Source organism: Megalopta genalis, chromosome 10 (genome assembly GCF_051020955.1).
Source record: "Megalopta genalis isolate 19385.01 chromosome 10, iyMegGena1_principal, whole genome shotgun sequence".
Classification (NCBI taxonomy): Eukaryota; Metazoa; Arthropoda; class Insecta; order Hymenoptera; family Halictidae; genus Megalopta; species Megalopta genalis.
This window is the reverse complement of record NC_135022.1, coordinates 7,358,734-7,502,912: the sequence shown is the minus strand read 5'-3', so window position 1 is coordinate 7,502,912 and position 144,179 is coordinate 7,358,734. Positions and strand designations below refer to the sequence as shown.

Below are 144,179 nucleotides of genomic sequence, written 5' to 3'. Positions count from 1 at the left end.
CCATGTAATTCCAAATAAAAAAAAAACATGAAAAAAGTGTAAAATAATATTTTTTTGTTTAGGATTTAGTTTTCGAGAAAATCGAGATTGAAAATTTGCTAAGCGCTGTACATCGCTTATAGCCGGAAAAGCGTATGTACAAAGCAAGGTTTAAAACCTGGTTTTCTCAAAAACGAAATCCTAAAAAAAAAAGAAGTCACTCTATATCTTTTTCATTTCTTTTTTATGAAGAATAACCCGGTGACCGCTTGTATATAGTTTCAGGAATACCCTGTACATATTTTTCAACAGGGTGATGCCGCGAATTTTTTTCTCGAGGATTAATCAGCAAGATCATATCGTTGAAAATTGTTGCGAAAATCATAACCATGCATTATGCAAATGGCAGATAATTTCAAAAGATTGCCGAATGATAAAAATGTGTTTAAGATGATAAGAAACAATTAGAACAAAAAACTAATAAAGAAACTTCGTAGATAATGACGACTGTTAATAAGTGGAAAGATGAAGCCACAAAACATTAGGCATTCAATATTATTGCTTGATTTATTGACATACATAATTTTTAGTTAAGTGTGCTAACATTTTTTCCGACTGTATTTCCATAAAAATTCTCTTTTTTTAAATAAAATTGTTTATACTTGCGAAATGCAATTTTATTTCATTTGTGTATGTTTATAGTGGTATTTTGCAAATTTATATAGAAACAGTATTTTAGTTGTAATGTTACATAAATAAAAATTACATTAGTTTTAAAGTATGTTATCTTTTTGTTAGATACTGTATTACCCCGAAATGAAAACTAGAGAGCATAATCGGAAACTTGAGACCAAGCATCCACATATTCGACACTTTCCTATCTTTATTTGAAAAACGATTCTATGAATATTGATTTGTTTTTGTTCTGGAACAATGTAGTTACGTGTTGATAATTAAGTGGTATTTTTATTTGTCGGACAAATTCTTGACTAATAAAATTATTTATTTCAAACACATCGAATAAAGATACTTATTTTATTAGGACCCTCCACAATATTGCATAAAGATGAAGAAATATCTTTTCTTCGTAACGTTTCTATAATTTATTATCTAAATAATGTACAACTCTGCTAGGTTGTCATTTGTTTCGCAATTACAAGATGCAAATGAATTTCAGCATAAATTATACTGCAAAAATATCGTACAGTATTTATGATGAAATAGTTGAAAATGTTAAATGCTAGATGTTTTTAATCGAGTAGTACATATATTTAATCGATCCAAAAGTTTCAGTCATATTACTACGAGATCGATTAATATTGTATTAAAAAATAATGCACCGTCAGACATAATAAAATTCGTTTATTAGAAGTAAGTTAAAAAGATTAAATATTTAAATTATGGAAAAAATTATAACTTAAGTTACATTGCACACACACACACACACACACACACACACACACACACACACAGCTACTGCAGTAACTCGAAATTTTATATTATTTTCACGATTCCCTTAGTTTCGTTAATATCATTTAGTCCAAGTAGACTAATAAATATACGATCAAACCCTACCAGAAAATCTGAAAAATTTAAAACACTGATTGCAATAGATTATGTATTGAGGAACAGTCTTTTCTCTATTCCTGCAAAAAAGAAACATATCAATTATTTTTCTTCCTCATTATTTTGAACCACAATTTTCAACAAAGAAGAAGCTGACAAAATTCTTTAATATATTAGGAAAGGTCTATGGTTTATTTAGAAATGGTTTCATAAAAAAGAAACGAAATACGTCGAGATACACCATATGCTGTGCAATGCTTCGAAATTCTCGTTTACGGTAAGCATAGTTTCAGGACAGTCCTGCCGTCCTTGACAGCAATTGCAGGGAATACTATTTTATGGCACCTTCAAGTGGCTTTCTCATTTAGGGTCTCCGACGAGAAGAATCAAGCCGTCAGAGGAATGACTTACAGACGACTCGAGACAATAGATACGAACATGTGTACGCTAGAGGCGAGCAGGACAAGGATGGCTCGCAACATCGAGATCCCATTGAATTAGGAAAGGACGATAGAAATAGTATAAGCTTCTGATAGAATTGTTCGGTACCTACGAATGCATAGAAACATACGCCGCTTAAGTTATATAATCACTTTTAATGAAAAACAGCGATGTATCATTGACTGTAGTTTTCATAACAGTCTAATAAGATGTTGGATAACCCTTGGATTTGAGGACTGCATTGCATCTGTGTGGCATAAATTCAATTAATCGAACACAAAACTCAGTCGGAATTTCTGACCATATTTTCGTGATTGTTTCCATTAATTTTGCTTTATTGTTAAAAGATCCCATTCCCTTGTGATAAATAACCAATTGTCGGATTTCAAAAGACGTATTTCTTCCTTTTCATCCCATTTTCACAAGTAAAGCGTCTGATATCACCAATAATTTCTGTGGTACCGAGTTCTTACAACGAATTTTTATTTATTTATATACAATATGTGTTAGCGGCGTCGTCAATGTAATACAATATTTTACTCTGGCATCTAAAATATTGTGTCCGAATATTTTTGCGACGTTAAATTTTGTCACAATCTTGTTTATCGCTTATCGTGACTCTAGACTGTCTTGACTATTGCGGAAGTAACCAACAAGAAAAGTAAGACTACATTGATCTGAATTTCGACGTACTTTTGAAGCAAGGCTTTGCGAATTGCTTTTGGATCTTCCATACCAAACTTTCCTGAATTTGGTTAACAGTCTGAAATATTTACTTCTCGGGGTGGACAGGACCGGAAGTGTTTCTGCGAAGCCGTGTATATTATCTATGAATCAAATTGTGCAGTAATGGTACCAAGAGTCATTGAAATCTGGATCGGTAATTTTTATTTACTCGTCATTATATGCTGTTGCCTTCCATTAATTAAAAACTTGCATCCATATTTGGATAACAAGCAATACAGCTTCAGAGGATTGATTTCTACATTGAAATCCTACTGCCACTAGAGATATTGCTTTCTTGAGTTCGTTGATCAATTTACTGGCTGCTACCTATTCTGACACGATTAAATCAAATACTCTAGATTTATAAAAATCCATGTTTAAAATGATCAAGTTGGAACATTCATTCGATGAAATTGATAATGCAGATTGTCTAGTTGTAGCAACTTTTGCGAGGACAAAACCTTGTTGTTGTCTATTAAGTAAGCTGCAAAGTTAAAAAGTAGGTGCGTCGAATCTTTTCGAGCAAACTCAAGCATTTATAGCATTGCAGAGTTAATGCAATTAATAAACTTCTTTCTGAGGTTTTTCATAGTAGCGTTATTGGTTTAAATAAGTCTATGATTTATATTGGACAGTATTTATCGCAGTTCTTCTTGTGAAATGGAATCGCATTGTATATTATGTGCTTGAGTACGAACGCTGTGTATTTCGAACCTACACTGATTGTGATACACTGCATTGGTTTAGGTTGAAGTACAGAAAAGACTCGGTCAGGAAAGAAATTTTTCATTCTTATTGGAGGTTTTGTAAACGTTTTTAAAAAAGACAGAAATGGTAAATGTTTATATTGTTTATATAACAGTGCAATACATTCCTCGCAATATTTTGGGTCGTAACATTCCAATTTCAAAAAATCCTTCTCGGTAACATTGTTTTTATGTGAAATGAAGTCATTTGCATAATTTGGGCTTGATCGAGTTTCGGAGATGCGTTCGAGACTAGTTTCGGAATGACAATATCTTTTTCAGTAAACTTGACAATTTCGAATTTGACGAACGTCATCAATTATTAAAAACATATTTTCTTTGGGACAGTAATTTAAATTGTTAGAATATTCAAAAATCTTATTTCTCTATAATCAGAAATAAATTATTTTTGATGATATAATTAAATAAGTCAATGCGGGTGAACTCCTGGGGCGAATTTTACTTCTGTATTCTATCGTATTCTGGAGAGGCTATTTTTATCGCTGCTATACAGGGTTTCTCAAAATAATGTTACTTGAATTGACCTCAGGAACCCTCCATTTCCGCAAGTAACATAATTTTGGTACACCCTCTATATGGTGTCAGAATGTTCACTTTACTGTACACTAGAGGTAAGCAGGGATCTGAGATTTCAGGTTAGAGTCGGGTCGAAAATTTTCTTTGAGTTTGGGTCAGAACCCGAAACTTTGGGTCCCGAAATGTTCAGAAATATAGTGTATATTACATATTACATGTTACTTGTGAACTCGCCACGAAATCTATATAGCGGGGCAGTGTCATTTGGGAGCCGATTTTGCAAGTAGCACCTTGCTTCTAGGCTCCTGGTGAAACGCTGACGAGTGGTTTTTTTTTGTTTATGCTGTGATGTTGGATCCGTTGCTGCCTGTAATCCAGACTTATCAAGTGAATTACGTGATTGTGGTTACCTGCAGGATGTAAAAAATTCATTTTAATGAGTGACTGAAGGAGAAAAATTTGCAAAAAAACTCGGGCTTGAGAGGATGCCGTTTAATAATATGGTAAATAATATGATTATATTGTTACGGTGACTTGTCCAAATCAAGTCGCTGTAATGTGAAACTGCCCTGTTGTGAACAACTCCTTAAAAAATAATAGAAGATAGGGGTTGCCACGGAAGAGTGTTACCAACGGACAATCGGAGAGTCTATATTCTTTATTGTAAATATATAAAATGCCGCGACGCGAGAGAAACGGAGTGATTCGCAACAATATGATAAGTAGAGGATAGGTGTGGAGAGGAAAGGAAGGTAGGGTGAGTCAGCGATGAGGAAGTGCGGGTGTTGGATTGAGTGAGTAGTGGTGTATTACCATTTATTGTTTTGGGTGTGATGGGGTCAAGTCAAGTTGAATTAAGATTGTACGTGGAAAAGTGCTGAGAGTTGGAGTTAACTATTTGTTAAGGCTCGAGAATTAGTAGGTTTCAAGATTATTGGAGTTGGGAGGAAGGGAGGGAAAGAGGAGTTCGTTGTTATGATTGTTGTACTTTGTTGAGCTTGTAGCTCCTGTAGTGGTTGTTGCTCTAGATGACGTGGAGAACTTCAACGTTGAGTGTTCTGTTGAGCAGAGGGAGTGTACAAGATCTGTGTGTATGGGCTATAATTGCCGCAGTTTGTTGGTTAAAGTTGCTTGAGATGCGTCAGGGACGGGGGTAAATGAAATGTAATTATTGGACGTGCGAATTGTAAAAAGAGATAATAGGAGTGCAATGCATGCAACCGCGCAGGAACATTTGCTATGTTACGAGCCGAGGGCCAGGCAGCTTTGCGTGGTCAGAGGTGCGATGCGATTGGGATTTTTTATAAGGGAGATTGTGTGGACCAGCCGATGCTTCTTTCAGCACGGATGGCTACCTAGTAATCAGGATAGGATTTGGATAAATTGGATAGGATGAATAGAATAGATGATAGAATAGAATAGAATAGAATAGGATGCCTCGTAACTTTTGCAAGAAAAATTGAAGATACACCTCGAGTAGTTGTTTATTGGTTAAATATTTCTATATTATTAAATAATTAATAATATATCATAAGTTAATTAAATTTAAGAATAATGTTAAGATGTAAAGATTTATAAATTTAGATTACTTCTTTTGAAGTAGAATTGTTAATTAATCTATGAATATATAAAGATATTTATTAAATATTAATTATTTGTTTAATGGATCCATTTCAATATATCTATGAGGACAGATGATATTTCTAAATTTATAGTTGATCTATTAAAAATATATATTAATAAATTTAATAATCCTGTGATTTTTATATTTTATAAATTTATAATATATATTATATAATTCTCTAATTATAGTTAATTAATAAAATATTTGAATAAAATATAGATAATAATATGTATTATAATAAAACGTAAATATATATTTAAATATGTATTTATTATACAGGGTGTCCCAAAAATGTCTCGTAATATGGAAATGTGGGGTAGCTGAGATCATTCTAAGTAACTTTTTCCTTCGCGAAAATGCAATCTGCAGCTTTGTTTACGAGTTATTAACGAAAAACACTGACCAATGGGAGGTGACGGCGCGAAGTTCGAGAGCCCGCAGCACGAGACTTTGACAGAAGGTCCGGACGGACTCGAGCCGCGTTCGAAGTACTGAACAAGTCACAAAGCGTGAACTTTCCGGATCTTTTTTTACTATGTAAAAGTGATATTTTTAAACAAAGAGCTGTTCATCTTTATTTTAGAACGTCTGAATAATATTTACTAATTTTTCGGACCCGAAATAATATGTAGTTTAACCGTCACAGCCGTTTTAATTTTCTAGTGTGCATGACACCTCATGTGTACCATATGGAATTTGTATGCAAGGTGTACAGTGAAGATTAACAAAGTTCGTAAATGATATTTTAATTTAAATAATTCCGTGTCCGAACAGAATTCAACGAATGATTTGCAAAGCTGATTTAATAATAAATAATCGCATTAAGAGACGTAAAGGATTTGTTTATTAGATCGATTTATTATCGATTTATTATTGATTATCGTGAGAATGTATCGATGTCCTCTATTGTCTCTAGCATATCGTTGAACCTCGACGATGTCGGCTTGTCAGAGATTGTTACGTAAAACAATACCAAGAAGTATAAAAAAAGAAGGAGTTGAGCCGTTGCCCAACTCTCTAACTCTTTATTACAAATAATACAAGTTTCATACGATTTACAATAGTTTATACCGAGTACAAAAGTTCCGTAGCTGGTGGAGGATTCGTCAAGGCTGAGGTTTGGGGCGTTGGAGACTGGTATTTATATCGGTCTTTGTCAGGGGTTGATGCTTCCAGAACATTCGGCGACGGGGCCATGTGCAGGATCTTGAGTGGGTTATCTTCCGGATGACGTAGTGTCTGTGTGTAACATGAGAATGTATTGAGGCCCTTACAAGATCGTCGAGTCCTCGCACGATCACTCGCCTGCGCGGGAAGAAACGCCTCGCCAGAGCATGCAGTTCGTTCACCAACTTTACTTTCTCATCGCTCATGATTACCACTGACACCTCTCTCTCTCTCTCTCTCTTGCTTTATCGGGTTCGCGGTCGCTTCAAAACGAAAGATGAACGAATTCTTCGTTTAACTTTATGCTACCGAGGTTTCTTCGGTTGCTGACGCTGCCACTACCGCAACATTTTTCTCATTTCTCGGTTCAATCATTATCTTCTTCATCTAGGTTTCGAGCAGCTCTTGTTGTTGTTGTTGTTTAATCTGATGTATTTGTTGACAAACGTGGTCGAGTCTCAACTCAATATTTGTAAATCTATCGTTCCAATTTTCGTCCACAGATATCGCTTGATTGGTTTCGCAGCAATTCCAACGAATACTCGTTCTATCGAACCACCTGTTAAATTTATCAACAGGCATTTCATTCATTACTGCAGTAACGATTATCGAACGATTTAATTTATAATCAATCCGACTTTTTCGAAGTTCTTCGATTGCAGATATTATTTCGTTGTCGTGACCAGTGGGCCCGGCATTATTCGATGCCATCAGCAATTTCAAACGATCTACCAGCTCGTTCGGATCGTCCCAATGCACGTAATCGATTGGATTGTTGGTTACGCGCATCATCGTTGGAATTTGTATACCCTTTCCACGCAACGTCGAAAACATCGGTCCTATGATAGTTTTGTACTTGTAACCCTTATTCCCCATCATTTGGTTACCTCGCTGATGCGCGCGCGTAGCGATGAGAATGTTTCTGTAAATATCCTTATCGACCTCGATGTACAGGTTCTCGTCGGGTATTCTTTTGAATATCAATTCGTAGAGACCTGATAACGATATCGTCGTTGCTTTCAACATCAAACGTGGTGTTTCCAAGTATCAGTTTGTCATTATAAAAATACACTCCATACACGTTGTCCAAATTTTTCGGTGGTCCGCTAAAGGAATTGCGCAAGTATTTGCTGGCTAAAGGTCCAAGATTGTTGAACAAATGTTCGTATTCGTCGCGGTGCGATTCAGGACTTTTCAAAATGTTTCGCACCGATGATTCCAACGATGCTGAGGCCGTTGGAGACGATTCGAAAGCTTTCTCTTGTTGCTCCGAAAGTATCGTAGGTATCGTTTCGTGCGCCTTATTGCCACCCGCCTCGTTAAGGTCACTGTTGCCACTGTCGTCGTCGTTATCGTCGTCGTCGTACAACACATAGCCGATGTCATCGTTGGTAAGGACAGGGGATTATATTTTCTTTTTCTTCTTCAAATGCATCCGTGGCGTTAAAGCTGCTTCGTCATGCTTCCTCTTCTTCTTCTTGTTCCATTTTCTCTCTACTTTCTTCATAGAGAATAGCGACTGCGTTTACGGATCCAACGGCCGATCCGCTATCAGCATATTATCGTTCGCTTCCGTAGCTGTATTTTGAACCAGCTGTTTCAACGGCTCCTCGATCGGGCGTAAATTCGTCTCAATGTTCGACTCCGTATTCATTTTCCCAACCTTCAGAGCTAAACTATTTTTACGTATGACATCACTGGTCTTGGCTATTTCTTTGGCGATCGCGGCTCGCCGGTTTTCCTTAGACCGACGCATATCGGGCGGTACGATGCGACTTCAACGACTCTTGCAGTCCAAATGAGTCCCGATCACAGCTCGACAAATTCGTTAAACCGCGCCTGTAACGACCACGATTCGCAGGGCTGTCTTTGTCGATTACAAGGAATCCGTACTTGTTTCGCCAATACCTCGTACAAAGTGCGTTGAACGTTTCGAACGACATATCTGTATTCATATGATTCGTGACATCTTGATTGCATAGAATCACTAGATTTGCATTGTCGCGAATCAAATGTTTGGGTATTCTCGCGTACGATTGCGACAGATAGAAACAACCGATGTGCGAATGTCTGCCTATCGCGAAATATTCTCTCATGACATCCTGTTCGTCGCAAGCAACGTCGTCAAAGATAAATATCGAATTCGGCCGAGCATCTGCCTGAGGAATCACGTCCGCGTTGTCCGAGTAGGCAAAATAACCTACATCCCCCACGGATGAGAACAAGTTGCTCAAGTATTGATACTGTGGTTGACGCAGCGATTTCGAATACACGTACAAGTTTGCGAATCGCAGCCAATTCGGACTCTCCAACAGACTAATCATAACATTCGTTTTACCCGCTTTGGGAGCTTTGGAAGCGTTGACAGATGGCGCTGCTGGGGTGATCAAAACAATAAACGATGCGAAAGCTGCGAAGAAACAATTGGAAGAAGCGCGACGACACAATCGCGCTATGGAGGGCCGCGGAGTGTATCTCGCGCCGTACAAACGTGGAAAAGGAATGAAGAAGAAAAAGAAGTCAAAAGAAAGGAAAAAAGATAACTCGACGACGGACGTAGAATTGAAAATCGTCTGTAAAAAATTACCGCATTTTCGCGGAGTTTTCATGCGCGATGAATTGCCGAAACAAATATGGGTAAACGAACGAGGAATAGTGAATCTGGATAGTGGTCATGGTTCAGGAACGCACTGGGTCGCGTATATAAAACATGATTCGCGAGTCAGTTACTTCGATAGTTTTGGAGATTTTCGTCCACCGATCGAATTGATTCGTTATTTCCGACCATCACGTAAAATCACAAGATTTATCAAAGTTACGACGAAAGCGTGTGCGGACAATTGTGTGTGAAATTTCTGCGAGGAACCCTGATATAGTTCGTCGCAAGGATGTCATACGCGTTCACGTTATCGGGAAGAAGTAGCGTGTTAGCATCCAAGTACTTCCCGCCTATAGATCTCAACAATGCCGATTACGAACTGGGCCTGCTCGATTTGCAAACTTATTACACGATACCAAACATCAGTTCAAATATTGGTATTGGGATTTTGGCTTGGATTATTACTCAAATAAATATGATATTAATTCCATTTCTTAAACAGCTTTATTTTTACTTTCATTTGAGAGAAGGTATATGTACGAACTGACGCCTGCTTATATACCTTTTTTGGTGTGGTCTTCTCCACCAATCAGAGGCGGTCATTCATCGCGTGTTACATTGTATTCTCGGTACTGGGATCACTAACGGTCAGAGCACGATGTGTTCTAACGACACCGGCGATGGTATATGGCGGCATCTTTTGATATACAGTTTACATCACCGTCGGTGCGCGTTGACGAAACCGGCGAAAAACGTAATCTGATATTTTCGAATATCAGTCCCCAGAAAAACCTGACCAGGCCATTTATTTCTTATATTAATTGAACAATGAGAAAAAAAATTCTGTTATTGTACGCCTATTCCAACTCTCATTTGGATGAACTTCTGTCCTGGAAGTGGCTTGGTCAGCATATCTGCCAATTGATGACCTGTTGGAATATATTTTAATATTACCACTTTATTCTCTACCTTTTTTTTTTTTTTTTTTTTTATTAACGTGGGGGAAATCTGCTGGTCAGACACTCCCGACCCGCCCGAAGGACTGGACGGGGGTAGTGCGGGGTTTGACCCGCTAAAACCCCCACGGCGGCCTAGGGCGCTGGCGATTAGCGGGGGTGCCACGGGAACTCTCAAAGAACACAACCGCGGCTCCCCCTCGCCTGGCCGGCCACCAGGATGGAATGGCGGTGGCCGGCCGCGTCCCGGGGGGGAGATTATCCACCCCCCCATGAATCATCTTGATTCGGCGGTGCGGGGGACCGCACCCCACGCCGCCTCGCCACTCCCAATATGGGGAGGACATCTTCAGTTGGCAGGCGGCGGGCAATTAAACCAGCATAATGTGGTACACCCGCCGCCCGCCTATTCTCAGCTGCTCGGGGGGGGGGGGGGGCTCTAGGCGTGGGCGCACACGCCGCACCCCCCGCTCACGGCGACCCTGCTCGGCAGCCACCTTCTGCAACATTACCTGTTCGCAGAAGGCGATGGCTGCCGCCCATTTTCTCGGGCTCTCCAGCATGGCCCCAACTAAGCTGGAGAGATCGAGGTCGCGACCAACTTCCCTTCTTAGGACTCGGCGCAGCACTGAAAAGGCGGGGCATACCTCCAGTGTACTTTATTCTCTACCTGCTCTCTGGCAAAGTGATATTTAATATCGATATGTTTTGATCTTTTGTGACTAGTTGGGTTGTTTGCAATACTAATACAACCATTATTGTCTTCATAGATTACAATGGATTCTGATATATTTACTTTGATACTGGTTGCTAAAGATTTTAACCATAATGCTTCTTTAACTGCTTTAAATAAAGCCATGTATTCAGCCTCAGTCGAAGAGACCGCGACTGATGATTGCTTTTTCGTATTCCAACTAATTGTATATTTTTCGAACAATTTAAATATATAACCAGTTGTGTCGTTTCCATCCCAATCTGAATCAGCATACCCTGCTGTCTATCAAGATGTTATCATGTGTACCTCTTGTGTACGTTAGTTTGATATCTGTCGTGCCTTTCAAATATCTTAAAACTCTTTTAAGACAAATCCATAATTCCTTATTTCTTTTATTTGTGTATCTGCTCAAAATGCTCACAGCTACACATAGATCAGGTCGCGTACAGATCATAATATTGTATACGTGCCGAGGGCCAGGCAGTTTGGGTGGCCGGAGGTTGCATGCAATTGGAATCTTTTTGGATGAGGTGCGTAGACCAGCCAATGTTTATTTCGACACGGATGGCTACCTTCAAAGGGGTTTGGATAAGGTGGTTGGAGGAATTGGTGTTAGGGTGCCTCGTAACTTTGTTAAAAAGAAATAAGGATATACCTCGAGCGGCTGAGGTATACCTTGGTGGGTTCTTACCTATTACTGGTTCGAAGCAGGAGATGGTAATAATTGAAGTGGAAACCAAAAAACTGGTAGAAACTAATTTATTGCGCGCTGGGTTTAAGGGCGCGGGTCGCCGCACACTATGACGAGCCACACATACAAGAAAACCATATACGTATATTAGTTTTAGGGGTTTCTATCGACCAAAACTGACGCTTTAATATCGAAGTATGCAGTTCACAAGTGGAAAATTTAGATTCCGGAAAGACTAAACGACTGGGCTTCGGTTGTAGAAATATCCGTTTTGCAGTTATTGCGGAGATATTTGCAATATTCGGCCAGAGTGGTGTCAATCTCACGAGCATGACGTCACAAGATGGCCGCCGCTAACAGTTTTTCGTAAATATCGAGAGATATAGAGCTCGAATCGAAAATTCACAACCGAAGCCCAGTAGATAAGACACGTACAAAGACGGTTATGTCAAGATTATGTCAAGGTTATGTTATATACCTGACGGTTGAGCTCGCTGTGGTGCAGCTTGTTGGTTGGAAGAGAACTGTGACGCTAGTAGTGAAAAATGTCGGAAGCTCGGGGTTGGTGCTTCGGTCTATCAACTACTCCTGTGTCTTAATTAACTAAGAAATCAACTGAAAATACACTCCATTGCCTTTGTACGTGCCTTATCTACTGGACTTCGGTTGTGAATTTTCGATTCGAGCTCTATATCTCTCGATATTTACGAAAAACTGTTAGCGGCGGCCATCTTGTGACGTCATGCTCGTGAGATTGACACCACTCTGGCCGAATATTGCAAATATCTCCGCAATAACTGCAAAACGGATATTTCTACAACCGAAGCCCAGTCGTTTAGTCTTTCCGGAATCTAAATTTTCCACTTGTGAACTGCATACTTCGATATTAAAGCGTCAGTTTTGGTCGATAGAAACCCCTAAAACTAATATACGTATATGGTTTTCTTGTATGTGTGGCTCGTCATAGTGTGCGGCGACCCGCTCCCTTAACAAGTGTGAGTGTGTGTTTGTGGACTCTAAACGCGCTCTCAGTTTTTCGCACTGAGCCGGCGGGGGCTTTCGATTCTAGGCTGTTACCTCTGAGATTTGGTTGAAAGAGAATTTAACTCGATCTTGCTAATGTTTCCGTCTCAACGAATGTCACGAAACTAGCCCGCTTCCCGGTCGCGTTAGAGCCCTTTATATACTAAAATTTTATGGGAAAAATGGTAGTGGCGGTGTTGCTACGTGGTCCGGTTCCAGAACGTTCGTCGTCGTACCCCCTCGGAGGCATTCGACTCACGATATACAAATCCACCCCCGACTGGCTGCCGCCAGCCTGGCGTATGCCTTCAGGAAGGAATATAAAAAATACGTGGGAAGATTCCTCGTATGTTACAATATACATCAAACAACCAATAACATTTCGACAAGGTGCCTCATATTGTTCGTCTGAATTCAGGGCTTCATAATTAAGCTTACTTTCAAGTGGAGTATTTATGGGTTTACAATTATCCATATTAAATTTCTTCAATACTTTTCTAATATAAGTACTTTGGTCTAGAGTTATATTTTCTCCAGTCCTTTCAATTCTAATGAAACTGTTCATTACCTGTTCATTAAGTAGTCTTTGAAATTATTCATCGTTACGATATTAGCTGTCGCAACTACCAAATGATCGACGTACAAAACTACATAGATATTTTTAGAAATATCTCCTTTATCTAAAATATAAGTACAACGGTCAACTGGGGAATTCTGAAAATCTTTTTAAGAGCCTTTTCGAATTCTTCAAACCAGCATCTTGCTGCTTGTTTTAATCCATACAAAGCTTTATTTAATTTACAAACTTGATTCTGTTTGTTTTCAATTCCCTCAGGTACTCTCATATAAATTTCCTCCTTTAATATACCGTTTAAAAATGCGGTTTCTACATCCATATGATGGATTAATAAATTAAATTGATTAGCATAAGCAATTATAAATCTGAAACTTGAAATCCTTGCAATCGGAGCAAAGGTTTCATTATAATCTACTAAATACTTTTGGCTAAACGCTTTTGCAACCAGCCGAGCTTTATATCTTAATGGGTTTACAAATTTATCATCTTTTATCGTAAATACCCATTTACAATTTATTATATTTCTATTGCTAAGACTTGGTACTAATGTCCAAGTTTTATTCACCCTAAGAGAATTAATTTCTTCTCTAATAGCTTGTTCCCATTGTTCACTATCATTTCTGTTATTTGTTTCCTGATATGATGCAGGAGTTTCACAAACTACCGATTGTGCACACATCATATAATCAATCGGCATGTCCTCTTCATCATATGAAATGTGCGGTTTCCTTTTAATCCTATCACTCCTTCTTGGTTCTGATAACATTCTTTTACTGCTATTTGTACTATCTGTATTTGTACTATTCTGAGAAGAAGACCCATCTACTGTTATTTCAATATTATCATTATGGAATTTTTCATTGATTCTGTTTGGATTTATACTCTCTAGTTTATCTATTTTTTCATCAACAGACTTACTAGGATCACCCACTGATTTTGACTTTACGTCAGAAACATCAGTTTTATTTCCGATATTTTCCGAACTTAAACTATCTGGTTTGCCATTATAAGATTTCTTTAATTCCTTTATTGAGTTTGACATTACGTCAGAAATTTCAATTTTATTTTGAGATTTTTTACAACTAATCTCTTTAACATTTGCTACCGGCCTTGACTTTAGGAAATTAACTTCGTCAAATATTGTATCTCTGACAACGAAATACTTTTCCTTTTCACGTCCCACACTCTATACCCGTTTGTTTCATAGCCTGCTAATATTCCTTTCCATGACTTTTCGTTACATTTGGTTTTACTAGTTTTATCATGCACATATACCGTAGAATCAAATATTCTTAAATATTTTATTTGTGGAAGGAGTGATTGGACCGCATACGTCCGAATGTACTATAAACAAAGGTCTTTTTACATGATCTTTATCTTTTTCCTTTTCAAACGGCAATCGTGCTCGTTTTCCATTAACGCAAGCTTCGCATAAGTTATTATTTGGTATTATTTTATTTACCAATTCGACATCGCTAATCATTCCTTTATTTCTTAACTCTAAGAATTTACTTTTTTCAATATGTCCCGAGCGTTCATGCCATAGTTCAAAATTACCTTTGATAATACTGTACATTTGGACTGAGTTTACTTGTTCATGCTTTATTTTAAAATCTATTGTAACAAGATTGTTCGAGGACTTACCCCTGATGATAACCTTACCGGATTTAAAAATCTGCACACCTTGTTTATCAAATACAATCGTATTACCCATACTTTGCATCTTTGATACAGAGAGCAAGTTATATGGTACTTCCGGCGAATATAGGACGTCCTTCAATTCTCCTGCGACTCCTATGTCACTGACTACGTCCAGTGTATCCCTTTTTGTTGTCATGATGTATTCTCCAGATTTTGTCACTGATATCCTGATCGGTGTCTTCAGCTCCTCGTTTTGCTAAGTCCTCCCTATTGATGATATGGTCGGACGCTCCTGACCAACCCGTTCTCATCTATCTTCAGTGCATTGCACATATCCTGCCATGAATGCAAATCCATCTGTATTTGCAGCATTTGTATTTTGCTGCACACACTGCACTGTTTGTAATGTTCTCCTGTTTTCGCTATTTTTATAGTCCATGGTTCTCTTGTGGTAGTAACAATCCTTCTTTATATGTCCATTTCTTCCATACTGGTAACATTTTGTCACATGTGTTGCTTTTGTCTTCATGTTCGTAGACGTTTTATTTCGTATTTAAAAATTTCCACGTTTTTTTGTTTTTATAGGAAAGTCGATTAGTGAATCTCCTTTTATTATTATTTTGTTTAATTGCCTGGAGTATCTTTATACTTGAATCGGCATTCTCATTTAACAATTTCACCTCATGATCCAATAGCCTGGTTTTTACGAATGCAATACTTAAGTTGTCTGCAGCTAAAGTTTCAATAGCTGTTATCATTCCATCATAAGATGATGGAAGTGTTAATAACAAATGAGAAATTACATCTATCTCTTCTAATTTTCCTCCAGCTGCTTTCAATTCAGTGATTAGGCCATCAAATGTCGTGAAGTGTCTCATCAATGGGGTATCACTTTGCAATTTTATACTCAGTAATTTCTTTTGCAGAGCCAGTTGAGTGGTACACACGAGGTGTCATGCACACCAGAAAATTAAAACGGCTGCCACGGTTAAACTTCATATTATTTCGGGTCCGAAAAATTAGTAAATATTCTTCAGACGTTCTAAAGTAAAGGTGAACAGCGTTTTTCTTAAAAATATCACTGTTATGTAGTAAAAAAATCCGGTAAGTTCTCGCCTTGTGACTTGTTCAATACTTCGAACGCGGCTCGAGTCCGTCCCGACCTTCTGTTAAAGCCTCGTGCTGCGGACTCTCTCGCGGACCCTCTCCCTCGCACCGTCACCTCTCATTGGCCAGTGTTTTTCGTTAATAACTCGTAAACAAAGCCCCAGATTGCATTTTCGCAAAGGAAAAAGTTACTTCAAATGACCTCAGCTACCCCTCATTTTTGGCTGTTAAAATAATCGTCGAACACCCTGTATAGCGGTATTTTTGATATACAGTTTACATCACCGTCGGTGCGTGTTGACGAAACCGGCGGAAACGTAATCTGATATTTTCGAATCTCAGTCCTAAGTAAACTATAAATTAATTTTTGTCCGAGGCTAAAGTTTCTTTTTCGACAATCGGAGACAATAAATTCTATTTCGGCGACGAGGGTGAGGAGATAAACATCCCGGACGGCTCGTACGAACTGGGGGCGATCAACGCTTACTTGAGGCGTGAGATAAGCGCGCGGTATCCTTCTCCAGCCAAAGATAACAACGATGTAGAATATCCGCTGACCCTACGAGCGATCAACAATACTATGAAAAGCGAAATTAAAAGCGCATATAAGATAGATTTTACAAAACCCGACACCGTGGGTCCAATCCTAGGATTCTCTAGGAATCGCATTCTATCACCGAACACGTGGCATGTATCGCACACTTCCGTGAATATCATTAACACGAATATTATTCGAATAGAATGCAACGTAACCACCGGTTCGTACGATAACGGGAAACTGATTCACACGATACACGAATTCGCGCCTAACATGTCGCCGGAGTATAAAATATCGGAAACACCGGCACGAGTCATTTACCTCCTGATCGTTACACGATCAATGGAAGATTTAACGATTCGCATCGTGGACCAGTCTGCACGTTTGATTGATTTTCGAAACGAAGAAATCACGGTTCGGCTGCACGTTCGTCGAATCGTCTCATAACCTTGACATAGCCGTTATGTTAATTCATAATATTAATAATAGGATATCGAATACGTCGAACATAAAAAACGGCGCGCCATTTCGACAATAAGGAGAAGAAGAAGACGAGGAAACTAACCGAAACGTGGAATATTTGCGATCTTTGGGATTCATCGTTACCAAGTAATCGAACTCGCTTCACCGCCATGTCCGACGACATTCTGAACATCTCTGAGGCACCAATCTTCGACAATCGAATAACTACGATCGACATGCACACCTACAATACGTACGCCAACACAACGTTTGGAAACAGTGATGAGATAAGAATACCCATTCAACATCAAGACTTGTACACTCTTCCGTGTAAAAGCTTCCTATACGTGGAGGGAAGACTCAGCCTACCAGGAGGATCGACCAACGACACGGTGGCTCTAGAGAACAATGCGGTAGCGTTTATGTTCGACGAGATACGTTATGAACTGAACGGATTGGAAATCGATCGGTCCAGAAATCCCGGTACAACGACGATCTTGAAGAATTACATCAGTCTGAACATTACGAAGAGCAACGCGCTTGTGATGTAAATTTTCTCAACTTAGATATAAAAAAACTTTATTTCATTCAAGCGGGTTACGCCTGAATGTACAATACAATAAATGAACACAGTACAAATTTTAATAGTAACGACGGACAGCAATTTGATGTGTATGGGTCAAAACCCTGATTCCAACTCAATGGTCTGTCTTTGATGTGCGGTGATTTTATACAGGCTCTTATCTCGCTCTACGTGGAGCAGGCTCTTATCTCGCTCCACGTGGATCGTAGTCGGCTGGATCTTAACCGGATGTTGTTATGATGGTGTAACGGGGCGTATAGGCTGTCACACGCTGTCCAACGCGGGCTGGATATACAGAAACGATGATCAACGGAGGGAAACTCTCACCGTAACGCTTACGAATTTGCTACATTTCAACTTTTGCGTGCATATGAACACATTGCTAGACTTCTGCGAAGATTACAAACGCGTTGTAATAAATGCTCGGCACGGATTGATTTTGATTCGCGCGCGCAACGACGCTAACGCTTTACGAAGCTGGTCCGACAATGCGAAACCTGTCCTGGATTTGTATCAAATTCAATGGAGAATGTCGCACGTCGCTTTGAATGAAATACACAAGTTGTCGATGCTGCGTATTCTTGAGAGCGAAAGAACGATCAGCATGGGTTTCCGTTCGTGGTAACTGTACAAGTATCCGATGCTGCAAACAACCACGAAGCACACGTGGGCGATAAAAACAGCTCCGCAAATGAAAAAACCGTGGTACGTGACAATCGCGTTACAAACCGAAAGGAAAAACGATTTAAAGATAAACCCTACCCAATTCGATTCGTGCTTATTATCCAATATTCGACTTTTTCTGAACTCGGAAATGTATCCCTATTTTCGATTGATGCATATGCTTTTACACAGCAAATTTACAAATTAAAAAATATTTTAAACTTTGTATTACATTTTTTTTACATTGCGCGCTAAACATATACATAACGTTGTTCGAGGATCGTACGGACAATTCCTGGACCAAAAGCGATGCTCCAACATGGGTTTGTCCCCGGCTTCCCACCAATAGAGTCCTATGCCGCACGCGAAGCATTCCACGAAATCATCCTCCGTCAGATAATAAAATCCAGCGATCGCGAGCTCCTCCGGCTTAATAAACGGGATCGGCCAATTTTCAAAGCTGCTAAGCCTGTCCTCTTCGCACCGATAATCCATACGTTCCTACGTTCTCTCTCTCTCTCTCTCTCTCTCTCTCTCTCTCTACAAAAAGGCGCCATAGAAATAAAAAATAATTCTAACTAAAAAGAAAAGAAAAAAAAATGTGTTACCTTTCGATTTCATTAGCCACATCTAAAATACACGTACTTCGCTCAAACAACAATGATATTGAATCTTTTCTTTCGAAGTTCGCGTCCAGCAATGAAGCCTGCATGGTACGTGGTATTCTTGATACTTCGGTTCCGCGATCAATGAATTGAATTTCGGACAGCCGAGATATTCCAAATTGAAACTGCCAACTCCTATTTTATTTAAAATATCCTTTTCAATATGCCCCCCTTTGTACGCGACGACGGGATCTTTGTAGTCTCGAACGAAATTTTTTATAATAATGCCAATGTCCTCTTGTTGATAATTCTTTTTCCCCTGGTAATTTTAAATGAAATCCCGTGCACGAAATTCGAGACATGCCATGCAGACTTCTGATCGCTTCTGGATAAATCCATGTAGCGAACGCGCAATTCGAATTCAAATAATTCATATTCAGCGGTATGAGCATTTACGATGGCTAATTCTTTACAATTAAATTTGTTGGCTACGAAGAAACCGTCCATATCGACAATAAAATCTATTGCGGGCATCTTAAACGTAAACCTACTTTTTGCAAAATATATGTCTATAGCAACACGCACCTTTCCACTGTACGACAACGATTTAATTTGCTCCGCGTTATGGTTCATCTATTTATTAACATGCACGCACGCGCACTTCACTATCCACAACGTCGTAAAAATGCAAGCGCAGCCTCTCTAATCTACCCCTCTCTCTCTCGCTCTCACACTCCAAAACATTTCCTACAATGTAAAAATGCAAGCGCGATAAAAAAACGCCACATGATTAAATTCAATAAGACAAAAAGACCGCTTAGAAATCGTCTCCAGACTCGTTACAAATGCGACGCATTCGTCGTGCGCGACGGTAACCGTTGCGACGCATCTATCCTCCATCTCTCACTCACTCCTAAAAACCGCGCTTCCTTCATAGCGGACCAAGCGGAAGAGAGAGAGAGAGAGAGAGATAGAAACGGTATCGATGCATCTATCCCCCTTTCTCACTCCACAAACCGCGCAACGTATATTATTTTTCTAACGTTGACGTAGGCTATAGATTCTGCAATCCTGGTCTTGCAACCTCCTCTTCTGTCCAACCTTTTGTCCCAACACAAATCATCATATTTGGAAATCTTTTTGATTAATTTCTTAAGCTTATTATGCAAAAACTTCATTGTTACAGCAATCAGGTTCGTTTCGTTCTTCTCTTTGAGCATTTGCTAGACTTTCAGATCCAAATCTACTTCAAAGAGATTAAAAAGAATTTCAAAGAAATTTCTCAGTACTCTTTCTCCCTCGCCGTTGGAATAATATTTATCGTCTCCTTTAGTATGTAGTTCTGCTTCAGATAATATTTGTCTCTGGCAAGCTCCTCTAATCATCGAAAGAGAGAGAGAGAGAGAGAGAGAGAGAGCAACGGAGGCAGAATAATACAAATAGTTAAAACCTTTCTAAATCTTGATCTAGAAACAGTTCTCACGGTAGTTGTTTTGATTTAAACAAAAGTAACCATATTCTTAATTTAATGATAAAATATATGAAAGTATATACTAATTAAAGTGATATTATCCGACATAAAATAATGTCTTTAATTATAATCTTTAATCATTTTTGCTGCTGGTTAATATATTAGATTTGATATGTTTGGATTAAATGGATTACCAGATCTATCATCTGATGCTGCTGCTCTAAAATGATTTGTTATTAAAGAAAAGATTTTCATTTTTAGTTAGATAAAAAATGTAAAGGAAAAAACAGAAAAAAGAGAAGCTTAATCAACCTTTGGAAACATTAAGAAAGAAATTGCCTGAAGACTTTAGATAGGAGCTGCTGCGGGTAAAGTAGATTGTTTCCTTTTTCTTTTTTTCTTTTTTTCTTTTTTTTTGACGATCTGATTACAGGCAGTAGAGGATTCAGTATAAATTCTTTGCAGAAAAGTTGCAAGCAATATGCGCAACAAGTTAATCAGTCGAAGAAAGGCTCATGTTTGGGTAATGCTGTAAAAGAAGGATATGAAAACTTTGTGAATATATTCCACACATTGAATTTACTGCAGAAGACATTGGAAATATGGGTTCCGGTCCAGAAGTAAGAAATCTAAAGTTGAAAAATGTTCTATGCGGAAGTCCTGAAATTGAAGGAAAAATGGTGGTAATATTATTTATATGATGAATTACAGGAATCACATTTTGTACCACTTCTTAGTAATATTGAAAAAGATATAAAGAGAAGCATGAAAGTTTCTAGAGAGGAAGCTAGTGTTAATGTGATAGATTCAAACTCGAACAATATTTCCAAATCTTACATTTCTATGCAACTACGAGATATTAAAAATAACTCGCACAAACAAAGTGGTCATTCAAGGAGTACAAGTAAGGAAAATCGTGAAATTGGTGCAAGCTCTAGAAAACGTAAACATACTGTTACGGACAAAGATAGTAAGGTACCAAAAAGTGGGCACATTGATATAAATGATACTAGCAATGAGGATTCGGAATTTCTTAATGATTTACAAGATGGATCTAGACGGGATGGATTGAGTAATGCTTATCAACGTATTCCTCATCAATTGATTGGACTTATGTATCAATTAGACTTGTCGATTCTTTGCTTACTAAGGAAGTCCATATATAAACATAAATATCCTTCATTATCGTTAGCGTTTGAAAAGTCTGATATTGATAAGTTTAGTAACATTGTTCTTTGCTACGAGAAGAAGTCTATCCATCTAGAAATTGAAAATGTATAGACAAATATTATACAGATAATAATATTAGTTATGCCAGATTATTTACTAAAGAAAATCGAAGTTTCTCCATGAATAATTACCTTAATAGTTTTGTTAAACATCTAATCTCTAAGACAGATGATTTATCAAATGATATAGAATACCTTGTTATCTATACTAATTCAAGCTTGAATCTTGCGAAAGGAAACAGATTAAAAAGGGGACGATTTAAAAACTTTTATCCGTTTAAATTTGATAGCATGGAAGAACGTGATATCATATTAAGAGACTTTTTCTTTACAAATGATAATATACAAGGGCGTGGTTTTTATCAATTCGCGCGAGATAAAATAATAAGAGATGAACTTTTAAAGCGATTAGAATTTTCGTCTGCTATGCAGACAGTAGTAAAAGATAGGAAATATTCCCGGAAAGAAATAAAAGAAGCATTTTTGGATAAATTAGTATTTGCAGTTAATCAACCTAATAGAGAAGAATTGAACAGCATTATCAAAAGTGAAATGGGAAAAAATAGTAAAGTTCACGACGGTTATGTAGCATTACAAAAAATTGTGTTACGTGATTTAATAGCTTCAGAAAAAGATGGAAAACTTGGAAGTTATATATCTGAAATTACATATGGATCCAATTTATTAATGTCCTTCTTACACAATATGTTCTTGCGTAAAAACATGTTTCTCATCAATTTTGAGGAAAGAAACTATGGCATATCTGTTGACGTCACTATCAATTATAAAGATAGCATTACTTGTATAAAGCCTCACAATGCAAATAATAGTATTGGTTATTATTAGTTATTTCCTTCTAAACGGCAGGAGAAAAAGAATACATTTTCTGTGAATAAGTGCTTCGCTCTTTTCATTGAAAAATTAGAAAAGGATGAAAATATAAAATATTTTGTCATCTATACTAATGCAGACCTAAATCTTACAGAAGAAAAGAAATTCAAATATGAACGATCTAAAAATTTCTATCCTTTACAATTTAATAACATAAATATTAAAAAAAAGGATATAAGATTTTAAACGATTGTTTTTGTATAAATGAGAATGGTCTTTATCAATTTTCGCAAAAAGAAATGACAAGGCTTTTAAATTTGTTAAAGCTGCCACCTTTTTGGCAGAAAGAAAAAGAAGAAGGAAGACTTTCTGGCGAGGGTGAAAAAGAAATAAAAGAGAAATTTTTAGATAGACTAATATTTGCAGTTAATCAGTGTGACAAGTAAGCATTGAACAGTGTTATTAGAAATGGGATAGATGAGGGTAATGTTCCATATAATTGCGAAGAATTACATGAAATAGCGTTACGTTGGTTAGAATCTCATGAATTTGGCCCTATTACTAAGGGAATAATGGAAAATTTGTTGGGAGATATAAAATATAATAGGTCTAGTTATCAGGAAATTGTAGAAAATATTGATGAAGAAATCAAATTTGCCAGAAGTGTAGTTGGCAGAGAAGGAATATCTGCATTTTATCAATTTTTAAGTTTCTTAATTAAGGGAGAAGGGAAAATATGTCTGGAGGTACTAAAGAAGGAAAGAATAAATTTAGCTACTATGTCGAGTATTTTGCATGTGACAGGAGCTAACGCTGCAAAAGCCTTTAAAGACCTATATGACCTATGGTTTGATGAAGAAGGAAGTAAAACACAATATCTAAAAACTCTAGACAAAGAAGAGATAAATCAAAGTAATATTTCCAGTATTTTGAGTGGAGCAGGAGCTAACGCTGCAAAAGCCTTTAAAGACCTATATGACCTTTTGTTCGATGAAGAAGGAAGTAAAACACAATATCTAGAAACTTTAGAGAGAGAGGAGATAAATCTAAGTAATATTTCTAGTATTTTAAGTGGAGCAGGAGCTAACGCTGCAAAAGCCTTTAAAGACTTACATATCCTTTGGTTTGATGAAGAAGGAAGTAAAACACAATGTTTAAAAACTCTGGAGAAAGAAGGAATAAATCTAACTAATATTTCCAGTATTTTGAATGTAGCAGGAGCTAATGCTGCAAAAGCTTTTAAAGGCTTATATGATCTTTGGTTTAATGAAGAAGGAGGTAAAACACAATATTTCAAAACGTTAGAAAAGGAAGGGATACGTCTATCTAATATTTCCAGTATTTTACATGGAGCAAGAGCTAAAGCTCCTGAAACTTTTACAAATTTATATGATCTTTGGTTTGATAAGGAAGGAAACAAAAGACTATATATAAAAACTTTAGAAAACGAGAAGATAAATCTGTCTAATATGTCCAGTATTTTGAATGGTGCAGGAGCTAACGCTGCAGAAGCTTTTAAAGATTTATATGACTCTTGGTTTGATGCAAGAGGAAATCAAACACAGCGTTTAAATCATTTTATTGAAGGCGAAGTTGAGGGAAGTAACTTTACGTTGCATAACTTGTCTAGCATATTAAGTAGAGCAGGAGGCAAGGCTAAAGGTGCTTTTCAAGAGTTGCACAGCGTTTGTTTTAATAGCAAAGGACAAAGAACAGAGCTTTTAGAGGACTTCTACAACGCAGGTTTTAGACCAAGTAACTTATCCTCTATACTATGTGGAACAGGAGCTCATGCTTCTTTTACTTTGAAACAACTGCATAATATTTCTTTTAATAAGAAAAGAAAGGAAACACAGCTTTTAAAGGATTTTTACAATGTGGGTTTTAGGCCGTGCGATTTATGTGGTATATTGAGTGCAGCAGCGAATAGTTTAAAAGAATTTCATGATTTTTGTTTTATAAACGAAACAAAAAAGTATTTGAATCGTTTCTTAATTGAGAAGAAAGGTTTTACTCCAAAAAATTTATCTAAAATATTGCATGGAGCAGCAACTAAGATTTGATCTGCTTTAAAAGATTTTCATGATATCTGTTTTGATGAGATTGGAAACAAAACACAACTTTTAAATGATTTCCATAAAGCAGGCTCTATGCTATGCAATTTATCTAACATATTATCCATGACAGGAGATAATGCTACTTCCATTTTAAGAAATTTCCATAAATCTTGTTTTAATAAAGAATCATTTTTAAATCATTTCTTAGCTGAGAAAGAGCTTTTTATGCCAAAGTATTTATCTAAGATTTTATATGGAGGAGGACTTGGTACTCGCCATACTTTTGAAAAGTTGCATGATCTTTGCTTTGATAAGGCAGGAAATAAAACAGATTATTTAAATAATCTTATAAAAAATAGCTCGCCGAATGCGATACTTAATATACTATATAAAAAAGTAAAAAAAAATTAAAAAAGCTCCTTTGCTTTCTTAGTAGAAACGGGCCAAAGACAAGATTGGGGTAGTTCACAACAAAATGATCCTAAGAGAAAAACCCGTAAGTGTACTAGTAATCAGAGTAAGAGCAAAGGAGGTAGTAAAAATAGCAACAAGCTCTCTGGGATCTTCTAGATAAAAGAGGAGTTAGCTAGAGAATATCTTGATAGCCCGAGAAATAGCAAGAACATAGAAGAAGTGGTACAAGTAACCAATGTAATTCCTTTTGTAGTTCGAAAACGTGAAATTGAAGAAGCACAGCAAACATGCAGGCCGTAGCAATCTTTGCTAAAACAATTGGTTAAAGGAGCAATTAATTTTATAATCCACGAGCTCGCTCTTGATTTTTCTGCTTGTGAAAACACCTGAAATTCATCTAAATCATTTAATAGTGGAAACAGTTATTTTTTCCTTGAGCCTTTTTGACCTTATAAAAACATAAAGTTAATTATTGTCGATGAAGAGCATGATTCGTCTTTCAAAAATAAGAACAGGAAATTATATACATACAATGCTCGAGATATGGCGATAATTTTAGCCAAATTTGAAAATATTCCGATCATTTTATCATCGACTTCTCCACTGTTTGAAAGGATCCATCATGTTAATAACGGGAATTGCAATCACGTGATGTTAACTAAGCGATTTGATGATGCAAATGGAACAGGCTATTAACGATACCTACAAGGAAGGGCTTTCTCCCACAATAATATGTTAATTTTGTTATATAGAAGAGGATAATTTATTTTTGTTAATTTTTTAAAGATTATTTGAGTAGTCTCACCGAAATATTTGTTTATAATAATAGATTTTAATTGTTAATTCGTCCACCGATAAGTTAAGATAGAGTTTGAATAAAGTTTATATATTGGGAGAAATAACGCTTTTTTTCCACCTTCACCGATGCGAGCCCCAGTGTTACATTTTTCTAAACTGCAGAGGAAAGACGCAACTAGCAAGCAATTCGTAAAATTGTAGATATGAAATTCGGCAGGGAGCGAACAGCTCGCTTTGCCAGTCCAGTTCTCTATAAGATTAACACTAGCTTCCTCTCTAGAAACTTTCATGCTTCTCTTTATAACTTTTTCAATATTACTAAGAAGTGGTACAAAATGATTCCTGTAATTCATCATGTAAATAATATTACCACCATTTTTCCTTCAATTTCAGGACTTCCGCATAGAACATTTTTCAACTTTAGATTTCTTATTTCTGGACCGGAACCCATATTTCCAATGTCTTCTGCAGTAAATTCAATGTGTGGAATATATCCACAAAGTTTTCATATTCTTCTTTTACAGCATTTCCCAAACATGAGCCTTTCTTCGACTGATTAACTTGTTGCGCATATTGCTTGCAACTTTCCTGCAAAGACTTTATACTGAATCCTCTACTGCCTGTAATCAGATCCTCAAAAAAAAAGAAAAAAAGAAAAAAAGAAAAAAAGAAAAAGAAAACAATCTACTTTACCCGCAGCAGCTCCTATCTAAAGTCTTCAGGCAATTTCTTTCTTAATGTTTCCAAAGGTTGATTAAGCTTCTCTTGTTTCTGTTTATCCTTTACATTTTTTATCTAACTAAAAATGAAAATCTTTTCTTTAATAACAAATCATTTTAGAGCAGCAGCATCAGATGATAGATCTGGTAATCCATTTAATCCAAACATATCAAATCTACTATATTAACCAGCAGCAAAAATGATTAAAGATTATAATTAAAGACATTATTTTATGTCGGATAATATCACTTTAATTAGTATATACTTTCATATATTTTATCATTAAATTAAGAATATGGTTACTTTTGTTTAAATCAAAATAACTACCGTGAGAACTGTTTCTAGATCAAGATTTTTGTATTATTCTGCCTCCGTTGCTCTCTCTCTCTCTCTCTCTCTTTCGATGATTAGAGGAGCTTGCCAGAGACAAATATTATCTGAAGCAGAACTACATACTAAAGGAGACGATAAAGATTATTCCAACGGCGAGGGAGAAAGAGTACTGAGAAATTTCATTGAAATTCTTCTTAATCTCTTTGAAGTAGATTTGGATCTGAAAGTCTACCAAATGCTCAAAGAGAAGAACGAAACAAACCTGATTGCTGTAACAATGAAGTTTTTGCATAATAAGCTTAAGAAATTAATCAAAAAGATTTCCAAATATGATGATTTGTGTTGGGACAATAGGTTGGACAGAAGAGGAGGTTGCAAGACCAGGATTGCAGAATCTATAGCCTACGTCAACGTTAGAAAAATAATATTCGTTGCGCGGTTTGTGGAGTGAGAAAGGGGGATATACGCATCGATACGGTTTTTTTAATAAAAAAATTGTCCTTTCTACATCCGAAGCCCCCCAGCTTAGACTTTTCTGAATCGATATATCCAACTCTCGAACTGCTTACTCGAATATAGGCACGTCCATCTTGCTTGAAACGAACAGTTGTCACGAAGATATTCTGCCGCGCGCTAGGTTACTAGACCAGGGGAAGGTGGCGTGCGGGGCAGTCGTGAGCGGCGCGGCAGTTGCAGCAAGAACGCTCGTCGAGTAATCGAGTAGGTGATGTAGGAATTTTAATATATAATAATATATATTAAAATAATAATAGATTTTTTTATAATAATAATAATTTAATAAGACATGTATTTATAATTTTTATAGAATGATTCATTATACTATAATAAACTAAGAATAATAAAAACGTAAGGATGAATAATTATAGGAAATCAGAAAAAAAGTTTGATTTTGTCGGACAGTGCTAGTGGGATAGGATGTGATATGTAGATAATGCGAAGTAAACAAATAATTTAAATGTAGTTCGTTTATTTAAAAAACTGATGGTGATGGAGCAATTCGTAAATAAAATGAACAACAGAAATAATAAAAACGATCCTTTTATTAATTAATAAAAATTCAAAACGTATTTACAACTCCTCCCTCCTCCCCCTCCTCGTCCTCCTCTTCCTCCTTTTCCTTTCCGTTCTTTGCCCCTTTTTTGAGGGCCATAAATAGTTGTTTTGAACAGTTTTTTGAGCTCTCTCTGCAACGTATAAGTATATATTATTATTATAATTTGTTACTATACATATTACTATATTATATTATATATAAAAGTATTTTTCATTTACTTACATTGGCCGCCACCAGGTTTGCCAGGTTAGGCCTGGCTACCCCTCTGGCCAATTGGCCCAATATGTTCCTCCACTGGGACTGTAACATAACAGCAGAATTAGAAATATATATATTATAAATATACATTCTGTTGTGCACACTTATATTGCATATACTTACAGCCCTCCCGGACTCGTACGCGGCAGCGATTTCTCGCTGCCGCGCTAGTATTGAGTCCAGCGACTCGTTCGCGGCGGAGGTGTCCGTCGCTGCTGAGGTCGCCGTTGATGCTGCGGCGGTGTTCGCCGCTGCTGAGGTCGCCGTTGATGCTGCGGCGGTGTTCGCCGCTGCTGATCCGGCGGATGCGTTTTCTTCTTCTAGCTGCATTTCCTGCATTTTTTGTTCGACTTCTCGTTCCATATTTCTGCAAAAAAAATAATATTATTAAAATAAATTGCTACACAATTACTAGAACAAATTTCCACAATACTAAATTTTATCGCGTTATAAATTCGAAATAAAATCAATTGAATCGTTTGCATACCAGATGGTTCTAAAAAAACAGGATCGAAAAACGCCAAAGAGCGCGATCGCGCTCCTTCGATTACATAACTAATATTTTAACTTATATTTAACGAAAAATATACTACATGTATATGCCCTGGCTTTTCTCAACCCAAAATCTGAAGAGCGCGAAAGTGGCTCGTGGTACGCAAACGTTTCAAAACTTTGAAATTCTAGTGCCACATACATAGTTTATATATTAGTATATACTTACTTGCAATTTCTTCGTGGTTTCTTACTCCTCCAAGAGTTCAGCGTTGAATGAAACTGCGACCCTTCGCAGCTCGAAGTTAGGCCCAGTGTCGGTCTCGGAGCCGTGTTTGTGGTGGGGGGATTTTCAAAATGGGACTACATGATGCGCCAATGGTTCAAATAGTATGATTGGTTGTCTGCCAATGGTTCAAATAGTATCATTGGTTGTCTGCCAATGGTTCAAATAATATCATTGGTTGTCTGCCAATGGTTCAAATAGTATCATTGGTTGTCTGCCAATGGTTCAAAAAATATCATTGGTTGTCTGCCAATGGCAATGTCCAATGGTAGCATCGCAAGCATACCCTGGTCCAAATCATGATCCCACACAACGGTTGCTTTCCCTATTTCGAATTTCCCGCTACCGCTGTTTGCAATTCGAAAATGATTTGTTTACACTTTCGTAGGCGATAAAGCTACATGTATTAGTAGTATCGTAACGTGACTCGCATTCAGCTGTTCTCTGCGTTTTTACGTCGCGTTCAGTAGTGATTTGTTCTCCAAGTGATACGGTCTAGGAGTGCAAAGCGCGCGATGTTTATTTCTTATAATTTTAGATTTTTTCTATTTCATTCTATTTCATTCTACTTCATTCTATTTTATTTTATTCAATTCTATTCTTTTTGATTCTACTTTTATATTCTACTCTATTTGGCATTATTCTACTACATTTCATTGTAAACAATAGAAACAGATAAATTTAACAATTTCAAAAGTGTAGCGAAACGATGCCAAAGGTTGTGAATTCAATGAATTGGGAGGATGTGGTTTCTTCCCAATTGTTTAGACGTATGAAGGGGGGTGCATCGAAAAAACTGACCTTGACCACACCAAGATACAGCAAAAGAAAAATTATGAAGGAGAGGTAAGTGAGCATTTTGTTTCGTTACTATGATTTCGGTAATATGTTTCGATATAATTTAAATGGTAAGAGCAAAAGTTCTCATTACTGCTGGAAATACATTTTTTCGCTTTCTCGCTTTTGTACTTCCATTTCTCGGATTTTTATGATATTGACATATGCTGTAGTCCATATTCAATCATTAGGATGAAGTTGCAAAACAAAATCGACGGGTCGAAGTAGCTGATTAGTGTCATTTATACGTCATTTATATTTCACGTAAATTTCTGTATCATCGAAAACACTGACATCGAGATATCCCTTCCTTTTTTGGGATCTTCGACACGTACAAATGCTTTCCCGGTTGTATGGACGGATGTTCTTATTGTTTGACGAACAGATGGGGTCGAAAGGAAATTTTAGGATTATTGTCGTAAAGAAAGCTGATTGCCTTCGTGTGTCCCTAAAGATAGAAATTAGAAGGCCGAGGATCTGGAACTCGGCCGCGTACGGCACGCAGATGGGAAGGTTACAATTTCCGCGTCCGACAATTCATTCCCTCCCACGGTGAGGGCCCACTGCAGATATTATTTCAATACGTATTCTGCATTTGTTTGCAACAAACGTTTTCTCTTCAATCTTCTGCAAAGAGCGTAGCCGATTCAAGATGGTCAAAATTGTCCTTACAGGTTTTTCAAATGAGTACTATACCGTTCGATCTAAATAAATTGATATTATTAATTAAATAATGTGAGCCAGTCACTGTGCCGTTGCAACCATTTCGAATCATAACCTGCAGTAAGCCGTTCAATCTTTCCATTTTAATTGAACACTTGCAAATGATAACGATGACAATACAAGTAGCAACGATTTGTTGCATAGCAATACGGCCCACCGGTCATCAAAAACCTAGCTGCGCAAAATTTCAACCCGGTTGCAAGCTGTGGTTATCTCTGACTATCACGAAGTAAAATAATACAAAATTTATTGTATACGTATCTATTATTTAAAAAATATAATATTATATATTAGAGTTTAGACTTATTTAAGATGAATTTTATGTTGATTACTAATGTGGGATTAATTTATAATAGAGTTGAATTTAATTTTTATTTTGATTTCGGTTCGAGAGATATGAAATTATCTCATTGAATAATTGAATTTGATTTCTAATATACAGTTACGGGGTAATTTTCGTAGAAATAAATAATTGAGTTATAGCTAATTAGTACTATGATTGTAATAATATCATTTATTTTATTTAGGTTCATTTGATTGAATTATATTGAACTGTTAATTATGAATTAATTTGCTTTGTTGGAGTGAGAATATATATATTTTAATTGCGGCTAAAAAATTGGCTATAGAATATTTTTCATACATACAATTTATGAATTCATCTAAAAATTTAAATAGTTTTCATACGAGTGAAAAGTAGAGATTAATTTTTAATATTACATGAAAGTTTGAATAAGAAATTTAAATTAAATAATGGTAAATTTAGTGCGCCAGCACCAACGGTTAAACTGCTGTTATTCGTTAATTTTAAGAATTTTTAGGGGCTTCAGTTATCTCGATAGTAAATTTTAATAATTATCTAGGTTGAATAAATTTATGTGAACCGTACAAATTGCCCGCCACTTTCATTATAAATGGAATAAATCGTAACGTTGTAAAAGTATGGGAAAATGTTTTCATTAAAATTTTAGTTTAACAATAATTGTTTCATTTACATTGAAAGGATTCTGAATGAGGAAAATTTTATTATTTGCAAAAATTATAAATATTATTGATTTCTTAATTTAATATATTTGAAAAAAGGAATTACATGATTATAAGTTATAGTATTTATTTACGAATAAATTTAATGATGTTAAAATGTGTGTGCGTGTGTTGTAGAAGAAGAAAGTAATATTAGTATAAGTAAAAGTGATTTTTTCGTACTTTTTGTATCAGGGTTAATTAAAACAAAGTTAGTGTTTTTAATTATCTCGAAAGTAAAAGAGTTAATTTAATATTTCTGTTATGTATCATAATAATTATTAATACTGAATTGATGAGTTTATATTGGAAGAAAATCCTAACTTTGGCATTGTTAGTTGTTACATTTTTTATTGGAATTTTTTTTTTCTTTTCTTTTTTACGGACATTATTATTTCATACTTTTAAATATATTTATTCATTTATCCTACATCAAATTGAATTGGTTAGTTTAGGGTATTCAATAATAAATGAAATAAATAATAGTTCATTGTCATATAAAGTATTAAAGTCGTGTAAAGAATTAAGTTTAGATTTATGATAATTGAAGATTTAAATTTTTATTAAAATTAATCAGTAAAATTAAATGATTTGTATTTCATAACAATTTTATTACTTTGTTGTAATATAATTTAACTTAACTGGATAAATTTATTTTAAAACTAATTTAAAATTGGACTTTTAAAATTAGAATATTTAAATTTTCAGTAGTTTCAATCAATAAAAATAAATATTTTGTATTATGATAATTAGACCGCATTTCCAATATTTTCACGTGGCCCGCGGGTGGTCTGGTCTGCCGATAGGACCCACGGCGGACAGTCGCATGAATTGGGGAAAAACCGTAATTCGTTTTCTATGGCCATAAATCCGGTCGACGGGCTAACGATGCATACTGTCAATGTCGTACTAAGAGAAAGAAACAGTTGTGCGTTTGTCGTAAATTATGTTGAGTGCGAGTGGCGATTGTGTCGCGCCTTCGACTGACGAAATACACACGACCAGGCACTCGAGGCCCCAATAGTGTTTGGTTTCCTGGATCGCAGACAAAATATATATATATTGCCGGGTAAGTGGCCGAGGACTGTCGCGTGGTTTCCCACAGATCAGTTTGTCTTTCCTTTAGAGAATCGCGAGCCCTGGGGCAGACCAGATAACTGTTATTCTTTGAATTTTTAGGGGCTGCAGTTATCTGGTCTGCCCCGAGCGGAGAAGAGCAGAGCAGAGAAGAGCTGAGCTGAGCAGAGAAGAGCGGAGCAGAGCAGAGCAGAGAAGAGCTGAGCAGAGCAGAGCAGAGCAGAGGAGAGCAGAGCAGATCAGAGCAGAGCAGAGCAGAGAAGAGCAGAGATGAGAAGAGAAGTGCAGAGAAGAGCAGAGAAGAGCAGAGCAGAGAAGTGCAGAGAAGAGCAGAGCAGAGCAGAGAAGAGCAGAGCCGGGCAGACCAGAGAAGAGCAGAGCAGAGAAAAGCAGAGAAGAGCAGAGCAGAGCAGACAAGAGCAGAGCAGAGCAGATAAGAGCAGAGCAGAACACAGCAGAGCAGAGCAGAGAAGAGCAGAGAAGAGCAGAGCAGAGGGGAGCAGTGAAGAGCAGAGCAGAGAAGCGCCGAGAAGAGCAGAGGAGAGATGAGCAGAGAAGCGCAGAGCAGAAAAGAGTAGAGCAGAGCAGAGAACAGCTCACCAGATCAGACCAGAGGTCAGCAGACCAGAGCAGACCAGAGAAGTGCAGGGGATAGAAGAGCAGAGAAGACCAGAGCAGAGCATAGCAGAGAAGAGATGAGCAGAGAAGCGCAGGGCAGAGAAGAGCACAGCAGAGCAGAGAAGTGCAGAGAAGAGCAGAGGAGAGCCGGGAAGAGCAGTGCAGAGCGTAGAAGAGCAGGGAAGAGCAGAGCAGAGAATAGCAGAGCAGAGCAGAGCAGGGCAGAGAAGAGCAGAGCACAGCAGAGCAGAGAAGAGCAGAGAAGAGCAGAGCAGAGCAGAGCAGAGCAGGGCAGAGACGAGCAGAGCAGAGCAGAGCAGAGCAGAGAAGAACAGTTGTAAATGCTCAATCCCTATGTAGAAACGTTATCTAAGCAAGAATATCGTACTTTGAAGAAAATCTAATGTTAGGATTTTTCAGAAATTTGAGAAAACCGAAAAATCACTAGAGTAAAGCGCCATCTTCTGACATTACATTTCGTTCTAAATACTTAATGCTAAGGTAAAATCGGTAGTTAAGCAAGATTCCCCCCCCCCGTGTCCGCTACCTTGTCGTGGTGGGGGGGCTTCGTGCCCTAATGATCCTCAAGGCTGTGCCGGCGGGGATTTTATTCCCTGGCAGGTTCTACCTAGCCGGAGTGGCTTGAGGTGAGGGGCCAGCTAAAGTCGGACACATACCGTAAACCTGTGGTCATGTTTTACAGGAACGGGGGTCTTGCCTTAACCGGCCGGACCGCGAGGATGACAACCTCTCTAAAAAATCCCTAGCCCCAAGCAGTGTTGCGCGGTGAAGAGGGCGTAGCTGGAGTAAGCGCCAGCTATGGTTGGTGGGTGCACCAATCGTTAGCGGACAACCCCGGGGTACCTGGCGACCCCCCGGGCGTATTAGCCTTCCCCGGGTATGGCGGCTCTACCCGGGGTGACCTCTTTTCCGACCATTCTCGTGGGATCAACTATGGATTGTTCACAAATAAAAAAAACCGGGGAGGGGGGAAACGAGAGGGAGAAGGAGGCGCGCGTGGCTAGCGTGCGCCTCGAGCGCATGGATGGGTCGGTGTTGCGGGAACTTCCCGCAACACGCGGCAGAGAGAGGTCCGCTGTGGACCTTGGCGAGTGCGATGGGGGAGAGGAGTCCGACCACTCGGTCTCCTCTCACCGCTCTTCGCAGAGCGCCCCTGGCTCCTCAACAGGGAGGAAGAGGGGAAGACCGCCAACTACTGGTCAGTACGTTGGCCTCTATGAGGCGAAACGTAAGCTGACGGAGGCCAACAGGGGCCTCATCGCGGCAATTTTTCACCCGGTGGCCCCGGGGCCGCAGCCCGGGAGATCGGTCGACCCGCTTCCGGACGAGGTGGAAATCGCTGCGAATCTTCGCAGCCGTCCGACGCGGGAGATAGCGGCGTCGATAATGGAGAGCCTGGCTGAAGTGGCCAAGATCTCTAATGCGACAAGGGAGTTGCGGCCAGTCACGGTGCGGATCCTGCAAGCGGCGGCCCTGAACAGCCGGGCGGGCGTTGCGGAGCTGACAATGAGGTCAGCGTCCGACGCCACCCGGCTGTTAGAAGCGGAAAACGCTCTCCTTAGGGAGCAGATGGCGGAGTTGCGGACCGAGGTGGCCCGACTCCGTCAGGCGGTGGAAACGAGGCCGGCAGCAGCTGAGATGCCTTCGCCGCCGGCCCCTGAGGGGGGCACAGGGCCGCTGCTGAGCGCCGGCGCCCGAGGGCCCCAACGCCCTGGGCGAGGGAAGCCCTTGCCGGCGTCCGCAGCGGTGCCAGCAAATTTGCTGGCACAGATCGGCTCCCTGATCGATGCCAAGCTGGCATCGTTCAGGAGGGAGCTGATCCCGCGGGTGCAGGATCCGCGGTCGGTGCCACCCGTGCCATCCACCCCCAGCCTGTCGATAGACAGGAAAGGGGGGAAAAAGGGTGGCAATAGAGGAGGGGCTGCGGCCGCTAAGGCGGCACAGATGCAGCCCCCACAGCAGAGGGCTGCCTCTGCTGTTGCGCCGCCCTCCACCGCACCTCCAACTGAGGTGTGGTCGAAGGTTGTTGGCCGAAAGGCCAAAAAGGCGGCTGCCGCAGTTAAACCTGCGGCGGCTGCCAAGGCCTCTTCGACTGGGAGGGCGGCGAAACGGGTGGCACCGGCTGCCCCCAAGAGGGCTCCCCTGCCGCCGCGTCCGCCCCGCACGGCTGCCGTCACGATAACGGTACCGGCCGGCGGGGCTATGACGTATGCCGAGGCAATGGCCACTGCCAGGTCAAAAGTTGACCTGGCAGAGATTGGCATTGTCTCGATGAAGCCGAGGAGGGCGGTGACGGGGGCTCTAATTTTGGAGATCCCCGGCGCCGACGGGGCTGCCAAAGCCACCGCCCTTGCCACGAAAGTGGCCGAAGCGCTGGCAGGCACCGGCGTGAAGGTCGCGCGCCCGGTAAAGAAGACCGACCTTAGGGTGCGCGGCCTGGTCGATTCGACCACGCCGGCTGAGGTTGCCGCGGCAGTTGCCCGTGTGGGAGGGTGCGACGAGGGGGAGGTGAGGACCGGCGAAATCCGTTCTTCCCCCTCGGGACTTGGCACCCTTTGGGTCCAGTGCCCTACTGCGGCTGCACGCAAAGTTGCGGTTGCGGGAAGGCTTACTGTGGGCTGGACCCAGGCGACGGTCGAGGCACTCAGCGCCCGGCCCCTGCAGTGCTATCGCTGCCTTGGCCTAGGCCACACTAGGCAGCGATGCACTGCGGCCGAGGACCGGTCCGAATGCTGCTTCGGATGCGGCAGTCTGGACCACAAGGTGGCTGGCTGCACGGCGAAGCCTAACTGCCCGCTCTGTGCGGGAGCAGGCAAGCCGTCCGGCCACCGACTCGGTGGCCGGGCGTGCCCTGCCAGCGCGAAACGCGGCAGGGGAAGCAAGGGGAGGAAAACCGCGGTGGCCAAGGCGGCGGCCACCGTGGCAACTAAGCCGAAGGTGGCACCAAAAGGTGTCACCGTCGCGCCCGCGGGGGCGGATGGGGCCAAAGAGGCCCCAGACGCCACCGCTCCCGCGGCGGCGATGGATGTAGAGGCCTGCCCATAATGGGGCCCAAGGGCCCTATAATACAGGCCAACCTGAACCGCTCGGCCAGGGCACAGGTCCTTCTGGTGCAACTCCTGGCCGAGCGGGGTGCCGGGTTGGCCGTAGCGGCGGAGCCGTACAGGATTCCCGACCATCCACATTGGATGGGGGACCTGAGCGGCTCCGCCGTTATAATATGGGCAGGCCGACCGGGGTCCCCGGCGTGCTCCGTTATCGAGCGCGGCCGGGGATACCTGGCCGTTGACTGGGGCGGCACCGCGGTTGTGGCGATCTAAGCACCTCCAAGGTGGTCCCTCGAGGAGTTCGAGCAGTATCTGGACGGGGTGGGGAGATGCGTCTCCCGCTGCCAGCCCCGTCCGGTGCTGGTCCTGGGGGACTTCAACGTCAAGTCGCCGGCTTGGGGTTCCCCCGGGACAAACCCGAGGGGCCGGGAGGTGCTTGATTGGGCGGCGGGACTCGAGCTCCGTCTTTTAAACACGGGCTCGGTCCATACGTGCGTGCGGCACAATGGGGGGTCCATCGTTGATCTTTCATGGGCAACGCCCCCCGCCGCGCGCCGTATTACGGGGTGGAGGGTGGCGGAGGAGGTCGAGACACTATCAGACCACAGGTACATTGTTCTCGGCCTTTCCGCCGCCCCATCGACACCCCGACGTCGCCCCGCTGATGAGGGATCGCCTCAGCCGCGGTGGGCGCTAAAGCGCCTCGACCAGGACGCTCTGATGGCGGCAGCCCACGTCGTGGCCTGGCCGGCAACACCGGCCGGGCCAGTCGACGGGACAAGGGAGGCCCATTGGTTCCGGGGCGCAATGACGTCCATTTGCGACGTCGCCATGCCCCGGGCCAGGGTTTTCCCGAGGAAGGCGGTGTACTGGTGGTCGCGCGCGATAGCGGATTTGCGCACAGAGTGCGTTCGCGCGCGACGCCAGTGCGCCCGCGCCCGTCGACGACGACGTTCCGACGTGGAGCTGGCTATCCAGCTGTATGGGCGATACAGAGAGAGGGTGGTCGCCCTGCAGCTGGCCATCAGGCAGGCAAAGAGCCGGGCCTGGCGCGACCTTCTCGGCACTATTAACCGAGACCCATGGGGGCGGCCATACAAAATGGCGATGGGACGATTGCGTCCCTGGGCGCCCCCTGTGACGGAGAGCCTGGATCCGGGGATGCTCGGACGGGTCGTGGACGCGCTATTCCCCGTCAGCGGGGAGGCGTCCCGGCCCGTCCCTCAGCTAGAGGGACATGAGTGGTCCCCGGATCTGGAGGTCGCGCCGGAGGAAATGGCCGGGGTAGTCAAATGGCTTCGGGGCAAGAATACTGCCCCGGGGCCGGACGGTACCCCGGCCGGGTCTGGCTGCTTGCCATGGGCGTCCTGGGCGAGAGGCTGAGAGGCCTCTACTCCGGGCTCCTGAGGTCCGGGGTGTTCCCGGACCTCTGGAGGGGAAGTCGGATGGTCCTCTTAAGGAAGGATGCGGGGCCTGCGGATTCTCCCTCCGCGTACCGGCCCATTTGCCTCCTGGACGAGGTGGGCAAGATCTTTGAAAAGATCATTGCTGCCCGCCTCGCCAGGCACCTGTCCCGCGTTGGCCCCGATCTGGCGGACTGCCAGTTCGGCTTCCGGGAGGGGCGATCGACGGTCGATGCAATTGGCCGTCTAAAGTCCCTCTCGGACAATGCCGTGGCACGGGGCGGGGTGTGCGTGGCGGTGTCGATCGACATCGTCAATGCATTTAACACCCTGCCCTGGTCCGCCATTAGGGAGGCCCTGGTTGAACACCAGGTGCCTCCCTATCTGAGGCGGGTGATCGGGGCCTACCTGCGGGGCAGGTGGGTGGAATACCCGGGCCGCTATGGGACGATACGGAGGGAAGTGGACTGCGGGGTCCCGCAGGGGTCCGTGTTAGGACCACTCCTGTGGGACCTGGGATATAACGCAGTCCTGAAGGCCCCCCAGCCCGACGGTGCCACTCTCGTCTGCTATGCAGACGACACATTAGTGGTCGCCGTCGGGGACACCTTCGAGAGGACCATCCGACGAGCGGAGGTTGCGGTGGCAGCCGTCGTCGCGAGGATCTGCGATCTGGGGCTGAAGGTGGCCCCGGAGAAGGCCGAGGCCGTCTGGTTTGGACGGCCTTGGTCTCGGCCACGGGCCAGATCGTGGATCTGGGTTGGAGAAGCCTGCGTCGAGGTGAAGTCCGAGATCAAGTATCTCGGACTGATCCTCGACAGCCACTGGAGGTTCGGAGCACATTTCGGCCGTCTCGTCCCCCGAGTTGAGAGGGCGGCGGCCGCGTTAGGCCGCCTGTTGCCCTTTATCGGGGGACCGGGCGATATGGTGCGTCGCCTATACCTAGGCGTGGTGCGGTCCATGGCATTATACGGCGCCCCGATTTGGGCGCCGTCCGTGAGGGCAAACCGGCGCAACACATTGTTGTTGCGCCGGATTCAGAGGCAAATGGCCCTTCGCCTCGTAAGGGGTTACCGCACCACGTCTACCGTGGCGGCGCTTGCTCTGGCGGGAGAAATTCCCTTCGAGCTGCAGGCGGCGATGCGCGCCTATGTCTATAGGCGCATATGCATCGCTGGCCGGGCTCGGGGGCTTCGAGCACCAGGCCCGGGGACTAGCGCTCGCCAGATGGCATGCGGAGCTTTGCTCCCATGCCGCCGAGCGCGTCCCCGGGGCTCTCCTGCCGCACTTCACCTCGCGGCGGGAGAGGCGGTTTGGCAGGCTCTCCTACCGTGCGATGCAGGTATTCACCGGGCATGGCTGCTTCGGTGTCTACCTGTGTCGCATCGGTCGGGAAGCGACGACGGTGTGCCACCACTGTGGCGCGGAGGAGGACTCGGCGCAGCATACACTGGAGGTGTGCCCCGCCTTTTCAGTGCTGCGCCGAGTCCTAAGTAGGGAAGTTGGTCGCGACCTCGCTCTCTCCAGCTTAGTTGGGGCCATGCTGGAGAGCCCGACAAAATGGGCGGCAGCCATAGCCTTTTGCGAACAGGTAATGTTGCAGAAGGAGGCTGCCGAGCGGGGTCGCCGCGAGCGGGGGGTGCGGCGTCTGCGCCCACGCCTAGAGCCCCCCCCCCCCGAGCAGCTGATAATAGGCGGGCGGCGGGTGTACCAGATCATGCTGGTTTAATTACCCGCCGCCCGCCAACCGAGGACGTCCTATCAGGAGTGGGGGCGACGACAACCTGTCGTCGTCCCCGACGGCCGCCGGTGCGGCCGTCGTGACGAGGCGGTGTGGGGTGCGGTCCCCCGCACCGCCGAATCAAGATGATTTATGGGGGAAGGATTGATCTCCCCCCCCCGGACGCGGCCGGCCACCGCTCCATCCTGGTGGCCGGCCAGGCGAGGGGGAGCCGCGGTCGTGTTCTTAAGAGTTCCCGTGGCTCCCCCGTTAATCGCCAGCGCCCTAGGCCGCCGTGGGGGTTTTAGCGGGTCGAACCCCGCACTACCCCCGCCCCGCCATCCGGGCGGGACGGAGGTGTCTGACCAGCAGATTTCCCCCACGATAATAAAAAAAAAAAAAAAAAGTTAAGCAAGATTCTCGTATTTAAAAATCTGATGACAGGTTTTTTCAGAAAATTGGAAAAACCGAAAAATCACAGGAGTAAAGTGCCATTTTCTGACATTAGATTTCGTTCTAAATGCACAATCCCTGTTCCGTCTTGCAACGGAATTTTCCAGCCGTGTCCGCCCGACTTTCTCCGGGACGGACTACCTTTCTTCAATCCCTAAAAAACAGTTTGTTTACCGGGAACCTTCGGTGCAGCGTGGCAAATCGACGGTCCTTCAACGTGCAGTTGACAAAAGTCACGTTCGTTGGGCCTCCAATTTCGTGGAGCCTTCGCCTGCAGTTTTTAAATTTCCAATTCCTTCGACCCGTCTCCTTTCCGGCAATAGAGTAATTTCTGCAATTTCGAATAACGCACACTTCATCGGCAACATTTCCTTAATTTATGACAGGGTCGCCAGCACGCATCTCTTCGGTCGCCTTTTCCGGGATTTCTTACTACCTGACACTGGGTACGTCCGGGACTCCTAAGGTCCCTTTCCACCTCGCGATCAACCAATGATCTTCAAGTTTTCTCTCGGCGAGAAACATATAAAAACGAGAACTCTTGACCACCTCACACAGTCTTTTTTCACTCCTGCGTAACCTCGTTCATATCGTTCAACATCGCTCGTCACTCCAGTCTACGTCTCATTTCACGAACTACTAAGTAAAACAGTTGTTCATTTTTAAGTAAACGGACAACGATATCGTCCTATTCCGTCGCGCAGCGTAGTCGGCCTTACAACCCGATAGATAGTTAATATCGCGGAATAACGATATCAGGTGCTCACACGACGCACCTCAACATTTTGGTCCTTCGAGCCGGATTTCGCGACCTGTGGACGACCTTAGTCGTGAATTCCACGTTAACAACGAAATTATTGTGTTGTGGTGATTCATCGTTCTAAGCCATGGCCACAGAAAGCTCACAGCACGTCAAGATTCTACGTCAAAAGAGAGGCGGCATCAAAACGCAACTGACACTGTTCGAAAAGTACCTACAAACGTATCAGGATGCTCCCAACCACACCGCTTTAACCTGCAGGCTACAGCGCCTAAAGGAGGTCTACGTGGCGTACGACGACATCCAAGCCGAGTTGGAAGTCCTTCAAGAAAGCGTAGACCAAGAGGAAGAACGCAGCACCATGGAAGAACGATACATGGAAGCAGTCATTCAAGCCGAAATACTGCTATCAACAGCCACCAACACTGTTGATCAACGAGACTCCCCAGTCTCCACGCAAGGATCTGGACCATTCGTCAAGCTGCCCAAGGCAGACCTGCCACGCTTCGACGGAAGATTCGAAGAATGGTTGTCATTCAAGGACAAATTCTTCTCCATGATTGACAGTCAGGAGAGCCTGTCGAATGTACAAAAATTGCAATATTTGCAATCAGCAGTATCTGGTGAAGCGGCCAGGGTCATCGGAGCAATGGCAACCACTGGGCCCAACTATACACAAGCATGGCGACTGTTAGAAGAAACGTATGCCAACGAACGACTAATCGTCACGCGGCATGTGGATCTTCTAGTGCAAACAGCGCCTGTAGCCAAGGAAACTGCTGCTACCTTGAGAGAATTCGTGAACCACGTGCAACAACATCTTCGATCCCTCAAAACTCTCGAGGTTCCAGTAGAGCATTGGGACACTCTCCTGCTGTCCATATTGTTGCCCAAGCTCACGCAACAAATCAGGCTAACTTTCGATCACACCCTCAAGGACAACGAGCTGCCGAAAATCGAAGGGTTGATGAAGTTCCTCACACAACGAGCGAGAAGCCTGGAGACGACATCAGTCGCCTCGGATCCAGCGTTGACTGCTTCACCAACGAAGAAGAAGCCAACTTCACCGACATCATCAAGACGACAATTTCCTAAGCCAAGAAATTCTTCGCCAAACAAGCCATCCAAAGTGTTCGCAACAAACACCAAAAGCTTCAAAACCGAGTGTTCCTACTGCAAACGCAGCGGGCACTATATCAGCCGATGCGAAGGTTTCCACGCCCTTCCAGTGAACCAGCGCATCCAGTCGGTGAAGCGGGCATCTTTGTGCTCCAACTGCTTACGCCAGGGGCACACGTCTGAGCAGTGCAACGCGTCAGGCTGCCGAATTTGTGATGAAAATCACAACACGCTACTGCACGTCCCACGAACTCCAAGAGGTTCACCATCTCGAAGGTCGGCGGACAACGCACGTGAAGCCTCGACCAGTCCGGCATGACCAGTGTCCGAAATCCATGGATGCACTGCTCTCTCCGCTCAGTCAGCATCCAACCAGCTGATGACCACCGCAATACTACAAATCTATGACAACCTCAACCAGTTAACAAGATGCAGAACGCTGTTGGACACGTGTTCAACAGCAAACTTCATCACGGAACGGCTGGCGTCAAGGCTCCAGCTACGCAAGAAGAAATGCTCAACGTCCATTACAATATTAAACCAACTAACGACGTCGAGTATTTCCTCACTCACGGCAACGATCCGATCGAAGTCCGGCGGATTCGAGAAAACGCTGGAATTTCTCGTTATCCCCCACATCTCGGAGACGGAGCCACAACAACACATCGACCGGAGCTCTATCCAGATACCAGCAAATCTCCAACTTGCTGATCCAGAATTCCACAAGCCAGCTCCAGTCGACATGCTACTGGGGACTGGCATAACACTTTCGCTGCTCAGCGTCGGGCAAATCGACCTTTCACCTCGCAATGGACCTGAGCTTTTTCTGCAAAAGACCCAATTAGGGTGGGTAATTGGTGGCAGTGTTAGTTCTACAACAAGCCGAGAACAACAACGACCAACGCCTTCCTCCATCAAATCCACGCAGCAGAAAAGGAATACAGATCCACAAGTCACCGACGAGTCAGCATCTCCAACGAGCAGAGAGGCAGACGATTTGCCAAACGATGCCACGCAGCCGACCAAGGGAGTGCAGTCTTCAGCGAACCAAGACAAACCCCCCAAGCGGACTTGTCACGTCACTCAACTTGAGTTCGACGTAAGGAGATTCTGGGAGATCGAAGAAGGACCATCTACGCGTCATCTCTCCTCAGAAGAACTGGCCTGCGAGGAGCATTTTCAGCGCAACGTGCAACGGAATGACACCGGCCGATATATCGTCGCACTACCATTCAAAAGGGATCCAGCTTGTCTCGGACATTCCCATAACAGAGCTCTCAAACGTTTCAACTCACTGCAACGACGATTCAAACGAGATCCAGCCTTCAAAAATCAATATACCACAGTCATGCAAGAGTACCTGGATCTCGGTCACATGTCCGAAGACACTGACCCAAACAAAAACCATGGGTTTTTCCTGCCTCATCATGCAGTCGTGAAGGAAACCAGCATGACTACCAAACTTCGTGTAGTCTTCGACGGTTCGGCAAAAACCGACACAGGGGTTTCTCTCAATGAAACTCTCATGGTCGGACCAACCATTCAGGAGGATCTTTTCTCGCATATTCTTCGGTTTCGACTTCACAATTACGTCCTTACCGGAGATATCGAGAAAATGTATCGGCAGTTCCTTCTACGCGAGGAAGACAGGAAATTTCAACGGGTCATCTGGACCAATCCAAGAGGCGAAGTGAAAACCTTCAAACTCAACACCGTCACCTTCGGTTTATCTCCGGCTCCATTTCTAGCCACACGATGTCTTCAACAACTTGCCGAAGACGAAGGACATCGATTCAAGTATGCGGGACATATCGTGAGACGCGACTTGTACGTTGACGACCTGTTGACCGGAGCAGCCACCGTAGAAGAGACCATCAGCATCCGGGACGAAGTTATCGACTTGTTGCATCACGCAGGTCTTAACATTCGTCAATGGGCATCAAACTGTCCCACCATCCTTCAAGGACTTCCGGAAGGCAGTGTCAACGTCAAGCTCGAAGCCCACGATGACAAAACATTGAAGACTCTCGGCGTGGCATGGAATTCCCTCGAAGATTCCATAGTCTACTCAGTGACACCGATCGCTGTCGATACGAGAGTCACCAAGAGGACGATTCTCTCTAACATTGCCAAAATTTTTGATCCACTGGGATTACTTGGTCCAGTTATCATCACTGCCAAGCTGATCATGCAAAAATTGTGGCAAATCAAATTGGATTGGGATGAATCCGTTCCTCACAACATACATTCCACGTGGGTAAATTATTGCTCACAACTCAACCTATTGAACAACATGGCCTTCCCACGACCAATTCTTCTGTCGGACGTCGCAGCCACTCAACTCCATGGACTTTGCGACGCCAGCGAGATTGGCTATGGAGCGTGCATTTATCTGCGATCCAGCAATGCCAACGGCCAAATTCAATCCAGATTGTTGTGTGCAAAATCTCGTGTAACCCCTCTCAAGTCAGTCACCTTACCACGCCTCGAGCTCTGCGGCGCACAATTATTGGTCAAATTGTATGCCACCGTTCTTAATTCAATTCACGTGAGAATTGACCAAACCATATTCTGGACCGATTCAACGATCACCCTCCATTGGATCAACTCTTCCCCACACTTGCTGAAAGCATTTGTAGCGAATCGAGTTTCCGATATCCAAACGAAGACATCGAGCAATATGTGGAGACACGTGCTGTCTAAGGACAATCCTGCCGATGCTTTATCACGCGGTCAACTGCCCGTTGAGTTTATCCAAAACTCCGTTTGGAAACACGGTCCAAGTTGGCTATCGCAAGACGAATCTTTCTGGCCTCAGCTCAAACTCCCTTCCTTGGACATGCTACCGGAAATCAGAAGCAAAACATGTCTACTCACAAAGACAGCAGCTTCGTGTGAGATACTGCAGCGGTATTCATCGATCACCAAATTGCAACGAATCGTTGCATACTGCCTTCGATTCAAACCGGACAACCGCTTCAAGGGACCTGTGTCAGCCGAGGAATTGAACACTGCCAACAAAACCATACTCCGTTTGACACAACGAGAATGCTTCGCCGAAGAGATGCAAGATTTATCTCAAGGTCGCAGGGTTCACCGCAAGAGCAAACTCAACACGCTCGACCCATTCCTCGATCGAGACGGCGTCATCCGAGTGGGAGGACGTTTGAAGCATGCAGACATCCCATATTCCCAACAACATCCGATCGTGCTTCCCAAATCGCACCATTTGACAACGCTCATTTTGCGAAACGAACATTTACGCAGCATGCACGCTGTTGTCCAAGCCACGCTGTACAGTACCCGACAACGATACTGACCCCTCGATGGCAGAAACCAAACAAGGAAGGTCATCCGCCAGTGTATCAAATGCTTCCGTGCAAATCCACCAAACACAGAATGCATAATGGGAGATCTGCCAAAAGCTCGCGTCAACGAAGATCGACCATTCAACAACGTCGGGGTCGACTACTGCGGTCCTTTCTTCGTCAAGGAGAAGAAGTTCCGTAACAGAAACCGAATCAAGGTCTACGTCGCTGTCTTTGTATGCCTCGCTGTGAAGGCAGTACACCTGGAGCTAGTCAGCGACATGACCACCGATGGCTTCCTGGCAGCCTTACGTCGATTCACTGCTCGACGAGGGAAATGTCACGCCATCTATTCCGATAACGGAACGAATTTCGTTGGAGCAAATAGAGAGCTCAAAGAAATTCATCAACTGCTGAGTTCACAGGATCATCAACGCAAAGTGGATGCCTACTTGACCAACGAAGGGATCAACTGGCATTTCATTCCACCAAGGTCACCAAACTTCGGAGGTTTATGGGAAGCGGCAGTGAAGTCGTTCAAACACCACATGAGACGAGTGATAGCCAACGAATTGCTGACTTTCGAAGAACTCAACACCTTCATCATCGAAATCGAAGCAATTCTCAACTCAAGGCCTCTCACTCCATTGTCTTCGGATCCGAACGATCTTTGTGCTCTAACTCCAGGACATTTCTTAATCGGCAGCGCACTCAACACATTACCGGAGGTCGACTTCACAACCACTCCATCGAACAAACTCTCCATCTGGCAACATCTCCAGAAACTCAAGCGTGATTTTTGGGCGAGATGGTATAAGGAATACCTCAATGAGCTAAACATTCGCCACAAGTGGACCAGCGGCAGCCATAACATCAAGACGGGAACGCTCGTTCTCGTTAAAGAGGACAACCTACCACCCATGCAGTGGGCCCTCGGACGGGTTCTCGAAGTCCACCCTGGTACAGACGGCATCATCCGAGCAGTCACCATCCAAACCGTGCAAGGCAATATTAAACGAAACATCAGACAACTTGCACCGTTACCAACTGATGCAGGCCGCGAATTGTAATTGATCGGTACCCTCTCAACGGGGGGAGCATGTTCCGTCTTGCAACGGAATTTTCCAGCCGTGTCCGCCCGACTTTCTCCGGGACGGACTACCTTTCTTCAATCCCTAAAAAACAGTTTGTTTACCGGGAACCTTCGGTGCAGCGTGGCAAATCGACGGTCCTTCAACGTGCAGTTGACAAAAGTCACGTTCGTTGGGCCTCCAATTTCGTGGAACCTTCGCCTCCCCCCCGTATCCGCTACCTTGTCGTGGTGGGGGGGCTTCGTGCCCTAATGATCCTCAAGGCTGTGCCGGCGGGGATTTTATTCCCTGGCAGGTTCTACCTAGCCGGAGTGGCTTGAGGTGAGGGGCCAACTAAAGTCGGACACATACCGTAAACCTGTGGTCATGTTTTACAGGAACGGGGGTCTTGCCTTAACCGGCCGGACCGCGAGGATGACAACCTCTCTAAAAAATCCCTAGCCCCAAGCAGTGTTGCGCGGTGAAGAGGGCGTAGCTGGAGTAATCGCCAGCTATGGTTGGTGGGTGCACCAATCTTTAGCGGACAACCCCGGGGTACCTGGCGACCCCCCGGGCGTATTAGCCTTCCCCGGGTATGGCGGCTCTACCCGGGGTGACCTCCTTTCCGACCACACTCGTGGGATCAGATATGGATTCTTTTTCAAATACAACCGGGGAGGGGGGAAACGAGCGTGAGGTGGAGGTGCGCGGGCCTATCGTGCGCCTCAAAAGATGTACAGAGCCGGTGTCGCGGAGGCATTCTGCAACACGCGGCGCAAAGAGGCCTGCGGAGGGCCTTGGCGACTGCGACGGGGGGGAGGAGTCGGACTTCTCCGTCTCCTCCCACCACTCGTCGCAGAGCGTCCCGGGCACCTCCACGAGGAAACGGGGCCGGCCACCGACGACCGGGCAATACGTTGGCCTCCAAGAGGCCAAACGCAAACAGGCTGAGGCTGAAAGAAGCCTCATAGCGGGCATTTTCGACCCGGTTGCCCCGGGACCGAGGCCCGCGAGTTCGAGCGACCCGCTTCCGGACGAGGTCGAGGTCGCTGCGGATTTCCGGGGCCGCCCGACGCGGGACGTTGCGGCCGCGGTAATGGAGTGCCTGGGCGATGTGGCCAGGATATCCAATGCCGCGACGGGACTGAAGGCCAGTGCGGTGCGGTCCCTCCGGACGGCGGCCCTGAGCAGCCGGGTGGGCGTTGCGGAGCTGGCAGTTCGGTCGGCTCCCAGCGCCACCCGGCTGTTGGAGGCCGAGAACGCTCAATTGCGAGAGCAATTGGCGGAGTTGCGGGCGGAGGTCGCCCGACTCCGTCAAGCGGTGGAGGCGGGGCCGGCTGTTGCCGGGATGGCTCCGCCGCTGCCCCCTGATGGGGGCAAGGGGTTGCTGCCGGTTATCAGCGCTCGGGGGCCCCAGTCCCCTGGGCGAGGAGGGTCCTCGCCCCCACCCGCGGCTGTGCCAGCCGACTTGCTGGCACAGATCGGCTCCCTTATCGACGCCAAATTGGCATCGTTCAGAAGGGAGCTGGTCCCGCGGGTGCGAGGCCCGCGATCGGCGGCACCCGTGCCGCCCGCCCCACCCCTGCCGATGGACAGGAGGGGGGGAAAGAAAAAGGGTGGCAGTGGGGGAGAGACTGTGGTCGCTAAGGCGACACAAATGCAGCCCGCCCCCACTGTTGCGCCGCCCTCCACCACACCTCCAACTGAGGTGTGGTCAAAGGTAGTTGGCCGGAAGGCCAAAAGGGCGGCTGCCGCAGATAAACCTGCGGCAGCTGCCAAGGCTGCTTTGACCGAGAGGGCGGCGAAGCGGGTGGCACCGGCTGCTCCCAAAAGGGCTCCCCTGCCGCCACGTCCGCCCCGCACGGCTGCCGTTACTCTAACGGTACCGGCCGGCGGGGCGATGAGTTACGCCGAGGCGATGGCCACTGCCAGGTCCAAAATAGACCTGGCAGAACTTGGCATCGCCTCGCTGAAGCCCAGGAGAGCGGTGACGGGGGCAATAATTTTAGAGGTCCCCGGAGCTGATGGAGCAGCCAAGGCCACTGCCCTGGCCTCTAAGATGGCTGACGCGCTGGCAGGGACCGGCGTGAAGGTCGCGCGCCCAATCAAAAAGGCCGACCTTAGGGTGCGCGGCCTGGTCGACTCGACCACGCCGGTGGAGGTCGCCGCAGCTGTCGCCCGTGTGGGAGGGTGCGACCGGGGGGATGTGAAGACCGGCGAAATCCGGTCTACCCCCTCTGGTTTGGGCACCCTCTGGGTCCAGTGCCCTGCTGCGGCCGCGCGCAAAGTTGCGGTCGCTGGCAAATTGACAGTGGGCTGGACCCAGGCGACGGTGGAGGCCCTCAGCGCCCGCCCCTTGCAGTGCTACCGCTGCTTTGGCTTAGGCCACACGAGGCAGCGGTGCACTGCGGCCGAGGATCGGTCCGGCTGCTGTTTTGGGTGCGGCAGTCAGGACCACAGGGTGGCTGGCTGCACTGAACAGCCAAAGTGCCCGCTTTGCGCGGGTGCTGGCAAGCCGGCCGGCCACCGCCTCGGCAGCCGGGCGTGCCCTGCCAGCGCGAGACGCGGCAGAGGGAGCAGGGGGAGGAGAACCACGACGGCCAAGGCGGCAGCCGCCGTGGCAGCTACTAATACAAAAGATCCGGCACCCAAGGATGCCACCGTCACGCCCGCGGGGGCGGTTGGGGCTGATAAAACCCCAGACGCCACCGCTCCCGCGGCGGCGATGGAGATTGAGGCGCCGGAGTAATGGGGCCTACTGGCCCTATTATTCAGGCCAACCTGAACCGCTCGGTCAGGGCACAGGACCTTTTTGTGCAATTCCTGGCCGAGCGGGGTGCCGGGATGGCCGTAGCGGCGGAGCCGTACCGGGTCCCCGACCATCCACATTGGATGGGGGACTTGGACGGCTCCGTCGTTATAATATGGGCAGGCCGGCCGGGGTCCCCGGCGTGCTCCGTTATCGAGCGCGGCCGGGGATACCTGGCCGTTGACTGGGGCGGCACCGTGGTTGTGGCGATCTACGCACCTCCGAGGTGGTCCCTCGTGGAGTATGAACAGTATCTGGACGTGGTGGGGAGATGCGTCTCTCGCTGCCAGCCGCGTCCGGTGCTGGTCCTGGGGGACTTCAACGCCAAGTCTTCAGCTTGGGGTTCCCCCAGGACGGACCCGAGGGGCCGGGAGGTGCTTGATTGGGCGGCGGGACTCGGACTCTGTCTTCTAAACACGGGCTCGGTCCATACGTGCGTGCGGTATAACGGGGGGTCCATCGTTGACCTGTCATGGGCAACGCCCCCGGCCGTGCGCCGTATTACGGGGTGGAGGGTGGCGGAGGAGGTCGAGACGCTGTCCGACCACAGATACATTGTTCTCGGCCTTTCCGCCGCCCCATCGACGCCCCGACGTCGCCCCGCTGATGAGGGATCGCCTCAGCCACGGTGGGCGCTGAAGCGCCTCGACCAGGACGCTCTGATGGCGGCAGCCCACGTCGTGGCCTGGCCGGCAACACCGGCCGGGCCAGTCGACGGGACAAGGGAGGCCCATTGGTTCCGGGGCGCAATGACGTCGATTTGCGACGTCGCCATGCCCCGGGCCAGGGTCTTCCCGAGGAAGGCGGTGTACTGGTGGTCGCGCGCGATAGCGGATTTACGCACAGAGTGCGTCCGCGCGCGGCGCCAGTGCGCCCGCGCCCGTCGACGACGACGTTCCGACGTGGAGCTGGCTATCCAGCTGTATGGGCGATACAGGGAGAAGGTGGTCGCCCTGCAGCTGGCCATCAGGCAGGCGAAGAGCCAGGCCTGGCGCGACTTTCTCGGGTCTCTGAACCGAGATCCGTGGGGGCGCCCATACAAAATGGCGATGGGACGTTTACGTCCCTGGGCCCCCCCTCTGACGGAAAGCCTGGATCCGGGGATGCTCGGACGGGTCGTGGACGCGCTATTCCCCGTCAGCGGGGAGGCGTCCCGGCCCGTCCCTCAGCTAGAGGGACATGAGTGGTCCCCGGATCTGGAGGTCGCGCCGGAGGAAATGGCCGGGGTAGTCAAATGGCTTCGGGGCAAGAATACTGCCCCGGGGCCGGACGGTATCCCCGGCCGGGTCTGGTTGCTTGCCATGAGCGTCCTGGGCGGGAGGCTCAGAAGCCTCTTCTCCGGGCTCCTGAGGTCCGGGGTGTTCCCGGACCTCTGGAGGAGAAGTCGGATGGTCCTCTTAAAGAAGGATGGGAGGCCTGCGGATTCTCCCTCCGCGTACCGGCCCATTTGCCTCCTGGACGAGGTGGGCAAGATCTTTGAAAAGATCATTGCTGCCCGCCTCGCCAGGCACCTGTCCCGCGTTGGCCCCGATCTGGCGGACTGCCAGTTCGGCTTTCGGGAGGGGCGATCGACGGTCGACGCAATCGACCGTCTAAAGTCCCTCTCGGACAATGCCGTGGCACGGGGCGGGGTGTGTTTGGCGGTGTCGATCGACATCGTCAATGCATTTAACACCCTGCCCTGGTTGAACACCAGGTGCCTCCCTATCTGAGGCGGGTGATCGGGGCCTACCTGCGGGACAGGTGGGTGGAATACCCGGGCCGGTACGGGACGATACGGAGGGAAGTGGACTGCGGGGTCCCACAGGGGTCCGTGTTAGGACCACTCCTGTGGGACCTGGGATATAACGCAGTCCTGAGGGCCTCCCTGCCCGACGGTGCCACTGTCGTCTGCTATGCGGACGACACGTTAGTGGTCACCGTCGGGGACACCTTCGAGAGGACCATCCGACGAGCGGAGGTTGCGGTGGCAGCCGTCGTCGCGAAGATCCACGATCTGGGGCTGAAGATGGCCCCGGAGAAGGCCGAGGCCGTCTGGTTTGGACGGCCTCGGTCGCGGCCACCGGCCGGATCGTGGATCTGGGTTGGAGGAGCCTGCGTCGAGGTGAAGTCCGAGATCAAGTATCTCGGACTGATCCTCGACAGCCACTGGAGATTCGGGGCGCATTTCGGCCGCCTCGTCCCCCGAGTTGAGAGGGCGGCGGCCTCGCTCGGCCGCCTGTTGCCCAATCTCGGGGGACCGGATAACATGGTGCGTCGCCTATACCTGGGCGTGGTGCGGTCCATGGCCTTGTACGGCGCCCCGATCTGGGGGCCGTCCGCGAGGGCAAGCCGGCGCATCACTTTGTTGTTGCGCCGGCTTCAGAGGCAAATGGCCCTTCGCCTCATACGGGGTTACCGCACCGCGTCTACCGTGGCGGCGCTTGCTCTGGCGGGAGAAATTCCATTCGAGCTGCAGGCGGCGATGCGCGCCTATGTCTATAGGCGCATATGCATCGCTGGCCGGGCTCGGGGGGACCCGCCGGAGCAGGAGGCGGTCGACGGCTTCGAACTCCAGGCCCGGGGACTAGCGCTCGCCAGATGGCATGCGGAGCTTTGTTCCCATGCCGGCGAGCGCGTCCCTGGGGCTCTCCTGCCACACTTCACCTCGTGGCGGGAGAGGCGGTTTGGCAGGCTCACCTACCGTGCGACGCAGGTGTTCACCGGGCATGGCTGCTTCGGTGTGTACCTGTGTCGCATCGGTCGGGAAGCGACGACGGTGTGCCACCACTGTGGCTCGGAGGAGGACTCGGCGCAGCATACACTGGAGGTATGCCCCGCCTTTTCAGTGCTGCGCCGAGTCCTAAGACGGGAAGTTGGTCGCGACCTCGCTCTCTCCAGCTTAGTTGGGGCCATGCTGGAGAGCCCAAGAAAATGGGCGGCAGCCATCGCCTTCTGCGAAGAGGTGATGCTGCAGAAGGAGGCTGCCGAGCGGGGTCGCCGTGAGCGGGGGGTGCGGCGTGTGCGCCCACGCCTAGAGCCCCCCTCCCCGAGCAGATGAGAATAGGCGGGCGGCGGGTGTACCAGATTACTGGTTTAATTGCCCGCCGCCCGCCAACCCCCCCCCCCCAACTGAAGCTGTCCTCCCCATAGTGGGAGTGACGAGGCGGTGTGGGGTGCGGTCCCCCGCATCGCCGAAGCAAGATGATTCATGGGGGGAGTATAAATCTCCCCCCGGGACGCGGCCGGCCATCGCCATTCCATCCTGGTGGCCGGCCAGGCGAGGGGGAGCCGCGGTTGTGTTCTGTAAGAGTTCCCGTGGCTCCCCCGCTACTCGCCAGCGCCCTAGGCCGCCGTGGGGGTTTTAGCGGGTCAAAACCCGCACTACCCCCGCCCCGCCCCTCGGGCGGGACGGGGGTGTCTGACCAGCAGATTTCCCCCACGTTAAACAAAAAAAAAAAAAAAAAAGGAACCTTCGCCTGCAGTTTTTAAATTTCCAATTCCTTCGAGCAGTCTCCTTTCCGGCAATAGAGTAATTTCTGCAATTTCGAATAACGCACACTTCATCGGCAACATTTCCTTAATTTATGACAGGGTCGCCAGCACGCATCCCTTCGGTCGCCTTTTCCGGGATTTCTTACTACCTGACACTGGGTACGACCGGGACTCCTAAGGTCCCTTTCCACCTCGCGATCAACCAATGATCTTCAAGTTTTCTCTCGGCGAGAAACATATAAAAACGAGAACTCTTGACCACCTCACACAGTCTTTTTTCACTCCTGCGTAACCTCGTTCATATCGTTCAACATCGCTCGTCACTCCAGTCTACGTCTCATTTCACGAACTACTAAGTAAAACAGTTGTTCATTTTTAAGTAAACGGACAACGATATCGTCCTATTCCGTCGCGCAGCGTAGTCGGCCTTACAACCCGATAGATAGTTAATATCGCGGAATAACGATATCAGGTGCTCACACGACGCACCTCAACAATCCCTATGTAAAAACGTTATTTAAGCAGGAATAACGTACTTTGAAGAAAATCTAATGATAGGTTTTTTCAGAAAATTGAAAAAACCGAAAAATCACAAGAGTAAAGTGCCATTTTCTGTCATTAGATTTCGTTCTAAATGCCTAATCCCTATGTAAAAACGATATTTAAACAAGAATATCGTACTTTGAAGGAAATCTAATGAGTGGTTTTTACAGAAAGTTGAAAAAACCGAAAAATCACTAGAGTAAAGCGCCATTTTCTGACATTATATTTCGTACTCAATACCTAATTCTAATGTAAAATCGTTAGTTAAGCAAGATTCTCCCCCCCCGTGTCCGCTACCTTGTCGTGGTGGGGGGGCTTCGTGCCCTAATGATCCTCAAGGCTGTGCCGGCGGGGATTTTATTCCCTGGCAGGTTCTACCTAGCCGGAGTGGCTTGAGGTGAGGGGCCAACTAAAGTCGGACACATACCGTAAACCTGTGGTCATGTTTTACAGGAACGGGGGTCTTGCCTTAACCGGCCGGACCGCGAGGATGACAACCTCTCTAAAAAATCCCTAGCCCCAAGCAGTGTTGCGCGGTGAAGAGGTCGTAGCTGGAGTAAGCGCCAGCTATGGTTGGTGGGTGCACCAATCGTTAGCGGACAACCCCGGGGTACCTGGCGACCCCCCGGGCGTATTAGCCTTCCCCGGGTATGGCGGCTCTACCCGGGGTGACCTCTTTTCCGACCATTCTCGTGGGATCAACTATGGATTGTTCACAAATAAAAAAAACCGGGGAGGGGGGAAACGAGAGGGAGAAGGAGGCGCGCGTGGCTAGCGTGCGCCTCGAGCGCATGGATGGGTCGGTGTTGCGGGAACTTCCCGCAACACGCGGCAGAGAGAGGTCCGCTGTGGACCTTGGCGTGTGCGATGGGGGAGAGGAGTCCGACCACTCGGTCTCCTCTCACCGCTCTTCGCAGAGCGCCCCTGGCTCCTCAACAGGGAGGAAGAGGGGAAGACCGCCGACTACTGGTCAGTACGTTGGCCTCTATGAGGCGAAACGTAAGCTGACGGAGGCCAACAGGGGCCTCATCGCGGCAATTTTTGACCCGGTGGCCCCAGGGCCGCAGCCCGGGAGATCGGTCGACCCGCTTCCGGACGAGGTGGAAATCGCTGCGAATCTTCGCAGCCGTCCGACGCGGGAGATAGCGGCGTCGATAATGGAGAGCCTGGCCGAAGTGGCCAAGATCTCTAATGCGACAAGGGAGTTGCGGCCAGTCACGGTGCGGATCCTGCAAGCGGCGGCCCTGAACAGCCGGGCGGGCGTTGCGGAGCTGACAATGAGGTCAGCTTCCGACGCCACCCGGCTGTTAGAAGCGGAAAACGCTCTCCTTAGGGAGCAGATGGCGGAGTTGCGGACCGAGGTGGCCCGACTCCGTCAGGCGGTGGAAACGAGGCCGGCAGCAGTCGAGATGCCTCCGCCGCCGGCCCCTGAGGGGGGCACAGGGCCGCTGCTGAGCGCCGGCGCCCGAGGGCCCCAACGCCCTGGGCGAGGGAAGCCCTTGCCGGCGTCCGCAGCGGTGCCAGCAAATTTGCTGGCACAGATCGGCTCCCTAATCGATGCCAAGCTGGCATCGTTCAGGAGGGAGCTGATCCCGCGGGTGCAGGATCCGCGGTCGGTGCCACCCGTGCCATCCACCCCCAGCCTGTCGATAGACAGGAAAGGGGGGAAAAAGGGTGGCAATAGAGGAGGGGCTGCGGCCGCTAAGGCGGCACAGATGCAGCCCCCACAGCAGAGGGCTGCCTCTGCTGTTGCGCCGCCCTCCACCGCACCTCCAACTGAGGTGTGGTCGAGGGTTGTTGGCCGAAAGGCCAAAAAGGCGGCTGCCGCAGTTAAACCTGCGGCGGCTGCCAAGGCCTCTTCGACCGGGAGGGCGGCGAAACGGGTGGCACCGGCTGCCCCCAAGAGGGCTCCCCTGCCGCCGCGTCCGCCCCGCACGGCTGCCGTCACGATAACGGTACCGGCCGGCGGGGCTATGACGTATGCCGAGGCAATGGCCACTGCCAGGTCAAAAGTTGACCTGGCAGAGATTGGCATTGTCTCGATGAAGCCGAGGAGGGCGGTGACGGGGGCTCTAATTTTGGAGACCCCGGCGCCGACGGGGCTGCCAAAGCCACCGCCCTTGCCACGAAAGTGGCCGAAGCGCTGGCAGGCACCGGCGTGAAGGTCGCGCGCCCGGTAAAGAAGACCGACCTTAGGGTGCGCGGCCTGGTCGATTCGACCACGCCGGCTGAGGTTGCCGCGGCAGTTGCCCGTGTGGGAGGGTGCGACGAGGGGGAGGTGAGGACCGGCGAAATCCGGTCTTCCCCCTCGGGACTTGGCACCCTTTGGGTCCAGTGCCCTACTGCGGCTGCACGCAAAGTTGCGGTTGCGGGAAGGCTTACTGTGGGCTGGACCCAGGCGACGGTCGAGGCACTCAGCGCCCGGCCCCTGCAGTGCTATCGCTGCCTTGGCCTAGGCCACACTAGGCAGCGATGCACTGCGGCCGAGGACCGGTCCGAATGCTGCTTCGGATGCGGCAGTCTGGACCACAAGGTGGCTGGCTGCACGGCGAAGCCTAACTGCCCGCTCTGTGCGGGAGCAGGCAAGCCGGCCGGCCACCGCCTCGGTAGCCGGGCGTGCCCTGCCAGCGCGAAACGCGACAGGGGAAGCAAGGGGAGGAAAACCGCAGTGGCCAAGGCGGCGGCCACCGTGGCAACTAAGCCGAAGGTGGCACCAAAAGGTGTCACCATCGCGCCCGCGGGGGCGGATGGGGCCAAAGAGGCCCCAGAGGCCACCGCTCCCGCGGCGGCGATGGATGTAGAGGCCTGCCCACAATGGGGCCCAAGGGCCCTATAATACAGGCCAACCTGAACCGCTCGGCCAGGGCACAGGACCTTCTGGTGCAATTCCTGGCCGAGCGGGGTGCCGGGTTGGCCGTAGCGGCGGAGCCGTACAGGATTCCCGACCATCCACATTGGATGGGGGACCTGAGCGGCTCCGCCGTTATAATATGGGCAGGCCGGCCGGGATCCCCGGCGTGCTCCGTTATGGAGCGCGGCCGGGGATACCTGGCCGTTGACTGGGGCGGCACCGCGGTTGTGGCGATCTACGCACCTCCAAGGTGGTCCCTCGAGGAGTTCGAGCAGTATCTGGACGGGGTGGGGAGATGCGTCTCCCGCTGCCAGCCCCGTCCGGTGCTGGTCCTGGGGGACTTCAACGCCAAGTCGCCGGCTTGGGGTTCCCCCGGGACAAACCCGAGGGGCCGGGAGGTGCTTGATTGGGCGGCGGGACTCGAGCTCCGTCTTTTAAACACGGGCTCGGTCCATACGTGCGTGCGGCACAACGGGGGGTCCATCGTTGACCTTTCATGGGCAACGCCCCCCGCCGCGCGCCGTATTACGGGGTGGAGGGTGGCGGAGGAGGTCGAGACACTATCAGACCACAGGTACATTGTTCTCGGCCTTTCCGCCGCCCCATCGACACCCCGACGTCGCCCCGCTGATGAGGGATCGCCTCAGCCGCGGTGGGCGCTAAAGCGCCTCGACCAGGACGCTCTGATGGCGGCAGCCCACGTCGTGGCCTGGCCGGCAACACCGGCCGGGCCAGTCGACGGGACAAGGGAGGCCCATTGGTTCCGGGGCGCAATGACGTCCATTTGCGACGTCGCCATGCCCCGGGCCAGGGTTTTCCCGAGGAAGGCGGTGTACTGGTGGTCGCGCGCGATAGCGGGTTTGCGCACAGAGTGCGTTCGCGCGCGACGCCAGTGCGCCCGCGCCCGTCGACGACGACGTTCCGACGTGGAGCTGGCTATCCAGCTGTATGGGCGTTACAGAGAGAAGGTGGTCGCCCTGCAGCTGGCCATCAGGCAGGCAAAGAGCCAGGCCTGGCGCGACCTTCTCGGCACTATTAACCGAGACCCATGGGGGCGCCCATACAAAATGGCGATGGGACGATTGCGTCCCTGGGCGCCCCCTGTGACGGAGAGCCTGGATCCGGGGATGCTCGGACGGGTCGTGGACGCGCTATTCCCCGTCAGCGGGGAGGCGTCCCGGCCCGTCCTTCAGCTAGAGGGACATGAGTGGTCCCCGGATCTGGAGGTCCCGCCGGAGGAAATGGCCGGGGTAGTCAAATGGCTTCGGGGCAAGAATACTGCCCCGGGGCCGGACGGTATCCCCGGCCGGGTCTGGCTGCTTGCCATGAGCGTCTTGGGCGAGAGGCTGAGAGGCCTCTACTCCGGGCTCCTGAGGTCCGGGGTGTTCCCGGACCTCTCGAGGGGAAGTCGGATGGTCCTCTTAAGGAAGGATGGGAGGCCTGCGGATTCTCCCTCCGCGTACCGGCCCATTTGCCTCCTGGACGAGGTGGGCAAGATCTTTGAAAAGATCATTGCTGCCCGCCTCGCCAGGCACCTGTCCCGCGTTGGCCAGGATCTGGCGGACTGCCAGTTCGGCTTCCGGGAGGGGCGATCGACGGTCGATGCAATTGACCGTCTAAAGTCCCTCTCGGACAATGCCGTGGCACGGGGCGGGGTGTGCGTGGCGGTGTCGATCGACATCGTCAATGCATTTAACACCCTGCCCTGGTCCGCCATTAGGGAGGCCCTGGTTGAACACCAGGTGCCTCCCTATCTGAGGCGGGTGATCGGGGCCTACCTGCGGGGCAGGTGGGTGGAATACCCGGGTCGGTATGGGACGATACGGAGGGAAGTGGACTGCGGGGTCCCACAGGGGTCCGTGTTAGGACCACTCCTGTGGGACCTGGGATATAACGCAGTCCTGAAGGCCCCCCTGCCCGACGGTGCCACTCTCGTCTGCTATGCAGACGACACATTAGTGGTCGCCGTCGGGGACACCTTCCAGAGGACCATCCGACGAGCGGAGGTTGCGGTGGCAGCCGTTGTCGCGAGGATCTACGATCTGGGGCTGAAGGTGGCCCCGGAGAAGGCCGAGGCCGTCTGGTTTGGACGGCCTTGGTCTCGGCCACGGGCCAGATCGTGGATCTGGGTTGGAGAAGCCTGCGTCGAGGTGAAGTCCGAGATCAAGTATCTCGGACTGATCCTCGACAGCCACTGGAGGTTCGGAGCACATTTCGGCCGTCTCGTCCCCCGAGTTGAGAGGGTGGCGGCCGCGTTAGGCCGCCTGTTGCCCTTTATCGGGGGACCGGGCGATATGGTGCGTCGCCTATACCTAGGCGTGGTGCGGTCCATGACATTATACGGCGCCCCGATTTGGGCGCCGTCCGTGAGGGCAAACCGGCGCAACACATTGTTGTTGCGCCGGATTCAGAGGCAAATGGCCCTTCGCCTCGTAAGGGGTTACCGCACCACGTCTACCGTGGCGGCGCTTGCTCTGGCGGGAGAAATTCCCTTCGAGCTGCAGGCGGCGATGCGCGCCTATGTCTATAGGCGCATATGCATCGCTGGCCGGGCTCGGGGGCTTCGAGCACCAGGCCCGGGGACTAGCGCTCGTCAGATGGCATGCGGAGCTTTGCTCCCATGCCGCCGAGCGCGTCCCCGGGGCTCTCCTGCCGCACTTCACCTCGTGGCGGGAGAGGCGGTTTGGCAGGCTCTCCTACCGTGCGACGCAGGTATTCACCGGGCATGGCTGCTTCGGTGTCTACCTGTGTCGCATCGGTCGAGAAGCGACGACGGTGTGCCACCACTGTGGCGCGGAGGAGGACTCGGCGCAGCATACACTGGAGGTGTGCCCCGCCTTTTCAGTGCTGCGCCGAGTCCTAAGTAGGGAAGTTGGTCGCGACCTCGCTCTCTCCAGCTTAGTTGGGGCCAAGCTGGAGAGCCCGAGAAAATGGGCGGCAGCCATCGCCTTCTGCGAAGAGGTGATGCTGCAGAAGGAGGCTGCCGAGCGGGGTCGCCGTGAGCGGGGAGTGCGGCGCGTGCGCCCACGCCTAGAGCCCCCCTCCCCGAGCAGATGAGAATAGGCGGGCGGCGGGTGTACCAGATTACTGGTTTAATTGCCCGCCGCCCGGCACCCCCCCCCCAACTGAAGCTGTCCTCCCCATAGTGGGAGTGACGAGGAGGTGTGGGGTGCGGTCCCCGCACCGCCGAAGCAAGATGATTCATGGGGGGAGTATAAATCTCCCCCCCGGGACGCGGCCGGCCACCGCCATTCCATCCTGGTGGCCGGCCAGGCGAGGGGGAGCCGCGGTTGTGTTCTTTGAGAGTTCCCGTGGCTCCCCCGCTACTCGCCAGCGCCCTAGGCCGCCGTGGGGGTTTTAGCGGGTCGAAACCCGCACTATCCCCGTCCCGCCCCTCCGGGCGGGGCGAGGGTGTCTGGCCAGCAGATTTCCCCCACGTTAAACAAAAAAAAAAAAAAGTTAAGCAAGATTCTCGTATTTAAAAAATCTGATGATAGGTTTTTTCAGAAAAGTGGAAAAACCGTAAAATCACAAGAGTAAAGTGTCATTTTCTGACATTAGATTTCGTTCTAAATGCTTAATCCCTATGTAAAAACGTTATCTAAGCAAGAATATTGTGTCTTGAAGAAAATCTAATGATAGGTTTTTTCAGAAAATTGGAAAAACCGAAAAATCACAAGAGCAAAGTGCCATTTTCTGACGTTAGATTTCATTCTAAATGCTTAATCCCTATGTAAAAACGTTATCTAAGCAAGAATATCGGACCTTGAAGAAAATCTAATGATTCATTCTTTCAGAAATTAGAAAAAACCGAAAAATCACTAGAGTAAAGCGCAATTTTCTGACGTTAGAATTCGTTCTAAATGCTTAATCCCCATGTCGAAACGTTATTTAAGCAAGAATATCGTACTTTGAAAAAAATCTAATGTTAGGATTTTTCAGAAAATTGAAAAAAACAGAAAAATCACAGGAGTAAAGTGCCATTTTCTGACATTAAATTTTGTACTCATTACCTAATTCTAATGTAAAAGCGTTAGTTAAGCAAGATTCTCGTATTTAAAAAATCTGATGATAGGTTTTTTCAGATAATTGAAAAAACCGAAAATTCACAAGAGTAAAGTGCCATTTTCTGACATTACATTTCGTTCTAAATACATAATTCTAATGTAAAATCGTTAGATAAGCAAGATTCTCGTATTTAAAAAATCTAATGATAGGTTTTTTCAGAAAATTGAAAAAACCGAAAATTCACAAGAGTAAATTGACATTTTCTGACATTACATTTCGTACTCAATACCTAATTCTAATGTAAAAGCATTAGTTAAGCAAGATTCTCGTATTTAAAAAATCTGATGATAGGTTTTTTCAGATAATTGAAAAAACCGAAAATTCACAAGAGTAAAGTGCCATTTTCTGACATTAGATTTCGTCCTAACTGCTCAATCCCCATGTAAAAACGTTATTTAAGCAGGAATATCGTACTTTGAAGAAAATCTAATGATAGGTTTTTTCAGAAAATTGAAAAAACCGAAAATTCACAAAAGTAAAATGCCATTTTCTGGCATTACATTTCGTACTCAATACCTAATTCTAATGTAAAAGCGTTAGTTAAGCAAGATTCTCGTATTTAAAAAATCTGATGATAGGATTTTTCAGATAATTGAAAAAACCGAAAATTCACAAGAGTAAAGTGCCATTTTCTGACATTAGATTTCGTCCTAACTGCTCAATCCCTATGTAAAAACGTTATCTAAGCAGGAATATCGTACTTTGAAGAAAATCTAATGATAGGTTTTTTCAGAAAATTGAAAAAACCGAAAATTCACAAGAGTAAAGTGACATTTTCTGACATTACATTTCGTTCTAAAAACTTAATTCTAATGTAAAATTGTTATATAAGCAAGATTGTCGTATTTAAAAAATCTAATGATAGATTCTTTCAGAAAATTGAAAAAACCGAAAAATCACAAGAGTAAAGTGCCATTTTCTGTCATTAGATTTCGTTCTAAATGCCTAATCCCTATGTAAAAACGATATATAAGCAAGAATATCGTACTTTGAAGAAAATCTAATGATAGGATTTTTCAGAAAATTGAAAAAAACAGAAAAATCACAAAAGTAAAGTGCATTTTTCTGACATTACATTTCGTACTCAATACCTAATTCTAATGTAAAAGCGTTAGTTAAGCAAGATTCTCGTATTTAAAAAATCTGATGATAGGTTTTTTCAGAAAATTGGAAAAACCGTAATATCACAAGAGTAATGTGCCATTTTCTGACATTACATTTCGTTCTAAATGCTTAATCCCTATGTAAAAACGTTATTTAAGCACGAATATCGTATTTCGAAGAAAATCTAATGATAGGATTTTTCAGAAAATTGAAAAAAACAGAAAAATCACAAAAGTAAAGTGCCATTTTCTGACATTACATTTCGTACTCAATACCTAATTCTAATGTAAAAGCGTTAGTTAAGCAAGATTCTCGTATTTAAAAAATCTGATGATAGGTTTTTTCAGATAATTAAAAAACCGAAAATTCACAAGAGTAAAGTGCCATTTTCTGACATTAGATTTCGTCCTAACTGCTCAATCCCTATGTAAAAACGTTATTTAAGCAGGATTATCGTACTTTGAAGAAAATCTAATGATAGGTTTTTTCAGAAAATTGAAAAAACCGAAAATTCACAAGAGTAAAGTGCCATTTTCTGACATTAGATTTCGTTCTAAATTCTTAATGCTAAGGTAAAATCGGTAGTTAAGCAAGATTCTCGTATTTAAACATTCTAATGATAGGTTTTTTCAAAAATTGAAAAAAACAGAAAAATCACAAGAGTAAAGTGCCATTTTCTGACATTAAATTTCGTACTCAATACCTAATTCTAATGTAAAAGCGTTAGTTAAGCAAGATTCTCGTATTTAAAAAATCTGATGATAGGTTTTTTCAGATAATTGAAAAAACCGAAAATTCACAAGAGTAAAGTGCCATTTTCTGACATTAGATTTCGTCCTAACTGATCAATCCCTATGTAAAAACGTTATTTAAGCAGGATTATCGTACTTTGAAGAAAATCTAATGATAGGTTTTTTCAGAAAATTGAAAAAACCGAAAATTCACAAGAGTAAAGTGCCATTTTCTGACATTAGATTTCGTTCTAAATACTTAATTCTAATGTAAAATCGTTAGTTAAGCAAGATTCTCGTATTGAAAAATCTGGTGACAGGTTTTTTCAGAAAATTGAAAAAACCGAAAAATCACAGGAGTAAAGTGCCATCTTCTGACATTACATTTCGTTCTAAATACTTAATGCTAAGGTAAAATCGGTAGTTAAGCAAGATTCTCGTATTTAAACATTCTAATGATAGGTTTTTTCAAAAATTGAAGAATCCGAAAAATCACTAGAGTAAAGCGCAATTTTCTGACGTTAGAATTCGTTCTAAATGCTTAATCCCTATGTAAAAACGTTATTTAAGCACGAATATCGTATTTTGAAGAAAATCTAATGATAGGATTTTTCAGAAAATTGAAAAAAACCGAAAAATCACAAGAGTAATGTGCCATTTTCTGACATTACATTTCGTTCTAAATGCTTAATCCCTATGTAAAAACGATATTTAAGCAAGAATATCGTACTTTGAAGAAAATCTAATGATTGGTTTTTACAGAAAGTTGAAAAAACCGAAAAATCACTAGAGTAAAGCGCCATTTTCTGACATTACATTTCGTTCTAAATACTTAATTCTAATGTAACATCGTTAGTTAAGCAAGATTCTCGTATTGAAAAATCTGGTGACAGGTTTTTTCAGAAAATTGAAAAAACCGAAAAATCACAGGAGTAAAGTGCCATCTTCTGACATTACATTTCGTTCTAAATACTTCATGCTAAGGTAAAATCGGTAGTTAAGCAAGATTCTCGTATTAAAACATTCTAATGATAGGTTTTTTCAAAAATTGAAGAATCCGTAAAATCACAAGAGTAAAGTGTCATTTTCTGACATTAGATTTCGTTCTAAATGCTTAATCCCTATGTAAAAACGTTATCTAAGCAAGAATATCGGTCTTTGAAGAAAATCTAATGATTGATTCTTTTAGAAAATTGAAAAAACCGAAAAATCACAAGAGTAAAGTGCCATTTTCTGTCATTAGATTTCGTACTCAATACCTAATTCTAATGTAAAATCGTTAGTTAAGCAAGATTCTCGTATTTAAAAAATCTGATGATAGGTTTTTTCAGAAAAGTGGAAAAACCGTAAAATCACAAGAGTAAAGTGTCATTTTCTGACATTAGATTTCGTTCTAAATGCTTAATCCCTATGTAAAAACGTTATCTAAGCAAGAATATTGTGTCTTGAAGAAAATCTAATGATAGGTTTTTTCAGAAAATTGGAAAAACCGAAAAATCACAAGAGCAAAGTGCCATTTTCTGACGTTAGATTTCATTCTAAATGCTTAATCCCTATGTAAAAACGTTATCTAAGCAAGAATATCGGACCTTGAAGAAAATCTAATGATTCATTCTTTCAGAAATTAGAAAAAACCGAAAAATCACTAGAGTAAAGCGCAATTTTCTGACGTTAGAATTCGTTCTAAATGCTTAATCCCCATGTCGAAACGTTATTTAAGCAAGAATATCGTACTTTGAAAAAAATCTAATGTTAGGATTTTTCAGAAAATTGAAAAAAACAGAAAAATCACAAGAGTAAAGTGCCATTTTCTGACATTACATTTCGTACTCAATACCTAATTCTAATGTAAAAGCGTTAGTTAAGCAAGATTCTCGTATTTAAAAAATCTGATGATAGGTTTTTTCAGATAATTGAAAAAACCGAAAATTCACAAGAGTAAAGTGCCATTTTCTGACATTAGATTTCGTTCTAAATGCCCAATCCCTATGTAAAAACGTTATTTAAGCACGAATATCGTATTTTGAAGAAAATCTAATGATAGGATTTTTCAGAAAATTGAAAAAAACAGAAAAATCACAAAAGTAAAGTGCCATTTTCTGGCATTACATTTCGTACTCAATACCTAATTCTAATGTAAAAGCGTTAGTTAAGCAAGATTCTCGTATTTAAAAAATCTGATGATAGGATTTTTCAGATAATTGAAAAAACCGAAAATTCACAAGAGTAAAGTGCCATTTTCTGACATTAGATTTCGTCCTAACTGCTCAATTCCTATGTAAAAACGTTATTTAAGCAGGAATATCGTACTTTGAAGAAAATCTAATGATAGGTTTTTTCAGAAAATTGAAAAAACCGAAAATTCACAAAAGTAAAATGCCATTTTCTGGCATTACATTTCGTACTCAATACCTAATTCTAATGTAAAAGCGTTAGTTAAGCAAGATTCTCGTATTTAAAAAATCTGATGATAGGATTTTTCAGATAATTGAAAAAACCGAAAATTCACAAGAGTAAAGTGCCATTTTCTGACATTAGATTTCGTCCTAACTGCTCAATCCCTATGTAAAAACGTTATCTAAGCAGGAATATCGTACTTTGAAGAAAATCTAATGATAGGTTTTTTCAGAAAATTGAAAAAACCGAAAATTCACAAGAGTAAAGTGACATTTTCTGACATTACATTTCGTTCTAAAAACTTAATTCTAATGTAAAATTGTTATATAAGCAAGATTGTCGTATTTAAAAAATCTAATGATAGATTCTTTCAGAAAATTGAAAAAACCGAAAAATCACAAGAGTAAAGTGCCATTTTCTGTCATTAGATTTCGTTCTAAATGCTTAATCCCTATGTAAAAACGATATTTAAGCAAGAATATCGTACTTTGAAGAAAATCTAATGATTGGTTTTTACAGAAAGTTGAAAAAACCGAAAAATCACTAGAGTAAAGCGCCATTTTCTGACATTACATTTCGTTCTAAATACTTAATTCTAATGTAACATCGTTAGTTAAGCAAGATTCTCGTATTGAAAAATCTGGTGACAGGTTTTTTCAGAAAATTGAAAAAACCGAAAAATCACAGGAGTAAAGTGCCATCTTCTGACATTACATTTCGTTCTAAATACTTAATGCTAAGGTAAAATCGGTAGTTAAGCAAGATTCTCGTATTAAAACATTCTAATGATAGGTTTTTTCAAAAATTGAAGAATCCGTAAAATCACAAGAGTAAAGTGTCATTTTCTGATATTAGATTTCGTTCTAAATGCTTAATCCCTATGTAAAAACGTTATCTAAGCAAGAATATCGGTCTTTGAAGAAAATCTAATGATTGATTCTTTTAGAAAATTGAAAAAACCGAAAAATCACAAGAGTAAAGTGCCATTTTCTGTCATTAGATTTCGTACTCAATACCTAATTCTAATGTAAAATCGTTAGTTAAGCAAGATTCTCGTATTTAAAAAATCTGATGATAGGTTTTTTCAGAAAATTGGAAAAACCGTAATATCACAAGAGTAATGTGCCATTTTCTGACATTACATTTCGTTCTAAATGCTTAATCCCTATGTAAAAACGTTATTTAAGCACGAATATCGTATTTTGAAGAAAATCTAATGATAGGATTTTTCAGAAAATTGAAAAAAACAGAAAAATCACAAAAGTAAAGTGCCATTTTCTGACATTACATTTCGTACTCAATACCTAATTCTAATGTAAAAGCGTTAGTTAAGCAAGATTCTCGTATTTAAAAAATCTGATGATAGGTTTTTTCAGATAATTGAAAAAACCGAAAATTCACAAGAGTAAAGTGCCATTTTCTGACATTAGATTTCGTCCTAACTGATCAATCCCTATGTAAAAACGTTATTTAAGCAGGATTATCGTACTTTTAAGAAAATCTAATGATAGGTTTTTTCAGGAAATTGAAAAAACCGAAAATTCACAAGAGTAAAGTGCCATTTTCTGACATTAGATTTCGTTCTAAATACTTAATTCTAATGTAAAATCGTTAGTTAAGCAAGATTCTCGTATTGAAAAATCTCGTGACAGGTTTTTTCAGAAAATTGAAAAAACCGAAAAATCACAGGAGTAAAGTGCCATCTTCTGACATTACATTTCGTTCTAAATACTTAATGCTAAGGTAAAATCGGTAGTTAAGCAAGATTCTCGTATTAAAACATTCTAATGATAGGTTTTTTCAAAAATTGAAGAATGCGTAAAATCACAAGAGTAAAGTGTCATTTTCTGACATTAGATTTCGTTCTAAATGCTTAATCCCTATGTAAAAACGTTATTTAAGCAAGAATATCGTACTTTGAAGAAAATCTAATGTTAGGATTTTTCAGAAATATGAGAAAACCGAAAAATCACTAGAGTAAAGCGCCATCTTCTGACATTACATTTCGTTCTAAATACTTAATGCTAAGGTAAAATCGGTAGTTAAGCAAGATTCTCGTATTTAAACATTCTAATGATAGGTTTTTTCAAAAATTGAAGAATCCGAAAAATCACTAGAGTAAAGCGCAATTTTCTGACGTTAGAATTCGTTCTAAATGCTTAATCCCTATGTAAAAACGTTATTTAAGCACGAATATCGTATTTTGAAGAAAATCTAATGATAGGATTTTTCAGAAAATTGAAAAAAACCGAAAAATCACAAGAGTAATGTGCCATTTTCTGACATTACATTTCGTTCTAAATGCTTAATCCCTATGTAAAAACGATATTTAAGCAAGAATATCGTACTTTGAAGAAAATCTAATGATAGGTTTTTTCAGAAAATTGAAAAAACCGAAAATTCACAAGAGTAAAGTGCCATTTTCTGACATTAGATTTCGTTCTAAATACTTAATTCTAATGTAAAATCGTTAGTTAAGCAAGATTCTCGTATTGAAAAATCTGGTGACAGGTTTTTTCAGAAAATTGAAAAAACCGAAAAATCACAGGAGTAAAGTGCCATCTTCTGACATTACATTTCGTTCTAAATACTTAATGCTAAGGTAAAATCGGTAGTTAAGCGAGATTCTCGTATTAAAACATTCTAATGATAGGTTTTTTCAAAAATTGAAGAATCCGTAAAATCACAAGAGTAAAGTGTCATTTTCTGACATTAGATTTCGTTCTAAATGCTTAATCCCTATGTAAAAACGTTATCTAAGCAAGAATATCGGTCTTTGAAGAAAATCTAATGATTGATTCTTTTAGAAAATTGAAAAAACCGAAAAATCACAAGAGTAAAGTGCCATTTTCTGTCATTAGATTTCGTACTCAATACCTAATTCTAATGTAAAATCGTTAGTTAAGCAAGATTCTCGTATTTAAAAATCTGATGACAGGTTTTTTCAGAAAATTGAAAAAACCGAAAAATCACAGGAGTAAAGTGCCATGTTCTGACATTAGACTTCGTTCTAAATGCTTAATCCCTATGTAAAAACGTTATTTAAGCACGAATATCGTATTTTGAAGAAAATCTAATGATAGGATTTTTCAGAAAATTGAAAAAAACCGAAAAATCACAAGAGTAATGTGCCATTTTCTGACATTACATTTCGTTCTAAATGCTTAATCCCTATGTAAAAACGTTATTTAAGCACGAATATCGTATTTTGAAGAAAATCTAATGATAGGATTTTTCAGAAAATTGAAAAAACCGAAAATTCACAAGAGTAAAGTGTCATTTTCTGACATTAGATTTCGTTCTAAGTGCTTAATCCGTATGTAAAAACGATATTTAAGCAAGAATATCGTACTTTGAAGAAAATCTAGTGGGAGGTGTTTTCAGAAAATTGAAAAAACCGAAAAATCACAAGAGTAAAGTGCCATTTTCTGACATTAGATTTTGTTCTAAATGCTTAATCCCTATGTAAAAACGTTATTTAAGCAAGAATATCGTACTTTGCAGAAAATCTAATGGTTGGTTTTTACAGAAAGTTGAAAAAACCGAAAAATCACTAGAGTAAAGTGCCATTTTCTGACATTACATTTCGTACTCAATACCTAATTCTAATGTAAAAGCGTTAGTTAAGCAAGATTTTCGTATTTAAAAAATCTGATGATAGGTTTTTTCAGATAATTGAAAAAACCGAAAATTCACAACAGTAAAGTGCCATTTTCTGTCATTAGATTTCGTCCTAACTGCTCAATCCCTATGTAAAAACGTTATTTAAGCAGGATTATCGTACTTTGAAGAAAATCTAATGATAGGTTTTTTCAGAAAATTGAAAACACCGAAAATTCACAAGAGTAAAGTGCCATTTTCTGACATTAGATTTCGTTCTAAATTCTTAATGCTAAGGTAAAATCGGTAGTTAAGCAAGATTCTCGTATTTAAACATTCTAATGATAGGTTTTTTCAAAAATTGAAAAAAACAGAAAAATCACAAGAGTAAAGTGCCATTTTCTGACATTACATTTCGTACTCAATACCTAATTCTAATGTAAAAGCGTTAGTTAAGCAAGATTCTCGTATTTAAAAAATCTGATGATAGGTTTTTTCAGATAATTGAAAAAACCGAAAATTCACAAGAGTAAAGTGCCATTTTCTGACATTAGATTTCGTTCTAAATGCCCAATCCCTATGTAAAAACGTTATTTAAGCACGAATATCGTATTTTGAAGAAAATCTAATGATAGGATTTTTCAGAAAATTGAAAAAAACAGAAAAATCACAAAAGTAAAGTGCCATTTTCTGGCATTACATTTCGTACTCAATACCTAATTCTAATGTAAAAGCGTTAGTTAAGCAAGATTCTCGTATTTAAAAAATCTGATGATAGGATTTTTCAGATAATTGAAAAAACCGAAAATTCACAAGAGTAAAGTGCCATTTTCTGACATTAGATTTCGTCCTAACTGATCAATCCCTATGTAAAAACGTTATTTAAGCAGGAATATCGTACTTTGAAGAAAATCTAATGATAGGTTTTTTCAGAAAATTGAAAAAACCGAAAATTCACAAAAGTAAAATGCCATTTTCTGGCATTACATTTCGTACTCAATACCTAATTCTAATGTAAAAGCGTTAGTTAAGCAAGATTCTCGTATTTAAAAAATCTGATGATAGGATTTTTCAGATAATTGAAAAAACCGAAAATTCACAAGAGTAAAGTGCCATTTTCTGACATTAGATTTCGTCCTAACTGCTCAATCCCTATGTAAAAACGTTATCTAAGCAGGAATATCGTACTTTGAAGAAAATCTAATGATAGGTTTTTTCAGAAAATTGAAAAAACCGAAAATTCACAAGAGTAAAGTGACATTTTCTGACATTACATTTCGTTCTAAAAACTTAATTCTAATGTAAAATTGTTATATAAGCAAGATTGTCGTATTTAAAAAATCTAATGATAGATTCTTTCAGAAAGTTGAAAAAACCGAAAATTCACAAGAGTAAAGTGCCATTTTCTGTCATTAGATTTCGTTCTAAATGCCTAATCCCTATGTAAAAACGATATATAAGCAAGAATATCGTACTTTGAAGAAAATCTAATGATAGGATTTTTCAGAAAATTGAAAAAAACAGAAAAATCACAAAAGTAAAGTGCAATTTTCTGACATTACATTTCGTACTCAATACCTAATTCTAATGTAAAAGCGTTAGTTAAGCAAGATTCTCGTATTTAAAAAATCTGATGATAGGTTTTTTCAGAAAATTGGAAAAACCGTAATATCACAAGAGTAATGTGGCATTTTCTGACATTACATTTCGTTCTAAATGCTTAATCCCTATGTAAAAACGTTATTTAAGCACGAATATCGTATTTCGAAGAAAATCTAATGATAGGATTTTTCAGAAAATTGAAAAAAACAGAAAAATCACAAAAGTAAAGTGCCATTTTCTGACATTACATTTCGTACTCAATACCTAATTCTAATGTAAAAGCGTTAGTTAAGCAAGATTCTCGTATTTAAAAAATCTGATGATAGGTTTTTTCAGAAAATTGAAAAAACCGAAAATTCACAAGAGTAAAGTGCCATTTTCTGACATTAGATTTCGTTCTAAATACTTAATTCTAATGTAAAATCGTTAGTTAAGCAAGATTCTCGTATTGAAAAATCTGGTGACAGGTTTTTTCAGAAAATTGAAAAAACCGAAAAATCACAGGAGTAAAGTGCCATCTTCTGACATTACATTTCGTTCTAAATACTTAATGCTAAGGTAAAATCGGTAGTTAAGCAAGATTCTCGTATTAAAACATTCTAATGATAGGTTTTTTCAAAAATTGAAGAATCCGTAAAATCACAAGAGTAAAGTGTCATTTTCTGACATTAGATTTCGTTCTAAATGCTTAATCCCTATGTAAAAACGTTATTTAAGCAAGAATATCGTACTTTGAAGAAAATCTAATGTTAGGATTTTTCAGAAATTTGAGAAAACCGAAAAATCACTAGAGTAAAGCGCCATCTTCTGACATTATATTTCGTTCTAAATACGTAATGCTAAGGTAAAATCGGTAGTTAAGCAAGATTCTCGTATTTAAACATTCTAATGATAGGTTTTTTCAAAAATTGAAGAATCCGAAAAATCACTAGAGTAAAGCGCAATTTTCTGACGTTAGAATTCGTTCTAAATGCTTAATCCCTATGTAAAAACGTTATTTAAGCACGAATATCGTATTTTGAAGAAAATCTAATGATAGGTTTTTTCAGAAAATTGAAAAAACCGAAAATTCACAAGAGTAAAGTGCCATTTTCTGACATTACATTTCGTTCTAAATACTTAATTCTAATGTAAAATCGTTAGTTAAGCAAGATTCTCGTATTGAAAAATCTGGTGACAGGTTTTTTCAGAAAATTGAAAAAACCGAAAAATCACAGGAGTAAAGTGCCATCTTCTGACATTACATTTCGTTCTAAATACTTAATGCTAAGGTAAAATCGGTAGTTAAGCAAGATTCTCGTATTAAAACATTCTAATGATAGGTTTTTTCAAAAATTGAAGAATCCGTAAAATCACAAGAGTAAAGTGTCATTTTCTGACATTAGATTTCGTTCTAAATGCTTAATCCCTATGTAAAAACGTTATCTAAGCAAGAATATCGGTCTTTGAAGAAAATCTAATGATTGATTCTTTTAGAAAATTGAAAAAACCGAAAAATCACAAGAGTAAAGTGCCATTTTCTGTCATTAGATTTCGTACTCAATATCTAATTCTAATGTAAAATCGTTAGTTAAGCAAGATTCTCGTATTTAAAAATCTGATGACAGGTTTTTTCAGAAAATTGAAAAAACCGAAAAATCACAGGAGTAAAGTGCCATGTTCTGACATTAGACTTCGTTCTAAATGCTTAATCCCTATGTAAAAACGTTATTTAAGCACGAATATCGTATTTTGAAGAAAATCTAATGATAGGATTTTTCAGAAAATTGAAAAAACCGAAAATTCACAAGAGTAAAGTGTCATTTTCTGACATTAGATTTCGTTCTAAGTGCTTAATCCGTATGTAGAAACGATATTTAAGCAAGAATATCGTACTTTGAAGAAAATCTAGTGGGAGGTGTTTTCAGAAAATTGAAAAAACCGAAAAATCACAAGAGTAAAGTGCCATTTTCTGACATTAGATTTTGTTCTAAATGCATAATCCCTATGTAAAAACGTTATTTAAGCAAGAATATCGTACTTTGCAGAAAATCTAATGGTTGGTTTTTACAGAAAGTTGAAAAAACCGAAAAATCACTAGAGTAAAGTGCCATTTTCTGACATTACATTTCGTACTCAATACCTAATTCTAATGTAAAAGCGTTAGTTAAGCAAGATTTTCGTATTTAAAAAATCTGATGATAGGTTTTTTCAGATAATTGAAAAAACCGAAAATTCACAAGAGTAAAGTGCCATTTTCTGACATTAGATTTCGTTCTAAATGCCCAATCCCTATGTAAAAACGTTATTTAAGCACGAATATCGTATTTTGAAGAAAATCTAATGATAGGATTTTTCAGAAAATTGAAAAAAACAGAAAAATCACAAAAGTAAAGTGCCATTTTCTGGCATTACATTTCGTACTCAATACCTAATTCTAATGTAAAAGCGTTAGTTAAGCAAGATTCTCGTATTTAAAAAATCTGATGATAGGATTTTTCAGATAATTGAAAAAACCGAAAATTCACAAGAGTAAAGTGCCATTTTCTGACATTAGATTTCGTCCTAACTGCTCAATCCCTATGTAAAAACGTTATTTAAGCAGGAATATCGTACTTTGAAGAAAATCTAATGATAGGTTTTTTCAGAAAATTGAAAAAACCGAAAATTCACAAGAGTAAAGTGCCATTTTCTGGCATTACATTTCGTACTCAATACCTAATTCTAATGTAAAAGCGTTAGTTAAGCAAGATTCTCGTATTTAAAAAATCTGATGATAGGATTTTTCAGATAATTGAAAAAACCGAAAATTCACAAGAGTAAAGTGCCATTTTCTGACATTAGATTTCGTCCTAACTGCTCAATCCCTATGTAAAAACGTTATCTAAGCAGGAATATCGTACTTTGAAGAAAATCTAATGATAGGATTTTTCAGAAAATTGAAAAAAACCGAAAAATCACAAGAGTAATGTGCCATTTTCTGACATTACATTTCGTTCTAAATGCTTAATCCCTATGTAAAAACGTTATTTAAGCACGAATATCGTATTTTGAAGAAAATCTAATGATAGGATTTTTCAGAAAATTGAAAAAACCGAAAATTCACAAGAGTAAAGTGTCATTTTCTGACATTAGATTTCGTTCTAAGTGCTTAATCCGTATGTAAAAACGATATTTAAGCAAGAATATCGTACTTTGAAGAAAATCTAGTGGGAGGTGTTTTCAGAAAATTGAAAAAACCGAAAAATCACAAGAGTAAAGTGCCATTTTCTGACATTAGATTTTGTTCTAAATGCTTAATCCCTATGTAAAAACGTTATTTAAGCAAGAATATCGTACTTTGCAGAAAATCTAATGGTTGGTTTTTACAGAAAGTTGAAAAAACCGAAAAATCACTAGAGTAAAGTGCCATTTTCTGACATTACATTTCGTACTCAATACCTAATTCTAATGTAAAAGCGTTAGTTAAGCAAGATTTTCGTATTTAAAAAATCTGATGATAGGTTTTTTCAGATAATTGAAAAAACCGAAAATTCACAACAGTAAAGTGCCATTTTCTGTCATTAGATTTCGTCCTAACTGCTCAATCCCTATGTAAAAACGTTATTTAAGCAGGATTATCGTACTTTGAAGAAAATCTAATGATAGGTTTTTTCAGAAAATTGAAAACACCGAAAATTCACAAGAGTAAAGTGCCATTTTCTGACATTAGATTTCGTTCTAAATTCTTAATGCTAAGGTAAAATCGGTAGTTAAGCAAGATTCTCGTATTTAAACATTCTAATGATAGGTTTTTTCAAAAATTGAAAAAAACAGAAAAATCACAAGAGTAAAGTGCCATTTTCTGACATTACATTTCGTACTCAATACCTAATTCTAATGTAAAAGCGTTAGTTAAGCAAGATTCTCGTATTTAAAAAATCTGATGATAGGATTTTTCAGATAATTGAAAAAACCGAAAATTCACAAGAGTAAAGTGCCATTTTCTGACATTAGATTTCGTCCTAACTGCTCAATCCCTATGTAAAAACGTTATTTAAGCAGGAATATCGTACTTTGAAGAAAATCTAATGATAGGTTTTTTCAGAAAATTGAAAAAACCGAAAATTCACAAGAGTAAAGTGCCATTTTCTGGCATTACATTTCGTACTCAATACCTAATTCTAATGTAAAAGCGTTAGTTAAGCAAGATTCTCGTATTTAAAAAATCTGATGATAGGTTTTTTCAGATAATTGAAAAAACCGAAAATTCACAAGAGTAAAGTGCCATTTTCTGACATTAGATTTCGTCCTAACTGCTCAGTCCCTATGTAAAAACGTTATTTAAGCAGGAATATCGTACTTTGAAGAAAATCTAATGATAGGTTTTTTCAGAAAATTGAAAAAACCGAAAATTCACAAGAGTAGTGTGACATTTTCTGACATTACATTTCGTACTCAATACCTAATTCTAATGTAAAAGCGTTAGTTAAGCAAGATTCTCGTATTTAAAAAATCTGATGATAGGTTTTTTCAGATAATTGAAAAAACCGAAAATTCACAAGAGTAAAGTGCCATTTTCTGACATAAGATTTCGTCCTAACTGCTCAATCCCTATGTAAAAACGTTATCTAAGCAAGAATATTGTGTCTTGAAGAAAATCTAATGATAGTGAGGGAGCCGCGTACGCGAGATGTTCCGTACCCTCAATTATAATGTTGCACTGACTCGTTCGCGGACTTAAGCGTTACTCGGAACCGTGCTGTTCTGACCGGACTGTCCTGGCCAGACTCTCCGAACTGACTGAACTGTTCGATTCTTGGGCGGCCGATTTTTGCCGCTTATATCCGTTCGGCGGAACCTCGTCTTCCTTTGTCCAAGGAAACGGTTTCTCCTCAGGGTTTTCCGGGGCCGCGCTAAACGCGCGGCCAGGTAGCCCTGTAGCGGTAGGCGGCCGGTAATTATTTTTCAGCAACATCTGCTGTACACGTGAGGTTGTTAAAAAAGGTTACTAAAATCCTTCTCGACTTGCAACGGCCAGGGAAAGTTTATTACTTCGTCCTTGGCCTCTGCAAGCGAATCCGCTAACTGTTATTCCGTCGCCGGCCGTGTACCGCCATAAAAACGAAAGTTTCTTTAGGCGGGCGCGTAGTTGCAGCATAATGGCTGCTACATCACCCCCCCGCCAGTGATTGACAGATCACGAACTATTCTATGCACACCCATCCATACACAATGGTAACGCACACTCTCTTGCATATTTACACATATCTCACTCGCGCGATTTGAAATCGGTCGGGGAATCTCACGCGTCTTCCCGAGCGTGTAACTCGACCGTTTTCTTGCCCTACTGGGGTCGGCGTCGGCGTCTGCGCCTCTTGCTGTGATTGGGCTGATGCCCCTTCGACAACATCAGAGACAATATACGCCGGTTTCAATCTATCTAAAGTAACAACTACCGGTTTGCCCTTAATGTCCAATGTGAAAGTTCTCGCCCCTCGGTTTAGCACTCTGTATGGTCCGTCGTATGGCGGCTGCACCGAGCTCCGCACGGTGTCATTTCTGACGAATACCTCCTTCGTGTTCGCCAGATCTTTAAACACGAATGTTCGTTTCGTTCCGTGCTGGCTCCCCGGAGCTGGCGTGACCTGCCGGAAATGATGGCGTAGTTCCTTGACGAAATCGGCTGCGTCGAGGTCCGCTGGAGCTGGCTGCGGCGATAGAAACTCGCCCGGTAGGCGCAACGTCTCGCCGTATACCAATTCCGCTGCTGTCGCCTTGACGTCTTCCTTCCAGGCTGCGCGTATGCCCAGCAAAATGGTTGGAAGGACTTTAGTCCACTGCGTGTTGCTGTGACACCGGATAGCGGCCTTTAATTGGCGGTGCAGCCGCTCCACCATACCATTTGCTGCCGGATGGTATGCCGTTGTCCTCAGATGGGCCGTTCCTGTCAGTATGCTTAATTGATTAAACAGGTTCGACTCGAACTGCCTTCCCTGGTCCGTGGTTACTCTTAACGGGGTACCAAACCGGGTTATCCACCCCTCGTAAAATGCCCGTGCAACCGTGGGCGCCTCTTGGTTTTCCAACGGGAACGCTTCTGGCCATCGGGTAAAACGGTCGACGCAGGTAAGGCAATACCTGTGTCCTTCGGACACGGGTAACACTACAATATCGATGTGAACGTGTTCGAACCTACCCGATGGCGTGAACTTCCCCGTTGGCGCGTGTACGTGCCGGGAGACTTTTGCCCGTTGACATGGAACGCAAGCTTGGGCCCACCGTCTGCAATCCGACTTTACCGACGGCCAAACGTAACGTTCCGTCACCAACCTTACGGTTGCTTTAACGCCGGGATGCGCGAGCCTATGGACCATATCGAAAGCGGCGCGTCGGAACGGTTTCGTCAGCAACGGCCTTACTGCGCCTGTGGATACGTCGCAGTACACCAACCTTGACGTGCCGGGGATCGCCACCCTCTTTATATTTAACGTACTCGCCGTTTCTCCCCGCAAGTACGCCTGGAGTTCCGCATCGGCCTCTTGTGACGCTGCCAGCTCTTCGTAGCTGAAGGGTCCGTCGATTTCCTCGATTCGGGACATGGTGTCAGCTACGACGTTGTCCTTGCCGGCTACGTGTCGGATATCGGTTGAAAATTGTCCGATAAATTCGAGGTACCGAAACTGCCTGGGCGAACACTTCTCCGGCTTCTGCTGGAACGCGTAGATTAGCGGTTTGTGGTCCGTCATTATGGCGAAAGGACGTCCCTCGACCATGTGCCTAAAATTTTTAATGGCGAGGTAAATGGCCAGCAGCTCTCGGTCGTATGCTCCATAGTTCATCTCGGCAGGGCTGAGTTTTCTGGAAAAGAAACTTAAGGGTTCCCAACCCTTGCCGGAATCCTGATGTAACACTGCTCCGACAGCGAAATCCGAGGCGTCGCAGGTAAGCGCGAGTGGAGCGTTGGCTCGGGGGTGCACCAACAACGTGGCTTGCGCCAGAGCCCGCTTCGACTCCTCGAACGCCGCTGTTGCCTCGGGTGTCCAGGTGACTGGTGTGCATCCCTTCTTGTTGTCCCGGAGCAATTCGTTAAGCGGCGCCTGTGTTTGTGCAGCCCTAGGTATGAACCGCCTATAGAAGTTCATCATACCCAGGAACTGCCGAAGCTGCTTCGCCGTGGTCGGCTGGGTATAGTCTACAATCGCGCGCACTTTACTTGGTAACGGTTGCGTGCCCTTTTCAGACACCCCATACCCTAAAAACTGCACTTCAGCCTTACCGAACACGCACTTACCGGAATTTATCACCACCCCATACGCCTTAAGTCTACGGAACAGTAGTTCTAAATGTTCGAGGTGTTCTTCCTCGGTTTCCGATGCCACGATTATATCGTCTATGTACGCGTATGCAAAGTCTAAACCGCGCAGCACCTCGTCGATAAAACGTTGGAAAGTCTGCGCCGCGTTGCGCAGCCCGAAAGGCATACACGCGAACTCGAACAAACCGAAGGGGGTCGTGACCGCGGTTTTGCACATATCCTCGGCTGCCACCGGAATTTGGTGGTACGCACGCACTAAGTCTATTGTAGAAAACACTCGCTTACCGGCTAAATTGTGTGCAAAGTCTTCGATATGCTTTACTGGATACCTATCGGGGAGAGTTCGTGCGTTGAGTGCGCGATAGTCCCCGCACGGTCTCCATTCGCCCGGCTCCTTCTTCGGTACAACGTGCAACGGGGATGACCAGCTGCTTTCGGACGGCCTCGCCACTCCAAGCTGGATCATTTTTTCGAACTCCTTCTTGGCGGCTCGAAAACGTTCTGGTGCGAGACGCCGTGGTCGACAGCTCACTGGCTGGCCCGATGTTGTCCGGATGTAGTGCACCGTGTTGTGTTTCGCTGGGGACGGGATCCCTTCCGGTCTCGTAATTTCAGGGAAACGTTGGAGCAAGTCTACGTAGATGGAAGTACCGGTGACCGTCTTCACGCTCGGTTCTGCTCGGTCACTTCCATTCACGGGTCGTCCTGGCACTGACATTGACGTCAGATGGTCCGACAAACGTCGGTTTCGTATGTCGACAAGTAACCCATAGTGGTAGAGGAAATCGACACCAATTATAGGTTTCGACACCTCGGCGACTACGAAACGCCACGTGAACGCCCGACGTAGCCCCAAATTCAACGTCAGCGTAACCGCACCGTAGGTCGCTATTTCGGATCCGTTGGCTGCGAACAGTACATACGGTGATCTTTCGGCGCGACCCCGGATCATCGACCGCGGGTACACGCACAGGTCGGCGCCGGTGTCGACCAGAAATCGCGTCTTTGTCTTCACGTCGGACACGAACAGACGGTGTGGTGTCGGGCAAGTGTCGTCCGCCGTCATCAACGACCGCCCGGGTCGTTTCCCGATGCTCCGCTCCAATTGCACGGGGGTTCGCAGCGCTCAGCGTTGCTTCCCCAGCGCCAGTGGTAGAAACATCTCCCTTGCCTTTCTTGCAGGCGTCGGCGTGACACAGAACGCCGTCGTCGAAACTGTCGAGAAGGTGACCTGGGCCGAACACTCTGGTCGTAACGCGACGATCGCCCCTCGCTGCGGAGTTCCTGCCTGATCGCTTCGACTTCTTGGCGGAACGACAGGGTGAGTTGGGCCAACTTCACGTTAAGCAGGGCCTCTAATTCGTTCGTCGCCCCGGTTTGCATCGCGGCCGGCGGGACCCGCGTTGTTGTCTCGGCTACCTGCATGCGGGGGCCTGTTGTGTCCGCGATCACGTCGGCCAGGTCGGCCACCTTGTCCAGTTCCGCGTCCGTTTGGGTGGCCAAAATGACCTGCATATTGGTGGGTAACCTCCCTACCCAGAGTGTGCGTAGCACGCTGTCGGAGACTGCGGTTCCCGCTAGTCTTCTCAGATGCCGTAGAAACTGCGACGGCTTTCGATCGCCGATCTCTTCTGACTCCAGTAAACGTCGGGTCTTCTGTTCCTGCGTTGAGCTGAGCCGTCGAATCAGCTCTGTCTTCAGCTTTTGATACTGTCCCGAACCCGGCGGGTTCATGATCACGTCACGGACCTCCGCCGCGTGCACCGGGTTTAGTGCCCCCAGTATGTACCCGAACATCGTGTTTTCCGCGGTCACTCCCGATGCTTCGAAGCTGCGTTCGACCATGCTAAACCACAGTTCTGGGTCTGAGGCGCAAAATTCGGGAATGCGGACGGCTACCCGTCCTATCGTTGCTCCTCCCTCGTTAGGGGGGCCTGGCGTGGTGTTACTTCCTGAGGCCATCCTTCTTAATTTTGCGGTCGCGTGGTTCAATGGAATTCGTTCCGTATCCCGATCACGTCGGGGTCACCAATTAATTGAGGGAGCCGCGTACGCGAGATGTTCCGTACCCTCAATTATAATGTTGCACTGACTCGTTCGCGGACTTAAGCGTTACTCGGAACCGTGCTGTTCTGACCGGACTGTCCTGGCCAGACTCTCCGAACTGACTGAACTGTTCGATTCTTGGGCGGCCGATTTTTGCCGCTTATATCCGTTCGGCGGAACCTCGTCTTCCTTTGTCCAAGGAAACGGTTTCTCCTCAGGGTTTTCCGGGGCCGCGCTAAACGCGCGGCCAGGTAGCCCTGTAGCGGTAGGCGGCCGGTAATTATTTTTCAGCAACATCTGCTGTACACGTGAGGTTGTTAAAAAAGGTTACTAAAATCCTTCTCGACTTGCAACGGCCAGGGAAAGTTTATTACTTCGTCCTTGGCCTCTGCAAGCGAATCCGCTAACTGTTATTCCGTCGCCGGCCGTGTACCGCCATAAAAACGAAAGTTTCTTTAGGCGGGCGCGTAGTTGCAGCATAATGGCTGCTACAATAGGTTTTTTCAGAAAATTGGAAAAACCGAGAAATCACAAGAGCAAAGTGCCATTTTCTGACGTTACACTTCGTTCTACATGCTTAATCCCTATGTAAAAACGTTATGTAAGCACGAATATCGTATTTTGAAGAAAATCTAATGATAGGATTTTTCAGAAAATTGAAAAAAACCGAAAGATCACAAGAGTAAAGTGCCATTTTCTGACATTACATTTCGTACTCAATACCTAATTCTAATGTAAAAGCGTTAGTTAAGCAAGATTCTCGTATTTAAAAAATCTGATGATAGGTTTTTTCAGATAATTGAAAAAACCGAAAATTCACAAGAGTAAAGTGCCATTTTCTGACATTAGATTTCGTTCTAAATGCTTAATCCCTATGTAAAAACGTTATCTAAGCAAGAATATTGTGTCTTGAAGAAAATCTAATGATAGGGTTTTTCAGAAAATTGGAAAAACCGTAAAATCACAAGAGTAAAGTGTCATTTTCAGACATTAGATTTCGTCCTAACTGCTCAATCCCTATGTAAAAACGTTATCTAAGCAAGAATATTGTGTCTTGAAGAAAATCTAATGATAGGTTTTTTCAGAAAATTGGAAAAACCGAAAAATCACAAGAGCAAAGTGCCATTTTCTGACATTACTTTTCGTTCTACATGCTTAATCCCTATGTAAAAACGTTATCTAAGCAAGAATATCGGACTTTGAAGAAAATCTAATGATTGATTCTTTCAGAAATTAGAAAAAACCGAAAAATCACTAGAGTAAGGCGCAATTTTCTGACGTTAGAATTCGTTCTAAATGCTTAATCCCTATGTAGAAACGTTATTTAAGCAAGAATATCGTACTTTGAAGAAAATCTAATGTTAGGATTTTTCAGAAATTTGAGAAAACCGAAAAATGACTAGAGTAAAGCGCCATCTTCTGACATTACATTTCGTTCTAAATACTTAATGCTAAGGTAAAATCGTTAGATAAGCAAGATTCTCGTATTTAAAAAATCTAATGATAGGTTTTTTCAGAAAATTGAAAAAACCGAAAATTCACAAGAGTAAATTGACATTTTCTGACATTACATTTCGTACTCAATACCTAATTCTAATGTAAAAGCATTAGTTAAGCAAGATTCTCGTATTTAAAAAATCTGATGATAGGTTTTTTCAGATAATTGAAAAAACCGAAAATTCACAAGAGTAAAGTGCCATTTTTTGACATTAGATTTCGTCCTAACTGCTCAATGCCTATGTAAAAACGTTATTTAAGCAGGATTATCGTACTTTGAAGAAAATCTAATGATAGGTTTTTTCAGAAAATTGGAAAAACCGTAAAATCACAAGAGTAAAGTGTCATTTTCTGACATTAGATTTCGTTCTAAATGCTTAATCCCTATGTAAAAACGTTATCTAAGCAAGAATATTGTGTCTTGAAGAAAATCTAATGATAGGATTTTTCAGAAAATTGAAAAAAACAGAAAAATCACAAGAGTAAAGTGCCATTTTCTGACATTACATTTCGTACTCAATACCTAATTCTAATGTAAAAGCGTTAGTTAAGCAAATTTCTCGTATTTAAAAAATCTGATGATAGGTTTTTTCAGATAATTGAAAAAACCGAAAATTAACAAGAGTAAAGTGCCATTTTCTGACATTAGATTTCGTCCTAACTGCTCAGTCCCTATGTAGAAACGTTATTTAAGCAGGATTATCGTACTTTGAAGAAAATCTAATGATAGGATTTTTCAGAAAATTGAAAAAAACAGAAAAGTCACAAGAGTAAAGTGCCATTTTCTGACTTTAGTTTTCGTTCTAAATACTTAATTCTAATGTAAAATCGGTAGTTAAGCAAGATTCTCGTATTTAAAAGATCTAATGATAGATTCTTTCAGAAAATTGAAAAAACCGAAAAATTACTAGAGTAAAGCGCCATTTTCTGACATTATATTTCGTACTCAATACCTAATTCTAATGTAAAATCGTTAGTTAAGCAAGATTCTCGTATTTAAAAAATCTGATGATAGGTTTTTTCAGAAAATTGGAAAAACCGTAAAATCACAAGAGTAAAGTGTCATTTTCTGACATTAGATTTCGTTCTAAATGCTTAATCCCTATGTAAAAACGTTATCTAAGCAAGAATATTGTGTCTTGAAGAAAATCTAATGATAGGATTTTTCAGAAAATTGAAAAAAACAGAAAAATCACAAGAGTAAAGTGCCATTTTCTGACATTACATTTCGTACTCAATACCTAATTCTAATGTAAAAGCGTTAGTTAAGCAAGATTCTCGTATTTAAAAAATCTGATGATAGGTTTTTTCAGATAATTGAAAAAACCGAAAATTAACAAGAGTAAAGTGCCATTTTCTGACATTAGATTTCGTCCTAACTGCTCAGTCCCTATGTAGAAACGTTATTTAAGCAGGATTATCGTACTTTGAAGAAAATCTAATGATAGGATTTTTCAGAAAATTGAAAAAAGCAGAAAAGTCACAAGAGTAAAGTGCCATTTTCTGACTTTAGTTTTCGTTCTAAATACTTAATTCTAATGTAAAATCGGTAGTTAAGCAAGATTCTCGTATTTAAAAGATCTAATGATAGATTCTTTCAGAAAATTGAAAAAACCGAAAAATTACTAGAGTAAAGCGCCATTTTCTGACATTATATTTCGTACTCAATACCTAATTCTAATGTAAAATCGTTAGTTAAGCAAGATTCTCGTATTTAAAAAATCTGATGATAGGTTTTTTCAGAAAATTGGAAAAACCGTAAAATCCCAAGAGTAAAGTGTCATTTTCTGACATTAGATTTCGTTCTAAATGCTTAATCCCTATGTAAAAACGTTATCTAAGCAAGAATATTGTGTCTTGAAGAGAATCTAATGATAGGTTTTTTCAGAAAATTGGAAAAACCGAAAAATCATAAGAGCAAAGTGCCATTTTCTGACGTTACATTTCGTTCTAAATGCTTAATCCCTATGTAAAAACGTTATCTAAGCAAGAATATTGTGTCTTGAAGAAAATCTAATGATAGGTTTTTTCAGAAAATTGAAGAAAAACGAAAAATCGCAAGAGTAATGTGCCATTTTCTGACATTACATTTCGTTCTAAATGCTTAATCCCTATGTAAAAACGTTATTTAAGCACGAATATCGTATTTTGAAGAAAATCTAATGATAGGATTTTTCAGAAAATTGAAAAAAACCGAAAAATTACAAGAGTAATGTGCCATTTTCTGACATTACATTTCGTTCTAAATGCTTAATCCCTATGTAAAAACGTTATTTAAGCACGAGTATCGTATTTTGAAGAAAATCTAATGATAGGATTTTTCAGAAAATTGAAAAAAACCGAAAAATCACAAGAGTAATGTGCCATTTTCTGACATTACATTTCGTTCTAAATGCTTAATCCCTATGTAAAAACGATATTTAAGCAAGAATATCGTACTTTGAAGAAAATCTAATGATTGGTTTTTACAGAAAGTTGAAAAAACCGAAAAATCACTACAGTAAAGTGCCATTTTCTGACTTTAGTTTTCGTTCTAAATACTTAATTCTAATGTAAAATCGGTAGTTAAGCAAGATTCTCGTATTTAAAAGATCTAATGATAGATTCTTTCAGAAAATTGGAAAAACCGTAAAATCGCAAGAGTAAAGTGCCATTTTCTGACATTAGATTTCGTTCTAAATGCTTAATCCCTATGTAAAAGCGATATTTAAGCAAGAATATCGTACTTTGAAGAAAATCTAATGATAGGTTTTTTCAAAAATTGAAAAAAACAGAAAAATCACAAGAGTAAAGTGCCATTTTCTGACATTACATTTCGTACTCAATACCTAATTCTAATGTGAAAGCGTTAGTTAAGCAAGATTCTCGTATTTAAAAAATCTGATGATAGGTTTTTTCAGAAAATTGGAAAAACCGTAAAATCACAAGAGTAAAGTGTCATTTTCTGACATTAGATTTCGTTCTAAATGCTTAATCCCTATGTAAAAACGTTATTCAAGCAAGAATATCGTACTTTGAAGAAAATCTAATGTTAGGATTTTTCAGAAATTTGAGTAAACCGAAAAATCACTAGAGTAAAGCGCCATCTTCTGACATTACATTTCGTTCTAAATACTTAATGCTAAGGTAAAATCGGTAGTTAAGCAAGATTCTCGTATTTAAACATTCTAATGATAGGTTTTTTCAAAAATTGAAGAATCCGAAAAATCACTAGAGTAAAGCGCAATTTTCTGACGTTAGAATTCGTTCTAAATGCTTAATCCCTATGTAAAAACGTTATTTAAGCACGAGTATCGTATTTTGAAGAAAATCTAATGATAGGATTTTTCAGAAAATTGAAAAAAACCGAAAAATCACAAGAGTAATGTGCCATTTTCTGACATTACATTTCGTTCTAAATGCTTAATCCCTATGTAAAAACGATATTTAAGCAAGAATATCGTACTTTGAAGAAAATCTAATGATTGGTTTTTACAGAAAGTTGAAAAAACCGAAAAATCACTACAGTAAAGTGCCATTTTCTGACTTTAGTTTTCGTTCTAAATACTTAATTCTAATGTAAAATCGGTAGTTAAGCAAGATTCTCGTATTTAAAAGATCTAATGATAGATTCTTTCAGAAAATTGGAAAAACCGTAAAATCGCAAGAGTAAAGTGCCATTTTCTGACATTAGATTTCGTTCTAAATGCTTAATCCCTATGTAAAAGCGATATTTAAGCAAGAATATCGTACTTTGAAGAAAATCTAATGATTGGTTTTTACAGAAAGTTGAAAAAACCGAAAAATCACTAGAGTAAAGCGCCATTTTCTGACATTATATTTCGTACTCAATACCTAATTCTAATATAAAATCGTTAGTTAAGCAAGATTCTCGTATTTAAAAAATCTGGTGATAGGTTTTTTCAGAAAATTGGAAAAACCGTAAAATCACAAGAGTAAAGTGTCATTTTCTGACATTAGATTTCGTTCTAAATGCTTAATCCCTATGTAAAAACGTTATCTAAGCAAGAATATTGTGTCTTGAAGAAAATCTAATGATAGGTTTTTTCAGAAAATTGGAAAAACCGTAAAATCACAAGAGTAAAGTGTCATTTTCTGACATTAGATTTCGTTCTAAATGCTTAATCCCTATGGAAAACGTTATCTAAGCAAGAATATTGTGTCTTGAAGAAAATCTAATGATAGGTTTTTTCAGAAAATTGGAAAAACCGTAAAATCACAAGAGTAAAGTGTCATTTTCAGACATTAGATTTCGTTCTAAATGCTTAATCCCTATGTAAAAACGTTATCTAAGCAAGAATATTGTGTCTTGAAGAAAATCTAATGATAGGATTTTTCAGAAAATTGAAAAAAACAGAAAAATCACAAGAGTAAAGTGCCATTTTCTGACATTAAATTTTGTACTCATTACCTAATTCTAATGTAAAAGCGTTAGTTAGGCAAGATTCTCGTATTTAAAAAATCTGATGATAGGTTTTTTCAGATAATTGAAAAAACCGAAAATTCACAAGAGTAAAGTGCCATTTTCTGACATAAGATTTCGTCCTAACTGCTCAATCCCTATGTAAAAACGTTATCTAAGCAAGAATATTGTGTCTTGAAGAAAATCTAATGATAGGTTTTTTCAGAAAATTGGAAAAACCGAGAAATCACAAGAGCAAAGTGCCATTTTCTGACGTTACACTTCGTTCTACATGCTTAATCCCTATGTAAAAACGTTATGTAAGCACGAATATCGTATTTTGAAGAAAATCTAATGATAGGATTTTTCAGAAAATTGAAAAAAACCGAAAGATCACAAGAGTAAAGTGCCATTTTCTGACATTACATTTCGTACTCAATACCTAATTCTAATGTAAAAGCGTTAGTTAAGCAAGATTCTCGTATTTAAAAAATCTGATGATAGGTTTTTTCAGATAATTGAAAAAACCGAAAATTCACAAGAGTAAAGTGCCATTTTCTGACATTAGATTTCGTTCTAAATGCTTAATCCCTATGTAAAAACGTTATCTAAGCAAGAATATTGTGTCTTGAAGAAAATCTAATGATAGGGTTTTTCAGAAAATTGGAAAAACCGTAAAATCACAAGAGTAAAGTGTCATTTTCAGACATTAGATTTCGTCCTAACTGCTCAATCCCTATGTAAAAACGTTATCTAAGCAAGAATATTGTGTCTTGAAGAAAATCTAATGATAGGTTTTTTCAGAAAATTGGAAAAACCGAAAAATCACAAGAGCAAAGTGCCATTTTCTGACATTACTTTTCGTTCTACATGCTTAATCCCTATGTAAAAACGTTATCTAAGCAAGAATATCGGACTTTGAAGAAAATCTAATGATTGATTCTTTCAGAAATTAGAAAAAACCGAAAAATCACTAGAGTAAGGCGCAATTTTCTGACGTTAGAATTCGTTCTAAATGCTTAATCCCTATGTAGAAACGTTATTTAAGCAAGAATATCGTACTTTGAAGAAAATCTAATGTTAGGATTTTTCAGAAATTTGAGAAAACCGAAAAATGACTAGAGTAAAGCGCCATCTTCTGACATTACATTTCGTTCTAAATACTTAATGCTAAGGTAAAATCGTTAGATAAGCAAGATTCTCGTATTTAAAAAATCTAATGATAGGTTTTTTCAGAAAATTGAAAAAACCGAAAATTCACAAGAGTAAATTGACATTTTCTGACATTACATTTCGTACTCAATACCTAATTCTAATGTAAAAGCATTAGTTAAGCAAGATTCTCGTATTTAAAAAATCTGATGATAGGTTTTTTCAGATAATTGAAAAAACCGAAAATTCACAAGAGTAAAGTGCCATTTTCTGACATTACATTTCGTACTCAATACCTAATTCTAATGTAAAAGCGTTAGTTAAGCAAGATTCTCGTATTTAAAAAATCTGATGATAGGTTTTTTCAGAAAATTGGAAAAACCGTAAAATCACAAGAGTAAAGTGTCATTTTCTGACATTAGATTTCGTTCTAAATGCTTAATCCCTATGTAAAAACGTTATCTAAGCAAGAATATTGTGTCTTGAAGAAAATCTAATGATAGGATTTTTCAGAAAATTGAAAAAAACAGAAAAATCACAAGAGTAAAGTGCCATTTTCTGACATTACATTTCGTACTCAATACCTAATTCTAATGTAAAAGCGTTAGTTAAGCAAGATTCTCGTATTTAAAAAATCTGATGATAGGTTTTTTCAGATAATTGAAAAAACCGAAAATTAACAAGAGTAAAGTGCCATTTTCTGACATTAGATTTCGTCCTAACTGCTCAGTCCCTATGTAGAAACGTTATTTAAGCAGGATTATCGTACTTTGAAGAAAATCTAATGATAGGATTTTTCAGAAAATTGAAAAAAGCAGAAAAGTCACAAGAGTAAAGTGCCATTTTCTGACTTTAGTTTTCGTTCTAAATACTTAATTCTAATGTAAAATCGGTAGTTAAGCAAGATTCTCGTATTTAAAAGATCTAATGATAGATTCTTTCAGAAAATTGAAAAAACCGAAAAATTACTAGAGTAAAGCGCCATTTTCTGACATTATATTTCGTACTCAATACCTAATTCTAATGTAAAATCGTTAGTTAAGCAAGATTCTCGTATTTAAAAAATCTGATGATAGATTCTTTCAGAAAATTGGAAAAACCGTAAAATCGCAAGAGTAAAGTGCCATTTTCTGACATTAGATTTCGTTCTAAATGCTTAATCCCTATGTAAAAGCGATATTTAAGCAAGAATATCGTACTTTGAAGAAAATCTAATGATAGGTTTTTTCAAAAATTGAAAAAAACAGAAAAATCACAAGAGTAAAGTGCCATTTTCTGACATTACATTTCGTACTCAATACCTAATTCTAATGTGAAAGCGTTAGTTAAGCAAGATTCTCGTATTTAAAAAATCTGATGATAGGTTTTTTCAGAAAATTGGAAAAACCGTAAAATCACAAGAGTAAAGTGTCATTTTCTGACATTAGATTTCGTTCTAAATGCTTAATCCCTATGTAAAAACGTTATTCAAGCAAGAATATCGTACTTTGAAGAAAATCTAATGTTAGGATTTTTCAGAAATTTGAGTAAACCGAAAAATCACTAGAGTAAAGCGCCATCTTCTGACATTACATTTCGTTCTAAATACTTAATGCTAAGGTAAAATCGGTAGTTAAGCAAGATTCTCGTATTTAAACATTCTAATGATAGGTTTTTTCAAAAATTGAAGAATCCGAAAAATCACTAGAGTAAAGCGCAATTTTCTGACGTTAGAATTCGTTCTAAATGCTTAATCCCTATGTAAAAACGTTATTTAAGCACGAGTATCGTATTTTGAAGAAAATCTAATGATAGGATTTTTCAGAAAATTGAAAAAAACCGAAAAATCACAAGAGTAATGTGCCATTTTCTGACATTACATTTCGTTCTAAATGCTTAATCCCTATGTAAAAACGATATTTAAGCAAGAATATCGTACTTTGAAGAAAATCTAATGATTGGTTTTTACAGAAAGTTGAAAAAACCGAAAAATCACTACAGTAAGGCGCAATTTTCTGACGTTAGAATTCGTTCTAAATGCTTAATCCCTATGTAGAAACGTTATTTAAGCAAGAATATCGTACTTTGAAGAAAATCTAATGTTAGGATTTTTCAGAAATTTGAGAAAACCGAAAAATGACTAGAGTAAAGCGCCATCTTCTGACATTACATTTCGTTCTAAATACTTAATGCTAAGGTAAAATCGTTAGATAAGCAAGATTCTCGTATTTAAAAAATCTAATGATAGGTTTTTTCAGAAAATTGAAAAAACCGAAAATTCACAAGAGTAAATTGACATTTTCTGACATTACATTTCGTACTCAATACCTAATTCTAATGTAAAAGCATTAGTTAAGCAAGATTCTCGTATTTAAAAAATCTGATGATAGGTTTTTTCAGATAATTGAAAAAACCGAAAATTCACAAGAGTAAAGTGCCATTTTTTGACATTAGATTTCGTTCTAAATGCTTAATCCCTATGTAAAAACGTTATCTAAGCAAGAATATTGTGTCTTGAAGAAAATCTAATGATAGGATTTTTCAGAAAATTGAAAAAAACAGAAAAATCACAAGAGTAAAGTGCCATTTTCTGACATTACATTTCGTACTCAATACCTAATTCTAATGTAAAAGCGTTAGTTAAGCAAGATTCTCGTATTTAAAAAATCTGATGATAGGTTTTTTCAGAAAATTGGAAAAACCGTAAAATCACAAGAGTAAAGTGTCATTTTCTGACATTAGATTTCGTTCTAAATGCTTAATCCCTATGTAGAAACGTTATCTAAGCAAGAATATTGTGTCTTGAAGAAAATCTAATGATAGGATTTTTCAGAAAATTGAAAAAAACAGAAAAATCACAAGAGTAAAGTGCCATTTTCTGACATTACATTTCGTACTCAATACCTAATTCTAATGTAAAAGCGTTAGTTAAGCAAGATTCTCGTATTTAAAAAATCTGATGATAGGTTTTTTCAGATAATTGAAAAAACCGAAAATTAACAAGAGTAAAGTGCCATTTTCTGACATTAGATTTCGTCCTAACTGCTCAGTCCCTATGTAGAAACGTTATTTAAGCAGGATTATCGTACTTTGAAGAAAATCTAATGATAGGATTTTTCAGAAAATTGAAAAAAGCAGAAAAGTCACAAGAGTAAAGTGCCATTTTCTGACTTTAGTTTTCGTTCTAAATACTTAATTCTAATGTAAAATCGGTAGTTAAGCAAGATTCTCGTATTTAAAAGATCTAATGATAGATTCTTTCAGAAAATTGAAAAAACCGAAAAATTACTAGAGTAAAGCGCCATTTTCTGACATTATATTTCGTACTCAATACCTAATTCTAATGTAAAATCGTTAGTTAAGCAAGATTCTCGTATTTAAAAAATCTGATGATAGGTTTTTTCAGAAAATTGGAAAAACCGTAAAATCCCAAGAGTAAAGTGTCATTTTCTGACATTAGATTTCGTTCTAAATGCTTAATCCCTATGTAAAAACGTTATCTAAGCAAGAATATTGTGTCTTGAAGAGAATCTAATGATAGGTTTTTTCAGAAAATTGGAAAAACCGAAAAATCATAAGAGCAAAGTGCCATTTTCTGACGTTACATTTCGTTCTAAATGCTTAATCCCTATGTAAAAACGTTATCTAAGCAAGAATATTGTGTCTTGAAGAAAATCTAATGATAGGTTTTTTCAGAAAATTGAAAAAAAACGAAAAATCGCAAGAGTAATGTGCCATTTTCTGACATTACATTTCGTTCTAAATGCTTAATCCCTATGTAAAAACGTTATTTAAGCACGAATATCGTATTTTGAAGAAAATCTAATGATAGGATTTTTCAGAAAATTGAAAAAAACCGAAAAATTACAAGAGTAATGTGCCATTTTCTGACATTACATTTCGTTCTAAATGCTTAATCCCTATGTAAAAACGTTATTTAAGCACGAGTATCGTATTTTGAAGAAAATCTAATGATAGGATTTTTCAGAAAATTGAAAAAAACCGAAAAATCACAAGAGTAATGTGCCATTTTCTGACATTACATTTCGTTCTAAATGCTTAATCCCTATGTAAAAACGATATTTAAGCAAGAATATCGTACTTTGAAGAAAATCTAATGATTGGTTTTTACAGAAAGTTGAAAAAACCGAAAAATCACTACAGTAAAGTGCCATTTTCTGACTTTAGTTTTCGTTCTAAATACTTAATTCTAATGTAAAATCGGTAGTTAAGCAAGATTCTCGTATTTAAAAGATCTAATGATAGATTCTTTCAGAAAATTGGAAAAACCGTAAAATCGCAAGAGTAAAGTGCCATTTTCTGACATTAGATTTCGTTCTAAATGCTTAATCCCTATGTAAAAGCGATATTTAAGCAAGAATATCGTACTTTGAAGAAAATCTAATGATAGGTTTTTTCAAAAATTGAAAAAAACAGAAAAATCACAAGAGTAAAGTGCCATTTTCTGACATTACATTTCGTACTCAATACCTAATTCTAATGTGAAAGCGTTAGTTAAGCAAGATTCTCGTATTTAAAAAATCTGATGATAGGTTTTTTCAGAAAATTGGAAAAACCGTAAAATCACAAGAGTAAAGTGTCATTTTCTGACATTAGATTTCGTTCTAAATGCTTAATCCCTATGTAAAAACGTTATTCAAGCAAGAATATCGTACTTTGAAGAAAATCTAATGTTAGGATTTTTCAGAAATTTGAGTAAACCGAAAAATCACTAGAGTAAAGCGCCATCTTCTGACATTACATTTCGTTCTAAATACTTAATGCTAAGGTAAAATCGGTAGTTAAGCAAGATTCTCGTATTTAAACATTCTAATGATAGGTTTTTTCAAAAATTGAAGAATCCGAAAAATCACTAGAGTAAAGCGCAATTTTCTGACGTTACAATTCGTTCTAAATGCTTAATCCCTATGTAAAAACGTTATTTAAGCACGAGTATCGTATTTTGAAGAAAATCTAATGATAGGATTTTTCAGAAAATTGAAAAAAACCGAAAAATCACAAGAGTAATGTGCCATTTTCTGACATTACATTTCGTTCTAAATGCTTAATCCCTATGTAAAAACGATATTTAAGCAAGAATATCGTACTTTGAAGAAAATCTAATGATTGGTTTTTACAGAAAGTTGAAAAAACCGAAAAATCACTACAGTAAAGTGCCATTTTCTGACTTTAGTTTTCGTTCTAAATACTTAATTCTAATGTAAAATCGGTAGTTAAGCAAGATTCTCGTATTTAAAAGATCTAATGATAGATTCTTTCAGAAAATTGGAAAAACCGTAAAATCGCAAGAGTAAAGTGCCATTTTCTGACATTAGATTTCGTTCTAAATGCTTAATCCCTATGTAAAAGCGATATTTAAGCAAGAATATCGTACTTTGAAGAAAATCTAATGATTGGTTTTTACAGAAAGTTGAAAAAACCGAAAAATCACTAGAGTAAAGCGCCATTTTCTGACATTATATTTCGTACTCAATACCTAATTCTAATATAAAATCGTTAGTTAAGCAAGATTCTCGTATTTAAAAAATCTGGTGATAGGTTTTTTCAGAAAATTGGAAAAACCGTAAAATCACAAGAGTAAAGTGTCATTTTCTGACATTAGATTTCGTTCTAAATGCTTAATCCCTATGTAAAAACGTTATCTAAGCAAGAATATTGTGTCTTGAAGAAAATCTAATGATAGGATTTTTCAGAAAATTGAAAAAAACAGAAAAATCACAAGAGTAAAGTGCCATTTTCTGACATTAAATTTTGTACTCATTACCTAATTCTAATGTAAAAGCGTTAGTTAGGCAAGATTCTCGTATTTAAAAAATCTGATGATAGGTTTTTTCAGATAATTGAAAAAACCGAAAATTCACAAGAGTAAAGTGCCATTTTCTGACATAAGATTTCGTCCTAACTGCTCAATCCCTATGTAAAAACGTTATCTAAGCAAGAATATTGTGTCTTGAAGAAAATCTAATGATAGGTTTTTTCAGAAAATTGGAAAAACCGAGAAATCACAAGAGCAAAGTGCCATTTTCTGACGTTACACTTCGTTCTACATGCTTAATCCCTATGTAAAAACGTTATGTAAGCACGAATATCGTATTTTGAAGAAAATCTAATGATAGGATTTTTCAGAAAATTGAAAAAAACCGAAAGATCACAAGAGTAAAGTGCCATTTTCTGACATTACATTTCGTACTCAATACCTAATTCTAATGTAAAAGCGTTAGTTAAGCAAGATTCTCGTATTTAAAAAATCTGATGATAGGTTTTTTCAGATAATTGAAAAAACCGAAAATTCACAAGAGTAAAGTGCCATTTTCTGACATTAGATTTCGTTCTAAATGCTTAATCCCTATGTAAAAACGTTATCTAAGCAAGAATATTGTGTCTTGAAGAAAATCTAATGATAGGGTTTTTCAGAAAATTGGAAAAACCGTAAAATCACAAGAGTAAAGTGTCATTTTCAGACATTAGATTTCGTCCTAACTGCTCAATCCCTATGTAAAAACGTTATCTAAGCAAGAATATTGTGTCTTGAAGAAAATCTAATGATAGGTTTTTTCAGAAAATTGGAAAAACCGAAAAATCACAAGAGCAAAGTGCCATTTTCTGACATTACTTTTCGTTCTACATGCTTAATCCCTATGTAAAAACGTTATCTAAGCAAGAATATCGGACTTTGAAGAAAATCTAATGATTGATTCTTTCAGAAATTAGAAAAAACCGAAAAATCACTAGAGTAAGGCGCAATTTTCTGACGTTAGAATTCGTTCTAAATGCTTAATCCCTATGTAGAAACGTTATTTAAGCAAGAATATCGTACTTTGAAGAAAATCTAATGTTAGGATTTTTCAGAAATTTGAGAAAACCGAAAAATGACTAGAGTAAAGCGCCATCTTCTGACATTACATTTCGTTCTAAATACTTAATGCTAAGGTAAAATCGTTAGATAAGCAAGATTCTCGTATTTAAAAAATCTAATGATAGGTTTTTTCAGAAAATTGAAAAAACCGAAAATTCACAAGAGTAAATTGACATTTTCTGACATTACATTTCGTACTCAATACCTAATTCTAATGTAAAAGCATTAGTTAAGCAAGATTCTCGTATTTAAAAAATCTGATGATAGGTTTTTTCAGATAATTGAAAAAACCGAAAATTCACAAGAGTAAAGTGCCATTTTTTGACATTAGATTTCGTCCTAACTGCTCAATGCCTATGTAAAAACGTTATTTAAGCAGGATTATCGTACTTTGAAGAAAATCTAATGATAGGTTTTTTCAGAAAATTGGAAAAACCGTAAAATCACAAGAGTAAAGTGTCATTTTCTGACATTAGATTTCGTTCTAAATGCTTAATCCCTATGTAAAAACGTTATCTAAGCAAGAATATTGTGTCTTGAAGAAAATCTAATGATAGGATTTTTCAGAAAATTGAAAAAAACAGAAAAATCACAAGAGTAAAGTGCCATTTTCTGACATTACATTTCGTACTCAATACCTAATTCTAATGTAAAAGCGTTAGTTAAGCAAATTTCTCGTATTTAAAAAATCTGATGATAGGTTTTTTCAGATAATTGAAAAAACCGAAAATTAACAAGAGTAAAGTGCCATTTTCTGACATTAGATTTCGTCCTAACTGCTCAGTCCCTATGTAGAAACGTTATTTAAGCAGGATTATCGTACTTTGAAGAAAATCTAATGATAGGATTTTTCAGAAAATTGAAAAAAACAGAAAAGTCACAAGAGTAAAGTGCCATTTTCTGACTTTAGTTTTCGTTCTAAATACTTAATTCTAATGTAAAATCGGTAGTTAAGCAAGATTCTCGTATTTAAAAGATCTAATGATAGATTCTTTCAGAAAATTGAAAAAACCGAAAAATTACTAGAGTAAAGCGCCATTTTCTGACATTATATTTCGTACTCAATACCTAATTCTAATGTAAAATCGTTAGTTAAGCAAGATTCTCGTATTTAAAAAATCTGATGATAGGTTTTTTCAGAAAATTGGAAAAACCGTAAAATCACAAGAGTAAAGTGTCATTTTCTGACATTAGATTTCGTTCTAAATGCTTAATCCCTATGTAAAAACGTTATCTAAGCAAGAATATTGTGTCTTGAAGAAAATCTAATGATAGGATTTTTCAGAAAATTGAAAAAAACAGAAAAATCACAAGAGTAAAGTGCCATTTTCTGACATTACATTTCGTACTCAATACCTAATTCTAATGTAAAAGCGTTAGTTAAGCAAGATTCTCGTATTTAAAAAATCTGATGATAGGTTTTTTCAGATAATTGAAAAAACCGAAAATTAACAAGAGTAAAGTGCCATTTTCTGACATTAGATTTCGTCCTAACTGCTCAGTCCCTATGTAGAAACGTTATTTAAGCAGGATTATCGTACTTTGAAGAAAATCTAATGATAGGATTTTTCAGAAAATTGAAAAAAGCAGAAAAGTCACAAGAGTAAAGTGCCATTTTCTGACTTTAGTTTTCGTTCTAAATACTTAATTCTAATGTAAAATCGGTAGTTAAGCAAGATTCTCGTATTTAAAAGATCTAATGATAGATTCTTTCAGAAAATTGAAAAAACCGAAAAATTACTAGAGTAAAGCGCCATTTTCTGACATTATATTTCGTACTCAATACCTAATTCTAATGTAAAATCGTTAGTTAAGCAAGATTCTCGTATTTAAAAAATCTGATGATAGGTTTTTTCAGAAAATTGGAAAAACCGTAAAATCACAAGAGTAAAGTGTCATTTTCTGACATTAGATTTCGTTCTAAATGCTTAATCCCTATGTAAAAACGTTATCTAAGCAAGAATATTGTGTCTTGAAGAGAATCTAATGATAGGTTTTTTCAGAAAATTGGAAAAACCGAAAAATCATAAGAGCAAAGTGCCATTTTCTGACGTTACATTTCGTTCTAAATGCTTAATCCCTATGTAAAAACGTTATCTAAGCAAGAATATTGTGTCTTGAAGAAAATCTAATGATAGGTTTTTTCAGAAAATTGAAAAAAAACGAAAAATCGCAAGAGTAATGTGCCATTTTCTGACATTACATTTCGTTCTAAATGCTTAATCCCTATGTAAAAACGTTATTTAAGCACGAATATCGTATTTTGAAGAAAATCTAATGATACGATTTTTCAGAAAATTGAGAAAAACAGAAAAATCACAAGAGTAAAGTGCCATTTTCTGACATTACATTTCGTACTCAATACCTAATTCTAATGTAAAAGCGTTAGTTAAGAATGATTCTCGTATTTAAAAGATCTGATGATAGGTTTTTTCAGATAATTGAAAAAACCGAAAATTCACAACAGTAAAGTGCCATTTTCTGACGTTAGATTTCGTGCTAAATGCTTAATCCCTATGTAAAAACGATATTTAAGCAAGAATATCGTACTTTGAAGAAAATCTAATGTTAGGATTTTTCAGAAATTTGAGAAAACCGAAAAATCACTAGAGTAAAGCGCCATCTTCTGACATTACATTTCGTACTCAATACCTAATTCTAATGTAAAAGCGATAGTTAAGCAAGATTCTCGTATTTAAAAAATCTGATGATAGGTTTTTTCAGATAATTGAAAAAACCGAAAATTCACAAGAGTAAAGTTCCATTTTCTGACATTAGATTTCGTCCTAACTCTTCAATCCCTATGTAAAAACGTTATTTAAGCAGGAATATCGTACTTTGAAGAAAATCTAATGATAGGTTTTTTCAGAAAATTGAAAAAACCGAAAATTCACAAGAGTAAAGTGACATTTTCTGACATTACATTTCGTACTCAATACCTAATTCTAATGTAAAAGCGTTAGTTAAGCAAGATTCTCGTATTTAAAAAATCTGATGATAGGTTTTTTCAGATAATTGAAAAAACCGAAAATTCACAAGAGTAAAGTGCCATTTTCTGACATTAGATTTCGTCCTAACTGCTCAATGCCTATGTAAAAACGTTATTTAAGCAGGATTATCGTACTTTGAAGAAAATCTAATGATAGGTTTTTTCAGAAAATTGGAAAAACCGTAAAATCGCAAGAGTAAAGTGCCATTTTCTGACATTAGATTTCGTTCTAAATGCTTAATCCCTATGTAAAAGCGATATTTAAGCAAGAATATCGTACTTTGAAGAAAATCTAATGATTGGTTTTTACAGAAAGTTGAAAAAACAGAAAAATCACAAGAGTAAAGTGCCATTTTCTGACATTACATTTCGTACTCAATACCTAATTCTAATGTGAAAGCGTTAGTTAAGCAAGATTCTCGTATTTAAATAATCTAATGATAGGTTTTTTCAGAAAATTGGAAAAACCGAAAAATCACAAGAGCAAAGTGCCATTTTCTGACATTACATTTCGTTCTACATGCTTAATCCCTATGTAAAAACGTTATCTAAGCAAGAATATTGTGTCTTGAAGAAAATCTAATGATAGGTTTTTTCAGAAAATTGGAAGAACCGAAAAATCACAAGAGCAAAGTGCCATTTTCTGACGTTACATTTCGTTCTACATGCTTAATCCCAATGTAAAAACGTTATTTAAGCACGAATATCGTATTTTGAAGAAAATCTAATGATAGGATTTTTCAGAAAATTGAAAAAAACAGAAAAATCACAAGAGTAAAGTGCCATTTTCTGACATTACATTTCGTACTCAATACCGAATTCTAATGTAAAAGCGTTAGTTAAGCAAGATTCTCGTATTTAAAAAATCTGGTGATAGGTTTTTTCAGATAATTGAAAAAACCGAAAATTCACAAGAGTAAAGTGCCATTTTCTGACATTAGATTTCGTCCTAACTGCTCAGTCCCTATGTAAAAACGTTATTTAAGCAGGAATATCGTACTTTGAAGAAAATCTAATGATAGGTTTTTTCAGAAAATTGAAAAAACCGAAAATTCACAAGAGTAGTGTGACATTTTCTGACATTACATTTCGTACTCAATACCTAATTCTAATGTAAAAGCGTTAGTTAAGCAAGATTCTCGTATTTAAAAAATCTGATGATAGGTTTTTTCAGATAATTGAAAAAACCGAAAATTCACAAGAGTAAAGTGCCATCTTCTGACATAATATTTCGTCCTAACTGCTCAATCCCTATGTAAAAACGTTATTTAAGCAGGATTATCGTACTTTGAAGAAAATCTAATGATAGGTTTTTTCAGAAAATTGGAAAAACCGTAAAATCACAAGAGTAAAGTGTCATTTTCTGACATTAGATTTCGTTCTAAATGCTTAATCCCTATGTAAAAACGTTATCTAAGCAAGAATATTGTGTCTTGAAGAAAATCTAATGATAGGATTTTTCAGAAAATTGAAAAAAACAGAAAAATCACAAGAGTAAAGTGCCATTTTCTGACATTACATTTCGTACTCAATACCTAATTCTAATGTAAAAGCGTTAGTTAAGCAAGATTCTCGTATTTAAAAAATCTGATGATAGGTTTTTTCAGATAATTGAAAAAACCGAAAATTAACAAGAGTAAAGTGCCATTTTCTGACATTAGATTTCGTCCTAACTGCTCAGTCCCTATGTAGAAACGTTATTTAAGCAGGATTATCGTACTTTGAAGAAAATCTAATGATAGGATTTTTCAGAAAATTGAGAAAAACAGAAAAGTCACAAGAGTAAAGTGCCATTTTCTGACTTTAGTTTTCGTTCTAAATACTTAATTCTAATGTAAAATCGGTAGTTAAGCAAGATTCTCGTATTTAAAAGATCTAATGATAGATTCTTTCAGAAAATTGAAAAAACCGAAAAATTACTAGAGTAAAGCGCCATTTTCTGACATTATATTTCGTACTCAATACCTAATTCTAATGTAAAATCGTTAGTTAAGCAAGATTCTCGTATTTAAAAAATCTGATGATAGGTCTTTTCAGAAAATTGGAAAAACCGTAAAATCACAAGAGTAAAGTGTCATTTTCTGACATTAGATTTCGTTCTAAATGCTTAATCCCTATGTAAAAACGTTATCTAAGCAAGAATATTGTGTCTTGAAGAGAATCTAATGATAGGTTTTTTCAGAAAATTGGAAAAACCGAAAAATCATAAGAGCAAAGTGCCATTTTCTGACGTTACATTTCGTTCTAAATGCTTAATCCCTATGTAAAAACGTTATCTAAGCAAGAATATTGTGTCTTGAAGAAAATCTAATGATAGGTTTTTTCAGAAAATTGAAAAAAAACGAAAAATCGCAAGAGTAATGTGCCATTTTCTGACATTACATTTCGTTCTAAATGCTTAATCCCTATGTAAAAACGTTATTTAAGCACGAATATCGTATTTTGAAGAAAATCTAATGATACGATTTTTCAGAAAATTGAGAAAAACAGAAAAATCACAAGAGTAAAGTGCCATTTTCTGACATTACATTTCGTACTCAATACCTAATTCTAATGTAAAAGCGTTAGTTAAGAATGATTCTCGTATTTAAAAAATCTGATGATAGGTTTTTTCAGATAATTGAAAAAACCGAAAATTCACAACAGTAAAGTGCCATTTTCTGACGTTAGATTTCGTGCTAAATGCTTAATCCCTATGTAAAAACGATATTTAAGCAAGAATATCGTACTTTGAAGAAAATCTAATGTTAGGATTTTTCAGAAATTTGAGAAAACCGAAAAATCACTAGAGTAAAGCGCCATCTTCTGACATTACATTTCGTACTCAATACCTAATTCTAATGTAAAAGCGTTAGTTAAGCAAGATTCTCGTATTTAAAAAATCTGATGATAGGTTTTTTCAGATAATTGAAAAAACCGAAAATTCACAAGAGTAAAGTTCCATTTTCTGACATTAGATTTCGTCCTAACTCTTCAATCCCTATGTAAAAACGTTATTTAAGCAGGAATATCGTACTTTGAAGAAAATCTAATGATAGGTTTTTTCAGAAAATTGAAAAAACCGAAAATTCACAAGAGTAAAGTGACATTTTCTGACATTACATTTCGTACTCAATACCTAATTCTAATGTAAAAGCGTTAGTTAAGCAAGATTCTCGTATTTAAAAAATCTGATGATAGGTTTTTTCAGATAATTGAAAAAACCGAAAATTCACAAGAGTAAAGTGCCATTTTCTGACATTAGATTTCGTCCTAACTGCTCAATGCCTATGTAAAAACGTTATTTAAGCAGGATTATCGTACTTTGAAGAAAATCTAATGATAGGTTTTTTCAGAAAATTGAAAAAACCGAAAATTCACAAGAGTAAAGTGCCATTTTCTGACATTAGATATCGTTCTAAATGCTTAATCCCTATGTAGAAACGATGTTTAAGCAAGAATATCGTACTTTGAAGAAAATCTAATGATTGGTTTTTACAGAAAGTTGAAAAAACAGAAAAATCACTAGAGTAAAGCGCCATTTTCTGACATTATATTTCGTACTCAATACCTAATTCTAATGTAAAATAGTTAGTTGAGCAAGATTCTCGTATTTAAAAAATCTGATGATAGGTTTTTTCAGAAAATTGGAAAAACCGTAAAATCACAAGAGTAAAGTGTCATTTTCTGACATTAGATTTCGTTCTAAATGCTTAATCCCTATGTAAAAACGTTATCTAAGCAAGAATATTGTGTCTTGAAGAAAATCTAATGATAGGTTTTTTCAGAAAATTGGGAAAACCGTAAAATCACAAGAGTAAAGTGCCATTTTCTGACATTAGATTTCATTCTAAATGCTCAATCCCTATGTAAAAACGTTATATAAGCTCGAATATCGTATTTTGTAGAAAATCTAATGATAGGATTTTACAGAAAATTGAAAAAACCGAAAAATCACTAGAGTAAAGCGCCATTTTGTGACATTAGATTTCATTCTAAATGCTTAATCCCTATGTAGAAACGTTATCTAAGCAAGAATATTGTGTCTTGAAGAAAATCTAATGATAGGATTTTTCAGAAAATTGAAAAAAACAGAAAAATCACAGGAGTAAAGTGCCATTTTCTGACATTAAATTTTGTACTCATTACCTAATTCTAATGTAAAAGCGTTAGTTAAGCAAGATTCTCGTATTTAAAAAATCTGATGATAGGTTTTTTCAGATAATTGAAAAAACCGAAAATTCACAAGAGTAAAGTGCCATTTTCTGACATTACATTTCGTTCTAAATACATAATTCTAATGTAAAATCGTTAGATAAGCAAGATTCTCGTATTTAAAAAATCTAATGATAGGTTTTTTCAGAAAATTGAAGAAACCGAAAATTCACAAGAGTAAATTGACATTTTCTGACATTACATTTCGTACTCAATACCTAATTCTAATGTAAAAGCATTAGTTAAGCAAGATTCTCGTATTTAAAAAATCTGATGATAGGTTTTTTCAGATAATTGAAAAAACCGAAAATTCACAAGAGTAAAGTGCCATTTTCTGACATTAGATTTCGTCCTAACTGCTTAATCCCTATGTAAAAACGTTATTTAAGCACGAATATCGTATTTTGAAGAAAATCTAATGATAGGTTTTTTCAGAAAATTGAAAAAACCGAAAATTCACAAGAGTAAAGTGCCATTTTCTGACATTAGATTTCGTTCTAAATGCTTAATTCCTATGTAAACACGATATATAAGCAAGAATATCGTACTTTGAAGAAAATCTAAAGATAGGATTTTTCAGAAAATTGAAAAAAACAGAAAAGTCACAAGAGTAAAGTGCCATTTTCTGACTTTAGTTTAAATTTAGTTTAGTATTTAAAAGATCTAATGATAGGTTTTTTCAGAAAATTGGAAGAACCGAAAAATCACAAGAGCAAAGTGCCATTTTCTGACGTTACATTTCGTTCTACATGCTTAATCCCTATGTAAAAACGTTATTTAAGCACGAATATCGTATTTTGAAGAAAATCTAATGATAGGATTTTTCAGAAAATTGAAAAAAACAGAAAAATCACAAGAGTAAAGTGCCATTTTCTGACATTACATTTCGTACTCAATACCTAATTCTAATGTAAAAGCGTTAGTTAAGCAAGATTCTCGTATTTAAAAAATCTGATGATAGGTTTTTTCAGATAATTGAAAAAACCGAAAATTCACAAGAGTAAAAAGTGCCATTTTCTGACATTAGATTTCGTCCTAACTGCTCAGTCCCTATGTAAAAACGTTATTTAAGCAGGAATGTCGTACTTTGAAGAAAATCTAATGATAGGTTTTTTCAGAAAATTGAAAAAACCGAAAATTCACAAGAGTAGTGTGACATTTTCTGACATTACATTTCGTACTCAATACCTAATTCTAATGTAAAAGCGTTAGTTAAGCAAGATTCTCGTATTTAAAAAATCTGATGATAGGTTTTTTCAGATAATTGAAAAAACCGAAAATTCACAAGAGTAAAGTGCCATTTTCTGACATTAGATTTCGTCCTAACTGCTCAGTACCTATGTAAAAACGTTATTTAAGCAGGAATATCGTACTTTGAAGAAAATCTAATGATAGGTTTTTTCAGAAAATTGAAAAAACCGAAAATTCACAAGAGTAGTGTGACATTTTCTGACATTACATTTCGTACTCAATACCTAATTCTAATGTAAAAGCGTTAGTTAAGCAAGATTCTCGTATTTAAAAAATCTGATGATAGGTTTTTTCAGATAATTGAAAAAACCGAAAATTCACAAGAGTAAAGTGCCATCTTCTGACATAATATTTCGTCCTAACTGCTCAATCCCTATGTAAAAACGTTATTTAAGCAGGATTATCGTACTTTGAAGAAAATCTAATGATAGGTTTTTTCAGAAAATTGGAAAAACCGTAAAATCACAAGAGTAAAGTGTCATTTTCTGACATTAGATTTCGTTCTAAATGCTTAATCCCTATGTAAAAACGTTATCTAAGCAAGAATATTGTGTCTTGAAGAAAATCTAATGATAGGTTTTTTCAGAAAATTGGAAAAACCGAAAAATCACAAGAGCAAAGTGCCATTTTCTGACGTTACATTTCGTTCTACATGCTTAATCCCTATGTAAAAACGTTATGTAAGCACGAATATCGTATTTTGAAGAAAATCTAATGATAGGATTTTTCAGAAAATTGAAAAAACCGAAAATTCACAAGAGTAAAGTGACATTTTCTGACATTACATTTCGTACTCAATACCTAATTCTAATGTAAAAGCGTTAGTTAAGCAAGATTCTCGTATTTAAAAAATCTGATGATAGGATTTTTCAGATAATTGAAAAAACCGGAAATTCACAAGAGTAAAGTGCCATCTTCTGACATAATATTTCGTCCTAACTGCTCAATCCCTATGTAAAAACGTTATTTAAGCAGGATTATCGTACTTTGAAGAAAATCTAATGATAGGTTTTTTCAGAAAATTGAAAAAACCGAAAATTCACAAGAGTAAGGTGCCATTTTCTGACATTAGACTTCGGTCTAAATACTTAATCCCTATGTAAAAACGTTATTTAAGCACGAATATCGTATTTTGAAGAAAATCTAATCATAGGATTTTTCAGAAAATTGAAAAAAACAGAAAAATCACAAGAGTAAAGTGCCATTTTCTGACATTACATTTCGTACTCAATACCTAATTCTAATGTAAAAGCGTTAGTAAGCAAGATTCTCGTATTTAAAAAATCTAATGATAGGTTTTTTCAGAAAATTGGAAAAACCGAAAAATCACAAGAGCAAAGTGCCATTTTCTGACATTAGATTTCGTCCTAACTGCTCAATCCCTATGTAAAAACGTTATTTAAGCACGAATATCGTATTTTGAAGAAAATCTAATGATAGGTTTTTTCAGAAAATTGGAAAAACCGAAAAATCACAAGAGCAAAGTGCAATTTTCTGACGTTACATTTCGTTCTACATGCTTAATCCCTATGTAAAAACGTTATGTAAGCACGAATATCGTATTTTGAAGAAAATCTAATGATAGGATTTTTCAGAAAATTGAAAAAACCGAAAATTCACAAGAGTAAAGTGACATTTTCTGACATTACATTTCGTACTCAATACCTAATTCTAATGTAAAAGCGTTAGTTAAGCAAGATTCTCGTATTTAAAAAATCTGATGATAGGATTTTTCAGATAATTGAAAAAACCGGAAATTCACAAGAGTAAAGTGCCATCTTCTGACATAATATTTCGTCCTAACTGCTCAATCCCTATGTAAAAACGTTATTTAAGCAGGATTATCGTACTTTGAAGAAAATCTAATGATAGGTTTTTTCAGAAAATTGAAAAAACCGAAAATTCACAAGAGTAAAGTGCCATTTTCTGACATTAGACTTCGGTCTAAATACTTAATCCCTATGTAAAAACGTTATTTAAGCACGAATATCGTATTTTGAAGAAAATCTAATGATAGGATTTTTCAGAAAATTGAAAAAAACAGAAAAATCACAAGAGTAAAGTGCCATTTTCTGACATTACATTTCGTACTCAATACCTAATTCTAATGTAAAAGCGTTAGTAAGCAAGATTCTCGTATTTAAAAAATCTAATGATAGGTTTTTTCAGAAAATTGGAAAAACCGAAAAATCACAAGAGCAAAGCGCCATTTTCTGACATTAGATTTCGTCCTAACTGCTCAATCCCTATGTAAAAACGTTATTTAAGCACGAATATCGTATTTTGAAGAAAATCTAATGATAGGTTTTTTCAGAAAATTGGAAAAACCGAAAAATCACAAGAGCAAAGTGCCATTTTCTGACGTTACATTTCGTTCTACATGCTTAATCCCTATGTAAAAACGTTATTTAAGCAGGAATATCGTATTTTGAAGAAAATCTAATGATAGGCTTTTTCAGAAAATTGAAAAGACCGAAAATTCACAAGAGTAAAGTGACATTTTCTGACATTACATTTCGTACTCAATACCTAATTCTAATGTAAAAGCGTTAGTTAAGCAAGATTCTCGTATTTAAAAAATCTGATGATAGGTTCTTTCAGATAATTGAAAAAACCGAAAATTCACAAGAGTAAAGTGCCATTTTCTGACATTACATTTCGTTCTAAATGCTTAATCCCTATGTAAAAACGTTATTTAAGCACGAATATCGTATTTTGAAGAAAATCTAATCATAGGATTTTTCAGAAAATTGAAAGAAACAGAAAAATCACAAGAGTAAAGTGCCATTTTCTGACATTACATTTCGTACTCAATACCTAATTCTAATGTAAAAGCGTTAGTTAAGCAAGATTCTCGTATTTAAAAAATCTAATGATAGGTTTTTTCAGAAAATTTGAAAAACCGAGAAATCACAAGAGCAAAGTGCCATTTTCTGACATTACATTTCGTTCTACATGCTTACTCCCTATGTAAAAACGTTATTTAAGCACGAATATCGTATTTTGAAGAAAATCTAATGATAGGATTTTTCAGAAAATTGAAAAAAACAGAAAAATCGCAAGAGTAAAGTGCCATTTTCTGACATTACATTTCGTACTCAATACCTAATTCTAATGTAAAAGCGTTAGTTAAGCAAGATTCTCGTATTTAAAAAATCTGATGATAGGTTTTTTCAGATAATTGAAAAAACCGAAAATTCACAAGAGTAAAGTGCCATTTTCTGACATTAGATTTCGTCCTAACTGCTCAGTCCCTATGTAAAAACGTTATTTAAGCACGAATATCGTATTTTGAAGAAAATCTAATGATAGGATTTTTCAGAAAATTGAAAAAAACCGAAAAATTACAAGAGTAATGTGCCATTTTCTGACATTACATTTCGTTCTAAATGCTTAATCCCTATGTAAAAACGTTATTTAAGCACGAATATCGTATTTTGAAGAAAATCTAATGATAGGATTTTTCAGAAAATTGAAAAAAACAGAAAAATCACAAGAGTAAAGTGCCATTTTCTGACATTACATTTCGTACTCAAGACCTAATTCTAATGTAAAAGCGTTAGTTAAGCAAGATTCTCGTATTTAAAAAATCTAATGATAGGTTTTTTCAGAAAATTTGAAAAACCGAGAAATCACAAGAGCAAAGTGCCATTTTCTGACATTACATTTCGTTCTACATGCTTACTCCCTATGTAAAAACGTTATTTAAGCACGAATATCGTATTTTGAAGAAAATCTAATGATAGGATTTTTCAGAAAATTGAAAAAAACAGAAAAATCGCAAGAGTAAAGTGCCATTTTCTGACATTACATTTCGTACTCAATACCTAATTCTAATGTAAAAGCGTTAGTTAAGCAAGATTCTCGTATTTAAAAAATCTGATGATAGGTTTTTTCAGATAATTGAAAAAACCGAAAATTCACAAGAGTAAAGTGCCATTTTCTGACATTAGATTTCGTCCTAACTGCTCAGTCCCTATGTAAAAACGTTATTTAAGCAAGAATATCGTACTTTGAAGAAAATCTAATTGTAGGTTTTTTCAGAAATTTGAAAAAACCGAGAAATCACAAGTGTAAACTGCCATTTTCTGACATTAGATTTCGTTCTAAATGCCCAATCCCTATGTAAAAACGTTATCTAAGCAAGAATGTTGTGTCTTGAAGAAAATCTAATGATAGGTTTTTTCAGAAAATTGGAAAAACCGAAAATTCACAAGAGTAAAGTGCCATTTTCTGTCATTAGATTTCGTTCTAAATGCCTAATCCCTATGTAAAAACGATATTTAAGCACGAATATCGTACTTTGAAGAAAATCTAATGATTGGTTTTTACAGAAAGTTGAAAAAACCGAAAAATCACTAGAGTAAAGCGCCATTTTCTGACATTATATTTCGTACTCAATACCTAATTCTAATGTAAAATCGTTAGTTAAGCAAGATTCTCGTATTTAAAAAATCTGATGATAGGTTTTTTCAGAAAATTGGAAAAACCGAAAATTCACAAGAGTAAAGTGCCATTTTCTGACATTAGATTTCGTCCTAACTGCTCAATCCCTATGTAAAAACGTTATTTAAGCACGAATATCGTATTTTAATGAAAATTTAATGATAGGATTTTTCTGATAATTGAAAAAACCGAAAATTCACAAGAGTAAAGTGCCATTTTCTGTCATTAGATTTCGTTCTAAATGCCTAATCCCTATGTAAAAACGATATTTAAGCACGAATATCGTACTTTGAAGAAAATCTAATGATTGGTTTTTACAGAAAGTTGAAAAAACCGAAAAATCACTAGAGTAAAGCGCCATTTTCTGACATTATATTTCGTACTCAATACCTAATTCTAATGTAAAATCGTTAGTTAAGCAAGATTCTCGTATTTAAAAAATCTGATGATAGGTTTTTTCAGAAAATTGGAAAAACCGTAAAATCACAAGAGTAAAGTGTCATTTTCTGACATTAGATTTCGTTCTAAATGCTTAATCCCTATGTAAAAACGTTATCTAAGCAAGAATATTGTGTCTTGAAGAGAATCTAATGATAGGTTTTTTCAGAAAATTGGAAAAACCGAAAAATCACAAGAGCAAAGTGCCATTTTCTGACGTTACATTTCGTTCTACATGCTTAATCCCTATGTAAAAACGTTATTTAAGCAGGAATATCGTATTTTGAAGAAAATCTAATGATAGGCTTTTTCAGAAAATTGAAAAAACCGAAAATTCACAAGAGTAAAGTGCCATTTTCTGTCATTAGATTTCGTTCTAAATGCCTAATCCCTATGTAAAAACGATATTTAAGAACGAATATCGTACTTTGAAGAAAATCTAATGATTGGTTTTTACAGAAAGTTGAAAAAACCGAAAAATCACTAGAGTAAAGCGCCATTTTCTGACATTATATTTCGTACTCAATACCTAATTCTAATGTAAAATCGTTAGTTAAGCAAGATTCTCGTATTTAAAAAATCTGATGATAGGTTTTTTCAGAAAATTGGAAAAACCGTAAAATCACAAGAGTAAAGTGTCATTTTCTGACATTAGATTTCGTTCTAAATGCTTAATCCCTATGTAAAAACGTTATCTAAGCAAGAATATTGTGTCTTGAAGAGAATCTAATGATAGGTTTTTTCAGAAAATTGGAAAAACCGAAAAATCACAAGAGCAAAGTGCCATTTTCTGACGTTACATTTCGTTCTACATGCTTAATCCCTATGTAAAATCGTTATTTAAGCAGGAATATCGTATTTTGAAGAAAATCTAATGATAGGCTTTTTCAGAAAATTGAAAAAACCGAAAATTCACAAGAGTAAAGTGACATTTTCTGACATTAGATTTCGTCCTAACTGCTCAGTCCCTATGTAAAAACGTTATTTAAGCAGGAATATCGTACTTTGAAGAAAATCTAATGATAGGTTTTTTCAGAAAATTGAAAAAACCGAAAATTCACAAGAGTAGTGTGACATTTTCTGACATTACATTTCGTACTCAATACCTAATTCTAATGTAAAAGCGTTAGTTATGCAAGATTCTCGTATTTAAAAAATCTGATGATAGGTTTTTTCAGATAATTGAAAAAACCGAAAATTCACAAGAGTAAAGTGCCATCTTCTGACATAATATTTCGTCCTAACTGCTCAATCCCTATGTAAAAACGTTATTTAAGCAGGATTATCGTACTTTGAAGAAAATCTAATGATAGGTTTTTTCAGAAAATTGGAAAAACCGTAAAATCACAAGAGTAAAGTGTCATTTTCTGACATTAGATTTCGTTCTAAATGCTTAATCCCTATGTAAAAACGTTATTTAAGCAGGAATATCGTATTTTGAAGAAAATCTAATGATAGGCTTTTTCAGAAAATTGAAAAAACCGAAAATTCACAAGAGTAAAGTGACATTTTCTGACATTAGATTTCGTTCTAAATACTTAATTCTAATGTAAAATCGGTAGTTAAGCAAGATTCTCGTATTTAAAAGATCTAATGATAGATTCTTTCAGAAAATTGAAAAAACCGAAAATTAACAAGAGTAAAGTGCCATTTTCTGACATTAGATTTCGTCCTAACTGCTCAGTCCCTATGTAGAAACGTTATTTAAGCAGGATTATCGTACTTTGAAGAAAATCTAATGATAGGTTTTTTCAGAAAATTGAAAAAACCGAAAATTCACAAGAGTAAAGTGCCATTTTCTGACATTAGATTTCGTTCTAAATGCTTAATCCCTATGTAAACACGATATATAAGCAAGAATATCGTACTTTGAAGAAAATCTAATGATAGGATTTTTCAGAAAATTGAAAAAAACAGAAAAGTCACAAGAGTAAAGTGCCATTTTCTGACTTTAGTTTTCGTTCTAAATACTTAATTCTAATGTAAAATCGGTAGTTAAGCAAGATTCTCGTATTTAAAAGATCTAATGATAGATTCTTTCAGAAAATTGAAAAAACCGAAAAATTACTAGAGTAAAGCGCCATTTTCTGACATTATATTTCGTACTCAATACCTAATTCTAATGTAAAATCGTTAGTTAAGCAAGATTCTCGTATTTAAAAAATCTGATGATAGGTTTTTTCAGAAAATTGGAAAAACCGTAAAATCACAAGAGTAAAGTGTCATTTTCTGACATTAGATTTCGTTCTAAATGCTTAATCCCTATGTAAAAACGTTATCTAAGCAAGAATATTGTGTCTTGAAGAGAATCTAATGATAGGTTTTTTCAGAAAATTGGAAAAACCGAAAAATCACAAGAGCAAAGTGCCATTTTCTGACGTTACATTTCGTTCTACATGCTTAATCCCTATGTAAAAACGTTATTTAAGCAGGAATATCGTACTTTGAAGAAAATCTAATGATAGGCTTTTTCAGAAAATTGAAAAAACCGAAAATTCACAAGAGTAAAGTGACATTTTCTGACATTACATTTCGTTCTACATGCTTACTCCCTATGTAAAAACGTTATTTAAGCACGAATATCGTATTTTGAAGAAAATCTAATGATAGGATTTTTCAGAAAATTGAAAAAAACAGAAAAATCACAAGAGTAAAGTGCCATTTTCTGACATTACATTTCGTACTCAATACCTAATTCTAATGTAAAAGCGTTAGTTAAGCAAGATTCTCGTATTTAAAAAATCTGATGATAGGTTTTTTCAGATAATTGAAAAAACCGAAAATTCACAAGAGTAAAGTGCCATTTTCTGACATTAGATTTCGTCCTAACTGCTCAGTCCCTATGTAAAAACGTTATTTAAGCACGAATATCGTATTTTGAAGAAAATCTAATGATAGGATTTTTCAGAAAATTGAAAAAAACCGAAAAATTACAAGAGTAATGTGCCATTTTCTGACATTACATTTCGTTCTAAATGCTTAATCCCTATGTAAAAACGTTATTTAAGCACGAATATCGTATTTTGAAGAAAATCTAATGATAGGATTTTTCAGAAAATTGAAAAAAACAGAAAAATCACAAGAGTAAAGTGCCATTTTCTGACATTACATTTCGTACTCAAGACCTAATTCTAATGTAAAAGCGTTAGTTAAGCAAGATTCTCGTATTTAAAAAATCTAATGATAGGTTTTTTCAGAAAATTTGAAAAACCGAAAAATCACAAGAGCAAAGTGCCATTTTCTGACATTACATTTCGTTCTACATGCTTACTCCCTATGTAAAAACGTTATTTAAGCAAGAATATCGTACTTTGAAGAAAATCTAATTGTAGGTTTTTTCAGAAATTTGAAAAAACCGAGAAATCACAAGTGTAAACTGCCATTTTCTGACATTAGATTTCGTTCTAAATGCCCAATCCCTATGTAAAAACGTTATCTAAGCAAGAATGTTGTGTCTTGAAGAAAATCTAATGATAGGTTTTTTCAGAAAATTGGAAAAACCGAAAATTCACAAGAGTAAAGTGCCATTTTCTGACATTAGATTTCGTCCTAACTGCTCAATCCCTATGTAAAAACGTTATTTAAGCACGAATATCGTATTTTAATGAAAATTTAATGATAGGATTTTTCTGATAATTGAAAAAACCGAAAATTCACAAGAGTAAAGTGCCATTTTCTGTCATTAGATTTCGTTCTAAATGCCTAATCCCTATGTAAAAACGATATTTAAGCACGAATATCGTACTTTGAAGAAAATCTAATGATTGGTTTTTACAGAAAGTTGAAAAAACCGAAAAATCACTAGAGTAAAGCGCCATTTTCTGACATTATATTTCGTACTCAATACCTAATTCTAATGTAAAATCGTTAGTTAAGCAAGATTCTCGTATTTAAAAAATCTGATGATAGGTTTTTTCAGAAAATTGGAAAAACCGTAAAATCACAAGAGTAAAGTGTCATTTTCTGACATTAGATTTCGTTCTAAATGCTTAATCCCTATGTAAAAACGTTATCTAAGCAAGAATATTGTGTCTTGAAGAGAATCTAATGATAGGTTTTTTCAGAAAATTGGAAAAACCGAAAAATCACAAGAGCAAAGTGCCATTTTCTGACGTTACATTTCGTTCTACATGCTTAATCCCTATGTAAAAACGTTATTTAAGCAGGAATATCGTATTTTGAAGAAAATCTAATGATAGGCTTTTTCAGAAAATTGAAAAAACCGAAAATTCACAAGAGTAAAGTGCCATTTTCTGTCATTAGATTTCGTTCTAAATGCCTAATCCCTATGTAAAAACGATATTTAAGAACGAATATCGTACTTTGAAGAAAATCTAATGATTGGTTTTTACAGAAAGTTGAAAAAACCGAAAAATCACTAGAGTAAAGCGCCATTTTCTGACATTATATTTCGTACTCAATACCTAATTCTAATGTAAAATCGTTAGTTAAGCAAGATTCTCGTATTTAAAAAATCTGATGATAGGTTTTTTCAGAAAATTGGAAAAACCGTAAAATCACAAGAGTAAAGTGTCATTTTCTGACATTAGATTTCGTTCTAAATGCTTAATCCCTATGTAAAAACGTTATCTAAGCAAGAATATTGTGTCTTGAAGAGAATCTAATGATAGGTTTTTTCAGAAAATTGGAAAAACCGAAAAATCACAAGAGCAAAGTGCCATTTTCTGACGTTACATTTCGTTCTACATGCTTAATCCCTATGTAAAATCGTTATTTAAGCAGGAATATCGTATTTTGAAGAAAATCTAATGATAGGCTTTTTCAGAAAATTGAAAAAACCGAAAATTCACAAGAGTAAAGTGACATTTTCTGACATTAGATTTCGTCCTAACTGCTCAGTCCCTATGTAAAAACGTTATTTAAGCAGGAATATCGTACTTTGAAGAAAATCTAATGATAGGTTTTTTCAGAAAATTGAAAAAACCGAAAATTCACAAGAGTAGTGTGACATTTTCTGACATTACATTTCGTACTCAATACCTAATTCTAATGTAAAAGCGTTAGTTATGCAAGATTCTCGTATTTAAAAAATCTGATGATAGGTTTTTTCAGATAATTGAAAAAACCGAAAATTCACAAGAGTAAAGTGCCATCTTCTGACATAATATTTCGTCCTAACTGCTCAATCCCTATGTAAAAACGTTATTTAAGCAGGATTATCGTACTTTGAAGAAAATCTAATGATAGGTTTTTTCAGAAAATTGGAAAAACCGTAAAATCACAAGAGTAAAGTGTCATTTTCTGACATTAGATTTCGTTCTAAATGCTTAATCCCTATGTAAAAACGTTATTTAAGCAGGAATATCGTATTTTGAAGAAAATCTAATGATAGGCTTTTTCAGAAAATTGAAAAAACCGAAAATTCACAAGAGTAAAGTGACATTTTCTGACATTAGATTTCGTTCTAAATACTTAATTCTAATGTAAAATCGGTAGTTAAGCAAGATTCTCGTATTTAAAAGATCTAATGATAGATTCTTTCAGAAAATTGAAAAAACCGAAAATTAACAAGAGTAAAGTGCCATTTTCTGACATTAGATTTCGTCCTAACTGCTCAGTCCCTATGTAGAAACGTTATTTAAGCAGGATTATCGTACTTTGAAGAAAATCTAATGATAGGTTTTTTCAGAAAATTGAAAAAACCGAAAATTCACAAGAGTAAAGTGCCATTTTCTGACATTAGATTTCGTTCTAAATGCTTAATCCCTATGTAAACACGATATATAAGCAAGAATATCGTACTTTGAAGAAAATCTAATGATAGGATTTTTCAGAAAATTGAAAAAAACAGAAAAGTCACAAGAGTAAAGTGCCATTTTCTGACTTTAGTTTTCGTTCTAAATACTTAATTCTAATGTAAAATCGGTAGTTAAGCAAGATTCTCGTATTTAAAAGATCTAATGATAGATTCTTTCAGAAAATTGAAAAAACCGAAAAATTACTAGAGTAAAGCGCCATTTTCTGACATTATATTTCGTACTCAATACCTAATTCTAATGTAAAATCGTTAGTTACGCAAGATTCTCGTATTTAAAAAATCTGATAGGTTTTTTCAGAAAATTGGAAAAACCGTAAAATCACAAGAGTAAAGTGTCATTTTCTGACATTAGATTTCGTTCTAAATGCTTAATCCCTATGTAAAAACGTTATCTAAGCAAGAATATTGTGTCTTGAAGAGAATCTAATGATAGGTTTTTTCAGAAAATTGGAAAAACCGAAAAATCACAAGAGTAAAGTGCCATTTTCTGACATTAGATTTCGTCCTAACTGCTCAATCCCTATATAAAAACGTTATTTAAGCAGGAATATCGTACTTTGAAGAAAATCTAATGATAGGATTTTTCAGAAAATTGAAAAAAACAGAAAAATCACAAGAGTAAAGTGCCATTTTCTGACATTACATTTCGTACTCAATACCTAATTCTAATGTAAAAGCGTTAGTAAGCAAGATTCTCGTATTTAAAAAATCTAATGATAGGTTTTTTCAGAAAATTGGAAAAACCGAAAAATCACAAGAGCAAAGTGCCATTTTCTGACATTAGATTTCGTCCTAACTGCTCAATCCCTATGTAAAAACGTTATTTAAGCACGAATATCGTATTTTGAAGAAAATCTAATGATAGGTTTTTTCAGAAAATTGGAAAAACCGAAAAATCACAAGAGCAAAGTGCCATTTTCTGACGTTACATTTCGTTCTACATGCTTAATCCCTATGTAAAAACGTTATTTAAGCAGGAATATCGTATTTTGAAGAAAATCTAATGATAGGCTTTTTCAGAAAATTGAAAAGACCGAAAATTCACAAGAGTAAAGTGACATTTTCTGACATTACATTTCGTACTCAATACCTAATTCTAATGTAAAAGCGTTAGTTAAGCAAGATTCTCGTATTTAAAAAATCTGATGATAGGTTCTTTCAGATAATTGAAAAAACCGAAAATTCACAAGAGTAAAGTGCCATTTTCTGACATTACATTTCGTTCTAAATGCTTAATCCCTATGTAAAAACGTTATTTAAGCACGAATATCGTATTTTGAAGAAAATCTAATCATAGGATTTTTCAGAAAATTGAAAAAAACAGAAAAATCACAAGAGTAAAGTGCCATTTTCTGACATTACATTTCGTACTCAATACCTAATTCTAATGTAAAAGCGTTAGTTAAGCAAGATTCTCGTATTTAAAAAATCTAATGATAGGTTTTTTCAGAAAATTTGAAAAACCGAGAAATCACAAGAGCAAAGTGCCATTTTCTGACATTACATTTCGTTCTACATGCTTACTCCCTATGTAAAAACGTTATTTAAGCACGAATATCGTATTTTGAAGAAAATCTAATGATAGGATTTTTCAGAAAATTGAAAAAAACAGAAAAATCACAAGAGTAAAGTGCCATTTTCTGACATTACATTTCGTACTCAATACCTAATTCTATTGTAAAAGCGTTAGTTAAGCAAGATTCTCGTATTTAAAAAATCTGATGATAGGTTTTTTCAGATAATTGAAAAAACCGAAAATTCACAAGAGTAAAGTGCCATTTTCTGACATTAGATTTCGTCCTAACTGCTCAGTCCCTATGTAAAAACGTTATTTAAGCACGAATATCGTATTTTGAAGAAAATCTAATGATAGGATTTTTCAGAAAATTGAAAAAAACCGAAAAATTACAAGAGTAATGTGCCATTTTCTGACATTACATTTCGTTCTAAATGCTTAATCCCTATGTAAAAACGTTATTTAAGCACGAATATCGTATTTTGAAGAAAATCTAATGATAGGATTTTTCAGAAAATTGAAAAAAACAGAAAAATCACAAGAGTAAAGTGCCATTTTCTGACATTACATTTCGTACTCAAGACCTAATTCTAATGTAAAAGCGTTAGTTAAGCAAGATTCTCGTATTTAAAAAATCTAATGATAGGTTTTTTCAGAAAATTTGAAAAACCGAAAAATCACAAGAGCAAAGTGCCATTTTCTGACATTACATTTCGTTCTACATGCTTACTCCCTATGTAAAAACGTTATTTAAGCAAGAATATCGTACTTTGAAGAAAATCTAATTGTAGGTTTTTTCAGAAATTTGAAAAAACCGAGAAATCACAAGTGTAAACTGCCATTTTCTGACATTAGATTTCGTTCTAAATGCCCAATCCCTATGTAAAAACGTTATCTAAGCAAGAATGTTGTGTCTTGAAGAAAATCTAATGATAGGTTTTTTCAGAAAATTGGAAAAACCGAAAATTCACAAGAGTAAAGTGCCATTTTCTGTCATTAGATTTCGTTCTAAATGCCTAATCCCTATGTAAAAACGATATTTAAGCACGAATATCGTACTTTGAAGAAAATCTAATGATTGGTTTTTACAGAAAGTTGAAAAAACCGAAAAATCACTAGAGTAAAGCGCCATTTTCTGACATTATATTTCGTACTCAATACCTAATTCTAATGTAAAATCGTTAGTTAAGCAAGATTCTCGTATTTAAAAAATCTGATGATAGGTTTTTTCAGAAAATTGGAAAAACCGAAAATTCACAAGAGTAAAGTGCCATTTTCTGACATTAGATTTCGTCCTAACTGCTCAATCCCTATGTAAAAACGTTATTTAAGCACGAATATCGTATTTTAATGAAAATTTAATGATAGGATTTTTCTGATAATTGAAAAAACCGAAAATTCACAAGAGTAAAGTGCCATTTTCTGTCATTAGATTTCGTTCTAAATGCCTAATCCCTATGTAAAAACGATATTTAAGCACGAATATCGTACTTTGAAGAAAATCTAATGATTGGTTTTTACAGAAAGTTGAAAAAACCGAAAAATCACTAGAGTAAAGCGCCATTTTCTGACATTATATTTCGTACTCAATACCTAATTCTAATGTAAAATCGTTAGTTAAGCAAGATTCTCGTATTTAAAAAATCTGATGATAGGTTTTTTCAGAAAATTGGAAAAACCGTAAAATCACAAGAGTAAAGTGTCATTTTCTGACATTAGATTTCGTTCTAAATGCTTAATCCCTATGTAAAAACGTTATCTAAGCAAGAATATTGTGTCTTGAAGAGAATCTAATGATAGGTTTTTTCAGAAAATTGGAAAAACCGAAAAATCACAAGAGCAAAGTGCCATTTTCTGACGTTACATTTCGTTCTACATGCTTAATCCCTATGTGAAAACGTTATTTAAGCAGGAATATCGTATTTTGAAGAAAATCTAATGATAGGCTTTTTCAGAAAATTGAAAAAACCGAAAATTCACAAGAGTAAAGTGCCATTTTCTGTCATTAGATTTCGTTCTAAATGCCTAATCCCTATGTAAAAACGATATTTAAGAACGAATATCGTACTTTGAAGAAAATCTAATGATTGGTTTTTACAGAAAGTTGAAAAAACCGAAAAATCACTAGAGTAAAGCGCCATTTTCTGACATTATATTTCGTACTCAATACCTAATTCTAATGTAAAATCGTTAGTTAAGCAAGATTCTCGTATTTAAAAAATCTGATGATAGGTTTTTTCAGAAAATTGGAAAAACCGTAAAATCACAAGAGTAAAGTGTCATTTTCTGACATTAGATTTCGTTCTAAATGCTTAATCCCTATGTAAAAACGTTATCTAAGCAAGAATATTGTGTCTTGAAGAGAATCTAATGATAGGTTTTTCCAGAAAATTGGAAAAACCGAAAAATCACAAGAGCAAAGTGCCATTTTCTGACGTTACATTTCGTTCTACATGCTTAATCCCTATGTAAAATCGTTATTTAAGCAGGAATATCGTATTTTGAAGAAAATCTAATGATAGGCTTTTTCAGAAAATTGAAAAAACCGAAAATTCACAAGAGTAAAGTGACATTTTCTGACATTAGATTTCGTCCTAACTGCTCAGTCCCTATGTAAAAACGTTATTTAAGCAGGAATATCGTACTTTGAAGAAAATCTAATGATAGGTTTTTTCAGAAAATTGAAAAAACCGAAAATTCACAAGAGTAGTGTGACATTTTCTGACATTACATTTCGTACTCAATACCTAATTCTAATGTAAAAGCGTTAGTTATGCAAGATTCTCGTATTTAAAAAATCTGATGATAGGTTTTTTCAGATAATTGAAAAAACCGAAAATTCACAAGAGTAAAGTGCCATCTTCTGACATAATATTTCGTCCTAACTGCTCAGTCCCTATGTAGAAACGTTATTTAAGCAGGATTATCGTACTTTGAAGAAAATCTAATGATAGGTTTTTTCAGAAAATTGAAAAAACCGAAAATTCACAAGAGTAAAGTGCCATTTTCTGACATTAGATTTCGTTCTAAATGCTTAATCCCTATGTAAACACGATATATAAGCAAGAATATCGTACTTTGAAGAAAATCTAATGATAGGATTTTTCAGAAAATTGAAAAAAACAGAAAAGTCACAAGAGTAAAGTGCCATTTTCTGACTTTAGTTTTCGTTCTAAATACTTAATTCTAATGTAAAATCGGTAGTTAAGCAAGATTCTCGTATTTAAAAGATCTAATGATAGATTCTTTCAGAAAATTGAAAAAACCGAAAAATTACTAGAGTAAAGCGCCATTTTCTGACATTATATTTCGTACTCAATACCTAATTCTAATGTAAAATCGTTAGTTAAGCAAGATTCTCGTATTTAAAAAATCTGATGATAGGTTTTTTCAGAAAATTGGAAAAACCGTAAAATCACAAGAGTAAAGTGTCATTTTCTGACATTAGATTTCGTTCTAAATGCTTAATCCCTATGTAAAAACGTTATCTAAGCAAGAATATTGTGTCTTGAAGAGAATCTAATGATAGGTTTTTTCAGAAAATTGGAAAAACCGAAAAATCACAAGAGCAAAGTGCCATTTTCTGACGTTACATTTCGTTCTACATGCTTAATCCCTATGTAAAAACGTTATTTAAGCAGGAATATCGTACTTTGAAGAAAATCTAATGATAGGCTTTTTCAGAAAATTGAAAAAACCGAAAATTCACAAGAGTAAAGTGACATTTTCTGACATTACATTTCGTTCTAAAAATTTAATTCTAATGTAAAATTGTTATATAAGCAAGATTGTCGTATTTAAAAAATCTAATGATAGATTCTTTCAGAAAATTGGAAAAACCGAAAAATCACAAGAGCAAAGTGCCATTTTCTGACATTACTTTTCGTTCTACATGCTTAATCCCTATGTAAAAACGTTATTTAAGCACGAATATCGTATTTTGAAGAAAATCTAATGATAGGTTTTTTCAGAAAATTGAAAAAACCGAAAAATCACTAGAGTAAAGTGCCATTTTCTGACATTATATTTCGTACTCAATACCTAATTCTAATGTAAAATCGTTAGTTAAGCAAGATTCTCGTATTTAAAAAATCTGATGATAGGTTTTTTCAGAAAATTGGAAAAACCGTAAAATCACAAGAGTAAAGTGTCATTTTCTGACATTAGATTTCGTTCTAAATGCTTAATCCCTATGTAAAAACGTTATCTAAGCAAGAATATTGTGTCTTGAAGAAAATCTAATGATAGGCTTTTTCAGAAAATTGAAAAAACCGAAAATTCACAAGAGTAAAGTGACATTTTCTGACATTAGATTTCGTCCTAACTGCTCAGTCCCTATGTAAAAACGTTATTTAAGCAGGAATATCGTACTTTGAAGAAAATCTAATGATAGGTTTTTTCAGAAAATTGAAAAAACCGAAAATTCACAAGAGTAGTGTGACATTTTCTGACATTACATTTCGTACTCAATACCTAATTCTAATGTAAAAGCGTTAGTTATGCAAGATTCTCGTATTTAAAAAATCTGATGATAGGTTTTTTCAGATAATTGAAAAAACCGAAAATTCACAAGAGTAAAGTGCCATCTTCTGACATAATATTTCGTCCTAACTGCTCAATCCCTATGTAAAAACGTTATTTAAGCAGGATTATCGTACTTTGAAGAAAATCTAATGATAGGTTTTTTCAGAAAATTGGAAAAACCGTAAAATCACAAGAGTAAAGTGTCATTTTCTGACATTAGATTTCGTTCTAAATGCTTAATCCCTATGTAAAAACGTTATCTAAGCAAGAATATTGTGTCTTGAAGAAAATCTAATGATAGGATTTTTCAGAAAATTGAAAAAAACAGAAAAATCACAAGAGTAAAGTGCCATTTTCTGACATTACATTTCGTACTCAATACCTAATTCTAATGTAAAAGCGTTAGTTAAGCAAGATTCTCGTATTTAAAAAATCTGATGATAGGTTTTTTCAGATAATTGAAAAAACCGAAAATTAACAAGAGTAAAGTGCCATTTTCTGACATTAGATTTCGTCCTAACTGCTCAGTCCCTATGTAGAAACGTTATTTAAGCAGGATTATCGTACTTTGAAGAAAATCTAATGATAGGTTTTTTCAGAAAATTGAAAAAACCGAAAATTCACAAGAGTAAAGTGCCATTTTCTGACATTAGATTTCGTTCTAAATGCTTAATCCCTATGTAAACACGATATATAAGCAAGAATATCGTACTTTGAAGAAAATCTAATGATAGGATTTTTCAGAAAATTGAAAAAAACGGAAAAGTCACAAGAGTAAAGTGCCATTTTCTGACTTTAGTTTTCGTTCTAAATACTTAATTCTAATGTAAAATCGGTAGTTAAGCAAGATTCTCGTATTTAAAAGATCTAATGATAGATTCTTTCAGAAAATTGAAAAAACCGAAAAATTACTAGAGTAAAGCGCCATTTTCTGACATTATATTTCGTACTCAATACCTAATTCTAATGTAAAATCGTTAGTTACGCAAGATTCTCGTATTTAAAAAATCTGATAGGTTTTTTCAGAAAATTGGAAAAACCGTAAAATCACAAGAGTAAAGTGTCATTTTCTGACATTAGATTTCGTTCTAAATGCTTAATCCCTATGTAAAAACGTTATCTAAGCAAGAATATTGTGTCTTGAAGAGAATCTAATGATAGGTTTTTTCAGAAAATTGGAAAAACCGAAAAATCACAAGAGTAAAGTGCCATTTTCTGACATTAGATTTCGTCCTAACTGCTCAATCCCTATATAAAAACGTTATTTAAGCAGGAATATCGTACTTTGAAGAAAATCTAATGATAGGTTTTTTCAGAAAATTGAAAAAACCGAAAATTCACAAGAGTAGTGTGACATTTTCTGACATTACATTTCGTACTCAATACCTAATTCTAATGTAAAAGCGTTAGTTAAGCAAGATTCTCGTATTTAAAAAATCTGATGATAGGTTTTTTCAGATAATTGAAAAAACCGAAAATTCACAAGAGTAAAGTGCCATCTTCTGACATAATATTTCGTCCTAACTGCTCAATCCCTATGTAAAAACGTTATTTAAGCAGGATTATCGTACTTTGAAGAAAATCTAATGATAGGTTTTTTCAGAAAATTGGAAAAACCGTAAAATCACAAGAGTAAAGTGTCATTTTCTGACATTAGATTTCGTTCTAAATGCTTAATCCCTATGTAAAAACGTTATCTAAGCAAGAATATTGTGTCTTGAAGAAAATCTAATGATAGGTTTTTTCAGAAAATTGGAAAAACCGAAAAATCACAAGAGTAATGTGCCATTTTCTGACATTACATTTCGTTCTAAATGCTTAATCCCTATGTAAAAACGTTATTTAAGCACGAATATCGTATTTTGAAGAAAATCTAATGATAGGATTTTTCAGAAAATTGAAAAAAACAGAAAAATCACAAGAGTAAAGTGCCATTTTCTGACATTACATTTCGTACTCAATACCTAATTCTAATGTGAAAGCGTTAGTTAAGCAAGATTCTCGTATTTAAAAAATCTAATGATAGGTTTTTTCAGAAAATTGGAAAAACCGAAAAATCACAAGAGCAAAGTGCCATTTTCTGACATTACATTTCGTTCTACATGCTTAATCCCTATGTAAAAACGTTATCTAAGCAAGAATATTGTGTCTTGAAGAAAATCTAATGATAGGTTTTTTCAGAAAATTGGAAGAACCGAAAAATCACAAGAGCAAAGTGCCATTTTCTGACGTTACATTTCGTTCTACATGCTTAATCCCTATGTAAAAACGTTATTTAAGCACGAATATCGTATTTTGAAGAAAATCTAATGATAGGATTTTTCAGAAAATTGAAAAAAACAGAAAAATCACAAGAGTAAAGTGCCATTTTCTGACATTACATTTCGTACTCAATACCTAATTCTAATGTAACAGCGTTAGTTAAGCAAGATTCTCGTATTTAAAAAATCTGATGATAGGTTTTTTCAGATAATTGAAAAAACCGAAAATTCACAAGAGTAAAAAGTGCCATTTTCTGACATTAGATTTCGTCCTAACTGCTCAGTCCCTATGTAAAAACGTTATTTAAGCAGGAATATCGTACTTTGAAGAAAATCTAATGATAGGTTTTTTCAGAAAATTGAAAAAACCGAAAATTCACAAGAGTAGTGTGACATTTTCTGACATTACATTTCGTACTCAATACCTAATTCTAATGTAAAAGCGTTAGTTAAGCTAGATTCTCGTATTTAAAAAATCTGATGATAGGTTCTTTCAGATAATTGAAAAAACCGAAAATTCACAAGAGTAAAGTGCCATTTTCTGACATTAGATTTCGTCCTAACTGCTCAATCCCTATATAAAAACGTTATTTAAGCAGGAATATCGTACTTTGAAGAAAATCTAATGATAGGCTTTTTCAGAAAATTGAAAAAACCGAAAATTCACAAGAGTAAAGTGACATTTTCTGACATTACATTTCGTACTCAATACCTAATTCTAATGTAAAAGCGTTAGTTAAGCAAGAATATTGTGTCTTGAAGAGAATCTAATGATAGGTTTTTTCAGAAAATTGGAAAAACCGAAAAATCACAAGAGCAAAGTGCCATTTTCTGACGTTACATTTCGTTCTACATGCTTAATCCCTATGTAAAAACGTTATTTAAGCAGGAATATCGTATTTTGAAGAAAATCTAATGATAGGCTTTTTCAGCAAATTGAAAAAACCGAAAATTCACAAGAGTAAAGTGACATTTTCTGACATTACATTTCGTACTCAATACCTAATTCTAATGTAAAAGCGTTAGTTAAGCAAGATTCTCGTATTTAAAAAATCTGATGATAGGTTCTTTCAGATAATTGAAAAAACCGAAAATTCACAAGAGTAAAGTGCCATTTTCTGACATTAGATTTCGTCCTAACTGCTCAATCCCTATATAAAAACGTTATTTAAGCAGGAATATCGTACTTTGAAGAAAATCTAATGATAGGCTTTTTCAGAAAATTGAAAAAACCGAAAATTCACAAGAGTAAAGTGACATTTTCTGACATTACATTTCGTACTCAATACCTAATTCTAATGTAAAAGCGTTAGTTAAGCAAGATTCTCGTATTTAAAAAATCTGGTGATAGGTTCTTTCAGATAATTGAAAAAACCGAAAATTCACAAGAGTAAAGTGCCATTTTCTGACATAACATTTCGTCCTAACTGCACAATCCCTATGTAAAAACGTTATTTAAGCACGAATATCGTATTTTGAAGAAAATCTAATGATAGGATTTTTCAGAAAATTGAAAAAAACCGAAAAATCACAAGAGTAATGTGCCATTTTCTGACATTACATTTCGTTCTAAATGCTTAATCCCTATGTAAAAACGTTATCTAAGCAAGAATATTGTGTCTTGAAGAGAATCTAATGATAGGTTTTTTCAGAAAATTGGAAAAACCGAAAAATCACAAGAGCAAAGTGCCATTTTCTGACGTTACATTTCGTTCTACATGCTTAATCCCTATGTAAAAACGTTATTTAAGCAGGAATATCGTATTTTGAAGAAAATCTAATGATAGGCTTTTTCAGAAAATTGAAAAAACCGAAAATTCACAAGAGTAAAGTGACATTTTCTGACATTACATTTCGTACTCAATACCTAATTCTAATGTAAAAGCGTTAGTTAAGCAAGATTCTCGTATTTAAAAAATCTGATGATAGGTTCTTTCAGATAATTGAAAAAACCGAAAATTCACAAGAGTAAAGTGCCATTTTCTGACATTAGATTTCGTCCTAACTGCTCAATCCCTATATAAAAACGTTATTTAAGCACGAATATCGTATTTTGAAGAAAATCTAATGATAGGATTTTTCAGAAAATTGAAAAAAACAGAAAAATCACAAGAGTAAAGTGCCATTTTCTGACATTACATTTCGTACTCAATACCTAATTCTAATGTGAAAGCGTTAGTTAAGCAAGATTCTCGTATTTAAAAAATCTAATGATAGGTTTTTTCAGAAAATTGAAAAAAACCGAAAAATCACAAGAGTAATGTGCCATTTTCTGACATTACATTTCGTTCTAAATGCTTAATCCCTATGTAAAAACGTTATTTAAGCACGAATATCGTATTTTGAAGAAAATCTAATGATAGGATTTTTCAGAAAATTGAAAAAAACCGAAAAATTACAAGAGTAATGTGCCATTTCTTGACATTACATTTCGTTCTAAATGCTTAATCCCTATGTAAAAACGTTATTTAAGCACGAATATCGTATTTTGAAGAAAATCTAATGATAGGATTTTTCAGAAAATTGAAAAAAACAGAAAAATCACAAGAGTAAAGTGCCATTTTCTGACATTACATTTCGTACTCAATACCTAATTCTAATGTGAAAGCGTTAGTTAAGCAAGATTCTCGTATTTAAAAAATCTAATGATAGGTTTTTTCAGAAAATTGGAAAAACCGAAAAATCACAAGAGCAAAGTGCCATTTTCTGACATTACATTTCGTTCTACATGCTTAATCCCTATGTAAAAACGTTATTTAAGCACGAATATCGTATTTTGAAGAAAATCTAATGATAGGATTTTTCAGAAAATTGAAAAAAACAGAAAAATCACAAGAGTAAAGTGCCATTTTCTGACATTACATTTCGTACTCAATACCTAATTCTAATGTAAAAGCGTTAGTTAAGCAAGATTCTCGTATTTAAAAAATCTGATGATAGGTTTTTTCAGATAATTGAAAAAACCGAAAATTCACAAGAGTAAAAAGTGCCATTTTCTGACATTAGATTTCGTCCTAACTGCTCAGTCCCTATGTAAAAACGTTATTTAAGCAGGAATATCGTACTTTGAAGAAAATCTAATGATAGGCTTTTTCAGAAAATTGAGAAAACCGAAAATTCACAAGAGTAAAGTGACATTTTCTGACATTACATTTCGTACTCAATACCTAATTCTAATGTAAAAGCGTTAGTTAAGCAAGATTCTCGTATTTAAAAAATCTGGTGATAGGTTCTTTCAGATAATTGAAAAAACCGAAAATTCACAAGAGTAAAGTGCCATTTTCTGACATAACATTTCGTCCTAACTGCTCAATCCCTATGTAAAAACGTTATTTAAGCACGAATATCGTATTTTGAAGAAAATCTAATGATAGGATTTTTCAGAAAATTGAAAAAAACCGAAAAATCACAAGAGTAATGTGCCATTTTCTGACATTACATTTCGTTCTAAATGCTTAATCCCTATGTAAAAACGTTATTTAAGCACGAATATCGTATTTTGAAGAAAATCTAATGATAGGATTTTTCAGAAAATTGAAAAAAACCAAAAAATTACAAGAGTAATGTGCCATTTCTTGACATTACATTTCGTTCTAAATGCTTAATCCCTATGTAAAAACGTTATTTAAGCACGAATATCGTATTTTGAAGAAAATCTAATGATAGGATTTTTCAGAAAATTGAAAAAAACAGAAAAATCACAAGAGTAAAGTGCCATTTTCTGACATTACATTTCGTACTCAATACCTAATTCTAATGTGAAAGCGTTAGTTAAGCAAGATTCTCGTATTTAAAAAATCTAATGATAGGTTTTTTCAGAAAATTGGAAAAACCGAAAAATCACAAGAGCAAAGTGCCATTTTCTGACATTACATTTCGTTCTACATGCTTAATCCCTATGTAAAAACGTTATCTAAGCAAGAATATTGTGTCTTGAAGAAAATCTAATGATAGGTTTTTACAGAAAATTGGAAGAACCGAAAAATCACAAGAGCAAAGTGCCATTTTCTGACGTTACATTTCGTTCTACATGCTTAATCCCTATGTAAAAACGTTATTTAAGCACGAATATCGTATTTTGAAGAAAATCTAATGATAGGATTTTTCAGAAAATTGAAAAAAACAGAAAAATCACAAGAGTAAAGTGCCATTTTCTGACATTACATTTCGTACTCAATACCTAATTCTAATGTAAAAGCGTTAGTTAAGCAAGATTCTCGTATTTAAAAAATCTGATGATAGGTTTTTTCAGATAATTGAAAAAACCGAAAATTCACAAGAGTAAAAAGTGCCATTTTCTGACATTAGATTTCGTCCTAACTGCTCAGTCCCTATGTAAAAACGTTATTTAAGCAGGAATATCGTACTTTGAAGAAAATCTAATGATAGGTTTTTTCAGAAAATTGAAAAAACCGAAAATTCACAAGAGTAGTGTGACATTTTCTGACATTACATTTCGTACTCAATACCTAATTCTAATGTAAAATAGTTAGTTAAGCAAGATTCTCGTATTTAAAAAATCTGATGATAGGTTCTTTCAGATAATTGAAAAAACCGAAAATTCACAAGAGTAAAGTGCCATTTTCTGACATTAGATTTCGTCCTAACTGCTCAATCCCTATATAAAAACGTTATTTAAGCAGGAATATCGTACTTTGAAGAAAATCTAATGATAGGCTTTTTCAGAAAATTGAAAAAACCGAAAATTCACAAGAGTAAAGTGACATTTTCTGACATTACATTTCGTACTCAATACCTAATTCTAATGTAAAAGCGTTAGTTAAGCAAGAATATTGTGTCTTGAAGAGAATCTAATGATAGGTTTTTTCAGAAAATTGGAAAAACCGAAAAATCACAAGAGCAAAGTGCCATTTTCTGACGTTACATTTCGTTCTACATGCTTAATCCCTATGCAAGAACGTTATTTAAGCAGGAATATCGTATTTTGAAGAAAATCTAATGATAGGCTTTTTCAGAAAATTGAAAAAACCGAAAATTCACAAGAGTAAAGTGACATTTTCTGACATTACATTTCGTACTCAATACCTAATTCTAATGTAAAAGCGTTAGATAAGCAAGATTCTCGTATTTAAAAAATCTGATGATAGGTTCTTTCAGATAATTGAAAAAACCGAAAATTCACAAGAGTAAAGTGCCATTTTCTGACATTAGATTTCGTCCTAACTGCTCAATCCCTATATAAAAACGTTATTTAAGCAGGAATATCGTACTTTGAAGAAAATCTAATGATAGGCTTTTTCAGAAAATTGAAAAAACCGAAAATTCACAAGAGTAAAGTGACATTTTCTGACATTACATTTCGTACTCAATACCTAATTCTAATGTAAAAGCGTTAGTTAAGCAAGATTCTCGTATTTAAAAAATCTGGTGATAGGTTCTTTCAGATAATTGAAAAAACCGAAAATTCACAAGAGTAAAGTGCCATTTTCTGACATAACATTTCGTCCTAACTGCACAATCCCTATGTAAAAACGTTATTTAAGCACGAATATCGTATTTTGAAGAAAATCTAATGATAGGATTTTTCAGAAAATTGAAAAAAACCGAAAAATCACAAGAGTAATGTGCCATTTTCTGACATTACATTTCGTTCTAAATGCTTAATCCCTATGTAAAAACGTTATTTAAGCACGAATATCGTATTTTGAAGAAAATCTAATGATAGGATTTTTCAGAAAATTGAAAAAAACCGAAAAATTACAAGAGTAATGTGCCATTTTCTGACATTACATTTCGTTCTAAATGCTTAATCCCTATGTAAAAACGTTATTTAAGCACGAATATCGTATTTTGAAGAAAATCTAATGATAGGATTTTTCAGAAAATTGAAAAAAACAGAAAAATCACAAGAGTAAAGTGCCATTTTCTGACATTACATTTCGTACTCAATACCTAATTCTAATGTGAAAGCGTTAGTTAAGCAAGATTCTCGTATTTAAAAAATCTAATGATAGGTTTTTTCAGAAAATTGGAAAAACCGCAAAATCACAAGAGCAAAGTGCCATTTTCTGACATTACATTTCGTTCTACATGCTTAATCCCTATGTAAAAACGTAATCTAAGCAAGAATATTGTGTCTTGAAGAAAATCTAATGATAGGTTTTTTCAGAAAATTGGAAGAACCGAAAAATCACAAGAGCAAAGTGCCATTTTCTGACGTTACATTTCGTTCTACATGCTTAATCCCTATGTAAAAACGTTATTTAAGCACGAATATCGTATTTTGAAGAAAATCTAATGATAGGATTTTTCAGAAAATTGAAAAAAACAGAAAAATCACAAGAGTAAAGTGCCATTTTCTGACATTACATTTCGTACTCAATACCTAATTCTAATGTAAAATCGTTAGTTAAGCAAGATTCTCGTATTTAAAAAATCTGATGATAGGTTTTTTCAGAAAATTGGAAAAACCGTAAAATTACAAGAGTAAAGTGTCATTTTCTGACATTAGATTTCGTTCTAAATGCTTAATCCCTATGTAAAAACGTTATCTAAGCAAGAATATTGTGTCTTGAAGAGAATCTAATGATAGGTTTTTTCAGAAAATTGGAAAAACCGAAAAATCACAAGAGCAAAGTGCCATTTTCTGACGTTACATTTCGTTCTACATGCTTAATCCCTATGTAAAAACGTTATTTAAGCAGGAATATCGTATTTTGAAGAAAATCTAATGATAGGCTTTTTCAGAAAATTGAAAAAACCGAAAATTCACAAGAGTAAAGTGACATTTTCTGACATTAGATTTCGTCCTAACTGCTCAATACCTATGTAAAAACGTTATTTAAGCAGGATTATCGTACTTTGAAGAAAATCTAATGATAGGTTTTTTCAGAAAATTGAAAAAACCGAAAATTCACAAGAGTAAAGTGCCATTTTCTGACATTAGATATCGTTCTAAATGCTTAATCCCTATGTAGAAACGATATTTAAGCAAGAATATCGTACTTTGAAGAAAATCTAATGATTGGTTTTTACAGAAAGTTGAAAAAACAGAAAAATCACTAGAGTAAAGCGCCATTTTCTGACATTATATTTCGTACTCAATACCTAATTCTAATGTAAAATCGTTAGTTAAGCAAGATTCTCGTATTTAAAAAATCTGATGATAGGTTTTTTCAGATAATTGAAAAAACCGAAAATTCACAAGAGTAAAGTGCCATCTTCTGACATAATATTTCGTCCTAACTGCTCAATCCCTATGTAAAAACGTTATTTAAGCAGGAATATCGTATTTTGAAGAAAATCTAATGATAGGCTTTTTCAGAAAATTGAAAAAACCGAAAATTCACAAGAGTAAAGTGCCATTTTCTGTCATTAGATTTCGTTCTAAATGCCTAATCCCTATGTAAAAACGATATTTAAGAACGAATATCGTACTTTGAAGAAAATCTAATGATTGGTTTTTACAGAAAGTTGAAAAAACCGAAAAATCACTAGAGTAAAGCGCCATTTTCTGACATTATATTTCGTACTCAATACCTAATTCTAATGTAAAATCGTTAGTTAAGCAAGATTCTCGTATTTAAAAGATCTGATGATAGGTTTTTTCAGAAAATTGGAAAAACCGTAAAATCACAAGAGTAAAGTGTCATTTTCTGACATTAGATTTCGTTCTAAATGCTTAATCCCTATGTAAAAACGTTATCTAAGCAAGAATATTGTGTCTTGAAGAGAATCTAATGATAGGTTTTTTCAGAAAATTGGAAAAACCGAAAAATCACAAGAGCAAAGTGCCATTTTCTGACGTTACATTTCGTTCTACATGCTTAATCCCTATGTAAAATCGTTATTTAAGCAGGAATATCGTATTTTGAAGAAAATCTAATGATAGGCTTTTTCAGAAAATTTAAAAAACCGAAAATTCACAAGAGTAAAGTGACATTTTCTGACATTAGATTTCGTCCTAACTGCTCAGTCCCTATGTAAAAACGTTATTTAAGCAGGAATATCGTACTTTGAAGAAAATCTAATGATAGGTTTTTTCAGAAAATTGAAAAAACCGAAAATTCACAAGAGTAGTGTGACATTTTCTGACATTACATTTCGTACTCAATACCTAATTCTAATGTAAAAGCGTTAGTTATGCAAGATTCTCGTATTTAAAAAATCTGATGATAGGTTTTTTCAGATAATTGAAAAAACCGAAAATTCACAAGAGTAAAGTGCCATCTTCTGACATAATATTTCGTCCTAACTGCTCAATCCCTATGTAAAAACGTTATTTAAGCAGGATTATCGTACTTTGAAGAAAATCTAATGATAGGTTTTTTCAGAAAATTGGAAAAACCGTAAAATCACAAGAGTAAAGTGTCATTTTCTGACATTAGATTTCGTTCTAAATGCTTAATCCCTATGTAAAAACGTTATTTAAGCAGGAATATCGTATTTTGAAGAAAATCTAATGATAGGCTTTTTCAGAAAATTGAAAAAACCGAAAATTCACAAGAGTAAAGTGACATTTTCTGACATTAGATTTCGTTCTAAATACTTAATTCTAATGTAAAATCGGTAGTTAAGCAAGATTCTCGTATTTAAAAGATCTAATGATAGATTCTTTCAGAAAATTGAAAAAACCGAAAATTAACAAGAGTAAAGTGCCATTTTCTGACATTAGATTTCGTCCTAACTGCTCAGTCCCTATGTAGAAACGTTATTTAAGCAGGATTATCGTACTTTGAAGAAAATCTAATGATAGGTTTTTTCAGAAAATTGAAAAAACCGAAAATTCACAAGAGTAAAGTGCCATTTTCTGACATTAGATTTCGTTCTAAATGCTTAATCCCTATGTAAACACGATATATAAGCAAGAATATCGTACTTTGAAGAAAATCTAATGATAGGATTTTTCAGAAAATTGAAAAAAACAGAAAAGTCACAAGAGTAAAGTGCCATTTTCTGACTTTAGTTTTCGTTCTAAATACTTAATTCTAATGTAAAATCGGTAGTTAAGCAAGATTCTCGTATTTAAAAGATCTAATGATAGATTCTTTCAGAAAATTGAAAAAACCGAAAAATTACTAGAGTAAAGCGCCATTTTCTGACATTATATTTCGTACTCAATACCTAATTCTAATGTAAAATCGTTAGTTAAGCAAGATTCTCGTATTTAAAAAATCTGATGATAGGTTTTTTCAGAAAATTGGAAAAACCGTAAAATCACAAGAGTAAAGTGTCATTTTCTGACATTAGATTTCGTTCTAAATGCTTAATCCCTATGTAAAAACGTTATCTAAGCAAGAATATTGTGTCTTGAAGAGAATCTAATGATAGGTTTTTTCAGAAAATTGGAAAAACCGAAAAATCACAAGAGCAAAGTGCCATTTTCTGACGTTACATTTCGTTCTACATGCTTAATCCCTATGTAAAAACGTTATTTAAGCAGGAATATCGTACTTTGAAGAAAATCTAATGATAGGCTTTTTCAGAAAATTGAAAAAACCGAAAATTCACAAGAGTAAAGTGACATTTTCTGACATTACATTTCGTTCTAAAAATTTAATTCTAATGTAAAATTGTTATATAAGCAAGATTGTCGTATTTAAAAAATCTAATGATAGATTCTTTCAGAAAATTGGAAAAACCGAAAAATCACAAGAGCAAAGTGCCATTTTCTGACATTACTTTTCGTTCTACATGCTTAATCCCTATGTAAAAACGTTATTTAAGCACGAATATCGTATTTTGAAGAAAATCTAATGATAGGTTTTTTCAGAAAATTGAAAAAACCGAAAAATCACTAGAGTAAAGCGCCATTTTCTGACATTATATTTCGTACTCAATACCTAATTCTAATGTAAAATCGTTAGTTAAGCAAGATTCTCGTATTTAAAAAATCTGATGATAGGTTTTTTCAGAAAATTGGAAAAACCGTAAAATCACAAGAGTAAAGTGTCATTTTCTGACATTAGATTTCGTTCTAAATGCTTAATCCCTATGTAAAAACGTTATCTAAGCAAGAATATTGTGTCTTGAAGAAAATCTAATGATAGGCTTTTTCAGAAAATTGAAAAAACCGAAAATTCACAAGAGTAAAGTGACATTTTCTGACATTAGATTTCGTCCTAACTGCTCAGTCCCTATGTAAAAACGTTATTTAAGCAGGAATATCGTACTTTGAAGAAAATCTAATGATAGGTTTTTTCAGAAAATTGAAAAAACCGAAAATTCACAAGAGTAGTGTGACATTTTCTGACATTACATTTCGTACTCAATACCTAATTCTAATGTAAAATAGTTAGTTAAGCAAGATTCTCGTATTTAAAAAATCTGATGATAGGTTCTTTCAGATAATTGAAAAAACCGAAAATTCACAAGAGTAAAGTGCCATTTTCTGACATTAGATTTCGTCCTAACTGCTCAATCCCTATATAAAAACGTTATTTAAGCAGGAATATCGTACTTTGAAGAAAATCTAATGATAGGCTTTTTCAGAAAATTGAAAAAACCGAAAATTCACAAGAGTAAAGTGACATTTTCTGACATTACATTTCGTACTCAATACCTAATTCTAATGTAAAAGCGTTAGTTAAGCAAGAATATTGTGTCTTGAAGAGAATCTAATGATAGGTTTTTTCAGAAAATTGGAAAAACCGAAAAATCACAAGAGCAAAGTGCCATTTTCTGACGTTACATTTCGTTCTACATGCTTAATCCCTATGCAAGAACGTTATTTAAGCAGGAATATCGTATTTTGAAGAAAATCTAATGATAGGCTTTTTCAGAAAATTGAAAAAACCGAAAATTCACAAGAGTAAAGTGACATTTTCTGACATTACATTTCGTACTCAATACCTAATTCTAATGTAAAAGCGTTAGATAAGCAAGATTCTCGTATTTAAAAAATCTGATGATAGGTTCTTTCAGATAATTGAAAAAACCGAAAATTCACAAGAGTAAAGTGCCATTTTCTGACATTAGATTTCGTCCTAACTGCTCAATCCCTATATAAAAACGTTATTTAAGCAGGAATATCGTACTTTGAAGAAAATCTAATGATAGGCTTTTTCAGAAAATTGAAAAAACCGAAAATTCACAAGAGTAAAGTGACATTTTCTGACATTACATTTCGTACTCAATACCTAATTCTAATGTAAAAGCGTTAGTTAAGCAAGATTCTCGTATTTAAAAAATCTGGTGATAGGTTCTTTCAGATAATTGAAAAAACCGAAAATTCACAAGAGTAAAGTGCCATTTTCTGACATAACATTTCGTCCTAACTGCACAATCCCTATGTAAAAACGTTATTTAAGCACGAATATCGTATTTTGAAGAAAATCTAATGATAGGATTTTTCAGAAAATTGAAAAAAACCGAAAAATCACAAGAGTAATGTGCCATTTTCTGACATTACATTTCGTTCTAAATGCTTAATCCCTATGTAAAAACGTTATTTAAGCACGAATATCGTATTTTGAAGAAAATCTAATGATAGGATTTTTCAGAAAATTGAAAAAAACCGAAAAATTACAAGAGTAATGTGCCATTTTCTGACATTACATTTCGTTCTAAATGCTTAATCCCTATGTAAAAACGTTATTTAAGCACGAATATCGTATTTTGAAGAAAATCTAATGATAGGATTTTTCAGAAAATTGAAAAAAACAGAAAAATCACAAGAGTAAAGTGCCATTTTCTGACATTACATTTCGTACTCAATACCTAATTCTAATGTGAAAGCGTTAGTTAAGCAAGATTCTCGTATTTAAAAAATCTAATGATAGGTTTTTTCAGAAAATTGGAAAAACCGCAAAATCACAAGAGCAAAGTGCCATTTTCTGACATTACATTTCGTTCTACATGCTTAATCCCTATGTAAAAACGTAATCTAAGCAAGAATATTGTGTCTTGAAGAAAATCTAATGATAGGTTTTTTCAGAAAATTGGAAGAACCGAAAAATCACAAGAGCAAAGTGCCATTTTCTGACGTTACATTTCGTTCTACATGCTTAATCCCTATGTAAAAACGTTATTTAAGCACGAATATCGTATTTTGAAGAAAATCTAATGATAGGATTTTTCAGAAAATTGAAAAAAACAGAAAAATCACAAGAGTAAAGTGCCATTTTCTGACATTACATTTCGTACTCAATACCTAATTCTAATGTAAAATCGTTAGTTAAGCAAGATTCTCGTATTTAAAAAATCTGATGATAGGTTTTTTCAGAAAATTGGAAAAACCGTAAAATTACAAGAGTAAAGTGTCATTTTCTGACATTAGATTTCGTTCTAAATGCTTAATCCCTATGTAAAAACGTTATCTAAGCAAGAATATTGTGTCTTGAAGAGAATCTAATGATAGGTTTTTTCAGAAAATTGGAAAAACCGAAAAATCACAAGAGCAAAGTGCCATTTTCTGACGTTACATTTCGTTCTACATGCTTAATCCCTATGTAAAAACGTTATTTAAGCAGGAATATCGTATTTTGAAGAAAATCTAATGATAGGCTTTTTCAGAAAATTGAAAAAACCGAAAATTCACAAGAGTAAAGTGACATTTTCTGACATTAGATTTCGTCCTAACTGCTCAATACCTATGTAAAAACGTTATTTAAGCAGGATTATCGTACTTTGAAGAAAATCTAATGATAGGTTTTTTCAGAAAATTGAAAAAACCGAAAATTCACAAGAGTAAAGTGCCATTTTCTGACATTAGATATCGTTCTAAATGCTTAATCCCTATGTAGAAACGATATTTAAGCAAGAATATCGTACTTTGAAGAAAATCTAATGATTGGTTTTTACAGAAAGTTGAAAAAACAGAAAAATCACTAGAGTAAAGCGCCATTTTCTGACATTATATTTCGTACTCAATACCTAATTCTAATGTAAAATCGTTAGTTAAGCAAGATTCTCGTATTTAAAAAATCTGATGATAGGTTTTTTCAGATAATTGAAAAAACCGAAAATTCACAAGAGTAAAGTGCCATCTTCTGACATAATATTTCGTCCTAACTGCTCAATCCCTATGTAAAAACGTTATTTAAGCAGGAATATCGTATTTTGAAGAAAATCTAATGATAGGCTTTTTCAGAAAATTGAAAAAACCGAAAATTCACAAGAGTAAAGTGCCATTTTCTGTCATTAGATTTCGTTCTAAATGCCTAATCCCTATGTAAAAACGATATTTAAGAACGAATATCGTACTTTGAAGAAAATCTAATGATTGGTTTTTACAGAAAGTTGAAAAAACCGAAAAATCACTAGAGTAAAGCGCCATTTTCTGACATTATATTTCGTACTCAATACCTAATTCTAATGTAAAATCGTTAGTTAAGCAAGATTCTCGTATTTAAAAAATCTGATGATAGGTTTTTTCAGAAAATTGGAAAAACCGTAAAATCACAAGAGTAAAGTGTCATTTTCTGACATTAGATTTCGTTCTAAATGCTTAATCCCTATGTAAAAACGTTATCTAAGCAAGAATATTGTGTCTTGAAGAGAATCTAATGATAGGTTTTTTCAGAAAATTGGAAAAACCGAAAAATCACAAGAGCAAAGTGCCATTTTCTGACGTTACATTTCGTTCTACATGCTTAATCCCTATGTAAAATCGTTATTTAAGCAGGAATATCGTATTTTGAAGAAAATCTAATGATAGGCTTTTTCAGAAAATTTAAAAAACCGAAAATTCACAAGAGTAAAGTGACATTTTCTGACATTAGATTTCGTCCTAACTGCTCAGTCCCTATGTAAAAACGTTATTTAAGCAGGAATATCGTACTTTGAAGAAAATCTAATGATAGGTTTTTTCAGAAAATTGAAAAAACCGAAAATTCACAAGAGTAGTGTGACATTTTCTGACATTACATTTCGTACTCAATACCTAATTCTAATGTAAAAGCGTTAGTTATGCAAGATTCTCGTATTTAAAAAATCTGATGATAGGTTTTTTCAGATAATTGAAAAAACCGAAAATTCACAAGAGTAAAGTGCCATCTTCTGACATAATATTTCGTCCTAACTGCTCAATCCCTATGTAAAAACGTTATTTAAGCAGGATTATCGTACTTTGAAGAAAATCTAATGATAGGTTTTTTCAGAAAATTGGAAAAACCGTAAAATCACAAGAGTAAAGTGTCATTTTCTGACATTAGATTTCGTTCTAAATGCTTAATCCCTATGTAAAAACGTTATTTAAGCAGGAATATCGTATTTTGAAGAAAATCTAATGATAGGCTTTTTCAGAAAATTGAAAAAACCGAAAATTCACAAGAGTAAAGTGACATTTTCTGACATTAGATTTCGTTCTAAATACTTAATTCTAATGTAAAATCGGTAGTTAAGCAAGATTCTCGTATTTAAAAGATCTAATGATAGATTCTTTCAGAAAATTGAAAAAACCGAAAATTAACAAGAGTAAAGTGCCATTTTCTGACATTAGATTTCGTCCTAACTGCTCAGTCCCTATGTAGAAACGTTATTTAAGCAGGATTATCGTACTTTGAAGAAAATCTAATGATAGGTTTTTTCAGAAAATTGAAAAAACCGAAAATTCACAAGAGTAAAGTGCCATTTTCTGACATTAGATTTCGTTCTAAATGCTTAATCCCTATGTAAACACGATATATAAGCAAGAATATCGTACTTTGAAGAAAATCTAATGATAGGATTTTTCAGAAAATTGAAAAAAACAGAAAAGTCACAAGAGTAAAGTGCCATTTTCTGACTTTAGTTTTCGTTCTAAATACTTAATTCTAATGTAAAATCGGTAGTTAAGCAAGATTCTCGTATTTAAAAGATCTAATGATAGATTCTTTCAGAAAATTGAAAAAACCGAAAAATTACTAGAGTAAAGCGCCATTTTCTGACATTATATTTCGTACTCAATACCTAATTCTAATGTAAAATCGTTAGTTAAGCAAGATTCTCGTATTTAAAAAATCTGATGATAGGTTTTTTCAGAAAATTGGAAAAACCGTAAAATCACAAGAGTAAAGTGTCATTTTCTGACATTAGATTTCGTTCTAAATGCTTAATCCCTATGTAAAAACGTTATCTAAGCAAGAATATTGTGTCTTGAAGAGAATCTAATGATAGGTTTTTTCAGAAAATTGGAAAAACCGAAAAATCACAAGAGCAAAGTGCCATTTTCTGACGTTACATTTCGTTCTACATGCTTAATCCCTATGTAAAAACGTTATTTAAGCAGGAATATCGTACTTTGAAGAAAATCTAATGATAGGCTTTTTCAGAAAATTGAAAAAACCGAAAATTCACAAGAGTAAAGTGACATTTTCTGACATTACATTTCGTTCTAAAAATTTAATTCTAATGTAAAATTGTTATATAAGCAAGATTGTCGTATTTAAAAAATCTAATGATAGATTCTTTCAGAAAATTGGAAAAACCGAAAAATCACAAGAGCAAAGTGCCATTTTCTGACATTACTTTTCGTTCTACATGCTTAATCCCTATGTAAAAACGTTATTTAAGCACGAATATCGTATTTTGAAGAAAATCTAATGATAGGTTTTTTCAGAAAATTGAAAAAACCGAAAAATCACTAGAGTAAAGCGCCATTTTCTGACATTATATTTCGTACTCAATACCTAATTCTAATGTAAAATCGTTAGTTAAGCAAGATTCTCGTATTTAAAAAATCTGATGATAGGTTTTTTCAGAAAATTGGAAAAACCGTAAAATCACAAGAGTAAAGTGTCATTTTCTGACATTAGATTTCGTTCTAAATGCTTAATCCCTATGTAAAAACGTTATCTAAGCAAGAATATTGTGTCTTGAAGAAAATCTAATGATAGGCTTTTTCAGAAAATTGAAAAAACCGAAAATTCACAAGAGTAAAGTGACATTTTCTGACATTAGATTTCGTCCTAACTGCTCAGTCCCTATGTAAAAACGTTATTTAAGCAGGAATATCGTACTTTGAAGAAAATCTAATGATAGGTTTTTTCAGAAAATTGAAAAAACCGAAAATTCACAAGAGTAGTGTGACATTTTCTGACATTACATTTCGTACTCAATACCTAATTCTAATGTAAAAGCGTTAGTTATGCAAGATTCTCGTATTTAAAAAATCTGATGATAGGTTTTTTCAGATAATTGAAAAAACCGAAAATTCACAAGAGTAAAGTGCCATCTTCTGACATAATATTTCGTCCTAACTGCTCAATCCCTATGTAAAAACGTTATTTAAGCAGGATTATCGTACTTTGAAGAAAATCTAATGATAGGTTTTTTCAGAAAATTGGAAAAACCGTAAAATCACAAGAGTAAAGTGTCATTTTCTGACATTAGATTTCGTTCTAAATGCTTAATCCCTATGTAAAAACGTTATCTAAGCAAGAATATTGTGTCTTGAAGAAAATCTAATGATAGGTTTTTTCAGAAAATTGGAAAAACCAAAAAATCACAAGAGTAATGTGCCATTTTCTGACATTACATTTCGTTCTAAATGCTTAATCCCTATGTAAAAACGTTATTTAAGCACGAATATCGTATTTTGAAGAAAATCTAATGATAGGATTTTTCAGAAAATTGAAAAAAACAGAAAAATCACAAGAGTAAAGTGCCATTTTCTGACATTACATTTCGTACTCAATACCTAATTCTAATGTGAAAGCGTTAGTTAAGCAAGATTCTCGTATTTAAAAAATCTAATGATAGGTTTTTTCAGAAAATTGGAAAAACCGAAAAATCACAAGAGCAAAGTGCCATTTTCTGACATTACATTTCGTTCTACATGCTTAATCCCTATGTAAAAACGTTATCTAAGCAAGAATATTGTGTCTTGAAGAAAATCTAATGATAGGTTTTTTCAGAAAATTGGAAGAACCGAAAAATCACAAGAGCAAAGTGCCATTTTCTGACGTTACATTTCGTTCTACATGCTTAATCCCTATGTAAAAACGTTATCTAAGCACGAATATCGTATTTTGAAGAAAATCTAATGATAGGATTTTTCAGAAAATTGAAAAAAACAGAAAAATCACAAGAGTAAAGTGCCATTTTCTGACATTACATTTCGTACTCAATACCTAATTCTAATGTAACAGCGTTAGTTAAGCAAGATTCTCGTATTTAAAAAATCTGATGATAGGTTTTTTCAGATAATTGAAAAAACCGAAAATTCACAAGAGTAAAAAGTGCCATTTTCTGACATTAGATTTCGTCCTAACTGCTCAGTCCCTATGTAAAAACGTTATTTAAGCAGGAATATCGTACTTTGAAGAAAATCTAATGATAGGTTTTTTCAGAAAATTGAAAAAACCGAAAATTCACAAGAGTAGTGTGACATTTTCTGACATTACATTTCGTACTCAATACCTAATTCTAATGTAAAAGCGTTAGTTAAGCTAGATTCTCGTATTTAAAAAATCTGATGATAGGTTCTTTCAGATAATTGAAAAAACCGAAAATTCACAAGAGTAAAGTGCCATTTTCTGACATTAGATTTCGTCCTAACTGCTCAATCCCTATATAAAAACGTTATTTAAGCAGGAATATCGTACTTTGAAGAAAATCTAATGATAGGCTTTTTCAGAAAATTGAAAAAACCGAAAATTCACAAGAGTAAAGTGACATTTTCTGACATTACATTTCGTACTCAATACCTAATTCTAATGTAAAAGCGTTAGTTAAGCAAGAATATTGTGTCTTGAAGAGAATCTAATGATAGGTTTTTTCAGAAAATTGGAAAAACCGAAAAATCACAAGAGCAAAGTGCCATTTTCTGACGTTACATTTCGTTCTACATGCTTAATCCCTATGTAAAAACGTTATTTAAGCAGGAATATCGTATTTTGAAGAAAATCTAATGATAGGCTTTTTCAGAAAATTGAAAAAACCGAAAATTCACAAGAGTAAAGTGACATTTTCTGACATTACATTTCGTACTCAATACCTAATTCTAATGTAAAAGCGTTAGTTAAGCAAGATTCTCGTATTTAAAAAATCTGATGATAGGTTCTTTCAGATAATTGAAAAAACCGAAAATTCACAAGAGTAAAGTGCCATTTTCTGACATTAGATTTCGTCCTAACTGCTCAATCCCTATATAAAAACGTTATTTAAGCAGGAATATCGTACTTTGAAGAAAATCTAATGATAGGCTTTTTCAGAAAATTGAAAAAACCGAAAATTCACAAGAGTAAAGTGACATTTTCTGACATTACATTTCGTACTCAATACCTAATTCTAATGTAAAAGCGTTAGTTAAGCAAGATTCTCGTATTTAAAAAATCTGGTGATAGGTTCTTTCAGATAATTGAAAAAACCGAAAATTCACAAGAGTAAAGTGCCATTTTCTGACATAACATTTCGTCCTAACTGCACAATCCCTATGTAAAAACGTTATTTAAGCACGAATATCGTATTTTGAAGAAAATCTAATGATAGGATTTTTCAGAAAATTGAAAAAAACCGAAAAATCACAAGAGTAAAGTGACATTTTCTGACATTACATTTCGTACTCAATACCTAATTCTAATGTAAAAGCGTTAGTTAAGCAAGATTCTCGTATTTAAAAAATCTGATGATAGGTTCTTTCAGATAATTGAAAAAACCGAAAATTCACAAGAGTAAAGTGCCATTTTCTGACATTAGATTTCGTCCTAACTGCTCAATCCCTATATAAAAACGTTATTTAAGCAGGAGTATCGTACTTTGAAGAAAATCTAATGATAGGCTTTTTCAGAAAATTGAGAAAACCGAAAATTCACAAGAGTAAAGTGACATTTTCTGACATTACATTTCGTACTCAATACCTAATTCTAATGTAAAAGCGTTAGTTAAGCAAGATTCTCGTATTTAAAAAATCTGGTGATAGGTTCTTTCAGATAATTGAAAAAACCGAAAATTCACAAGAGTAAAGTGCCATTTTCTGACATAACATTTCGTCCTAACTGCTCAATCCCTATGTAAAAACGTTATTTAAGCACGAATATCGTATTTTGAAGAAAATCTAATGATAGGATTTTTCAGAAAATTGAAAAAAACCGAAAAATCACAAGAGTAATGTGCCATTTTCTGACATTACATTTCGTTCTAAATGCTTAATCCCTATGTAAAAACGTTATTTAAGCACGAATATCGTATTTTGAAGAAAATCTAATGATAGGATTTTTCAGAAAATTGAAAAAAACCAAAAAATTACAAGAGTAATGTGCCATTTCTTGACATTACATTTCGTTCTAAATGCTTAATCCCTATGTAAAAACGTTATTTAAGCACGAATATCGTATTTTGAAGAAAATCTAATGATAGGATTTTTCAGAAAATTGAAAAAAACAGAAAAATCACAAGAGTAAAGTGCCATTTTCTGACATTACATTTCGTACTCAATACCTAATTCTAATGTGAAAGCGTTAGTTAAGCAAGATTCTCGTATTTAAAAAATCTAATGATAGGTTTTTTCAGAAAATTGAAAAAAACCGAAAAATCACAAGAGTAATGTGCCATTTTCTGACATTACATTTCGTTCTAAATGCTTAATCCCTATGTAAAAACGTTATTTAAGCACGAATATCGTATTTTGAAGAAAATCTAATGATAGGATTTTTCAGAAAATTGAAAAAAACCGAAAAATTACAAGAGTAATGTGCCATTTCTTGACATTACATTTCGTTCTAAATGCTTAATCCCTATGTAAAAACGTTATTTAAGCACGAATATCGTATTTTGAAGAAAATCTAATGATAGGATTTTTCAGAAAATTGAAAAAAACAGAAAAATCACAAGAGTAAAGTGCCATTTTCTGACATTACATTTCGTACTCAATACCTAATTCTAATGTAAAAGCGTTAGTTAAGCAAGATTCTCGTATTTAAAAAATCTGATGATAGGTTTTTTCAGATAATTGAAAAAACCGAAAATTCACAAGAGTAAAAAGTGCCATTTTCTGACATTAGATTTCGTCCTAACTGCTCAGTCCCTATGTAAAAACGTTATTTAAGCAGGAATATCGTACTTTGAAGAAAATCTAATGATAGGCTTTTTCAGAAAATTGAAAAAACCGAAAATTCACAAGAGTAAAGTGACATTTTCTGACATTACATTTCGTACTCAATACCTAATTCTAATGTAAAAGCGTTAGTTAAGCAAGAATATTGTGTCTTGAAGAGAATCTAATGATAGGTTTTTTCAGAAAATTGGAAAAACCGAAAAATCACAAGAGCAAAGTGCCATTTTCTGACGTTACATTTCGTTCTACATGCTTAATCCCTATGTAAAAACGTTATTTAAGCAGGAATATCGTATTTTGAAGAAAATCTAATGATAGGCTTTTTCAGAAAATTGAAAAAACCGAAAATTCACAAGAGTAAAGTGACATTTTCTGACATTACATTTCGTACTCAATACCTAATTCTAATGTAAAAGCGTTAGTTAAGCAAGATTCTCGTATTTAAAAAATCTGATGATAGGTTCTTTCAGATAATTGAAAAAACCGAAAATTCACAAGAGTAAAGTGCCATTTTCTGACATTAGATTTCGTCCTAACTGCTCAATCCCTATATAAAAACGTTATTTAAGCAGGAATATCGTACTTTGAAGAAAATCTAATGATAGGCTTTTTCAGAAAATTGAAAAAACCGAAAATTCACAAGAGTAAAGTGACATTTTCTGACATTACATTTCGTACTCAATACCTAATTCTAATGTAAAAGCGTTAGTTAAGCAAGATTCTCGTATTTGAAAAATCTGGTGATAGGTTCTTTCAGATAATTGAAAAAACCGAAAATTCACAAGAGTAAAGTGCCATTTTCTGACATAACATTTCGTCCTAACTGCACAATCCCTATGTAAAAACGTTATTTAAGCACGAATATCGTATTTTGAAGAAAATCTAATGATAGGATTTTTCAGAAAATTGAAAAAAACCGAAAAATCACAAGAGTAATGTGCCATTTTCTGACATTACATTTCGTTCTAAATGCTTAATCCCTATGTAAAAACGTTATCTAAGCAAGAATATTGTGTCTTGAAGAGAATCTAATGATAGGTTTTTTCAGAAAATTGGAAAAACCGAAAAATCACAAGAGCAAAGTGCCATTTTCTGACGTTACATTTCGTTCTACATGCTTAATCCCTATGTAAAAACGTTATTTAAGCAGGAATATCGTATTTTGAAGAAAATCTAATGATAGGCTTTTTCAGAAAATTGAAAAAACCGAAAATTCACAAGAGTAAAGTGACATTTTCTGACATTACATTTCGTACTCAATACCTAATTCTAATGTAAAAGCGTTAGTTAAGCAAGATTCTCGTATTTAAAAAATCTGATGATAGGTTCTTTCAGATAATTGAAAAAACCGAAAATTCACAAGAGTAAAGTGCCATTTTCTGACATTAGATTTCGTCCTAACTGCTCAATCCCTATATAAAAACGTTATTTAAGCAGGAATATCGTACTTTGAAGAAAATCTAATGATAGGCTTTTTCAGAAAATTGAGAAAACCGAAAATTCACAAGAGTAAAGTGACATTTTCTGACATTACATTTCGTACTCAATACCTAATTCTAATGTAAAAGCGTTAGTTAAGCAAGATTCTCGTATTTAAAAAATCTGGTGATAGGTTCTTTCAGATAATTGAAAAAACCGAAAATTCACAAGAGTAAAGTGCCATTTTCTGACATAACATTTCGTCCTAACTGCTCAATCCCTATGTAAAAACGTTATTTAAGCACGAATATCGTATTTTGAAGAAAATCTAATGATAGGATTTTTCAGAAAATTGAAAAAAACCGAAAAATCACAAGAGTAATGTGCCATTTTCTGACATTACATTTCGTTCTAAATGCTTAATCCCTATGTAAAAACGTTATTTAAGCACGAATATCGTATTTTGAAGAAAATCTAATGATAGGATTTTTCAGAAAATTGAAAAAAACCAAAAAATTACAAGAGTAATGTGCCATTTCTTGACATTACATTTCGTTCTAAATGCTTAATCCCTATGTAAAAACGTTATTTAAGCACGAATATCGTATTTTGAAGAAAATCTAATGATAGGATTTTTCAGAAAATTGAAAAAAACAGAAAAATCACAAGAGTAAAGTGCCATTTTCTGACATTACATTTCGTACTCAATACCTAATTCTAATGTGAAAGCGTTAGTTAAGCAAGATTCTCGTATTTAAAAAATCTAATGATAGGTTTTTTCAGAAAATTGAAAAAAACCGAAAAATCACAAGAGTAATGTGCCATTTTCTGACATTACATTTCGTTCTAAATGCTTAATCCCTATGTAAAAACGTTATTTAAGCACGAATATCGTATTTTGAAGAAAATCTAATGATAGGATTTTTCAGAAAATTGAAAAAAACCGAAAAATTACAAGAGTAATGTGCCATTTCTTGACATTACATTTCGTTCTAAATGCTTAATCCCTATGTAAAAACGTTATTTAAGCACGAATATCGTATTTTGAAGAAAATCTAATGATAGGATTTTTCAGAAAATTGAAAAAAACAGAAAAATCACAAGAGTAAAGTGCCATTTTCTGACATTACATTTCGTACTCAATACCTAATTCTAATGTAAAAGCGTTAGTTAAGCAAGATTCTCGTATTTAAAAAATCTGATGATAGGTTTTTTCAGATAATTGAAAAAACCGAAAATTCACAAGAGTAAAAAGTGCCATTTTCTGACATTAGATTTCGTCCTAACTGCTCAGTCCCTATGTAAAAACGTTATTTAAGCAGGAATATCGTACTTTGAAGAAAATCTAATGATAGGCTTTTTCAGAAAATTGAAAAAACCGAAAATTCACAAGAGTAAAGTGACATTTTCTGACATTACATTTCGTACTCAATACCTAATTCTAATGTAAAAGCGTTAGTTAAGCAAGAATATTGTGTCTTGAAGAGAATCTAATGATAGGTTTTTTCAGAAAATTGGAAAAACCGAAAAATCACAAGAGCAAAGTGCCATTTTCTGACGTTACATTTCGTTCTACATGCTTAATCCCTATGCAAGAACGTTATTTAAGCAGGAATATCGTATTTTGAAGAAAATCTAATGATAGGCTTTTTCAGAAAATTGAAAAAACCGAAAATTCACAAGAGTAAAGTGACATTTTCTGACATTACATTTCGTACTCAATACCTAATTCTAATGTAAAAGCGTTAGATAAGCAAGATTCTCGTATTTAAAAAATCTGATGATAGGTTCTTTCAGATAATTGAAAAAACCGAAAATTCACAAGAGTAAAGTGCCATTTTCTGACATTAGATTTCGTCCTAACTGCTCAATCCCTATATAAAAACGTTATTTAAGCAGGAATATCGTACTTTGAAGCAAATCTAATGATAGGCTTTTTCAGAAAATTGAAAAAACCGAAAATTCACAAGAGTAAAGTGACATTTTCTGACATTACATTTCGTACTCAATACCTAATTCTAATGTAAAAGCGTTAGTTAAGCAAGATTCTCGTATTTAAAAAATCTGGTGATAGGTTCTTTCAGATAATTGAAAAAACCGAAAATTCACAAGAGTAAAGTGCCATTTTCTGACATAACATTTCGTCCTAACTGCACAATCCCTATGTAAAAACGTTATTTAAGCACGAATATCGTATTTTGAAGAAAATCTAATGATAGGATTTTTCAGAAAATTGAAAAAAACCGAAAAATCACAAGAGTAATGTGCCATTTTCTGACATTACATTTCGTTCTAAATGCTTAATCCCTATGTAAAAACGTTATTTAAGCACGAATATCGTATTTTGAAGAAAATCTAATGATAGGATTTTTCAGAAAATTGAAAAAAACAGAAAAATCACAAGAGTAAAGTGCCATTTTCTGACATTACATTTCGTACTCAATACCTAATTCTAATGTAAAAGCGTTAGTTAAGCAAGATTCTCGTATTTAAAAAATCTGGTGATAGGTTCTTTCAGATAATTGAAAAAACCGAAAATTCACAAGAGTAAAGTGCCATTTTCTGACATAACATTTCGTCCTAACTGCACAATCCCTATGTAAAAACGTTATTTAAGCACGAATATCGTATTTTGAAGAAAATCTAATGATAGGATTTTTCAGAAAATTGAAAAAAACCGAAAAATCACAAGAGTAATGTGCCATTTTCTGACATTACATTTCGTTCTAAATGCTTAATCCCTATGTAAAAACGTTATCTAAGCAAGAATATTGTGTCTTGAAGAGAATCTAATGATAGGTTTTTTCAGAAAATTGGAAAAACCGAAAAATCACAAGAGCAAAGTGCCATTTTCTGACGTTACATTTCGTTCTACATGCTTAATCCCTATGTAAAAACGTTATTTAAGCAGGAATATCGTATTTTGAAG

The 144,179-nt window shown here is 37.7% G+C and overlaps 3 protein-coding genes across 3 annotated transcripts; 2 read left to right on the top strand and 1 right to left on the bottom strand.

Moving 5' to 3' along the window:
* The first annotated feature begins 42,090 nt into the window (after window positions 1-42,090).
* On the top strand, window positions 42,091-45,030 carry LOC117227697 (uncharacterized). Its single transcript, XM_033483172.2, has one exon. The coding sequence runs from the start codon at window positions 42,091-42,093 to the stop codon at window positions 45,028-45,030; it is 2,940 nt and encodes a 979-aa protein (XP_033339063.2).
* An 87-nt stretch (window positions 45,031-45,117) lies between these two features.
* LOC143260110 (uncharacterized) lies at window positions 45,118-46,089 on the top strand. The gene has a single exon (XM_076524700.1). It carries the CDS (start codon window positions 45,118-45,120, stop codon window positions 46,087-46,089), a length of 972 nt encoding a protein of 323 aa, XP_076380815.1.
* A 31,520-nt stretch (window positions 46,090-77,609) lies between these two features.
* Window positions 77,610-78,506, bottom strand: LOC143260109 (uncharacterized). Its single transcript, XM_076524699.1, has one exon. The coding sequence runs from the start codon at window positions 78,504-78,506 to the stop codon at window positions 77,610-77,612; it is 897 nt and encodes a 298-aa protein (XP_076380814.1).
* Between the last annotated feature and the right edge of the window lie 65,673 nt (window positions 78,507-144,179).

What these genes read in the sequence shown, in the direction of transcription:
- LOC117227697 (XM_033483172.2), top strand. Translation starts at nt 42,091, where the DNA reads ATGACCACCGCAATACTACAAATCTATGACAACCTCAACCAGTTAACA.
- LOC143260109 (XM_076524699.1), bottom strand. Translation starts at nt 78,506, where the DNA reads ATGGCCTCAGGAAGTAACACCACGCCAGGCCCCCCTAACGAGGGAGGA.
- LOC143260110 (XM_076524700.1), top strand. Translation starts at nt 45,118, where the DNA reads ATGGGAGATCTGCCAAAAGCTCGCGTCAACGAAGATCGACCATTCAAC.